Here is a 144,179-nt window from a genome sequence, read left to right on the forward strand (position 1 = left end):
TCTTTCGAGTCCTGTAGTTCAATGAAGTCCTTATTTACAATGGTAATAGCTATTTCCCCCAGTGCTTTCCAAACTGAGTTCTCTCTGGTTGCAAGAGAATGAAGCACTGTTTTCCATTTTCAAGGTAAAATGGTCCTGTTTTATTTTTCAGTTTGGGGAAATCGCAGCAGAACCTTGTTTAGAAGGTTTTCTAGGAAAAGCAGCAGCTGTTACTTTCCGCGTTTTGCTATCTTTTAATGTTTTTTTTTTTTATGCCAGGGACTGAGGGAGGAGGGCAGGCAGTCATATACAACTTGACGAGTGTAAAACTGTTATTCTGAGGCTTGGATTTTTCCACTTCTTTCCAGTCCTAATCAGTGCTCATGTGCTAGTGTGTATCGTCAAGGAATTTCAATTCTGTCCCTTGATTAAAGTGTGCGTTTTGTTGGATTTTTCTCTTTGGATTCAAAATTATGTGCAAGATAATAATATTGCATGATGATGTGGATAAAACCACTTCTCAAGAATTGTCATTTCAGATGTATACAGTGCCCCTGATGGAGGCTGGTTTTACTCATTTAGGTATGCCGAAAGCTGTACAGATACGAATGATGATTTCCTTGCATAAACACAAAAAGTGGAGTGGTGGCAGTATGGAAGATTTAAGTAAAACATTCAGAAAACTGTACAGCACTGAGTAGCTGTCTTTCTTCCCTTAGGACACATCAAACAGCAGCTGGGAGGAGGTAAGAAACTCCGGATTTGAAAAGAAATGTGATCTGGGGAAGACCTGTAACTTGGCATCGTCCTTGACTATTTCAAGTCAATTGTGTTCGGTTTCACTTGACTATACCAGCAATGTAACTACATCTTACCTATCCACCCCCTCCCTCTCATATAAAAAGAAAAACTCAAAGATGAAAGGTAGTTTTTCCTTCCTGCAGTGGTTGTGGTGTTTTTTGAAGCACTGTGAACAGATTTTGAAGTGGCCGTATTAAATTATTCCAGGTATGGTTTAAGAGAAGTAGGAAAATGGTTATTTGGAGAGTTTGGTTAGAATCTGTAATACTCCAAAATCTCCATGCCAGGCTTATTTGCAAGTTAGATAACTGATCACCAAACAGACTATAGCTCACACCAAATCAATGCAAAAGGCACAGAAAAGTCAACTTCAGTCTATCCCAGGACAGGTACTTTGTTTGTCATGTGCTAGCTCTGGAGTTAGTCTTACGGTCCACGTTTTTAAATCTTCAAGGAGTTAGAGGACTGATCTCTGGATACTTAGGTAACTTGTTCATTTTCCATATGTTTTGGTCTGCTGGTAGTGATTGGCTTGATCCTATTCAAGGTGAACAAATATAATGAAAATTACATATTTCAGTCTATTAGCTAAGAGGCTTTGGGCTTTTCAAAACTGAGTCAAGAGTGAGATTATACGTGAAAGATTTGCGGGATATTAAAAGGTGACGTGCTAGAGAAGATTTTTGCCAATTAGGTGCAAAGCAGAGAGAAACGAGGGCGTACTGGGAATTTCAAGCACGGCAGACAAGAACGCTCTGCAGACAGTTTATCTGGAAGTACTCTGTTTGAAAAAGGAATTAACAGAAGACTATATCAGAGAAATCACTAATGGGATGTAGCCTTTATAGCTAACTAGTTCAAACGTGTAGCTGGTCTGCCATGACCAGCGTGCTTGTCAATGTAAATGAAGTAGATGGCCCCGTAGGTTAGAGAGGTTGGATTCCCCCCGCACCTGATTAAATGCTCTCGGTAGCAGTGGGAAGGGGGCTGTGCAACACCCTGCTGCCATGACCTTCGCTGTTTGCACCCACCTTGCAGGTTGTAAAGCTCCTCTAACAATCACAGCACTCTGCTTGGCAAAAATGTCTGAAAAGGCAGCAAAATCAGGAAGGAGCTGTAAGCTTCATCATAGCGTTTTTGTGCTAGCTGTTGAACTATGGGCCCATCTAGTTCAAGTGTACTAAACCTTGAATCGAAAAGTGAAATGTGTAGTTAAGTTCACCCCCAGCATAAGTGTTTTGATGTGAAACTACCTCTAAAAATGTCATTTACAGGGATATTTCCTTCTGCTGGAGAGTTCTGCTTCTTGGACAGCAGCAGCCAACTCTAATTGCATTAGTAAAGACAAAGGAAATTAGGAATTTCCTGGCGAAGGACTTTAGGAAGAAGTAGGAGACAAGATTAACTTCATAGATGAAGGTGGCTGAGTTATTTAAAGGATCCAAGTAACATTGAGATGTTGTAGTCAGAGAAGACGCACAGATACTAAAAAGCCAGTGCCTGTGAAAGCTGACAAAATCTAATCTCTCTAGAAAGAGAACATGGGACTGCTGTGTACGGCCGTCTTCTCTGTGGGCACAGATAGCGAAGGTGGATGCATGAAGTGGCGGATAAAACCTAAGAAGCTTTTGAGGACAATGAAGTTTTACAGGCAAGAATGAAAGGAAGACACGTCTAATAATAGTGTGTGTTTAACCGTTTATCTCTCATTAAGGAAATAAGCAGCTCAGAAAATGGTCATAGTTAACTTACAGCAATTAGCAGTGGTGCAGTACCTTCCAAGACACTGTGCAGTCAGCGTTTCCAGCACACATTTAGGTAAAGGCTTTGAATGGATGTCTGACGTGGGCCTAAATCTACGGCAGAAATTTCCAAATAACCTTTTTTCCTAGTAGGCTGCTTATTTGGGAGTGTTTTAAAAGGACAGTAATTCAATGCTTTGTGCATTTCTGTCCTGAAACAGCTTGGTGATTTTGTTTCCAACTGCTTGGCCAAAAGATCCCAAAAATCCTTTTACTGGTTTAGTGTGGTCTACAAGTGCCGATCACAGATCAGGGCCACGTTTGGCAGGGAACTGAGTTCATGTTAAGACTTGAGCACATTGGTCTGGACTCCCAGACACCTGAAAGCTTGACACTGTGATTGTCACTGCTTTTAAGTTCCCTTTCCTGCCCACTGTTGCACTTCAGATGTGTTAGAGCAAAGTAATAACTCCACCTGCCTTCCTCCTGTGCTTCAAGGCACGGGTGAAGTTGGCCTGAACTTCACCCTGGCTTAGAGCTGCAAGTGCTGGCAGCAGCCGACTGCCTTTTGGTCTCTTCATTTCTGGCAGCAGCGTGCTGCTGGTTTGTGGCCACGTGTAGCACGTGCCACCTCCACAGCCTGTGCATCCACTGCCTGGAAAGGGAAGGATAATGGGGGTTTGGGTGGCAAAGACAGGAAAAAATGAATCCAGAGCTTCATCTGTACTGATGAAGTCGAGGGAGTGTGGACCTCTCTGCCACGGCAGTGCAGGGGAGGCTCCACCAGCACAGCTCAGAGTTTCCTAGAGATCCCAGGAGACTATTTGATCATTTGTTCTGACTCTCCCATATAAAACAGTTTATAATATTTCTCATGGTACTCTGTGGGGGGAGGGTTAGGTCACAGCTTGGGTTAGATTTTATGATGTGCCTGTTCTTTGTCTTGGAGGTTAAGATTTTGTGCTCTATCAGCAGAAAGTAGAGTGTACTGAGGGACTGCTGATATCTGGTAAGGGCCACCTGGTCAGTCTCTGGGTAGCCTGAAGCCTGTGCTCCATTGGGGCCGTATTCCAGAGGAGGCAACAAAAGAAAGATCCCCCACTGCACAGCCATCCTGCATCTGGAAATCTGGAAAGCACTGCCGTTGCTAACTCTCCCTCAGGGCAATGAAGAACAGATTTAGATATGGTGGTTGTTTTTTGTTGTTTTGTTGGGTTTTTTTTATATCTGTTGCTACAGTCTTTTCTCTAGGTGATCTTTTTTATCTGTATGATCTGGATCTCTCTGTTTTTCTGCAACAGGGACTTGTGCCAAGAGAAGCTCCTCTGTGCCTGAGTCACGAAGAACTGTGTCCCTTGGTGCTGCCTTAAAAGACCCCTGCAAGTGACTCAACTCCCACAAAAAAAGGCAGCCCTTCCTTGGAACTTCTGCCTGCCCAAGTGCACGCCGTTAAGTCGCCCTGCAGCATGTCCAGATCATGCTCCACAGCTAAGAGGTAAGTAACTAAAGCTTCAAGTGTCCTGCTAACAGAGTGTCACCCAAGCGTAATCTGGGTCCTGACTCAAATTGACAAGGACAGGTTGGCCTCTGAAATAATCTCTTTAAATAGCAGCAGCCGTCTCTTTCAGAGGCACTTCCCTCCCCCAGCCAGCGCTGGAGAGCTGCTTACAGCACGTCGCCCACTGTTTCCCACCCAGGCATTGCAGGGCTGGCACTTCTCACAGGCAAGTGTGTCCCCTGCTCGCCATCTCCCAGCTTTGCTTTGCACCAGGAGTTACAATGAATTTTGCGGCGCAGTTTCTCTACTCCAGGGTGTTAAAAAACAGAAGTCCCAGGGACCGCTCCAGGGAAGATGAAGACTACGATCCTTTCTGGCAAAGGTTGGAGAATGTTGCTGTCTGACTTAGAGCTAGAGTGCTCCTTTCTCCCCCTCAGGGGTCATGGTCAGCCCTCGGGTTCCACCCGGGGCCAGGCCAACGGACATGACAACCCCTGGACCCCTCCTGCCTCCTTATGGTGTCATAGTTGGAGTTTTGCTTCACCTCGTTGTTTATCTAGTCACTGTGCTGTATAGGTAATGCTTTCTTTTTCCTTTCTTTACTTTCTCAAAAAAAAAAAAAAAATTGTTTATGATTTTCCAGTATCTCCCCGAGTTCTGTGGTTCAATTGCTCTTGGAGTCATCCACTGGGAGCAGTGGAGCTGTGCATACTTTAAGCCTGTAGGGTCTGACTTTTTCACTTCTTCATGAGTACAGTATTAGAAATAACCCTAGACAGATGGACTGCTCATAACTTATCTTAGGATAGCCCGTATCAGATCCTGTTATTACAGATGTTCTGTGATTGTCTTTGTTCTGGTGCTTATGGTCTTCTTGAATTCCTGTTTTCAGGCTTGGATGGTGCAGAGGGAATTTAGGAGATATCTAGTGCCCTGCACAGCACCGACTGGGGGATGTGCACCTATGTGGCATGGTGGTGTTTGCACAGCCTCACTTAGCCTTTTCCATAGTTGTTTGCTCCCCCAATTTTATGATCTGGACACCACTAGCAAGACCGCACCCTGGTGTTGCCAGATGTAGTATAAACAAGGGACAATTCTCATTTCCTGCATCCTGCAAATTGTTGCAGGTGTTGGCAATATTTAAAACATAAATCATTTCAGTGGGCTCAATGCTGTTAATAAACCACCCTGGAACACCAAAGGGGAAGACAAGATCTCAGTTCTGTGTTGGAAAAAATGGCTTGCCCAAAGTCACACGTGATGTGATGTGTTCTGCAGTGAGTCGAGACTCTTAAACCATTCCTTTCATCGCAAGACTGCCCTTTCCTCTAGCTTGGGTTATGTTATTCGTTCTTTATCGCAGGTGTATTACAGAGATGTGTTAATCACCAGAGAACCTCCTTAACTTAAAAAGGAAAAAAGTTTAATTACTTGAAGAGTTTAAACTGCCAAACTGTGTGCAGTGTTTTATAGTGAACATTTGACATTCACAGCTGTGAATGTCCTGTAAGAAGCACTTAGAGGGATGAGTCTGTTCGAGGACACTTGGAAGGTGTTGAAGCAGAGGTAACCAAGACGGGTGACCTTCTGAGTTGTTCTTGCTTTCAGATTACATTTTCTCATGTTATCTATTTAGCAGCTGACATCTAGTCGCTATTGCTAGCGGTAAGCAATGACATTTCGGTAGTGTGTCTAGAAGACTGGCAACGGATTATGATCACAGATGAAGGCAGATAGAGTACTAGGCTCAGGCTCTGGTAAATCTGAATTACTGAAAGTAAGGAGATATTTTATCAGCAGTGATAATGCAGCTTGAGTGTTCCCTGCATGAGCCTGGGCTTTCTTTGCCCTTGTTGCTGGTGTAAGATCACACGGTTTTGTCCGACCTGTATAGAGCGAGTAGAGTTATAAATGCCTGCTCAATCTCAAGGCTCAGTTATTATGTACCTGTTTATGCTGGATGGTCACAGTGCATACATCCGCTAACATTTGTGTCATACAGGCTAGTAACTAAGCCTTGATCTCTTCATCTTTAAGACACTCTGATAAGTAGCCCTGCTATGAACTTCCTGCGGGAGTCTTAGGCAAGTCACTCGATCTGTCTGTGCCCCAGTTTCTATCAATAAAGCTGAGCTAATATTTACTGAATTTGTCTTTCTGTTTAGGGGAAGATATTTGTGATTCCTACATGATTTAGGAACAATCATTTTGCATAGATTTGGCTATCTAAATGTGATAGATGCATTTTAAATTCCAGTACCCTAATTGCCACTAGTTGGGGTGATACAGTCTCAGATGGGTGTTTCGAAGTACTAGTGTTACACAAAATAATGATAATTTAAGAAAGGAATGTTTGAATGCAGTATTGTCTTTGGTCTGTTTTAACTGTATTGTCAAGGAGAGATCTTGTGTATTCCTTCCCCATGCCTGGGGAGTTTACGTGTCACCCTGTAGTCCTGTGGAGGACACTCCGACACTGTACAGTGCAGTAACCTAGAATTACTAGCAGAGATGATGACATCTGTTACAGTGCTTTCTGCCATTTATATCTCAGCAAGCCTCAATTCTTCTACCATTTCTCTTTAATAAAGACCCATTTGCACAAGCTGCTGAGATGCTTTTAAGAATTGCTGTTATTGCACCATTTAGATGTGTTTGGGAAGGAAGGAAAAAAAGAGAAGAGAGTTGGGTGGGGTCAGCAGGGATTTTGCAAATATAGGGGAGCTCACAGAGATTTACGCTGCCAAAAGGAGCTGGGATGGAGCAGGAGTTTTTAGGAGCTATTGGGAAAGGAGACTGCAACAAATGAGGAAGTTATCAGAGGGGTGTGGAAGGCGTAGGCACTCAGAATTGTCAGAGGAGATGGGCATGGGGACACGGAATAAGAAGGATTATTGGAGCTGGGTAGGTTCTGGGTAAAAGAGGGATTTGGATGAGGGAAAGGGCCCTCTCTATCATATCCTGGGATTACCTCTTTCTCACTTTGAGAGGAGATCCCAGCCCTCGTCACATCTCAATCATAGGCCAAGCAGACTGCTACCTGCAGCAGGCTGCTCCCTGCCTCACCCTCCCCAGGACATGACCCGTCTCGGCTCAACGCTTTGAGGAATGAGGTAGAAGAGACTTTAAAGGGATCACTTTAAGTTATAAGTATTCCCAACTTGCAGGCATAAGATCTGAGCCCATTTATCCATAAAGCAGATGACAAGTACGTCTAAAACTGTGTCTTGCCAAAGCCTGTTGCTCAGTGTGCTCCAGGAAGGTGTTCAGGGAGTCTGAAGATGATGGCAGCATATAGATATGAGCTTAAGAAACCCCTACTCCCAAAACATTAAAAAAGAATGAAATAAAAATTCCACATACTGAGAGCATGTTCATATGTGTGTATATGTGCTGATGAGTTAATTACAGGCTAGCCCAAATTTATTGGAATGACTTGAAGCAGTACTCAATCTTAACGCTTTGCCAGTTCACACTATGCCACTGATTGGTCCAAGTTAGGCATTGGACTATGTCATGGTGTAGACCTATAAGAATGCTAAAATGCTCACCAGAACTTGCACCATAGTGCTGGTCCCTCTTCATGGTGAGTGTGTATCATTGTGAATACAGATGATAAAAACTGCTGTAGAAATGACAAAGAAATGCTGAGTTTTCAGTCTTACACTAAAATTGCTTTGTTCCCTTTTGTGGCTTTTGAATTTCAATCTGTGAAGCAACGCAGTAACATGGGCATGTGTGTCCATAATTCCAACTTCATTTCTGCCTCAAAACACATTGTTGTGACTCATTTGGCAAGAGGCTGCCAGGTGGCCCAAATGCTGACATGGGATATGTCTGCAACTCAAAATGCCAGCATTGGGTCAGACTAAAGGGCAGTCTTTGGTATACAGTCTTTTGGATACCTCTGTATCTTCTCTGTAGTGGTGGCCAGTAACAGGAGCTTGGAGAAAAATAAAGGCCGCCTAAGATGCATCCTCTCATAAGCTTTCATGGAGTCTGCCAAATAAGTGCTTAGGGGCTTCCTGATTCACAAGTTGTTTCTTGATTGATGTGTGTGTTGGTCATTATTAGACCTACTTCCATATAGTTGCACAGTTTTCTTAGGAACTAATTTATACCATTGTCCTTCATAGCATCCTGTGGCGACAAGTTCTATCGGTTAATTATTTTCTGTAAGAAGGCAACTTTTAAATTTTCTGTCTGATACTTCCATATGATCCCCCCCTAACATTTATACTGGGAGAGAAAGTGATTACTCCTTCCCAATTTGCTATTTCCTGGACACCCGTGACTTTGTAGATTTTTTGCTCCTTCAGTTTTAGAAGCTGAAGAGATCCAGTATATCATTTTAATCTGTATAGCCCATTTCATGGATCCTGAGGAAGACAATCCACATATGCTTCGTCTGACGGGGCATGTGATTGTCCCATCATTGCAGGATAACTCTGTGGGCATTTCTTTCCCCTTGTAACAAAGGCAACAGTTGTGGTCTCTAGGTATGGTATGGGCTGCTACCGTAGTTTGTCTTCCCGTAATTATTTTTGTTGGTTTTATTATTTTCTTGATCTATTACTGTTTTGCCAAACTAATTTTCCCTGGTGCTATTTAACATGATGAAAATTATCAGTATATTTTTTTAAAAAAAAATTTTCATTCCAAGTTGTTGCTTTTTATCATTCTAAGAGTACATTTCAGCACACACTGTCTATGCATTGGCTTTGAGACTTTAAACTATGTCAAGCTATCTGCTTAAACAAATGATTTTCTTTCCAGTTCCTTAATTATTCACGGAATGTCTGCATACGGATCTTCTCTTTTATTTTTTGCAGTTATGCTGAGCAGCTGTTCTTGAAAAAGTAGGTTTACAAACTGTATTTTCATGTTTGCTTTTACTAATCAGTCATAATTCATAACCATGTAACAAAGCTTGCCAGCTGGAGATTTGTTTTATGGCTGGAAATAAACAGACTTTTTGATGAAAACTTTTCTAGACAAACTCCAAAAAAGGAAAAGCAATCCATTTGAAAGGAGCAATGTTTTATAATGCTGGGGTTTGTATTTATATTGGCTTAGATTTTCATCTGGTGGGCATGATCGCTAGAACAGGGGCCGTACTTTATTACTTGAGCATGAGAAGTCACATGCTGTCTTTTTGTGAGCACTTGCATGCTTTGCTGCCTGCTTTGACTGCTCCTGCAAAAGGGATTCGTACGGAGGTGGTCTACGCCAAGCACACGAACTGTGTTTGGGGAGAGAAATGCATCTGTCCCAATGGGGTTAGTAGTTACCTCCCTGTGACAGATTGTCAAACCTAAAGCCACTGTTTTCCTTGGGAGTTTGAGAGCTGTCAGGGAGTCTGTGGCACATCCAGATGGGTTCAGTGGGGAAAAATGTCATTCACTACTGTAAATTAAAAATATATACATCGAAAGAGAATAAAAATTCATCTGAAATAAATACGTACAATACATACATACACAACAGCGTGATGATACTCCTTCAGTTATAAGGCTGCTGACCTTTTGGATGCAAATGGATGATAGTTATCATGTTAAATAAAAATAGTAGATAGCAGAACTGCAAAATCCTGCGCCATAGTATATTACCCCTTGTGGAATCCTGAAGAGTGTGGACCATAGAGTAATACAGCCTAAGGCAGGAATACTGGGAAATTCTTGTAGCAAAGTGTAGTCTCCCCAAAGTTCCTTGGGGAAGGAGGTTTGTGTGGCATCACGGTGTCACCTTACTTACAGGTGGTTTTATCTATGAAGTGTTAACTTGCAGATCAGGAGACCTAGTTCTTTAGCTCTGTAGTAGGTTGTAATTGTTATCCCTTCTCAAAATCATTTCCTTCCCATCATGAGGCAGTTGATGACTGTCAAGAGTATGCTCTGCAAGTGTGCAAAAGCAAACCTCTTGTGCACAACATAATGACATTTGTCACTGCTATTAATAGTATAAGGGAACGGTCTGCAGCAGCTATTTGCCTTTTTTGTAAAACATGGAGTTGCAATACAGCAAATACAATTCTAGTTATTCCAAAATTTCTGCAGCACTTAACTGCAGACATCAATGATAGAGACAGTACTTAGGAAGGTCTGGCTGCCCAGACAGCATAGATTGTCTGTCTTATTTTCTTGGATATGACAGTCTCCAGTTTGTCCGCATGTCAGGTTATCTGTGGTTTTTCTAAAAGCTGGCTGGTTGCAATAGCTTTCAATCCACCTACAAGACAGGTAATATGACAGTAATAATGCAGTCTGCTTATTTGAGGCTTGCAAAGAGCAGCTGAGGTGTGTGTCCTTCTTAAATGTGAAATATCAAGCCTTTAATCATCCAAGCTTTCCTAACATGATTCTTTTATTTGTTTTTAGGGATGAGAATAAAATAAAGAAACAAGATGCCCCAGCGCTTTGTGATCTTCACTGTTGTAAGGATGGGCCGATAAGAAATGGCCTTATTGGACAGAAGCCACCCTCCATCAACCCTGAGAGACTGAAAGATTTTGGTGAGGAGGATTACCTGAATGGGGATGTGAAGACCTGGGAAATGAAGATAGTGAGCCGTAATGAGGAGCTGCTTAGGGATGCCCTTTCCTGCATCCCTCAGTCAAGCAGTAGGACCAGCCCGTCAAGTTATAATAAGCTGATTCGATTTGAAGATATTAGTGCAGCAGCTTTCAAAATCCAGTGCGGTGTTCAGAAAACCCCCTGCATGGTAGGAAGCTTATATGGCTTTGTATTTTCTCAATATTTTTTATAAGAGTTGATCAGAAATGGACGAAGGGTATGCAGCAGATAAACCTGTGTGAGATGACTCATGGTCATAGTAGTTGTTGCTAGATGTCAACAATAATTTTCTTTTTATCTGTTTACACTAACCTAAATCCTCAAAGATTGCAATGACCTGTAAACAAAGGATAAACCACATTAGGCACAGACTTAGCGCACTGTGGTATTATGCTCCTGGTGGAGAACTCTTGCTACAGGGAGCCTGAGTTGGAGATGGTGGACTATCGGTGTTCGGGTAAACAGTCTTGTGGGAGGGTCTGGTTTGGAACCAGCACTCATATTTGGAGAGTTTGAAGGTAGAGATTTTCCTTCCTAGCCTGGCCAGCCTGGCAAGGCTGGGTATGTTCTGTAACCAGGTGGTTCTGCCACGAGCGTCTTCAACAAAAGGAGGACATTAAGATAGACACACACAAACATATGCACCTGTCAATCAGTCAAGGCATGAAAATGACTGAGACACTCCTATAAATGTACAAGCATTTGCTGAAGCATTAAGAGAAGTATAGTGCAAAGCTATTTAATTCGTATCTTATTTTTGCTGTTGGGAGCTCTTCATGAAGGCTGCTGTAGGTGGCCTGTGCTAATCTCTTTTCCCTGCAGTGGGTGAAAAAGCTGCTTTGCCAAATGGCAATTGGTAACAGCAGCCCCAAACCATGTTCTCGATGAATCCCTCCCTGTTGATGACCCGAGGCACTGCACCAGCCTCACCAGCTGTGGGTTGACTTTCTGGCCTGCACAGGGAAAGAACCATGGTGTCTGAGCCACTGCTTGGGCTTGACAATCCCTGGAGCAAAGTGGTTTGGTCTGCAAGGTGCAGCAGTTCTCCTGGTTCCTAGATGGTGCCCGCTGATTCAGAGACATCATCATTATTTTAGGCAGTTTGTTGGGGGTTTTTAGCTTAGGGTTCCCAAAATAAGAATAGCTGTGGGGGTTTTTTTTGTAGCATAGTATTGAAGAAGTGTGTCTTGTGACAAAGGGCATGATATAAGACCATTATGGGCTGTAAGGTGGCACAAAAAACTTGCAGGGTAGTGTTGGCTGGAGTGCAGGGAGTCAAACGATGTATTTTGTTTTCATGCTGCCTGTTTAGAGTTACTCGTGAGTAAACCATCCTGGCAGTTCTACTTGGGTTTCCTTTCAGAGTGGAAAAGTTGACTAGCTTGGGGAGGCAGTGGAGAAGTGAGCAAACACACATGCAGCACAGATGGTTGGGGGTCAGGACCTTGGAGGACAGAGGGAGTGTACCAAACTTTGCACATCACATCGTTTGTCACCAAAACTCTCAGACTGTTATGCCTGAGAGCACAGAGAGTGCTCTAGACAGAAGTGTTAATCTTCTGCTTCTGAGGAGAGATCATCCCAGGAAGAGAAGATACGCCTTTGTATTGCAGCTAGCAAGCACTGCACTTCTCTGTAATTGACAGCTATGGTCGTGTTTGTTAGATGGGTTTAATCTTGCTGTGCAAAGGTAGGTCTATGACAGGGAGAGTGAGAGTGCCATGGTTTAATTTAGAAGGCAGAACTAGCTAGCTCTGTACTCTTCGATAGTGTGGATCATCCCTTCTCTGCAGCTCATGGTGTCATGCGCTTCTGCCGGACAGTTATAGGATACTGCCTCTGTACATCTGCCAGTGCATGACTGCAGGAGCCTTGGCCGTGCGGGTCACTGAAGGACCTCTTTCACACCTTCAGCTCAGATAGATCAGACCAATGGCTCAAAACTAGTAAAGTCCACCTTGGCCCCATCCCCTGAGCCATCTACTTGCTGCCAGGGTATGGCTCGCACTCTGAAAATTAACCATCCAACACATCCTAACGCAGGAAAAGGCAAGACTACTCCAGCGAGTCCATCTTTTGCTCCTGCAGGCATCTGTGTAATATGAAACTTTTCATAAACTGATCGTGATCCTGCTCATGGGTAGTTAAGCTCTCTGTGGCAAATCCACAACATTTGTTCTCAGGCAGCTTTGCCCCTCAACTTAAATAGTTCCTTTCTCTTGGACATCCCTGGCAGATTTATGCAACATAGTTGTATCCCCTTTCTGCATTTACCGTGCCAAGCTAAACAGGCTAACTTTCTTTAGTCTCTTTTTATGAGCTATGCTTTTGGGATGATCAGAATAGTGGAAAACCTACATCCCCACTTGTTCTGTGTGAAAATAGCCCATGACTCTCACTATTCAGAGTAATGTTCCCACAGAAGTCATTAGTATGTGTTTCATGCACTGATTTAGAAGGAAAGTATTGAAAGCACAGAGTGGTGTCAAGAAAAACACAACCTTTATTTTAACATGTCGCTGAGAGGTAAGGGCCCCTTTCAGGGGCATTTATTAGTATTAAAAAAGCGAACATGACTATAACTCATTCAGTCAATTGAATGGAGAAACACTTTTCAGAGTGATTCCTAATATACGAGTAAAACCATGGAATGGATTGTCCTGGATCCTTATGCAGGAGCTTGCCTGGAGCTGAGCTTATGGCATCATGAATGATTGTAACAGATGTTATAGAGGTAGCGGGTGTAGGAAAATGAGGATTAGCATTAAATTGGGCACTTTGGTTACTGATGTAGAAATTTTAAGGGTTACTTTGTGTTGGCTTTATGGGTGCCAAATGGAGGCTGTGCTGTGTTGTACTTTAGACGCAGTATCTGTAGTCCTTGGATAAGATCACAGTGACAAAAGGGAAAACTTACAGTCTGGTTCAATGAGTCTTACAAGGTCATGGATCAGGTCACTACAGCTGAAAATAGCTCTGACACCTCCTTTGTTAGAAGTAATTGCTATGTTTAGGCTACATGAAAAAAAGCCTCAGTTAAAGGAAGCCAGAATAGATAACCTAAAGAGTTAAAATATTAGATATCAAAATTAAAGGAAAATAATACTCATCTGAAATACACCACCTCTGTGGTAAAAAGTGACTTAATGACACATATTTTTAAATGTAGGAGACTTAGCAACTTTATAAAGTCACAGATTCATCTCCTTAAATCCTTTTTCTCATTGTTCACTCTAGAATCCAAGATTTTCTGCAAAACCAAAAATGATAAAACTAGCACAGTATGTGAAGAACCGGTAAAGTAGTATGTCCTGACCAGTGTTCTTGTTCTGTTTTGCATAAGCATTCCCCATGGATTAGGCTGTTTAGGATAGAAACTGTTATCCTATTAGTGTACTAAGCACTTTCCATTGTTTCAATTCTGTAGCCCTATTTGCAAAGGAGCAGTAAGTGGTAGCTCCTATTGCAGGATTTTCAGAAGCAAAATAGAGAATCTGGCCCCACCTATGGGTGAGGAACCTAACATATGCTTGTAAAGCCACTAAAAAGCCTTGAAACTTTCATCTGAAATATTTAGATACTTGCTTTAAGGTATAGAATTAAACTATTTCAGATGTATTTTGTTTCTATAAATTCATTTTGAAAATCCCACAGTCTGAAAAGTATGTCAGTACATATTGCTGTGCATAATATATATCCTATGCACGATGCTGCCAGATACTTTCTGAGATAAATATTTAAAATATATCATCATGCTGCCTTTTAATCTATCTCTCATTGTGACTTATCATAAATAAGGACTTGATCCACTAAATCCCCAGGTCTTCATTTGCTTTGGCAGCCAATGGAAGAAATAGAGCCAATTATGAAGTAGAGATGCAGTAAGCCTAGGGAACTGGAACCCACCAGCTTACTGCAGCTCTATTTCATAAGTTATCTTGTTTAAAAGTCATAGTTTAGATAATATAGTAATTGGAAATTAATATGGCAATGCATGCTGTGTCTTAGTATAAAAAATGATAAAGGTTTGCTAGTAAAAAACATAATTAAAAAATCATGCACTTGGACACTGCATTGTGTATTATACTTGTTAATTCCTCTCACCTCAAAGATCCTTTCTGTTCCAAACACTACACATTTTCAAACAGCTGCTGCTTACACTTGCAATCCTAGGAAATATTTTTTTTATTATTTCCATCATTCTTAAAAAAAAAAAAAATCTCTTTACTAATGTCATACTGGCCTTAGGATGCAGAATGGACAATACTCAGCAGTAAATCAGTGGCAGAAACCATAGCAGAGTCATAATGGGACTCAAGGAGGAATTTTCTAACTATTAGGAGATGACCTTATTTTTTTGGTATTCAATATCCAGTTTTGGCAAGTCCTAAAATACCAGACCATAGGCTGATTTTTTTAAATAATTGAAATACTTATTTTAATATCTGCATTTGAACAGTAAGACTAAAACAAGTGCTATTTTCAGAATTCTTAATGGCTTGGTGGGGTACATATTTCACTGCTGCGAGTTTGAAAATTACTTCCATAAACCAGAAGAATCTGGTAGATAACAACACATTGTCATGTATTTCTAAAGAAAGAGATCATGAAATGTACTTTTTGAAGCTCATGCATAGGAGTTGAATGCATGCCTCACCAGGGAGCTGACGGGGTGTGGAAGACATTTCTTGATTTTAGATACAGCCCCAGAATAATATTTCTCTACTCCAGTATTCTAGGCTATCCAAGCAGTATGGAATGGACATCTACCTAAAGAAAGAGTTCCTCCAGTACACGGGATCCGTGAAGGAACGAGGTGTACTTTACCTTCTGACATCATTGCCTCAGGTATAACAAAATGTCAATGTTAAAAAAGAAATAGATTAGTTCTGCTTCTCAAAATGGAGCAGAATTAAAGATAATTTTACGCATAATGTCCATAGAATCACAGAATTTCCTGCCTTTGGAACTATCACACTGAAAAACATAGACAGGTCTGCAAATATGTTAATGTTAAATACTTTACTTCTTTACTTACACCTGGCCAATCTGCTGTTGAAATGCTTAAAAATGTTTGAAAGAAAAGCTTGCGGAGTGTGAACATCAGCATTTTTCTGTGGCATTGAGATGAAAGTGTTTGTATGCGTGTTATGGTTCTGACATGTTGAAACCGCCAAACTTGAAATGATGATGAAATTGAGTTACAATGGGTGATGAGAAGGATCTAGATCACCAGTTGATTTTGTAATGGATTTCAGTATCATTACATGAATAGCTTGTTTATCATTTGTCGTAGGAGGTTATTGAGTCTCTGCCACAATAATAATTATAGTTGGCCTGATACAGCAGCCCAGAAACAGTGGTTATTCCTGCACTTCTGTAATAATATGAACAAACCTTTCTGTTAAAGGGAAACCTGAAACAAGATAATTTCATACAGGCAAGGAAGAGGGACCAGATATTGGCTCTGAGGGGCTGGATAGTGACTCTTCTGGGATCAGATGGAGTTTTGCAGCTAGTTCCAATGGAACAAGAATGGAACCCAGAGGAGTGCAGGAACAGGGATTGATCTTGTGCTGTCTTAGCTCTGTGTGTAAGTCCTAAGATCACACTAGACATACATATACTGTATGATAATATCATAATATGATCAGCTAGTAAATAAAAAGAAGGAAGTCAGACCATCAGATCCAGGATCATATGGGACAACTTTACGACACTATATAACGTGCAATAAGCAATCTTGTTTTTTAGGATCAGCAAAGAAAGGGGGTGATCGTGGCTTCAGACAGTAACTTTTCCATGGCTGTTGCTTACCACGCCTCAGAGCTCCGTATTCCAGTGTTTGTCATCATGTCAACCAGCACGTCCCCAGCCAGAGTGAAAATGTGCCGTGAGTACGGTGCCATGGTTATATCCTATGGCACTACCACTAAGGATTCCCAGACACACGCAAGAAGGTTGGCGCAGGAGAACGGTTACCTCTACCTCGAAGAGTAAGTGTAACATCAGGCTGATTAGAAAGATTAGATTAGATACTTGCGCAGGTCTGTGAAAACAATTAGATTCATTAAAATTTGATCACAGGTCATCAAAATGTTCTCGTTACCTGGGGTATGGACAGTTACGTACTCCCAAGCACAAATCATGTATCTTTCTGTAACAGTTGGGGACGGAAAACAAAATTAAACACTCTTCCCTGAAATTAGGCAAACTTCCTCATTACGAATTATATGGGCTAGTATGATGAAGTATATACGTTAATTCTTTATGAACCCTGTCAGAAAGCATCAAGGCTAGCATTTGGTTTTGGTGTCTCTGTTTGGAGTAAGGTAGGTAAAAGCGAATCTTTAATGCGAAGACTTCAGTGGTGTAGTGTAGAGCAAGAGAAGGTTAATGCTGTAAAATTTTTGCATATCTGGTGTGACTGACAAAACTGTGATTCTGCCTTGAAAAAAGATAATTAAGAGGCTACCTCACACATATGTTTAAAGTAGCAAAGGATGAGTATAAATTTAAAGTCGGAACTGTTTGAGATCTTTGAACAAGGTCTATCTAATAAAAACATGATTAGAATCAGATAAGACAGACCAAAATATTTAGAACTGAACCATTTTCCTTCTTTTCCTTTTCTCTCTGCAGTCTCTTCTGCCTTTCCCTTCTCTTTTCTTACCTTTTTTCAAGTAAGATTGCCAAGAGCGTGGAGGGGTGAATCATTAGCATGAGGTAGCTGGCAGTCCCTCTGATGCACTGAGCTGGAATGTTATTCTCCCTCCCCGTTGCCACCTCTGTACTGCCTTTATCGACCACTTCGTGTTTCTATGGCACCCAGTGCAATGAGTGCCCGTTCCTCTTCGGCTCCTGGGCTCTACTGCATTAAACATAGTAATAATGAGTAATGTTTCTTGGAAAGAGGATCCCAGAATGAGCAGAATGGAGGAAGTCCTCACTTTTTTCCCAGTTGGTTTATTGGGAAGGCAATATTAAAAACTGTACTCTTTCACTGCAGGGGTAGCTTTGCTGACAGCAAGTGACCCACAAGGCTGGTTGGTGTGCCTTGTCTGTCACCGTGGGCACAACCTTGTCCCAGACTGAGACTTTCAAAAAAACACAAGGGAATGAGGTGGCCCAGGTCCCATTGAATTTTAAACCCATTTAGGCTCTCTTTGAAAACCACAGCTTTCCATAACCTTATAATTTCCAAATTTCTGTCAGCTATTTTTCAATTGATATGTTAACTCCCAGCTGGCTTGCATCAGCTATCACATTTGCATGTAAGAACTAGATTATCTTATTGTAATTTCATGTTTAATCTACCCTCCTTCCCAAATAATTTTTTATGTTATAAAAGGTAAATATTCTCCAGGTTCATGAAGCTCCAGGGACAATACACATGAAGCATCAGCATCTAACATTGAGGAACTCTAAATGTACGTGTTACCATTAATAATATCAAAGCAGTCTGATTTGTTATATTTCAGGTTACAAGAAACAGAGTTATTCGATCTGTTACTATGTTTAATTAAAACCTCACGGATGCAGTTCTTCACACTCCGGAGAGAAAAAAAATAAAACACCAAGAAAAAAAAACCACACTATAATTGTGAGCCTTTCATAATGAGATGCCTGAAACTTACTTTGTTAGATGTAGACTGGGAGAGCTTTCCCAGAGAGTTGTGTGAAAATATGGATAGCCAGTCGTCTTCAATGTGTCTGACACACGTTCATCGTCACTTGCCAAAGACTCCTGTAAAACATCAGCTGATCTCCTGTGCTTTAGAATGGAATTTCTGAAATGTCGTTTTATTTCAGTTTAATTCTAGCTTGCCTAAAATCCCTAGAAAAATTTGGTCTCTGGATTGCCTGAACCAACAATTAATCCTTTCCTTCCTGAAGCAGACATTACGTGACTGTCTTTGGTTTTACCTGCATGGGTAATGTCTTGGCGTTGGGTGTGTCAATGTCAGTTCTTCCCATTTCTTGAGTGCAATTAAAATACTCTTATGAAAATGATCATGCACGAGTTCAACTACAGGAAGAAAACTTTTAATCTAACTGCAACTTCCTGTGAAATTTAGGAAGGAAATATGATTTTTCAAGTTTGAATTCAGTCATGAAGTCTATGTAATTGCTGCTTAGGTAACATGGGATTTTTAATAACTATAGATGTTCAGGACCTCATTATAAATGCAATGTGTGAAGATTGATAATAAGTAATGCAGTACCTCTGGGATGATGTGAGAAAGACTGATTTGTGAATCAGAGAGGCAAGAGTGCTAATGATTGAATCACACACTTTCTTCCTTGAGAGTCTCGTTTTTTCTTGTGTAACTCCATATCCAAATACTGATCAGACCTGATCCTCATTCATTTGTGATGTGGTTAGTCTGTTACTCTAGTAAGGATGGCTGATAACTTTCGAGCCCTTTATTTGGAGGACAGGGGAACAGAGGTCACTTTAAAATTTCCTTGGGATACTGAAGCCTGACAGCCCATCTTTTATTGCTGATATACCACATGTTTCAGAAGGCAAATGGCCAAATTTCTAGCTCTGACTCAAAAATGCTTATTTAAATCTACGATCTTTAGATTTATCTGCTCTTTTCCTTGGTTTTCCTTCAATTGCATATGATACTGAAAGCAAAAGTAATCAGTCAGTGCAAATACAACCCCCTGTTTTATTACAAAAAGCTGAAGGCTGATCAGTGAACTGGTGTTCTAACTAGACATTAGCAAGGAAAACATTACTATCTGAAACATTTGTTCAAACTGGTAATAAATCTCCATGCCTAGAGCAGTCTCCTTTTGGACAGAATTTTCTGTTGTTAAAGAAGTTTCACTCGTAAATTGAATATCCCTGGTCCTCATTCATTTTTTCAGGTCCCCATGGTTCTCCATGTAACCGTGGCAGGGAGTAACTCTACAAACTCAGTTTTGAATCTTATTTGCGAATAAGGCTTCAGAAGAATTTTTCAGGAGACCGGTGATATATTTTGTCATGTGTAAGGAGGAGGAGAGAACTCCTTCAGTATCTTGATAAAGACAATAATGTCAAGTGTTCAGTTACCCATCCCACTATGATTTCTTGCCTTCATCTTTAGCTATGCTACAGGAGTGCAAGTTTGTTCCTCCCAGCCTTTCTTGTGTAGTTATAGAGACTCTCATCCTGAGGAATATGCTGTGTTTTGCTGTATATGTGAGGTAATTTCTCAAGGGAACCTTGGTCTCCACCTTGCAGGCATTCTGTGCTCCTGTGCTGAGCCTCTCTGTGCATGTCTAACATTAATAACAGCATAGCTTCCTAGTACCCAAACATCCTGGATTAAGTAAATCAAGTGAAGTCATTTGATCTGTAATTCTTTTGCTTATCTGTTTGCCAGAAAAAGCAGAACATACAGGCATACAGAGATCTCATATTTTTTGTTCATGTATTATTATACATTTACATCATTGCTAACTTTTAAATAAAATGCAAAACAGCTTTTAGAACTACATCCAAGCCAATCATGTGTCTATACAGCGGACTTTTCTTCAATCTGCTGACTGTTTGTCACTAATCTCCTTGTTATATTACCTTTGCCTGAAAGTGTTTTAACAGTGAGTATTTTGGCACAACTAAAAGCTTCTCTTACCCTTCCAGAGTCTTCCAGAGTAATGCGAAGGTATCAGATATTGGCCCTGGATTGTGGAAAGACTTAACTCTGTAGCGATCTGTTTGGTATTTGTGAGGTTGAATGCAACGCTTAAATTTTGTGAAAATTCCCATTTATCGCAAACACTAAATTCCGCTTAAAAAGAAGATTTCCTTTTGAGACTTTGCTTCTAATTTGGGCTGCAACATTTAAAATTTATGAAGCTGATGGCAATGGAAACATGACTTCTGTCTTACCAGCTCTGTAAACACCTGACACTGGTAACGACAGAGATATGTGCTCTCCAGCCTGAAGGCTGTTCGAGGGGTTTGTCAACAGCACAAGTTTTCTCCCAGTAGGGAAGAGCACGTGATGCTTTGTCTGATGGCAGTGTCCTGCTGTATCACCACCTCCTCTCGTTGTGCTTGTGATTTACTCTCACATGTATCTTTTCTTTGGAGTAGTAGATTGAACTATGGCTGCGTTGAGAGCTGTGAACCCTGCTGAGCTGTGCCCTTCCTTCCCGCAGGGAGGATAGTGCTGTCTACCTGTCAGGCCTGGGAACCGTGGGGCTGGAAGTGTACGAACAGGTGCCAAAGCTGGACGCGGTGATTTTCCCTGCAGGAGGCCACTGCGGCTTGCTGGCGGGCTCGGCTGCTGCGCTCAAACACCTCAACCCACATATTTCTGTAATTGTAAGTTTCCTTTCACCTGTAAAGCGTTGCATTTCAATGGTTTGCACCACAGCTGTTTTCAAAGGGCACTGGTATCTAGTGATACCCTGGCAGAAACTGCATATGTTGGGGACAGGGACTGTCTGAGCCCATGGACTTCACCTCGGAGAAGAGGTCTGAGAGCCTGGGGAGCCTCCTGCCCCTTGGCTGCTTGACTAGATTAAGAAAAAAAGTGGAAAGACTCTTCCAAAGCAAATAAAATCCAGTTCTGTGATTTGAAGTAATTTCTTACAGGAAGTTTGGCCCTAAATAAGTCATAGGATAAGTTCAGTGATAGCACAATTATGCAATTCAAAATCAATCATTAATTTAAAGAGGAAACTGTGCAGCTTTTTTTGGTGTCAACTTCGGTGTTGACTTCGGTTATAACTGGATCAATTAAAAAGTGACAACACTTGTCTTCCACAGGGGGTTGAATCTGAAAGTTTCCCTGTATTGCAACAGTCCTTAAAGGCTGGCCACCCAACTGAAGACCAAGCTTGCAGCAATCATCACTTCTATGGAGGTAAGAAAATACATTATTCTTTCGGAGGTAAAATAAAGACTGTAATTGATTTTTTCCAACCATATTATTTTCTCGCTAATTCAGTTCAAACATATTTTAAAGGAAACCTCTGCAGAGTCAGAATTTAATTCGAGCTGTAGGAGCAACTTCTGCCACTTTTCTCCCACAACCACCCTGGGGTACAATACATTATTACATGCGATACATTTCCAGTGCACCTGAAATGTTCAGGTGAATACTTAGAAATATTAGAGTATTTATCTGACCATTGTGCTCACAAGCAGCATCTTAACCAGTAAAGTCAAAGGGAAAGCTCTCGTGTAAAAGACTAATTTGTGAAAAAGCAGGAAAATACAGTGCTTTAATATTTAGACTCACTGAACTGTTCTCAGAACAACACTGTTTATAAACAGTACAGTTGTTTCCACATCATTTTGCTGAAAAAACCTCAGCTGTTAAGCAATTTAAGAATATCCTGTTTACCTGTTGTTCAAATCTCTGGAAGCTTTGGGTTAAATGAGAGTTTTATAAACCAGCAACTTCTTAACTCTGTTGGTAAACACTGCCTGTCCATGCATTCCTTTGCTAACTGTCCCGCTGCAGCTAACAAACCCAGTGCTATGCTTGATTCTTCTCTCCTTCAAGCTTTGTTGAATAGTGAAAAGCACTGGGCTGCAGGGTCACTCTCACAGTGCAACTGTGCCACTGAAGAATCATAATTTTCTTAAAGGGGCCCAAAATGGCAAAATCTTCCTGAGACATTTGGTCTTTCATTATCAAATGTATTTTTTTCATATAAAAAAATCAAGCAACTTAGGATCATAACAGCAGCATGCTGCACTCATTAAGGTCACAAAACAGTCAGGACTCTAAAAAATATTGAACTCATCGCAGGCAGCCAGCTTCATATTTTTGTCTTTTGAAATCTGCAGATGTGAGCGGACTTTGCTTTGGCAGCAATTCTGTGCAGCTGACTGGGAAACTTGTGGATAAAGTCGTTGCTGTGAGGTAGGTGAAGAAAAACAGTGAAGTGAATAATACTGGGTGGACAGTGTTGCATATAAAAAACACACTGTACCACCAGGGCACGGTTGTTCTTCATGTATGGTGGAGAACAGATAGACAAGAGTTGCCATCACGCACACGCTGTGAAAGCGTGTTGGTGGTGAGGTGCCTTCCCTTCCACCATGGAAGGGGGATGCTGAAGATGTTGAGCCCAATCCCACATGTCATCGAATATCTCAACTTGGAAGAGACTCATAAAGCATCGAGTCCAACTCCCCGCTCCTCACAAGGCTACTTACAACTAAATCATATGACTAAAAGTGTTGTCCAGGCTGACCCCTTTGGCCAAAACTTCACCTGCTGCTAGTACCTGGTCATGCTCTGGGCGTAAAACTTGTCCATATTGCATTTTACAACACTTGAAGGCAGCCTTGGCAAAACTCGGCCTTTCAGTAAAGATTTGGAGAAGTTAGAAGAATATAGCCACCGTCAGGATTTAGCTAGCACAATGGTTCTAGTGCAAAATGCCATCCTGTCTTTCAGTTAATAAGACTGAGATGGATGTTCACCCCTAGCGGCACAGCCTTCTGTAACACCACCATGGGGTCATACGTACCTGGGAGGATGGAAGGAATCCAGTTATACCTAAATGTATTATCTTCTGCTTTTGGTAGCTCTTTTGTTTTGACACAACTGTTTTGCCTTAAGGGAGGAGGACGTCCTCATTTCGATGCTGAGACTGCTGGAGTACGAGCGAGCCACGGTTGATGCAGAAGGGGCCATTGGACTTGCAGCGTTGGTTGCAGGGAAGCTGCCTGAGTTGAAGGGTAAAAGGTAGGGCAGCTATCACAAATAGGGCTCAGCAGGGGACTGTGGCAAAAGCATGGAGTTGAGTGCTTCAGTCCCAGGAAACGGAGAAAAGAGAAGCTACTTGTTTTATGAGTGATGAGGCAGTTCCTGTCCCTGAACTGGCAACTGTGGCATCTACTTCAGGCTGGAGAGACCACTCACAGGTCAGAAGACCACGTTGAACACCACAAATGTCAACCTGGAGATCAGACAAATCTTGTCATTTCCTGTATTCTCAAACAGCTGGGGAAAAGGCAGCTACACACAGCTCCGTGAGGCATGATCACATCTGCCAGGAGAGCATCCTGCTCTTGTCAGCCTGTTACCCTCTCTCATTTCAGCTGTGGGAATCAGCCCTGTCTGTGGTGGGACAGGAGCTAGGCTGTCTTCTGCAGTCGCTCAGTGACACCTGCCTCCTGGCCTAGAGAACTCCTGCCCAGACACTCAATGGGATTACCCTTGTGCTTAGTGTTAAATGTGTGGGTAAGTGCCTTCTTGCATCTGGGCTTGAGCACTCAGGACTTAAGCGGATTGAGCCTCGGCTCAGGACATAGTCCAAAATGTATTTAAACATACACAGCATTGTACCCTAAAATACCACTGACTCAATTCTTCAGAACAGGCTGACAGATCATAGGACAAATTTAAATTCAATACAGCTAAAATAAAATGGAAAATGCAAAGGTTTGGGTTTAAAGAGGTCACTCTGTAGAGAGAGATTATCAGAAGCTAACCATGTGGCACTTCACTTCAAACGTTTCTGCACTCATTTTGCAGGGTTGAGAAGAATTTAATTAATGGTTACAGAAAGCCTGGAACAAACGTGCTATCTAACCATTAATAGGCTAAGACTCAGAACTTCTGAACATTTGAAACAGACCTAGAATTCTCCAGCTAATTGTCTCTAACAAAACTAAAATCTTCAGGAAATGCGAAATGAAAACGAAGTTTCAGACCAACTAACGCAGCCAGCTTCTAGGTTCCCACTGCCTGCCCACAATTGATACTGGGAGCCAGGAGCCCCTCTGACACGTAACACGTTTATCGAAGGATGGTCCTAGCAGATCTTGAACACAGTGTCTGTGATTTACAGTTCCATTGCACAGACAAGCGCTAATCAAAAATCCTATTTTTCTCTCTGTTTTCAGAGTGGCAATTGTTATATGCAGTGGAAACTTGGAGTTACATTTGCTGCAACAGTGCGTAGCTCGTGCCCTGGTCCTTGATAACAGAGTGTGCAGGTTTTCCCTTGTGCTTTCTGACTGCCCAGGAGACATTTCAAAGCTACTGGAGATTTTGGCTCGGGAAGAAGTAAGGTAAATCAGACTAATAGTAGTAGGGAAATATAATCACAGAATAGCACAAAGATTATTAAAGATTTGGACATGTTTCTAAATGTTCTCTGAAGGCAAGTCTGTAAGTAACTAATTCATAAAAAGTTTTTTCTTGTTACATTTCAGAAAAGCTTCATTTCCTTCATTTTTGCTCCAAAGTGAAAACAATTTTATAGCATAGAATAAGTGTCTAATACAAAAGCAGCAAAGATAGCTACTGTCTAAACACTTACAGAAACTATTTTACAATGACAAAGGATTGTTGCGCTCTCTATCCCTTATTTGTTCTAGAGTTTTGGATATCAAACAAGAACGCACGTTTGTGACATCTGAGCTCTTCACTGTTAAGGTAAGATGAGATGCAATTTCAGTTTCTCTAGCAATACTGGCCTCCCCTGGTTTATTCTGTTTTCCTGTATCTCTATATGACTATGTTGAAGAAGTCCAATAGAATCTGCACAGTGATTTGGGGACAGTGTGGTAGATGATTTCTTCTGTGCTGTGCAGCATCTTGCCTCACCGAACACTTGGCAGGCGCGTAAATAATACAGGACTTGTTTTACCTGCTATTGTGACACCGTGGGTGAAATACTATTGCAAACCTTCCTTACGTGCGTGGTGGTGTGCCAGGGCTGGTGAGCAAGCTGCAGCATCCGTCCAAAACTTGAAGAGCCAGCTGTGTAGGCTGGCTGTAATTATCTGAGATCAATTTGCCTTAAAGCAATGTGGAGAACACCCTTACTCTTAAGGAACCCTCGTTTTTAACTAGGGACTCAGTTTTGTAACTTATCCACAAAAAGCACAGAGAAAAATTATGATTCCTTTGTTGAGTATTTGATACAGTAACAGTAAGGAGGTGTTATCACTTAATGGCATCTCTTAAAAGGATCTTTTGTGTCATGGCATATCTCTTATTTCAACTGGTTCGGCAAAGGTGTGGTTCCACTGATTTCACACGACTGCTGTCCAAGTCCAACCTGACTTAGTTTATGAAATCACAGGTGGAAGTCAAGTCAGGGATCTTTACTAAACAGGCTCGTAACTGGAATTCAGCGATGCTATTGAGTAAGCAAGTTCTTCTGTTTTGGCATTTAAATCTAATTTTCCACCCAGATGCAAAAACCTGCTCAGTATTTTCTCTCGCACATATAAAGGATAGATTAGATTAAAGGTAACTATAGCAAAGGACTACAATGGAGTTCACGAACGTCTCTCAGAACGTGATGTTATCAGTTTTCTCAAGTGTCTAGGACTAAAACTACATTGCTCCGCAGTGTGGGTAACGATAGATCAGCTTACTGCTGTGGGTAACATGACACTGCACAGGGTAGTCAAATCCCTCTGATCCAGCGAATAACTTAGGTCTGAAAAACCTTTTTACTGAAGGCTAGATTTGATAAACCCTGTAACTCTTCTAAAGTTTTCAGTGTGATTTTTATGAAGTAAGGCTTTTAATTTTTACTAATGCTACTAAGTAAATTAAACAAAACCTACTCTCTTAATTTCTGATTGAGAATGTTAGAACCATTTTCTATCACTCTCGCAACCTCTCCCAATGAGGCAATTTTATCAGAATCTGTAGTAAATACAGGCCCTGAAGGAAAAAGTGCCATGTGCTGTTGTCTGCGCTTTAAACACAATGTAGTTTCACTGGCTGTCCACTTCAAGAATCTGACAGTGTTGTACTACAAGAAGGTTGAAGGGAGGAATTTGCATCCCTGAATAATTAACTGAATGTTGGATTTGCGTGATGGCTTTTAATCAGTCTGGGAGAGGCTATTGGATAATTAGACCTGAAGTACAAAGCAGTGATCCAGATTTATAGACTTCAGTGACTTTGGAGGCAGCTCTATCTGACACCTAGTGAATCATGAAGATTTTCTTTGAAAACTAAAACAAGGGTAATCAAAAAGGGTAGGCTATTTAATTTATCCTTAAGCATCAAAATGAGTTTGCTCTAACCAGATAGAGAAAAATGTACATGTTTTCATAGTAAAGCTAACACACGAGGGGGAGGTTTTGTTTTTTTCTTTGTTGCTTGTAAGAGCCAAAGCCTTGTGTCACCAGAACATTTTAAGAATTTGCTACTAAAACAGACCTACGAAGAACTGTATCATTTTCATCAGTGTAAATCACAGCACATTAAATTAAGCGTGCATTTAAATCTGGATCAAGAACCAAAATTATCGTGTGTCGAACCGAGTGGTACTGATAAGAAAGGCAGTACAGCTATACTAAGTCCACTCTAATACTTACTTTTGACTGTGGATATAGATTAAGTGTTGGACTGAACAGAGCAGTAAGTGTGGTGGCTTATTTAAAACACTAAATCAGTCCTGTCGAGGTTGTCATCTCAGTATTTAATCACCCTTTCAGATTTACACCTTCATTTCCAAAGGAGAGAAACTTGGCTTCTAGTCCCTGCATATCAAGAAGATAGAGCTTTTTTTTTTCTCCCTCTGGTGAAATGCCTTGCTGGGCTAGGGCTTATTCATCTGGTGCATGCTTGGAACACTCCATGGGAAGATCCTTGGTGATTGATTGTGTGGAGTAGTAAGAACTTTCAAAAAGGAAGCTTTATTTTCAAACTACACTTTGGAAAAATATCTTTTGGAACATTTTACTGGAAAAAATAAGAGATACTTTTAATTTAAAAAAAAAGAGTTATGGCTACATTAGATTCAGCTGATTCTTGATGAAGTGCCTTGTGCAGTGGGATCAGCTGATCACATTCTTTGGAACAATATGGGAGTTTCTTTTGGATACTGCCTTGCTCATACCTCCAGTTTAGATTCTCTTTCCTTGTGGCTCATAGTGGATTTTTATATTGCAGAGGAGTGTACTCTAATTCACTCTTACCAAAGCAGTTAGGAAGTGGCTTCCAAAGTTCCAATATTGAAATAGATAACTCCTAGCAAATCATAGAAATAACAAGTCTAGTAGGCTTCACGTTTTGCAGCTACTGAAGCAGGTTAGATGACCAGGAATATCTAGACAGAAATAAAGATCAGAGCTAAGGAAAAAATCATCTAGTATCACCAGTTAACTGGGTATGGAGACCTAAAGGATTACCCAGTTCATGGGAGGAAGCTACAACTTGCTTCTGTGAACTTTCCGTATTCTGTATCAGTAATATTCCTCAGATTCAATGTGGGACAATTTATCACATAAATTGTTTCAATCTGTAAACCTCTTTATAACCATTTAAATCCCTTTAATGTCATATGATTATTGACTCAGAGAGAAGACAATGAGCAAAATCAATAAATGACTTAATAACGTAAGAGCTATGTTTGCCATGAAGCCGTGCAAGGCTCTGCTATAGAATAGCAGCTTGCCTGCTAAATGGATGTCGCAGGGACTCGGGCAACTCAATTGGAAAAAAAAAAAAATCTTTGAGCTCATCAAATTTCTAGAAAAGTCTTCTCACCACTGAAACTGCAGCATAAGCAGACTGGCAAGTACAGGAGGGTCCTGGCACAGAGCAGCAAGGGCCTGCGAGGTCTTGAGGTGCTCCAGCAGCTTTGCAGAGAAGCAGCTGTGATGGCGACTTTCCCTCTGACTTCAGTCCTGTTTGAAGTTACGGGGTTATCTGGCCTGTTCCCTTCAAACCTCTCGGGAGCTTAACTCTGCTGTGGTTTTAAATAACTCAGAAGAGACCAGTTGTAAAAGAGCATCCATCACATTACTTCTTCCTCTGACTGCGCAACACAATACTAATTCATAAATCAAATGTTGGGTTTTTTTCTTTATAATAACATTACACATTGTCCCACCAGTGCTGGGTTTCCTGACTCACTTTGTGTAGTGTAATACCTGCTTTTTCCATACAGTTTATTCACCTCAGGCCAGAATTCCTTAAATTATTTTAGTCTGCTCTGGTCAATTTGAGTAAATTCCTTTGGGCCAACTTCCGTTTTGTAAAAAGGCCAGAGGAGAACGCTTCGGATTAAAGTCCCCAGTTGCCGATGTATTCCATATTTTCATCCTGTGAAGAGAATACAGAGGAGCATGCAGAGTGTGCAATTGGGGACTAATGAGAAGAAGGATGTTATTGTTCCTAAAGCATTTCCTGCATGACCTGGTCAAGGCACTGTCTCCATGCTTCAGTTCCCCATCTGCCTAATGAAGATGTTTGGCGTGGGAAGTTTGACAACACATTTCTTCTGAGGTTCTGCGAAAGAATTTGGTCATTTTCTTTAACGCAGCAGACTAACGCGATACGGAATAACCTGTCCTGGTTGTAGAAATAAGAACCTGAGTCTGGGGAGGCTAAAAGTAGACCTCTTGGATTATTGTCTGACTTAGGTAATGCAACAGTAACTTGTTTGTGCAGGCGCTCACTGACCTGAATGCAAGAGTACGCCAAAAGATAAAGGCTTAGGTTTCACAAACAAGTGACAGCTGTGGCAGCTCTTGCTCTCTTTTTCAAGCATTTCATTGCACTGACCTTGGGGACCATCTGGCAAGTGATCCCCAAACCATAAACTGAAGTGCTGTTGCCAAATAATCTGTGATGTGCAGCAACTGGTGCTGGGCATTTACTGAATAATTCAGATAATTACCCAGTTGTTGATTTATTTTTTTTTTTAAAGAAATAAAAAGCCTTGCTTTCTTTACAGAACTGAAACCAGTGTATGTGAATAAAGCTTTCACTTCTAACTCCAGTGTTTTTCGTGCAAACAAACCTATACTGTTCCTGAGCATGGTGTATCATGAATATTCAGTTATGTGAATCTGCCAAGACCAAGAGTTTAGAAGACAAAGGTGAATATGGTTTCTAGGATTAAAGAAATGGGATACAAAGATTCAGTGGATGAGTCAAGGACATAAGGAATTGCTCCAGCTGGTTATGATCTATTTTTACATGGAGCACGAAAAAAAATCTTTTGCTTGAGCAATGCTACTCACGTTTCCTCCACTCTCTGGCATTGTTTGGGCATGTCTGCCCAATATCTTTATTTGCACACTCAACCTACAGGTATCAGGCATCAGGGGGTTCAGAGGCATGCCAAATTAATTTTAGTATCTAGGAAAATATGATCTAAAAGGCAAAGTACCCACGTGTGACACTCGCAGTTAAAGGAGAGCAGAGGTGCCTGTTCTGTTGCACAAATTATTCAGCACAGAACTTTGCAAATGTTCTCCTTTTGTGATGTTATGAACTCTCCTCTCTTTGAAATTGAATTAATTCTGATGAATATTTTAATTTATGCACCTGGAGTGCATACCAGAGTAATAACTTGTGATCAATTTTTTCCTTTATCTTTTATCCTTCCCCCTGAATTATTTCTAGTTATTAAATAAAACCCACACAACATCAATATTCAGTGAAGACTGTTCTGTCTTCCATTACTTGTAGGTCTGCTGTAAAAAAAACTCAACAAGCTAACTAAAGCCTTAGGCTGGAATCAATCTTTAGATGACCTGCTGCAGAGAGTGAAACTCTAAATGCAGTAAAAGATCCAACTGGCTGGTTATTTTAACAGTCTTACAGGAACAGATAATTTTTTTTACTATTATTATTTTTAAATCCAGCAAGGATATAATATGCAAGAGAAAAATGCATAAAATGTACTCTTTTTTGTCGGTGGTGTTTTTTGTAGGGTTTTTTGATACACAGAAAAGAAAGGTCTGCTGTGCAAAGATGGTTGTGCAGTCAGGGAGAGCTCTGCTGGATCAAAAAGCCTGTGTCTAGTACTGAGGGCTTATGGGTTTGAAACAAATCTAAAGTAAAATTTTCTCTAGTTGTTGTGCGTTTTCTTATCTGGAGCATAAGGAACATCAGGCAATAGGTTTTGTCATTTGTTCCTAAATAAGACCAATTTGGAGCACTTACTCTTAGTTCGTCAGTAGGTATGCAGCCTCCTTAGCTAGTCGTACCTAGGTGACTATTCATCCTCAATAAATACAATCCTAATATACCTCCCCATGAATATGAAGATTGCCCTGTTGGACACTCATGTAAATCACGCTTCCCAGGTGAAGAGAATAAGAGAGGAGTTCTGTGAAGGTAAAACTGCAGTGTAAATTGGCTTAATCTGAGTAAGCAAGCAAATTCTTGCCTGCTTTGCTGTTTTGACCTGTATCTGCTCTGAAGTGTGGTGTCATTCTCTGTTCACTCCTACTGTGAGCAAATGTTCTCTCGTCCTCTATTTGACAAGCGTAAAAAATCAGGTAAACTTCTGGAGTTGTTTGTTGCTGCTGCTGCTGCTATTACTTTTGTAACACACTCCAGCGTATTAATGGCCTTATCACATGTTGGATGCTGTGCACGCACAGAACAAAAAGACAATATTTATCCAAACTATTTACAGGCCCTCTGGCTCCAATCTATCTGAGTCTGTCTGGCTTCAATCATGAGCAGAAAGAAAAGGCCAGAGAGGAGGATAGTTGGCTCTGCAAATCAAAATGCTTTCCCATGTTTGCTCCCAGGGCAGAGCAACTGCTTGCTGCCAAAAACTCAAAGCTGAACCTGGCAAGTCCAGACTGGTTCCAAGTGCAGCAATTGATTTGCTCAGAATGAAACAGGCAGGATTGCTGCAGAAGGGGAAAAAGTTTGCTTTTTTTAATTACAGACTCAGTGAGAGATGAGTATGTGCTCTTGAAGATATGACTGCAAAGCTTTAGGGATTTTATATGAGCCATGGAATGGATAATGGGTGTTTGGTACTTTGCTGCCTAGATATTCTTTAGATACTTTTCCCAATCTTTGTGTTCTCTCCCCTTCCCTCATTATTGTCTTCTGTGACTGTCCTTCTTGAGACTAAACTCCACTTTTTCAGAGGAGGAAGAAATCAGCATCTAATTTGTGTTCCAAAGAAACAGATAAGAATAGAACTATGTTCAGGATAAGAGGCAAAAAATTATGGAAACAGATCAGAAATGTTGCTTATTTCATGATGGACATTTAAGAAGTTATAGCCAGTTTTCTAATTAAGTGAGCTCATGGCTGTTTAAGATAACCTGGAGTTAGTGGTTTATCTTCTCATTCAACAGTTTTGCTAAAGGTTTATTATTATTTCAAGCTCATTCCCAGAAACACTAATTCACAAAATTCTTATTTAGAAACGTCTTCGTAAACATGTCTGAGTAGAGACAATTTTTATTTTTTGCCTAGCTACGTTCTGTAAAGGATGCAGCTCTGATAGGAACATTACACAGGGCAGCTGTCTCTGCTAATCCACCTTAAGGTTACCATGACCAGTTTTTCCTCTATTCTCTGTAGATTTGCCTGTTACAATAGACTCTCTGTTGTTACACTGTGACTCATCTTGGATCCTTTCTTCAGCAGATTTCCATGTTTCTGTGAGGTTTTTTTTCCACGTGGCACTTTCAACATCAGTGATAATTCCAGAAGGATCAGCAGTGACAGAAGTTAGTAGTCTAAAACTGTGAAGTATATTTTTCCTTCTGCACCTTCGCACTGGTGCCTCACCTTTGGTAGTGCTCAGAGTTTCAAAGGATGCAGTAGAGATGTGAGTATGTAGGAAAGAGGGATTAAAGGAGACTTGAAAAAATGACTTTGAAGTTATTGTCTTCAGTGGCTGCGTGACAGGATGGTCAGTAATATTTGTGGAGGCAAGTGAAGAATAAAAAGAAAACAATCAAGACTAGGTTTGCCTGGTTTTTATTTGATTTAGCAACAGAACAAACCACAACAGAAAAATAGAAGTGAATCAATGAGCAAAAAAGAAATGAGAGTAAATCACAAAGGTGTGTGAGTAGATGAAATAAGCCCCAATACTGCGGAGACGATAAAGGACTGGGGGACAACTCCATGAGTGAGAAGAGGAGGAGAAAATAAAAAGCTTAGAGGATGGAACAAATACTGCCCAGAAACACGGGAAACGGGTTGAGGTAAGAGTCAGAGATGGGTGAGGTGGCAGCAGCACCACGTACATACCCCAGGGAATGGAAAAGAGAAGCTGCTAATGGATGACTTCAGGGAGGCCAACAGTAGACAAGTACTTGCCCAGGAGCCAGCAGAGGATCAGTCTATCTTCAAACTTTGAAGGCAATAAAAAGTAGGTCTGTTGGAAGGTTTTAAGATGGTGCAGAAGGCCTGGAAGAGCCCCAGAGTCTGCAATGTCAGTTTTCTTACCTGCATAGACAGGGGATGTGAGGTCCAGGGTTTTTTTGTCAAACCGATCATTTTGCTTTTACGAGTGTATTTTAGGATTTCATTGGAAATGCCTTTGTCTGAGATTGCTGCCATGACGTTAGGAATGTTCCTAATTCTTTTCCCAGGTCACCTGCACCATGGAGACCAGAGACAAGATCCATGCAGCCCAGTTGAGGAATGCAATCCTGGAACGCTACCCCACAGCCGCCTGGACAGAGCGGTGATGGGCACAGCACAAGGGAAGGGGCCGAGCTCCTCCGACAAGTATTTTACAGAGCCCTAATCTTGAGGCATTCGGAACAAATATTATCTTTCAAAGCTGCACTGTTAGCGAATAGTTTCAGGGTATTTATTTCCTGCTCGAAATGTAGTGAGTGTCCTCAGGAATAAAGTTAAACTCAAAACTTTAGCTTAGCTCAGGGAAACTGCTAGTCTCCGCTGGCGTTGGAATTCAATGATTCACTATCAGCTGGCTGTCTGGATTTTGACTAGTATGTAAGATTCAATGGCATTCAATAAAAAAACAGAGAGAAGGCATTTTTCTTTACATCTCAATATAGACCTCTCAAAGGTCTTTTGATTTTGACACCCTTAGTCAAAGTAATGCAGCTCTTTCTACTGGACTTTGCCATACTACTAGTATAGTGATTTTCCATTTCAAAGCCTGAAGCAGTTCTCCATTTGCTGATTCTGCTACAGGAGATATATACATGTGTGGAGGTTTAAACATACTTCTGTTCTGATCTTTGCTATCATGTGTTGAAAAATTATACTAATAAAATGCAATTTAAACAAAACAAAACAAAAAACCCTTGGAAGATAAAAGCCAATATTATATTTATTTTTTTCCCCAAGGGAAAATCATCCTATTTTAAAACAAAGTTCCAAAAGATGTAGCAATTAAAAAAAAAATTAAAAAAAGGTATTCTGAGTATAATTAGACTTCATCTGCAGAGGACAAATGTAATTCTTCCCTCTGCTTTTGGGCACTCAGTATAAAAAAATAGCGTATAAAATGGCTTATGTTTCTTTATAAAAAGGGGTCTCTCCACCCATAAGAATTTTGTAATTAGCGTTCCACTGATCATCTTAGTCTGCCTAAAACAGACTCTATCCATCTCACCTGACAGATTAAGTACACTGTTAAGAGTGAAATATATTTAAAGACCACATGTTAATAGCCAGAGGCAGTGCTGGGAGAAGAGGAAGCCTGAGTCTTAGGCACATGGCTAATGCAATTAACAAAGAACACATTGACCTAAATACCATTTTCATCACTACAGGCAGAGACCAACTAATGAGGTAACAGAGTGGGATGGCAAGAAATGTAAGAGAAATTCAGGCCAACTTCTGAGAGTGCGTACAACAGTCGCCTTTCCACTTGGGCAAAATTCAATTTCAGGCCAGCTGCAACAGAGCCAATATATACCATTCCACTTGGTTAAATTAGGATTGACCCCAAATTTTGGGTGTAGGTATTTTAATGAGAGGTCTTAATCCTGCCTCTAGCATATCAAGTTGATAATCAAGTATATAAAATAAATGTGATGTATTTAGCAGTGCCCTAGCAGAGCCCAGCTGAAAATCCAGCACGGTCAGAGCGAGCGTCTCTACGGGCTGCATGGGATCAAATCATTCCAGCTCCCATGTGCAGAGCTGGGTGAGCTGTTGCTAGGTGTCCATGAAAACCAACTTTTACTATAGCTTTTTGGGCAGAAAACAAGCCCATAGTGAGGCTCCTTTGTTGCCATATTACGATTTATAATTTGAGCTCCTGTCTTTAGTCGTTCTCGGCAGTTAGGAATGGGCTTACGAGTAGGTTTCCTTTCCTGGTTCTGCAGTGGGAAACTTTTGTCTCTAAAGCACAATCAGTAAGTCACACGTGAAAAAGGAGAAGCCTTGGGGTAGGTGAAAGTTTTCTCTGCCCTCTCTCTAGTCTGTCTGTAGGCTAGGAAGGGCATCATCCAGAGAGTTAGAGCAACCTAAACAGAGAGTCCCTATGGACTAAAAAGAATGACCTGCATATCCAATCTTACGGGGATCTCATCTTATTGTATCTACTCCTTATGGATATCCAGATATATCTCTAACTTAACTGTGCCTGCAAGGTGGGACAAAGAGGGCAGCATTCTGATTGTCTCTGTGGTGTTTTTTTCTGGGAAATAGTCTGTTTGTTCCTTCTTATTGTGGCTCATGATGGACCAGGAGTAGGGACTCTCGCAAATGGTGGACAAGTAATAGAAGTGCACTGATTTGGTCTATTTTTTGGAAGGACCATGTTGGTTTACACATGGAACTAAAAATTACTGATAGCCCAATGGTTAGTTTCTTTCCCTTCTTGCCATCCAAAACGATGAGTATCGGGCTTGGTCTCCCAAACATCTCCTGTAAATCACAGCCTGTCAGACATAACTCCTCTCTTCATGGTCAAAAGAGCTTAAGAAATCTGTGTAGAAATATGTGATGACAGACTGTATTGTGTGTGCGCTACTTCCATTGAAACAAGCAATGAACCACATCATCGAAGAGCACGTTTGGGGATGTAAAACCACTATAAATAACGGTCTAATTATCCTCTGATCTCTTTTGGCAAAACTCTTAGGAAATATTGAGATATATTACATATTTCTTCTCAGGTATCTACATGAGAAGAAAATAGGACTTTATAACCAATGTTCTCAGTAGTGGCCAACAGCTTCTGCTGTCTGAGTCCTTGGTTTATTGTCCTGCATTAGCCCAGACTATATTTTTTTAGAAGCTCAAAGCATTAACAACTGCTTTTCTAATCAGTGGGAACTGCATTTAGCAAGTCTTCACAAAACTGGGGCAAAAGAGGTAGCAGACAAAGCAACCAAAAATCAATGCACTCTATGATCACTGTATGATTTTGAAAAGGTGTTTTGGGAAGAAAAAAGGAAAGTGACATCTGGAAGTTAATTAAAATATCAAATGTTATATATGCAGTTTGGTTTTATTTTTATTGTGTTAAATAAAACACAAATTGTAAATCACTCCTCAGTGGTAAACACTTTATATGTGGCTATAATGATACCAGAGTTGATTTCCATTCTATATTGCTTTTATGTGAGTCCATTGACTTTAAAGGTAAGATGAAATACTTCCAAGGGAAAAAAAAAAACTAAACATTTAAATGAATGTATGCAATTGGAAAGAATACTTGAAATATCTGTGCTGTTAACATTTTAGCATTATGAAATATAATAGGACTATGGTATTTCAAATATCTAATAATATGTTCTTAAACATTTCATTTGAAGAAGCATTTTTATGTAGGGTGTTCTTATGTATCTTGAAAAAAAAATGTAAAAATTGCACCAATTGTTAAATCAACGAAGTGTAAATCTAAGCATTACATTTATTTGAAAAATAATTAAAATTGCGCTATGCCACTTCAACAGTAAAAGCTTTGTCATTCTCTCATATGGCACTGAGAGCAGCCTCGCATTAAAAATTCAGAGTTCATTTTTTTTCCTTTCTCTGTCCTTGACATTGACACAAAATCCACATCGTGCACGCCGAGCTCTGGGCTGCCAAGGAGGTGAGTGCAGCTGGGCAGGACGTTTGCTCTTACCCTGTGGAGTAGGATGGGAGACTGCCAGAGTGCTCAGCAGTGTGGCTGGGTAAGCACCTCTCCTTACTGGCTTGGAAAAAGACTGTTTCACGTACTGGGACAAGAGCAAATGCCACCTTGCTTGTACCTGGCTATGTCCCTGAGCAATGTGTAGAGTCTGGGTGCAGAGGTATCCTGAGCTGGGCTTGTGTGGGTCAATTATATCCATGATACCTGGTGAATTGGGTCTCAGAGATACTCATCACAAATGTTTTGAACTTTGGTAAACCAGTCCTTCAGTTTCAGGGTGCAGCAGACTCCATCACTGAAAACGCATGTTTGTGTCTCTAGTGGAAGCGGATGCTTTGACTCAAGTAATTCCACTAGAGCTAAGCTACTTAGCTCTGGGAGCAGTCCTATGAATACAAGGTTTGTCAGGGACACAGCACAACTTCTTCCAAGGACTGATGCAGACAAGGCATATCTTCAGCTGAAACAAAGTCTATTCCCACATTGATTCCTTAATTTCTTCAGCCGGGTCCTGCTAGCTCTGGACTAACAGCTAAAGGTCTTGCCAGCACACGTTTACATAGCATCAGGGAAAGTTCATCTCCCCATGCAGGTGCTGTGTCCTCGCAAGTAGCAAGAACCTTGCCATCTAGCCTACTGCTTTTGGAAGGTTTAGAAACATATGTTCCTCCTTCCCATACCAAAACACAGTTAACTGTGTTTGACATGCTGTATCGAACTTTTGCTAGATCCAGACCTAGCCATGTGGTTTAGTGATCAGAAAAGGAAACTGCAAGACTCCAGGACTGGGCTCTAATTCCTGCCAGTCATTTATGTGATGGCCTTGATTCTCCTGTCACCTCCTTTGCTGTTTAACTGTAAGCAGTCTGCCAAGTACAGGATATTGAAGTTTGCAGAGGTTTTTTTCTATTACAAGACTTTGCTTTCATATTCTCCCAACTTTTTGCAACATCCCAACAGAGGGGGAATTCTCCTGAATGTTGTGCCCTTCTCAGCTGATGAATTTCCTATGGTTCAAAAGCACTTTATTTATTTAAAATAAAGCTGCAGCAAAAATGGTGGCTGTGGTTGGAAAACTGAATGTTTTGAAGCACTTCAATAACAGTCATACATAACAACAGGGTCTCTAAAGCCATACAGCCTGTTTCCCTGGAGAAAGGAAGAGCTGGGAAAGTCCTTAAGGGGCAGAGTCATGTCAGCCCCACCTGACTGCATCCACAGAAAGGCGGTGAGGGGCTCACCCTGCCCCTAAAGGAAGGGTATGTTGGTGAGTGGCTTCAGCTGTGCCGTGGGTGTCGTCCCAGAGCTCTTCTAGATGCAGGTACTCTTTCTTGCTTGTTCTTTTTTTTTGTAACTGTGAAATTTTTAATCTTTCAGGCTTCTGAAATTTGTGGAAAAGGTTGTTGTTTCCATGTGTTTTTTCTTTTCAGAAGTCTAGAGTGTCTTTAGGAGGAGATTGAATTTGTGTGGTTTCTAAACTTGGTGAATGGCTCTCCTTGTCTGTTTCCACAAGGGGCACTTAAGAGGTTTTGCTTTGAGAGAACGGTCTCAAAGAATGCTGATAAATGATACAATGATTGTCCTTGTACCTCTTTTTCCTCCTCTCCCCTTCTCCTTCCCAGTCATGCACATTCTGTAGTTATGTGCGGAGTTGCAGGGGCCTTGTAGGGTGTAGTGTGTCATGCGGACTGTGCCATATTACTGCTACTCCTCTGAAGAGCAATAGTAAAGGAAATGCTGAGGTGTTTTTTTTTCCTTTTGCTTTCAACAAGCAATCACAATTTCTTGAGCTGTTCATGCAGGCCTTTCATACAGGCACTGGTCTGAATAAGTGTGTTCCTGACAAGATAAACTGAATGTACAGGCTGTTGGCCATATGCCAAAGGCTTTTGTTCAGTCCTCAAATGAGTGGAGTCATTAAAACAACCTCTAGAATGATTTCTTTATTTCATATGTGGAAATCACCTGCTGGGAGGCAGGGGAATAAAAATGTACAAGCTTGTAATTAACAAGCAAAAAAGCAAAGGATTTTTTAAACTGCGTAGCCTTGTAAATAGCAAAGTGAGACTGATGGCCTCATTAACGAGGGCTCATATACAACAGTACTGTAATTAAAAAACGTGAGTCGATGTTCCCCTCTCTTTATACAAACATGAGGTATAAATATCAGGAAGGAACATATAATTCAGATCCTCTCATTCATGGAAACCTTACTGCGTTAGTTACTTTTTCTCTTTGTAAAGGTCATTTACCTGGAAGCCTTAAAATCGGTAAGCTAAAAGTTGCTTTCCATAACATATTCCTCTAAAAACTACTGTATTTCTGTGGAAGGTCTGCAATATCTGCCCCCCTAGAATGCCCACAAGAAGCAGATTGTAGGACTTCAAAGACTTTGCCCATAGCTGTCAAACTTACTGCACACTCTATGGCCATGGTGAATGAGGCCGTTCCCCAGCTTTAGCTGGGCTCTGTTGCCATCCAGGAGACCAGCTGCCCAGCCCCAGGGCAAACTATATGTCCTTAATGAACCAACACTTGGCTATTTCCAAAGGCTGGCCGACTTGACTCCTGTTGTGTTTAGAAAAATCTGGGTTGGCATGAAAGAGAGGCAAAGCAGGACAACATACTGTGATTCTGAGAGAGGTTTTTCATCACTCCTTTGTAAAACTGAGCTACAGCCCTTCAGGCTTTAGAAACAGTTATTGGAAAACAAATGGCAGACATCTCATTGCCTCTGTTCAGGCTCAACAAAGCTTCTGAGCTGATGCTGTCTTTCCAGACCTACCTTCTCATCAACAGAGCTTGAGTGGAGCAGTGATTTGCCAAACATACTGATCTGGAATACTCACCTTACTTTAGAAAGTATGTTACACTCGTTTCCATATATACCATATGTTACGATCTAAAGGTGAAAATGGATCTGGGTAGTTTCTTTGTGTTTTCTTTTGCAAGAAGTTTCCAAGCAATCACACCATAAAGGTGCTGTTGTAAGCGATGTGGTTATTTGTGACTTGCATGAAATTATTTCTTTTGATCACCAATGCAGGTCAAATAAATAATGCCTTATTTTTGTATATGCCTAGAAAAAATGGGTTCTGTTGTTTCAAATTTTCTTGGCATCTGCTTTACACTATTAGCATAAAGCATACCTGTATAGGCTTTCATAGCAAGGTTTTTTTTCCTTATGTTTTCAATTTGAAATGGGTGGCTAAACAGTATTTCTTTTTCTTCAGTACTGTCAACAGCCTAGTTGGCAGAAATATCCATCCTGAAAAACCTTTCTTAATGTCAACTTAGCTTTCTTGGTGATTTACGTTCTTTAATAGTAAAAGCCCTTCTGTAAGTTTCATTTGGTTTTCCTTTTGGTGGGAAGTAATATTCTGAAACTTTTTTTGCAGTAAAGTATTGACATTGGCAAGTGTTTTCTTTCGGCGGGTTGGGTGTTGATGCGGGAGATGGTTTGACACTCAGCCTGGCCTCTGAGCTGCTGTAAGAAGGTAAGGGTACTCTGCTGTTGCTTTCCCCTTTTGTTGTGGAAAGGGTATTTTGATGGCAGTGGAAAGAATTGTTCTAGGTGATTAAGAGTAATCCTTTATTGTCACTATTAGGATAGCCTGGAGAAATGCTTACACCTGGTGTAACCAGCGCTGTTTCCAAAGAGCCTGTTACTAGCCATGAATGTATGTCTGTCTCTTTACGGGCTTAGTGAGTTGCTGACCTGGGTTCATGCTTCTGCGGGCTTTTTTTAACTAAAAAATTTTGTGAAGTATTATGGTATGTTTATCTTGCTGCGATGTTAGGGACACTACAAACAAATATTGAGAAATGGTATCTCAACATTATTTCAAATTTGTCATTCTGTGAGTTTCTTTCTTTTCCTCAAGGCTATTTTACATTATAAGCTAGTCAGCATTGCTATCTCATGCTTCTCACATTTTGAGTTGGGGATTTCATGGGCTTCAAAAACATGAGAAAACAGGCATCCGTGCTGCTTACAGCTCTGGGATAGAGGCTGAGAGTAAATACTTTTTTTTTTTTTTTTAAACAAGTAGGAAAAGTGAACTGCTGCCAAGCAAGTGTAGGGAAGAGAAAATGTTTGAAGGTAGATGAATTACTACACAGTTGCATTTCTAAAAAGTCTGATAAGCAATACCCCACAACCTCCAAACAGAGAGCTGCTAAATCTGTCAAGTCAAAAAAAACCCCAAGAACAAAAGAAGAAAAAACCCAGAGGCTTCAAAACAATCTGCTGATGCCAGTGTCTGTCTAAAACTTGTTCTAACTTGGAAATGTTTTTTAACAAAGGCAGTTATAAATTGACTACGTTTTTTTTCTTCTATACCTTCTTTGGGCTGCAGTGAGGAAACTTGTACCACTGCTTCTCTGAAAGGAAGCCCTTCTAATTAAGTCGAGTCTAACAGTAAGCAGTTAACTTCTCAGAGCTGTGATTTATCTATAGCCATTCTAGAGCCCTCATGGAAGGGCTGTGAAAGCCGTGATGATGGTGAGCACAAGTGCTTGGTGTGCAGACTGGCGGTGGGCGGGGAAGCCAGCGTAGTAGTTCTGACCTCATTTACAGCTTCACTGTTGGAAAGTGAACAGCGGGAAACAAGAACAGGCAAAAAAGCCTATTAAGAAGACAGAAGTCTTTTACCACCTTTCCTAAGTCTTTAACTAGCCTTGGTGTTACTGCTACACCTTTTATTCTGCACAGGAAACACTATCATGAAAATATTGAACCAAAGTTATTCCTTTTATCCCTTCACATTCTTAAGTTAATGCTCATGAAGCATTCAATGCGAATTAATCTTGAAACACTAAGTATTATACCTATATATGTTTTAGTGCCATGGAGAATTTTTTTTTTTTGGTAGAGGCAAGTCACATCAATACCTTGCCGTGGCAGAAATACTAGACTTCTGTGGGACTTACTCTGGAAAGCACACAGCCAGAGCTGATCCCATATGTTCCAAGTGTGAATACTGATACTGGTGTAAAGCTGATGACTATATATTTCGTATAGACATTTATTTCCAGGATAAATTAAAAAGAAAAAAAATTTCTTCACTTCTTTAAAATCTTTATTCGAGGGTCACAGACTAAGATAAAAGGTTACACAGTAAAACATAGCTCCGGCTCTTGACGTTCCTGTTGGATTTGCAGCCACTAAACATGAGTTTCTACTTCTCTACAAAACGTTAATCAGTTTGCCATTTAAAACAAACCAAACCAAATCACCATTTCAACCCTTCAGTCCTCCATGCTTTTAGTACTGGCTGAAAAGCAAAAACCTTATGTACTTGTGCTTGTATAACACTTCTCCATCAGAAGTGTTACAGTCTGTAGGTACTGCACAAGGCATAAGTTTATTCGTTACTGCCTCATGGAGCTCTTCGTTTTCTTGTTCTTTCTTCCAAAACAGTAGCACCACAGGTGGTGTAGTAAAACTTGTCCCCATACCATAGTTAATATTTTAAATAGTTAGTACTTTTAAAAGGGCTAAAACAAGACAGGCTAAATTATTGTTCAAATATTCAAAAGTACAATAAAAGTCTCACTACGCATACAGGAAGTACGCTGAGGGGTGCTTACGATGGTCTCTCAACCATAGATTTCAGGACATCAAAATGTGGGAAACAGTGGTGTACATTTACTCACTACATCTAATTTCATTCACAAATACAAGATTTTCAGCTAGGTTTTGGAATGCTCATTGATTTTTTTCTTTTTTTTCTTGGATAATAAATGACTTTTCGAAAAAGCTACCCTCAAAGCTACAGGATTACTACTTTATGCTATACTAACTCAAAGATTAAAATCTTCATTCAAAAGATGAGGTCATGCTGCATGAAATTAAAGGCACATGTATTAAACCAAGTTAAAGTGCTTTATGTATCCACGCTCATCACCGTACCTCAACCTGAACTGAGACTTGGTCTTTTTAATGTGCCTGCAGCAATAAAGTGGTCCGTCCTTTGTGGAAGAGAATAAGTTGATAAAACAAAGTACAAAGACCAGGCTCTAATAACAATAACAACAAAAAAAAGCCAGTAAAATGTCCTGTAGAGAAAATATAGGTAAATTTAAATCCTATCACAAAACAGGTGCAAGTTGCCTTGTGGCTGTAAATAACTCTCTCTGTTGTAGAAGAAAATTCCTCCACACAAAGAGGTAATTTAGCCACCATTACTAGCAGCTGTCAGGGATCTTTCAGTGACAATCAGAGTATACAGTCTATGTCAAAAACTGCAGAGGAGCAACTTTGGACTTCTTGTATAATAAATGGGATTAAACTTTGGCAGCGCCAAGACTGAAGGGCTGAATTTCTACTGAACTATACACAGGGCCCTGTGCAATGTAACTGTCTTGTTTAGGAAGAGGAGAGGTACTTGGGTAGAAGGGCACTGCATCATGTTGCAGGAATGTAATTTAGCTAATTATAGCACCTAGACATGTAAGTGAGGATCTTTTCTGAAAAATGAGGATGAAGAATGTCAGAAGTAACTTCATTCACTGTCTTCTAGTAGTGCTTCTTGGCTGAAGGTTTGTAAGACACCAGAAGACCAAAGGAAGCATACCCAAATAAAAGTGTCTGAATGAACCATTGAAACTGAACTGACGGGTCAGTGATTCCTTTCGATCTGTAACATTAACAAAAGCATAAAATGTGTCAAAAAACTTTTGGTCTTGCAGACTATTCTGTGATACTTACAAAGTAAGGTTAGATATTTCTACCTATCTTTGATACATCAGACTGGATTAGAACATGTGATCTTAGCATCATTAATTTCAATCTACTGAGACTTATTTCCTGTACTAACTAAACATACCAGTTCCTGTGATTTTACTGGATTTTAAGCTATCTACAGAACAAAGGTTCTTTCAAAGATGTCATGCATACAATTTCCTCAAGAATACATAATTTGCAATATCAGTCTGTGCCATTTGAAATTACTTATTCTAGAAGTTTATGTACAAAGAAGCAAGAAATTAGAGTAATACTGATCTTAATACACAAGTCTGTCTGTAACTTCTTGTTGACTACAGTCACCAAATGTAGACTTGTATGCTAGCAGGGCAAAGAGGCCTGACAACTACTGTGCAATGCAGGATGGAGGAGCTCTGTTATCTGAACTCGTGGCTAGAAAACTACAGGTACAAGGGGCTGAAGACATCTGACTTGATTTAGAAAGCAGAGACCTTCCTATGTCAGTTAGTTTTAACTTGGCATATGTGACTTTTTCTGTATATTACAGTAAATGTCACTTTTTCCTCCACTTGGTTGTTGGGAAGTACTACTGAATTTTCAGAGAAAAGAATGAGTATAAACATGAAAGTAAAATCAACTGATTTCACATTTCTAGTACACAATTAAATTACGTCAAGCATAACTATGCTCCAACTCATTTACAAGGGAGCTCCCTCTACTGACCTTTGCTAGAAGAGTTCAGCTGTTAATTTTTCCATATCCTCTACACGTACAAAATGATTGTGTAGCAAGTGTTGATTAACACAACACTTCTTAATGTTCATTCTTAAATTGTCTTACCAGCTGTGAAAAACTTTTTTTATAATCCCAGCTGCAGTGTTTCCAAATAAGTGCAGAAGCTGGAAAACTAGGGCTTAAGGAATTGGCTTGTTTTATATAAAGAGACCATATTGGAAGAGATCATATGCAGAAATATAGGCCAACAGCCAGTGACAGTACTACTATCGATTCGCAGATTTGCATCTGCTTCCTCGCTAGTTCTTCCTCATGCCTCTTTTGTGATATTCATAAGCAGACATCACATTTACATCAGGAAAAACTATACGGTGTTTGGTGCTCATAGTGAAGTACAACTGTTCAGTAATCTACAGAAATATGCCTGAAGAGATTATGATGGGCAGGCAATCTATGCTTTCTCTTTCTCATGGGCTTTAACACCACTCTGTAAAACTTCATTACTTGATTACAATACACTCATTTGGTACATGCTGGTAATCAAGCTCTCTCATACTTAAAAATCACCTTAAGCCTATATTCCTATCTATCTGCATAACCAGGGTTAAAATTTTAACTGTAAAGCCACATAATTTAAAACTGGAGCCTGGTAAAAACTTTATTACTAACTCCCATGCTGAAGGCAGAAAACGTTAATCCATGTTCTATTATCTCAAGAACCACCTTAAAAATAGCTTTCCATGGAACAAAATCCCTTTGCCTCCAAGAGATGTTACCTGAGAAGCTGTGTGTGACAGCCATGAACTGAACTAAATGAAGTGGAAAACCACCACTTTTACAATGGCAAACAGACTGGCCATCTACTCTATAAAGCATGAAAACCAGTATCTACATTCTTCTGAATTATTACAAACTATATTCAACCAAACGGAAGGATGATGTGTTTGGACAGCATACCTTTTCAAATAATTTGTTATCCTAACATAAGATGGAGTTGGCCTTACTTTTATAGTCTGATTAGTCAAAGTGTTTTATCCCACAAACCTGCAGATATAAGGAGATCTTAAACAGTCCCAAATGGAAGTGTCCAATTGTATTCTCACAATATGGATGCAACCATTTACATAGGCAATTAGCAGCCTCAAAATTCTGATGAGGTAAGATCTGATGAAGTTTAAGCACCTGAAGTTATCAGACTATTTCTACACTATCTATTGTTCCCTCTGCTTCCTAAAGTGCAATGTTGCCTGGTGAACAGTTTGTTCAGAGGCAGACTGACAAGCTCTGGCAAACCTTGCTGCTGCTGCTGCTGCCAGTTCTGCAAGTTCCCGTCCTTTGCTTTTGCCACCCTGTACAAAACTAACCACTAGCAGAATTTGCAGTAACCTCTCATGGAGGAAAGTAAACTATCACTGCAACAAGAATTTTATCAGTATTCTCTGAACTAATACTGCTGCTGAGAACCACCAAAATCAGTCTGTAGCTTACGTTACTTGGATCAGAAAATCTTTTCAGAGAACCTGTGTAGGGATGGGGAGAGGGAACAACTTACTGGCATAACTTAACACCGTAGAAGGCTTCTACTACGTGAATCAACCAGGATACCCAGAACCTAACAAAAAGAAAACATTCATTTTGTTGAAAATTAGGGAGAATACTGTTGTACCCAAGATGCATTATGCAGAAAATGTAAAACTGGAATTGACATCCCACTTTAACCTAGAAAGTGAGGTGTGTTTCTTATTTTAGAAAAAAACCCTCATAGTCTCAAAAGAAACTGAGTCCATAGAGGAACTGTAACTCATGCAATATGCCTGGGCCTGCCATTTCAAGTATCCACTGCATGTTTCCAAAACTTTTGGCACTTACATTAAGCCAAAAAGCTGAATGCTTAGTGAAAGCAGTATGAGTTAATCTTAGTTAAGCATGCAAAATCTATCCTTTTACTTACACAAGTATTTTTAGTGGTCCTAATGAATTATGAAGTTTTTATAGGTTTAGTTCTGTAAAAAAAACTGCGTGTATAGATTCAGAATATATAATATAACTTGATTAGTTAGTCAAACTTGGTCTACAAATTTTCACGTAGATTTTTTTTTAAAAAAAGCTACACAAGATACTCAGTTAGGATCAATTCAATACTTTGCTAAAGCAAAAGATGCTCTGAGCAAAGATGAAGGCTTATCATGATAAAACAAACAAGAAAGTCTTGCTGTCTTCCTGTCTCTACAGGAAGTCTTTATAGGAAGTCAGCAAGTGAGACACCTGGTTACCGGGAAGTGTTTTCCAGTTCTTTTGTTAATTAAAATAACAAAAACTAAGTTTCGCAACCAGCAAAACTTGGAACTATGCAGTTTCTTCATCAAGTTATTTCTCACATGGACAGGATCAGGACAAGTTAGTAGCAAGGTAGAAAACGTTCTTTAATTGAAGCAGGAAAAAGAAAACTCATAAAGAACGAACTAGACTACTCAAGTAACAATTTGACAAAAGAACCACTTTTAGGAGGTGTTTGTTACAAATAGGAGTTTAGCTATGGACTAATAGCTGCCTCCAAAAGTAGTATCTTAATATTTTTTCCTTTCTCAGTACAACGCAGATGTCAAATTCGAAGTTGAATTTTTAAACTTTCATACTGGTCATAGCCTGTCTAGTCTTCTACATACTTATTACCCCACACCCTTAGTTGTAATGAGCTTGAAAGGAGAGCTCTTTAAATGTAATTAACAACTGGGTTACAGGAAAGCTTGTTAACATAGACTAAGCAGAAGAGTCAGAGAGAGGCAACAGGAGAGATGCAAAATAATTATACAGTCAAATATGACTTACCCATAGCATACCCATTTGTGGTGGTTTTCCACTAAATAATTAAGGAAGCTACCAAATATTCCCAAATAGCTATAAGGTATAGTTGAAGGCCAAAGCGTCACCCACTTAAAAATAAATAAAACAAAAAAAATAGTTAGTTAGCTTACTTCAAGGCAGAATTACTAACAATGTAACTTTCAAATTAGCTTTCTTTTTGCTCCCCCTCCACTCTCCGTGTCTGTTGAACATGGTTTAGGGCTCATCTATTCATAGCATTCAATCTCTTTCATTCCATTAACCTTGTCCAAGACCCATATTCTTTAACAAGACCACTAGCCTTGTAAAGCACATTTACCTAAGAAGATTCAAACCTATGAATTTCTTTTCCTTGACATACAAGATGCCAAGGTGATAAGTTTGAAGTTGCTATCTGTGTACCAAGAGTGCATCTGCACATTAAGTGGCATTTAAGCTGTAAGCTCATTACCTATTACACACGGCAGCAAAAAATACATTGTCTCTGTCCTGAAGAAGTTAATCTTATGCATCTGACCTGAAGAATTCAAACAATGACTAGACTGAGAAGGAGGAGTAACTATTTGTCTATAACTAGGGGATCAGTCTGTCTTCTTTCGTCTCTTAAAAAAGAAAAAGTCAGATTTTCTTCTACTTCGAGCAGAGCACAGAAGATACTTGAGCAGGAAACCCAAGACCAAATATGCACGCAGTGCCCAGGCATCTTTCCTGTCGCTGAGCTGTCCGCAGTGCTTATGACTGTGAACCTTCAACAAGCTGGGGAGGAGAAGCAGAGAGTCAGTGAGCTGTGCACTTTAGAGTCCATCGGGCACATAAGGTAAACACTAAGCTGGGCCGAAGTTCACACGGGCTTATCCTTCTTCTGGTATCAATGCTGCAGTTTCTAACTGTGCGTAAATTTGGCCATGCCAAGGATGTGGCAGGATGATGAATTTAAACAGGGAATCTGCTTAAAGCTCATTGTGTTTCTTGAAACGGTCCAAAAGCTGTTCTATGAGCTGCTTGGCCTGCTTTGACTCTCATTTTCTCAGTGGTGGTTCTCATGTGTAGAAAATCCATGCAAACAGAAGAAAAACTACAACGCGTACAAATCCATGGATGACCTTCATGAACTTGTCAGATACATGAAAACTGTCACTAATGTACCCACTCCAGTAATGTGACCTATTTCAGCTGAAGCCCGTTTTTAGAAATTAAGGCAACACGGTGACTGAACTAGTCTGGTTTTGAGCAACGCTACCAGTTAATACAGGCTGTAAGTAAAGCCACCACTTGTAAACGCACCTTATTTATGGATATAACCAACAGCTGTCCTGAGTTTTCCTGACACGCAAGGCGGTTTCAATTTTGCAAATCATAGAATGGTTAGGGTTGGAAGAGACCTCAAAGAACATCTAGTTCCAACGCCCCTGCCATGGGCAGGGAAACCCTCCACTACACCAGGTTGCCCAAAGCCTCATCCAACCTGACCTTGAAACACTGCCAGGGATGGGGCATCCACAACTTCTCTGGGCAACCTGTTCCACTGCCTCACCACTCTCAGAGTGAAAAATTTCTTTCTTGTATCTAACCTAAATCTGCCCTCTTTCAGTTTAAATCTGAATGCTGAAGATGTTTTCACAGACTACCTGACACGCAGACTGCAGATGCCACGGCACTTGCGTGGCTGCAGTCCTTCCCAGAGACGCTGTAAGCCTCCGGTGCCACAGCCTGGCTGCGCTTTGGAATCCAGTTCAAGCACTCATTTTTTTATTTTCGTTCTGAACTTCCCTGATGGATGCGCTCAGCTCCCTCAAAAGCTGACCCGGCCAAAGCAGCATTTGCAGTGCCCTTTTTCGCCCGGTTTATTTCAGAAAGCAGCTTTTCTATGACACCGGGCCCATTCAGGAAGCCTGTTCCACAAAGCCTGCAGCTTCCGAGCCACCTGCGAGCCCCGCCGAGGACCGCCGCGGCTGTGGCAGCAACAAACCCACGGAGGTCCCGATCCGGTCCGTGAGTGACGGGGAGCTGCTGAAGGCCCGCACGCCTCGCCCGGCGCCCGCGGGGTCCCCCCGCCCCACCCGCCGCTCCTTACGCCGAGGAGGATCATGCCGAAGGTGATGGCGATCATCCAGATGAGCCGGGAGCGCTGGAAGTGGCAGCTGCCATCGCGAGCCCGCTCCGCGCCCGTCCCCGCCGCCATCCTGCCCGAGCCGCCGCCAGCCGCCGCTCTGCGCCTGGCGCCGCGCCGCCGCCGCTAAGGCCACCACGCGCGGGGGGCGGGGCCGCGGGGCCGGTGACCGGCCGGCGGGGCCGCTGCGCGCGGGGCGGGGCGGGGCGGGGCGGGGGTGGCGGCCCCGGGCGCACCGGGGCGAGGGGGCGGTGCCGCCGAGCTGCGCCCCGCGAGGGGCCGGGGAGAGCCGCGCCGCTGACGCACGCCGGGCTGCGGCCGAGGAATGCGGCGGGGCCTTCCGGGGCCGCGGGAGCGAGCGAGCTGTGCGCGGCCGCGGGCTGGGATGGCGGCGTGCCCCCGGGCACGGCGGCCATTAGCAGCGCCCCGTCACTTCCTTGGGTGAGCCCGCCCGCGGCCGCCTCTGCCCGCCGCGGTATGCGGCCGGTGCCGGTGGCGGCTGCCGGCTCGCCGAAGGTAGTGTCGTGCCGGTCTGTTCCCGGTGAGGAAGCCGGCCGTCCCCCGGGGGCGGCGCTGCCCCCGGAGCAGGAGTGGGAGAACTGCCCCTTACGAAACGCCGTTGTGAAACTCGACACAAAACTTGGAGCTTTTGGCTCAACTCGTTACAAATTAACTACAGCAGTCTGTTCTGGGGATGGAGCAAAAGCAGAAAACGTAGGAAATGAGACGATTACAGCGAATGTAGTTCGACGTGCACCGTGTGCTCCAGGGCACCGGCCCCGTCCCGGCCCTCCTTCGCCCCGTCCTCAGCCGGTCCAGCAGAGGCGCTCCCCCGGGGGCACCGCGCCCTCCTCACACCGGCGGCGGGCGGTGCCATGGGTGAACCAAGAGTGCTCTCTTGTGGCACCAACGGCAAACGGCCACAGAGGGCGGGGAAAATGAGTTTCCAAGGGATGCCACCGTGCTCTGGGAGGGCGCGGAGCACTGTCGCTGGGAGAAATGTGCCGAGTGTCGCTGGCACAGCCCACCTGTAGGTTACATATTAGCAGTAGATCTTGCTACTGGGACAAAATAATCAGGTCGTGACATTTCTGTCACTGAGCAGTTCAGTCTTTGGGAGGACAGGGAATCTAAAGGGCTGAGGAGCCCTTGGAAGGTTTTCCCAGAGGTCCACGAGGTCTCAGCTGAGCTGGGCAAGCCCAAGCCTGCACACATCATGCCCTTAGATCACCCTCAACTTAAGGCAAAACTAAAAGAAGAGCTAGAAAGGTCTCAGTTAATTTCTCATGTGTTTGAGATTTAAGTTGTTATAAAGCACGTTGGGATCCATGTTTTATATTAAATAAATTATTTGAACAACTCCTGGTAAAAAAAATGCCTATAAATATGTGTACATAAAATGCTATATTATATATGTGTGTATGAGACACTCCTAGTTTTATTATTTATAATACTATGTAATACCTTCCCTTTTGAAAACTAGCGGTTTAAAGTGTATTAAATCCAACGTTTTCTACTTTATGCCTTTTTGGGACTTTGGATTCAGTGATGAGCTTGTCCAAAGAAGTCACAAGGGCCTTGGGAAAAGTGCTCACCGATAGACATGTTGAGGAGGTCCTCATGCTTTCCTTAGAGCTTTGCTACTTATTTGCTTGACAGTGACTCTGACAGTGTAGAGGATAAGTAGAGTGAGAAATGTTGACGGTGCTGTTCTCTCTCCTGGCCTGAAAGCTAAATGCAGCTGCTCTTTTAACTATGTGTTAATGATGTGCCTGTAAAGCTGTTTTCTAAAGCAGCAACTAATGCAGCAAGTCCTGACATTTTCCCAGCATAGGTACTATGTTGCAGAAAAGGGTCCCTGTAGAGAGGACTGACTTTGTATGGGTTTGGGTTAGTTTTGTTCTGTCCTGAGACTGTTCTGTTTCCCTGTCTCTGTATTTCATTTCCATCTATTTCTGCCCAAAGCACTGTGCTTTTTCCTGGGGTGTTCTGTGGAGATTACAGGAGAGTTTGGGAAGAAATTCCTGCAGTGGTAAAACTGTTGCTGGGATGCCATCTATAAAAACTATCGAGGTTGGCTACATGGAATACCATCTGCATGATACAGTCACCTGGGTTGCTTTGCTGATGCAGGAGAAAAAAATGTGTGTGCCTCCACCTACAACGTCTTGGTATCTGGCAGAAATTTCTAAAATTCAACCTATTCTTTTGTAGCCCGTTACCTAATTTCTTGCTCTTTAGAACATTCTACGCAAATTGTTTCGGCCTGCCTGTAAATCCATGTCCAAAGGTTGTGCTGAGATCTTGAGACGGCCCGCGCTTTGCAGTAGAAGTGCCCAGGACTGCCCCGCACAAGGAGCTCTGCCCACACACCGAGAACTTCTAAGGGCACAATTAAAGCAGTTTTGTTAGAACGTAATCAAAAAGCAACTGACGTTTTAAAACGATGGATGTGCCGTTGCGTGGAGTTGACTGGAGAGGGCAGTCAGGTACACAGGAAAGAAACGGGCTGTCGGCAACCGGGTGCTGCTGTAGCAGAAAGGTGTTGAGAGGAGAAAGTTATTGCTATCTCAGCCATGGGGTGTGTGACCCGCAGCTGGGGACGGGGAGTCAAACCCTTCCCCTTCCTTCTGCTCCTTGGAGGAGGACACACACCTCTGCTGCTCATGCATCTTTGTGGACGTTTGCTTTGTTAGGTTGGCTTTGGTGGCCAAAAGCAGACGGGTGAGGTCAGAGACAAAGTCATGTTATCCTTTCTGCCACACTGCCATGAAGACTGCCCACAGTGTGTCACCTTGGGCAGAGGAGCCGTAGCTGGCTCACTCTTCTTTCTCTTTCACCAACAATAATTGATTTACTAATGTTAAGTGATATTCTTCCTGGCTCAAATAGACCATGGTCACAAACCAGCTATCCCAGCATGTGGCTCACCAGTCTTCATGTGTAACAGCAGTCGCCACTCTTATTGACTCAGGTAGCTTTACCAGCCCTGGGCATCTCCACAGCCTCGGACTTGGCAGTGAAATAGTTGATGAGGATAACGCCCTGCTCAGACCTTCTGTGGGGGTGAACTTTCAGTAGTTCCATTTCTAATCCAGGGCAGTGCCTTTGACCTGACGTTTTAAAAAACGCTGTTTGTCTTGATAGAGAGGGGAGTCTTTGGAGCATTTAGGAAGCTGAATATAGTTCTAGTTTTCATAATTTAAAACCAGAAGTCCTGTAGCATTATCTAGTCTAGCCAGCACAGGCTGTTAAATATTGCTTTGTTTCTCTGACTTGAGCTCAGTAGCTTACGCTTACATAAAGCATACTTTTCAAGGGACGTTTTATCTCTGAAGACACCAAAAGACAGAGAATCCACTACTTTCAATGATTAGTCTTTCTTGTGTTACTTAGGCAATGTTCGTATGTACCTAACAACTAATTTTGAGGTAGTCATTTTCCAGAGTCTAGCTGAAAAGCTTGCTTCGTCATATTTTGCAAAATGTTTGCATTTATGCCTTCATATTTTGGACCAACAGATTAGATACCTTTGTGGCTTCAACACTGGGAATGTTATTTGTCAGTGAATTGCATTTATTGCCAAGTATAATCTAAATGAGAAACTGCAAATCCCAAACAGTATTATGTGAATTATTGAAAAAATGCAGAACCCGTTTGCTTTGCCAAGTTTACAGAAAATAAAATTGTTTGTGCATGCTTTACTTCACCATAACTTCTCAGATTTCTACTTTTTTCCTTTCCTTTTCTCTTAATCAGTGCTACAAAGTGTCTGAATGAAAACTTGGCAGCTCTCAATAGCATATTATACACCTATCTATCACTATCATACTATGCACATACTATCACTAAGGCTGAATGCAGACAGCTCGCTCAGGCGGCTCTGGCCATGGTTACTGGAAGCCAGATTTAGATTTACAGTTTGGAACACGTATCTCTGTTGTGACAGGATTAACACAGCTCCATGTTCTTTCTCAGGCCTTTCCTATGCTAGAGAACATGCAGGCATTGGTAGCTAGCAATCGGCACAGCTGCCATCACAATGACAGGGCTCTGTAAGCATCTGAAGATCAGCTAATCTAGCTTTACTCTGCTTCAGGCTGCACAGATTGCTAAACTGAGTCTATTTTTATAATAGTCAAGGCCATAGAAAAGAGAGGGAAAGAATAATCTTTTTTAAAAAATGGAAAGAAAAATAAGTGTTCCCTCATAATTGTGTACAAACGTTTTTTTCCTTCCAATTGCATCACTTTGTTTAGATTTCAAATTAGATTGGTAATTAAAGCCACAAGTACTTTTTAAGAATTCGAGACTGAAAAAAGATGTTCATTATGAGATCAGCAGGTAAGGTTAGTAACCATACAGTAACATGAAAATGGGGTGTATGATCCTCTTTGAGATCTCAAAGACAACTACGTTAGTTTTAAAAAATTTTTTTCACTGAAGTTGTGTCCGTGGGGTCCTGAGGTCTTCATAGTTACTGGATGTGTAAACTGAGATGGGTTAGTTCTGCTGAAAACAATAAAATGGACCTGTGCATTGTTCCTGCCTAATCTCTGGGACATAGATGGCTCATTTCACACACTGTTTATGTCAGTATATCACTCTCTTAGGTCTTCAAATACCAAAGTTCCTGTTGTACCTAGTGGTGGAGAAAACTTGTTCCCCCTTCAGTTTAGAAACATTTGCTATCTCTAACTTAGAGATATTGACTATCTCACTTTCATCGGGAAGTACAAAGGGTATTTGCCAGCTAGTCTGCCTCTTTTGTTTGGTGTTCCTGGTAGATGGCAGAGACCAGATAGAGACATGTTAGCTCTTCTGTGTCTTTTAAAATTCTTTAAAAAAAAAAAGAGGGGGAGGTGGAATTAGTCTAATTCAGACAAACGTTTATGGCATGAGTCATCCTACTGGAGTCACTGATGTGACTTCTGTAAACAGCTACTTTCTGTATAAATAAGGATTAAGGGATTGGTCTTCTTTTAGGAAGTTACTTGGAAATAAACTGCAGACAACGTTAAACTAGATTTGAAGCTAGTATAAAAGAGCTGAGAGGCATTCAGTGAAAGTTACCAAAGGAGATGGAATTATCAATAAAACATTTTTTAATCAGGGTTAAATGACACAATGCTGTAATGAGACTACTGCAAGCAATGTCTGATTCCTAATGTAACTAGTTAACATGTGACTGTTCCTCTGTAATTTTTCATTTTTAATGGGGAGTTAAAAATTATTTCACTTTAATCTTTTAGTTCTAAGACTAGAGAAGCTAAGGAAAAGTACAGTCTTTAAAAATATTTAATTTTGCAGTTTGACAAGCGTTACACTTTTGAGGTTAATCGTCAAGATTTTCAGCAGATTCCCATACTTACAAGAAAATTTAGAGATGCACATAAGAAGAAACAATGGGGTATAGTAATTCTGCTTGTTGTTCTAATGAATATCCTTTATGACTTGGAAGAAAATAAACCTTTGCACATATCTCTGCTGTATCCTTCTCATAGGTAAATGGGTTCCTTGGATGTTTGATAAGACTACATCTCTTCTATCACATTTTTAACACAATTGGGAGCATAATTCAAGTCTTGGAAATTGACAGCTATAAAGGTCCCAGTCAAATACTTTATTCTTTGCAAAGTTTAAAAAACAAGTAATATGTATAAGCTATAAAGATATGAATTTCTTGTTGATTTTACTACAAATTCAGTTTGTGCAATTTAGAGATTAATTTATGTCAGAGTTCCAGATGCTCATCTTAACACTATCACTGTGGGGTTTTTTCTGTTATTAAAAAGGAACAGACAGGTGAAACAGACTTTTTTATCATGATGCGCTTCAGCCAACATTGCATTAATAAGCCCTTCTAAACAGACAGCCAAAGCTCACTTTGGAGCTTGGAGTTTGGAGTCCAGGTTGCCCAGAGAGCTTCAGTTTTGATCACAGTTGTGCATTTTACAGTTCTGTATTTGTTTTTACTGATACCTGTTGGAAGTCAATAGCTTTAGTCCTACTAAAAATATTTTGTGAACGTCTCTGATGGCCTTCTTTTATTGTGTGAGGTAGCTTTAAAAAATGAAAGAGTAGCAAGTAACATCCGTTTGAAATCTCAGTTTATATAGGTTGGATTTGTGCTACAAGTACTTGGTGGAATTTTTTAATTGGATATATGCTACAGATATTTGACAGGATTTTTTTTATAAGTATGTGGGGGGAAAAAAATGTTATGTCATTTGGGGAGGCTATTTAATAGTACTGAGTGTACCTTGCAAGGATAAATTACATGTGACCAGACAGCCTTGTTCATATTGGTCATGTTGGAAAAACCTGTGTAGTTTAGACTACTCAAAACTGTATTACATACAGATAAGGAGCCATGACTCTGCATACCAGCATCCTACAGCATTATGGACTGAATGGTTAAAACAGGCCAAAGGAGTAAATCTCCAGCAAACCATCAGCATTTTGATGCCTTGTTCTGTCCCTTAACCACCTGATGTATATTTTAATACATAGTATTTGCTAGCTGGTATCGCTTCTTGTTTCTCTCTGAAGGAATTCCTCACTCCTTATTTCTGCTTCCTGTTTTGAAAGAAACTGCCTTAAGTTGCCAAGTTCTTCACATGCATGGCAGTAAATACAGGAGTGTAGTGTTGGGAAAAAGGAAAGGTTTCTAATTAGTTCACTGCTCTTGAGAGTCTGTTGGGACCAGCTAATGCATCTTTATTGTGTTTCTCAGTTAATGAACAAGTCATGTCAATTGACACAGTTTTCTAGTTCTGAGTATTTTTCCCTACGTGTCTGGAATAGGAATATTGTGATGGAAAAGCTAACTTCAGTACAAAAAAGCACAGCTCTAGCAAAGAAATGGGGTCACTAGCAGATGGGTGAGATGGGTGGGGAGCACATTTCATTACAGCCATATGGGTGGGGATGTTATTTGGGAGATGAGAAGGAATAGAACTGACAAGGGAGGTTAGAGCCGATAGTTCTTTGAACAGGGAGGAGAAGACTCCAGACAACTTGTCTCCAGTCCCAGCAGACTAGCCTTAAGGCCAAATTCACCCATCTTTAGGCAACTAGTTATCGTAATCAAGTTCGGCAGACTATGATGTTGCGATTTGTTGTATTTCTATAGTATCACGTGGGTGTGTTTGCATTCTGCCAGCACAAGAAAAAGATGTAGTCCTTGTCCTAAAACATCTGCAGTTCAGAGGTCTGATCCTCTCAGGTGCTAAGAGTCCACAAGTGTTTCTGAAGCTGATCAGTCATAGGGCATCTGCCAGTTACACAAGCATCACGGGCGGGGATGATGACAGAGGCTTTCTTACAAAGGAAAGGAGACAGGTAAGGAGACGGCAGGGAGTACAAGGGAAAGGACTACCATAAAGTAATGCAGACTGTGAACCTTACTGTACTAGGCATAAAATATGGCTACATTTAAATGAAATTGTATTTATCTCAGTGGTGCTGGAGCAAGCGCAGGCTTGCCAGACTGAACTGCACTCAGTAATCCTCTGGAGGCCCAGGCTGGATTTCAGGAGTATGTTTTATACACGATCTTTTGATATTTCTCGAGGCAGGATTTTAGTGATCACAGGTTTGCTACTGCATGGCTTCCTGTGCATCTTTACTACTCAGCATTCAAAGGAGTCAAGAGTACTGATAATCTATGCGTTAGGCTTATTAGAAATAAGTGGATTTCCTTAGTGGAAATCCTACTCCAGCCCATTCCTGCTTTGGTGCAGACTCTGCTCTGCTGATTTGCTCTTCCCTGTCGTCAACCTAACTTTTTACAGGGCTCAGGCTCAGCCTGTCCAAACTCTAGATCAGTGTTCTGTACAGCTGTGTGAGGCAAACATGTCCCACAGAAGAGAGATTTCCCTCCACCAGAGCAGGAGACATTGTATTGCGTGACAGTCTGTCTTCCCAGCAAGTCTCTGCTATCCTACATCAACCTCACAAGATTTTTTTCCCACTGCTCAGAAGAAAAATGAATGGTGTTGGGCACCACCAGGCTACCATTTAATACAAGTCACAATGTTTGCAAATACTTTGTCTTCACTTCTACCTAAGGTCTTATTTCCTTTAAAAATTAAGGCAGTCTTCTCTTTAAAAGAGATGACAATTTCTTTCAAGATTGTCACCAGACTCAAAAACTCACCAGTAGGCAGCATAACAACAGTACAAGTAAAGAACCATTATTGGGTTCGGACAATAGATTACCATTACAACTCAGAAATGAGATCTTGGAGTCTGATAGATTGTTCTATGAGAATGCAAGCTCAGTGATGGTCAAAAAGCAGAGCAAATGTTAGGAGCTATTAGGAAAGCAATGGAGAAAAAAAAAAATTATCATCATAATACCACCATGATTCCTCTATATCTTAAATTCTGAGTCATTCTAGTCTTCTTATCTCAGGAAGGGTACAATAGAACGAGAAAAAGCTCTGAAAAGGCAACGTGAATGATCAAAGGCATGGAGCATTTACCATAAGGCGAGTAATCATGGACCAGCTACGATGAGTAAGATGGGATTCCTGAGTCTGAAAAAGAAGTGGCTGAAGGGGAAAAGTGATATGGTTTGACAAAAAAAAATGAGCAGCGTGAACTGCTGGAACCAGTAAAGGTCATTCGACATTCTTGTGTGAGAGGCAGTGTGCACCAAATGATTCTAGCAGGCAATGTGTTAAGAACACATAAAGTAAAAGTTATTTCATATAACACATGGTTAAGTCCTAGTCAGAGGATTCTTTGGAAGCTAAAATTTTACATAGGTTCAGAAAAAGACCGATTAAGTTCACAAAATAGAAGCCTAGTGTGTTTTCTGTATACTTAGAAACTCCCATCCATATCAGGAAGTCTCTGGGCTGAAAATGGCTGAGGTCAACATCATCATTACTAGGTAAAAGTACCAGTATGTCACTGACTGAGCTGGTCAGCTGGTCTGCCTTCTCTAGACAGGTATCCATTTTTGGCTGTTGCTGAAGAGTTAATTGTCAGGCTAGACAGACCTTTGGCCTTATTGAGTATAACTTTACAGTTACCTTAGATTTCAGATAATTACAGTTAGTGCTATTCATTAATTTAAAGGTTAAATATAAGAAAAACTTATAAGTGTATTAAGTGTAAGAGTATTCAAAGTTATGTGAACCTAATCCCTTTTTCACCTTGAAATCTATAGGTTTTAATGGGAAGTGAATCAAAGCAAGAGTAGTATGTGTCAAAAGTGCATGGTGGTTTCAGCAATATTGTTTTTCTCCACTGTCAAGTGTTACAAAAACATTCATCTCAGGTAGGAAAAAGGCTAGAGCAATGCTTTGGCATAATAAAGGTGTTTACTGTAAAAGAAAGCTCAGTGGTGCAGGTGACAGCTGTCTCAAGAGCCAGTTCTGGACTGGGGAATGAATGCGCTTAGAAAGTAAGGATTATCACAAGTTTTGCCCTCTTTTTGCCCAAGGTGCAATACGTGCCTCCATCCTGCTTGCCCTGACGCACAATGGAAGCCTGCGTGTCTGGGCACTGAATTATTCTCAAAATAAGACAGGCTGCTGTAAATGCTCCTTTCCCTGAAGAGCAGGTAAGAGCACAGCCATCACTTGGCTGCTCCTCTTCTTTGGAGAGTTCTTGGGTGCAACTGCCTATAACAGTACTGTGCAAAGGGAGGAATCTTTGTGGAAGAGAATCCACGTTGTTTTGCTGAATTCCACAGTTTTCCATTTGAACATGAAATCTATTTGCAATTCTCCAGGGTTGCTTTGTAGCATTTTTATTTCAGTGATGTAAGAGCTGCCTTTTGCTGCCAAGCCCATAATTAAAGCAGTGTTGACTGGTAAGTAATGGGCTGCAAAAGGTGTACCAAAAGATAATTAAAGATGCACTCCAGATAAGCAGGGCACGAGCATCCTTTTTATGAGGTGTTAACGTCTGAAGGCCAGCTAGTGAAATTGATCTTGCCTCCTTCAGGATGAAAGTTCTGCTTAAACATCAATAGCATCGTGCTGCCCTAGAAAATGTTTGATGTAGGGGTTTCTAAAGGGCTGTGCTTGTCCTAAGACTCCCCAGGCAGGTGCTTGGTGATGGAAGTCCATGCTGCACTGGGTAATCCAGCATCCCATCCATGCTAGCATGATTTTGGGGTTGCCTTTGGAACTCCTAACACTCTGGCTCCTCAGGAGGGAGAGAGGAGAGGAGCTCCCGATGCCCTGATCCGGACTAGGACAGATGCAAACCTTTTTTGAGCATTTTAAAGTGCACTGTGGCTAGTCCTTGTTTAACGACTGTATTGCCTCTCCTAAATGTCTTTTACATACGTATCTTTCAGTTTTGTTATATTTTCAGCATATTCCACATGTGATTTGGATTCCTCTGTAGATGCACTTGTACCATGACTCTGGCATAAAGGAACATTGGCAGAGGACACAGTGAATTTCCACTTTTAGACCCTACTGAAATCTGTAGCAAAATTCCACGGATTTTGATGGGAGCCTGAAGACAATCTATGAACCAAAGAGATGCTGGTTTTGTTAAGCATGCTGCTTTAGGTGGTCCTGCTTCTTTCCCACACTCTTCCCATTCCTGATTTATGAAATGAATCAAAAAAAAAAAGAGGGGGGAGGTGAGCAGAAATACTATTTTCCCAGCACAGTTTAAAGAGGAGATGAGGGAGCTCACAAACAGTTGTTTTGATTATGACTGACAGGCAACAGCAGGATGATGCCAAGGGAACATGGGCAGCAAAGGCTGGTCAGTGTTGTTGCCTGGATTAGTGTAGGGTCAAACTGTAGCTGTAGCATAAACTAGCTCTTACATTAGGCTAAGTCCATATGTCTTAGCAGAAAAGAGGGAAGAGGAGGGGGAGGCAAAGATTGCCATCTTCTTTCCTGGAATCTCACTTAAAAACAAAACTTGCAATCTAAGTCTCTATCAATTAGCATTGCAAAGAAAATCTCTGAAAATGAAGGGTGTAAAGAGGCTGCTTGGCAGAGTGCCTGAAACAATAACTCCGGGAAGTGTGAACGGCTCTCTCCATAGCCAGAGGATGTTAACAAAAGCCTGATCTATTTGACCTAGCTAGTAGTGATGGACACTAAGTATTAGCAAGTAGCACGAGTCGGTGCAAGCCGCTGCTGACTCCTCCTTATCTCTTCTGCACTGGCTGTGGCTATAAGGTGCATATGTGTTCTGGGAGGGGGTGGCTCCCCTGTCCTTTTGAGATCAATATTGCAGGCTGCCTGCAGGCTCAGCTTTGTGTTGTAGTTACTCCTATGAGATAATGTTTTTTGCCATGAAATCTGGAAATCCAGAAAGAACAATGACAGCATTTATTCTAGCCTTCCCTGTGGCCAGACTGAATGAGTAAGCTCTCTTTGTACCCTACAGACATTGTTGGTATCCTTGATCCAGTTTATTATGCACCTCATAGACAGTTGTATTGGAATTGCGGAGAGATGGAAAGGTCATATGCAATTCCATACTTTCTTCTGCCAGTTTAAATCAGGGCTCCCCAACTCTTTTACCTTCTGCTCTTGTGCATCTCCATCCCATGATGGTACTTAAACTAAGCTCGCCAAAAACTAACCTGTCAAAAAAAAAAAAAAAAGATAATTATTTTGGAAGGAGTAGCTCTGTGATTTGGCTCATTTTCTAGTCATCGTGCACTGGAGGTGGTATGCGCAGGACTGCATGCGAAGCCATATGGAGGCTTAAAGGCAAGTAGAATGGCACCCTGCACGCTTAGAACAAGAAGGAATAGCTGAAGCTGCATTTGCTTTAGAGAAGACTGTCAATAAAACTATACCACCAAGCTTTATATCTCTGCTTATTGTGTCTGAGCCTTCATCCACCTCTCCCTACACATGTATCCGAGTATTACAAGTGAACTAGAACCGAAGGACTAGCAGCACACCCTGACTGTACCTAGAACTGCTGTACCACTTGCCACCTGGCTGCTTTTTTTCCTTCTCCAACAGGAAAATTCTTGCTTAAATACAAATTTTATTTTTTACATGGACAGGAAAAACTCCGAAATATCCTGGAGCTCTGGGGGAGAACAGAAATAGTGTGGGATGTATCTGCGCTATGACAGTCCAGGCTTATGGGAAGTAGAAGAAAAGGGAGAAGTACTGAGAAATTGCTTCAAGCTGTTGTTTTCAGATATTTTGGACTACATGACACTCTGAAATCCTCAGTGCCTTCACAGGCACTTCTGCTTGAAAACATTGTTTAAGTAAAGTGGTTTCTGAAGGCATTTATCTTGTCTTATGGTCAGCACTGCTAAAGGAATCTGGTCTCTGGAGTACCAGACTCACAGGGGCTGACTGTCGCCCCTGTCTGGAAGGACATTAATTTTTGTTGTGAACCACTGTGGTGGTGTGTGTAATGTTAAAAACCTCGCCCAACTCAACTGAAAAGTGTCTGGGTGGATGGTGGACACATTAGTCCCTGCAGAATGCAAACAGTATGTCTATGTCCCTGTACCCTTTAGCTTCAGAGCAAGCTGGAGCGGGTCCCAAATCTGAAAAATGAATGGGGACATGTTGAGGTGAAAAACACATGAAGTAATGATGCCGTTGTTCTTGGAACACCTTCAGGGATAGCCATTAATGGCCTCATTTGACAAATTATTACATTGACTAATTGATTTGCTGCTGTTCTAAACCTGTTCTAACATCTAATCCTTTTCAGTGTAGCAACTGTTGCGCCCTGTAAGTCCTTATGTCACCCTTGGCTCTCTTAAATAATATTTCTAGCCTCTCTTGTGGATTAATATGTTGGTCATGATTTCCCCTTGGGCTGAAAGCACAGACCTTGCTTGTTCTGTACATGACTTGGATGAGTAGAGCTGGCTGGAGGGGAAAAAAAAAGTAGCCTTAGGAAGGGAAAAGCTTGTGCTGAGCTCTTCAGCACCGGCTCCGGAGGCAGAGTGCTCCTTCTCTCCCAGGTGACCGCAGAGTGTGCTGGGATAGGCTGTGTCCTTTACAGTGTATGGTGGGTTTTGATGCAATGTCTAGCAAAGCCACCAGCGTTTTATTTACTGCAGTTAAGTTGATGAGAAGTGTCTTGATGGATGGGAACAGGAGCAGCGTAACTAAACGGGGAAGACAAGGACTTGTCACCCAGGTGCAGTAAGAGCTGGGATGGTTTCCCTTGGGGAGAAGGGCAGTGTGGAGGCCTCCTCGCATCCAGGGGAGCCCCAGGCCGGCAGTGGGGAGAGGAGTCTTCTCAGAGGGCCGAACCGAAGGTGAAAGATAGCTTCATCAAATTATCCACTGTCCATTTGAATTAAAGAAAGGTGGATGGGTTTGTGGCGGCGGTGGGGGCCTCGCTGGGAGACGCTTTGGCTCCTTCGATGGGGCGAGACCTCATTCTGTGTATTTTGGTGATGGGATGACAATGGAGGTGTGGGAGACAGCTCTGAGTCACCCTCGGAGGCCCGGCGGCCCCGGCCCCATTGGCGGGGCCGGGCCGGGCGGGTGGGGGCAGCTAACGGCCGGGGCGGAGGGCTCATAAGGCGAGGAGCGGGCTGTGCCGCCCCACCACCCGCACATCACCACCCGCACATCACCACCCGCACATCACCACCCGCGCATCTCCGCCCGCATGGAGCTCGCCAGCCTCCCGCCAAGCCCCGGCCCCACCGGTAAGCGTCCCCGGGGTGCGGCGGGGGCCGGGGAGGGTAGGGCAGGGTGGTGGTGGTGATGGTGGTGGTGGTGGTGTCGCTGTCGGGGCAGGGGGAGCGCGGCTCGGCGCGGCACCCGCTGACCGTCGCTCGTCGCTCCCCGCAGGCGAGGCCCGGGCGCGTCCCGCTGCCCCCGGCGCGGGCCGGGAGGGCGGCCGGCGGAAGCGGACCACCTTCAGCAAGGCCCAGCTGGAGCTGCTGGTCCGCGCCTTCGAGAAGGAGCCGTACCCTGGCATCGCCCTGCGAGAGCAGCTCTCCAGCCTCACCGACATCCCCGAGTCCAGGATCCAGGTGAGAGGGGCGGGAGCGGCGGGCGGGCGGCGGAGCGGCTTCCCCCGGCCGGGCCGCGGCCGGGCCGAGGCGAGGGCGGGCGCTCAGTGTCTGCTGGCCTCGCAGGTGTGGTTTCAGAACAGGAGAGCCCGGCAGCTGAACCACAAGAAGAGCGAAGCCGCCGCCTACCCCAAGCCGGCCTGTGGCAAGCAAAAGCCGACCCGCTGCGGCGGCGGCTGCCAGGAGAGGTCCCGGACGACGGAGGGTCTTGTGCCAGACCGGAGCCTCTTCTGCCCGCAGCCCGGCCTACCGGGAGGGAACCAGAGTTTCTCTGGTCAGCCGTCGCCCTACTCGGGGCCGCCGTACTCGAGGCTCGATACTCATTTCAGGAGCTTGGATAACACTTTTGGAGCCCCAGGTCAGAACCCAGCTCACTGCGGTTTGGACTGTGTGGGAAAAGGGGTCCCGCTTGGTGCGGGAAGCGTGGGGAGTCCCCCCCAGCTCTCGCTCTCTGTGCAGCAGGCGCAGGAATATCCATACCTGAAGAAATCTTTCCCTGAAAGCTACTACTCAGATGCAGATGTTTTCCAGTCTTGTATAGAAGATCACCAGTACCTGGCAGCTAAAGAGAACGTGTATAGGGGGCCTGTCTTAAACTACTTAAATGCTTACCAGGGTGTGGGCGATGAGAACTGTTTGTATTTCAAGTCAAACACTTCTTCTTTTGGGAAGGGCTCCACTTTCAATTATGGTGAAGGGGAATCTAAGCCTGAGCTCGAGCAGATGAGGCACAGTCCACCTCTGGTTGCGGCTAGTCACGCTAGTCCTTTGGTACTTCCAAAACATGAAGGAGGCTATCAAGGGACGCTTGCCGCTCCAGCCCTGCCATATGGGCAGCAGCTGCTGGAGACAGTAAATGACTATGACCCTCACTGGCTGGGTGTGAGAAACGAAATTTTGGGGACTGGGTTAGATGCGCTGTTTGCGCAAAATGGGGAGCAAAGTGAGGCAAAAAGTTACCTTTATGCTTTTGGTGGCCAGAGTTCAACCTGTCAGTTGGGTCACACATGAAACTGACAGTGGGTCTGCTTGCCCAATGAAAAATTAACGTGTTTTTTTTTGTCCAATTGGCAGCGTTGTCCAAAGCGGCTAGAGGTTTTGCAGGTCTAAGTGTGGAGTGCCTGCTCTGAGTTTCATGCACTGTCTGGAAGGGGAAGGCAGATAAGCAAAGTTAGCAAGGGCTACAGGAGAATAACCTGCTGAATGCGTGCTGCCTCCCTGCCCCATCCCACGGGAACTGTCACCAAGCTGCTTGCAGTATTCCTGCATGCGTTTGGCCATTGGCAGCCTTGCATTAACTTGCACATACAGACTGATCTACTTCACTAATACCTCAGTACTGAAGATTTTTTTCTTTCTGTGCTCAAACTGTGCTGGATTTATTCTGCCAGGAGGCTTTGGGACTACGGCATTGGTCTTGTAGCTTTACTGCACTAAGTTTTGTTTCTGTTCTGGTCAGAATTCACTTACTTTAACTTAAGAAATCTATAGAAAACAGACTTATTTATAACTTTTAGTGAAGAAGGTGTTAACATGAGAGGGGTACAAGCATGGGAAAAGCACCCTTGGTGGTGGCAGGGGACAGCTCACTGGGTGTGTTTGTGTTTTGGGTGTGTTTTTGTTTTAGGTGTGCTTCTGATAAAGAATACTGCTTGTCTTTTCCTGGGTGCTTAATGTATAGTGTTTTCATTTAAAAATGACCACATGTGTAGCCTTTTAAAAGGCAATATTTTTGTTATTTCCTTTTCTATAATTTTTTTCAATTTTTTTTTTTTTTTTAAATTGCAGTTTTCTATTTGCCAAATGAACGTTTTCTATCTGGGTGATAATGAACTTGTAGAACTGCACTCACAGAAAATAAATAGTGTTCCATCCTTGCATTCGTACATTGAGCCTGTTTTTAGACTTCTGAAAATCCATGGCTGTCTGGAAAACCACTGTAATCATGGAAGTGTTCTTCATGCGTATCTCTGGGGAGCTGCCATGGTTGTGTATTAAAACAATATTTGGCCTAGGATGCTGAAAACTACACATGCGTGGGACTCTGGAATACAGTATGCTGGATTTTAATACATATGTTATTAACTTAATTAGTTTGTTTATAGAACAAAAGAAACAAAAAATAAAACTTAAACATAGACCATTATTTATTAATAGAGTTGATGTCTCTGTGAAGAAGCTATCTATTGAGACGTATACACGAGAAGTCCAGAAAATTAGTCCTGACTTTTGTCAGTAGTTTTTAGCTGTGGCCATGAAGAAGTTGTTTAACTTTTCTGCCTAGACCTGAAGAATTGGAACACACTCTTGTATTATGGAAGAATCATAACTTCAGGCAATAGCTGCAAGGCATTTTGAACACAAAAAGTTGTATCTGAGAGCTAAGTACAAGGTGATGATTTTATTTATGATTGTATATATGACTTCTTTAGCAGACTTTTTAAAATCTGTACGTGAAGACTTACTTCTTTATTTACATACACCCTCTCCCTCACAAGACCTACTTAATGAGAAGTAAGACTTGTTCCTAGGCACAGGCAGAACAAGAATAATAGTTTTACCCACAATAAAAGACAAGAAACTGGTGTGCGTAGCACTACAAGTGTGTAGCAAAATGGCCTTGCTTCATAGAGTGAGTTAAAGAGGAAAAGGAAAAAGGACATCTGAACTAATAGCCTGCCCCACTAAACCAAGAAGGATGTGGGCTTTTGGTTCCTCCTTGGAGTTGGTGGCCACCTGGCAGGTAGCACTGGGTCTTCCCATGGTATCCTCCCTGCTGAGCTCAATGCATGGTTACAGCACCCTCTAATAGGGGTCTGAGGTAACTAATTGGAGGGTCAATGTTACAGATGCTCTTCAGTGAGCCTGGTCTCTGCAATGCATCCAGCTGTTTCCCTCTCACTCTGTAGACATCCTGTTCTGTTAAAGCTGCACCAAGGCAGCTGTGTTAGGCCTTTGGTGTTGAGCTGTCATTCCTGGCTGCTCTAATAATACTGGGCATTACAACTTACAACTCCTTCATCTGGTCTAGGGAACATGCCTCCCTGGATTAGCAAACCCATGTTTCCAACACTGAAGTGGAATACACTCTGAATACTTCTTATGAGTGAGTCCAAGAAAAAATAAATTGATCTCCTATCACAGAGCTACCTACTGCTCAGGGTAGAGCTTTTCTGTAAGTTACCGGTTTTCTTTATTTTGTTACCACTTGCTTTTAACAGACCTCCCTAGCATATATTTCGCAAATAAGAAAAATCTGTGCAGAGCAGTCACATGCAATGCTCTCTTGTGACATTTCTGTAAACTTTCACTCCTTGCTACCAGGTGGAGAATGCCAGAACACAAATTACATGCTTATTCAATGGGGGAGGTACTTTCACAGCAGTGGTATTAGTAGCTTCCCCTGGACTTGCATGCCAAAAGCATCTCTGCTGTGATATGAGTTAGGTGATGCTGAGGAAGAGGTGAGGCAGGAACCAAGTGTGTTCAGTATTGGACTACTCTTCTACTGCCTGTAGAACACTCTTATTTATAGAAGCAAGGATTTTGCATGCTGAATATTGAAAACTATTTTCTTCCACGTAACTTGTCAAAGAGAGATAGCGAAGACCCCAATTTACCAATATGGTTTATAGTCAGCCTGGGCTTAATCCACTGCTAGGTGTCTTGAGTTCTTCATTTTGTGAGAGCCTGCAAAGCTCATTCCTTTCTTCTCAGCCTCCTCCTCCAGCAGCAGGACCAGAGTGACAGCCATGGCCCCTACAGCCGAGTCCTTGCTGGAAGCTGCCTGCCTGGCAGGAAAGATCTGGCGAGCATCACAGAGAGAGAGTTCATGACCTGGACACCTCTTTAGCACTCCTGCTCCTTGCCGTTTCTCGGCATAAGGCAAATTACCCCGGAGAAGAGGGCTTTTCACTTAATTAAGGAGGGCCTGTACCTGTAACAAACTTCAGCAGGACTTGCCTGAAGGCGTACACGCAGGCCTGAGATAAACAGCTCTCACCCAAAGTACCTTGACTCCTGCGTGCCTGGTCATGTCCTTGTGGGGTGGTGCACTTGGTATCTGAGACAAGCCCCCATCTAAGTACGTTTCGTCCCAGTTCCTAGCACTGGAGAGCCCTTCATAGGTTTTTACCCTCTGGCTTGTTCGCCCTCCCATAGTCCTCGGTTAAGTACTTTTTAAAAAAAGATCTTTTCCACACTGATTTCTGGGGACACAGCACCCAGTTCGGACGGCGACGGCCCCGAATATCGCGCGGCAGCTGGCGGGAACCCCCGAGCCACCAGCGGGGCGCGGGCTCCTCAGCCCCGGTGCCGTGGGGAAGCAGCACCGGGCAGCTACCGCCAGCCTCCGCACCACTCGCGGGAACGTTATGTATTCACAAGTCGGGCACAGCCGCTGGCCGGTTCCCGGGGTCCCGTCCCGGCGGTGCGGCGGCGCCTGACCCCGCTGCGCGACCGGACAGGCCCGGGCCACGCCGGGCCGCCGCCGTGTGCGCCGGCAATAGGGCTCCGCCGCAGCGGCTCCTCCCGGAACTCCGGGCGCAGCCGCTGTTTCCGGGAGGGCACCATTGCGGGGCGGCCGGTGCGGGCCCACGCGGACCCGTGCGGCGCGGCGGGACAGGACAGGTGGGTGGCGCGGCGGCGGCCCGTGGGGAGCAGCCCCGCGGGAGGACCTTCTCCCCGTCTTCAGCGGGCGTGGGGCCGGCTGGCGGCGTGCCCGGCAGCTCGCTGCCGCGGCGGCGTTGGAAGTCGGAGGACAGTAGCGGCCTTGCGCCGGCCTGCCCGGAGACCCGCGTCCTGCCGGCACGGAGCCCGGCCTGCGCCGAGCCCTGCGGCCGTGGTGGCGGGAGCGCGGTTCCCGCGGGGGTGCCAGGAGCGCTGCTTTGCGCTGGGCGGGCTTCGGTGCTTGTGCTGTGCGCCTAGGCAGGACGTAAGTTAGCTGTTTATTTGGGAGAGGGTTGAGTAGCGTGTGCGGGGGGCTGCTGTTCTCTCACAGGTGTGCTGCGTGCGGGTGCTGTGCGTGCCAACTGCCCTCTCTTCCTCTGTCAGCTGTGCCCAGTGCCACACAGAGGCCGTCTGTGTCATACTGGTTGTAAACGGTTGTTGAAAGAGTAAGATGGAGGAAAAAGAGAAGAAGAAGCATCGCGCAAAGCATAGCGGGCCAAAGGCAGAGAAGAAAAGGAAACGTTATCTCAATGACCTGGGAATAGGAGACGAGGAGAATGCGCGGAAGAGAAACCCCAAAGCCTTTACGGTCCAATCTGCTGTGCGGATGGCCAGAACCTTCCATAGGTAAGAAATGGAAATTGGTTATGGAGCATGCAAGGTTGGCTGGATGGATAGATGTTGGCTGGGGTTTCTTTGTTACTTTCTATAGAAATGTACATATAGTGTAATTTTCACTGATGTGCTTGTATAGCTCTCATCATTCAGCAGGTCCTATTGTAGTTTATGCATGTGTCGGAAGTGTGATGGTTTCTAGAAGCATGATCCTTTCTGCATCCGTGTTATGTGGTACAGCTGTGTTAATCTTAATGGAAAAAAATGGGTGTAGCTCCTTAGACTTGGTGGGAGTCCCACATACGTATTACTGTCTGAACTCGTGGTGAACCTTTGTGTCCAGGCTTTTGCAAATACTGAAGGCTTTCAAAGAATAAGTGTTACTGGTTTTTAAGTTCTCGCATTTCTTTATTACAAATTTCTGCTCAGAACTCAGGATTTGAAGACAAAAAAACATCACATTCCTGTGGTTGACCGTACTCCTCTGGAGCCACCTCCTGTGGTGGTGGTTGTAGTCGGCCCTCCCAAGGTTGGGAAGAGCACTTTAATAAAATGTCTCATCAAGAACTTCACAAGGCAAAAACTGGTTGAAATCCGGGGTCCTGTTACAATTGTTTCAGGTGAGAACAAAGATGAGAGAAATGGAAATACTTATTTGACACTCTTTATTTGTCTTGCTTTTAGAGCTAGGATGTGTTCATGTTCTCATAATTTTTTTGTCATTTTGAAGAAATCATTTGGATGTGCTATCAGACATACTTAGTAAAAGAACAGTGAGATTTAGGCTTTTGGGGGGGATTTGTCCCTCTAAACTTGTTTTCCACCCTGCTGAGATCCCAATTCTGTTTGTGTGGGGTTTTTTTTTTTTCCTTTTGACTTTTTTTCCCCGTTTTCTTCCATTCCTCAAACTTTTTACAAGTTTTCATTTTCCACTGGGTTCTGTTTTCCCTTTTGAACTGTTTTTCTCTGGCTCATCTTAACCTCTACATGCATTTGCCATTCTTTCAGGTTCCCTGTCCTGTAATCCTGTCTGTAATCCCTTTCTTTCTTAAGCCAAGAATTAATTTACCTAGCTTTTCATTTCTCCTCCCCTCACCCTGGTCAGTTTCTTTTTCTTTTTGTTAAATTTTCAGTCCTAGTTCCACTTGTCTTAGTCTATTCCTTCGTACTTTTCCCTGAATATTACTGGGGAGATCATGTAAGTTCTAGGGGGTGCACAGCCCACAGCAGCTCAAGAAACCAGTTTGTAAGGGAGATCTTGCTTGGATGCAGACAACTGTATGTTTGGTGCAGGTAGACGCTTCACAGACTTTAAATAATAAATCTCCTTTTTGCAAGGAATAGTTGACAAATATGAGAAGCAAAAATGGAAAGAAAAACTCATGTATTAAATTGGATTTCCTAATTGATCTACTGAGACTCAAGGGCTGAATTTTTCGGTTGATAATGTGAAGAAAAAAAATGTGATACATGTTTTCTATAGTTGTTTAAAGTTGTTATTCCTGTTGTCTAAAGTTCAGTTAGCTAACTCAAGTTAGTCAGGTTACATTAACAGTGGATTGCGTTTGGATGCAAGAGATTTTTTAATATGTAAATCTGCCATTTTTTTTAAAGGCTAGAACAGTGTGTATTTTTCCTAATAATATCAAAAGAACAAAAACGTGATAAATAAAAATCCACAGTATTAACTCTGGAGCCTAAAGGTAAAAGAAACAGAGATTTTTTTTTTTTTCCCCTAAAGTAACATAAACTATTTTTTTACTGTTTAACGTTGTTTTTGAAAAAGACCAAATAAATCCTTTGAAAACGTGTACTCAACCTGACAAGTTTAAACCAAAAAGTTAAAATTTAGCAGAATTATAAACATTTGAAAACAAGCACTTCTACAGTGGTGCATGTTGGGTGATCTATATGCTAGACAAGAATTTGGGTCCCAGATACTCTTTAGGAACTTCAGGAATGTGACATGAAAATAAAACAATTAGTTTACTCCTTGTGTTAAAGTTTTTGATTCTTAATTCTGTTTTCAGGTAAAAAACGCAGGCTAACTATTATTGAATGTGGATGTGACATTAACACAATGATTGACCTGGCTAAAGTGGCTGATTTGGTAAGTTAACAATGGCACGTGATTTCTACTATAATTTATATTGAAAATACTATTTGACTGGACTTCACCAATGTCTGATTTCTCTACTTACTGTTATCGAAGGCAAAACTGTCTTTGGTTTTAGAGAGAACAGGACTAAGCTTGACAATAAACCTAATATTCTGGAACAACCCCTAGGACTTTTCTTATCCTAGGGGTGGGAGGAATTGAAGTGTGTGTGTGGTGGTGGGAAGGATGTGGAAGAAGGGAAATGAGCTTCATTGTTACTGCAACTGATAAACTTTTAACAAGATCTTATAACAAGCCAAGGTGATAAAGTGACTTTTCATTAAGGGATTTGGTCAAACCATGTAAAATCTGAAAATGGTTTTTAGTTGAAGTTTTCAACTAGTGTGTAAAGTAGAAATATATATTAGTTGACTGCTAGATTTAGTTTGACGCACTCTACTGTCTCCATCTTTGAAGACTGCTATGTAGTAATACGATTGATTTAAGTGGAGTGTGGTCACGCTGCAATTTACTTGTAACTTTTGATTCAGTGAATTACGTCAACTGATCTTGGAGACCCAATGCACAATCCATTTGTCTGTTTAGAATTTTACTTTACATGTGGATTTGGAGTGTATTTTTCATAGCTGGCTAGGGTTTGGGATCCTTATCTAAATGTTAGTCATCTAAATATCTAAATACATGCGTGCGTTAATCCAGATATTGTTCTACTTGTATGTTTTCTCCTTGAGGAAAGAAGATGTATTAAAAAATACAAAAATTTTCTGTTAGTAGATGTGACGGATGTTGGGATTCTACATGCCCATGGTGATGCTGAGAATCTGTTTGGTTTTATTGTTCAGATGCTGAGTTTACATAATAGCATGCAGATCTCTGTCATCAGTTCCCATGTGTTTTAGGTTCTTAATTTCTGAGGTTCTAATATGACTTTACTTCCATTTTCATATGACTGTTCAATGTTGTTTACCTGTGTCAGTGTGTTTTAGTGATGCATAACAATAACTGCAATGTGTGAAGTGAGTTTGTCTCAGTTTATCAAAAGTCTTGGCCTTAGAGGCATGAGTGCATCCAAGACACAGATACAAAAATTTTATTAATTTTCTCAGACATTGTTGCAAATATTGGAAGATACTCAATTTTGCATATTTTAAATTCACCAAGTAAACACCTGTTCAGAACTTATTAAGATACTGTATGTTACTGCATTCATAGAGCAGCCTTATTCTTCTATAGTTTTCTATATAAAGGAGATTTGATTGACTGGAAGAAGAGATTTGATTTCCTAAGTCCCACTAACTTCTAAAGCAGCTAAGATCCATACTTTGATTAAAAAGCCAAAGTTGATTTTCAGGTTATATGAAAATAGAGACCAACACTTTTTGCAAGATTTTGATTCCCAAGAAGCTTATGACTTGAAAGTTGTGGTCATTGAAATTAGCTCATGTGGGCACTGTGGTATTGTTACAGTGAAATGCTGATGTCTGTTTTCAGGTTCTAATGCTTATTGATGCCAGCTTTGGATTTGAGATGGAAACATTTGAATTCCTGAACGTTTGTCAGGTACACGGATTTCCCAAAATTATGGGAGTTCTTACCCACCTGGATACATTCAAGAACAACAAACAATTAAAGAAGACTAAAAAGAAGTTAAAGCACAGATTCTGGACTGAAGTGTATCCGGTATGACATTCAACATTCATTTTTCCATATATTTTGCATTATGGAAGCTAAATTAAAAGTGCAGCAATACTTAAGTTTTTATTATGTTCTTAAATCTTTTAAATAATACTGTAAATGGACAATGCTGATGTTGCATCAGCATATGTAATCTTTCTTCTATTTGCTGAAATTCTTGTGTAATTATTTTCTATCCCAGTGTGACTATCTACTAAACATGCCAAAGTAATACTGGCAATGACAGTAAAAAGGTCTGTTGTGGAGGTGCTGTGCAAGGAGGATCTGCTAGTAGGTCTGAGAGACAAATTAACCTTTGTATGAGGTTTTCTGGATGTGAATTGTTTTCTTCTCAGATTTAGGGGATTCATGCTGAGGTAAACTAGTTAGTTTGATCTTCTGGAACCAACTGTAACCTGCAATTTCCGATGATGATTTACAAATTAGAATTGCATTACCTTTTTTTAGGTAATTTTTGTAGATTTAAAATCTACCTTTTGTAGATACTAAATTGATGTTTAATGTTTTCATGTCTTTTTAATGTGTTTAGGGTGCTAAGCTGTTTTATCTGTCTGGGATGGTTCATGGAGAATATCAAAAGCAGGAAGTTCACAATTTGGGGCGTTTTATCTCTGTTATGAAATTCCGACCTCTTACTTGGCAGACATCTCACCCGTATGTGCTTGCAGACAGGTGTGTGCTTTTCTCTCTGTTCTTCAATCTTGGCATAGATAACACCTTGCTGTTTAAAAAACCTGTAATATTAGAGGCAGTCAGCTCTATGAGTGTAGGGATATTTAGTGTTGTCTAGATGGCTTTGGGGAAATGATAGAATACTCTTCAGGTTTGTGCCAATAACTTTAGCCATTTGGTTTCCACTTGTATCCGATCGTATAGATAGGCCTTTGGTATATTGTAAATACTTTTGAAATATAGGAAAAAAATGGCTAAAATAATCCTGCTTGTTGATGTTGATATTGAGTTTCTGTCAAAAAACAAACAGCATTTCTTTCAAAAAAGAAACAGCATTTCAGCAATTTAAGAACAGCTAGTGAATTAGTCCTCTGAGTTTCCAGGAACATCCCTTTTGCTGCATCTGCACGTATAGCATTTGATTCACAGTCTCTTTGGAACATGAATGTCATCTTGATCGTGGCTGTGCCTACCTGAGACATTACCTCACCTTTCATATTTTATTGCTAGAATGCTTACAGTTATGACTAAATTCCCTCAAGAATCCAAGGTGCCTAGAACAAGTCTCTTTAAAAGCTCTAATTCTTTAGAAAAAATTGTCAGAGAAGCAGATAAGTATCATGCAAAGTCTTGCAAAATACACAAAGAAAGGGAAAATGAGAAAAAGATATTCTGTAGTCTTTTATTATAATGGTTTTAGATTGCTGTAACTGTAACAATTATTTTGGTTGTTGGGTCAGTTTTAAGCTGATCCGCAGCCAGAACATGTGTCTCGTCCTCCTCCTTGGCCGTCTATGTTGCCTCCCTTGTGCAGTGTAGAAAGGTGCTCTGGAAGGAGTTTCCCTCTCATTTGCCTGAAAACGGCCAGACTTTCCCTCTCCCCTTAACTATGGTAGTTTTGGTGTTGCTCGCTACAATTTTTAGGGAAAATAAGGTATTGTGTGGCTGCAGGGAATGTGTCTTTCAGCTGTCTTAGGGTGGTTACTCTGTTTTCCCCCGATGGCAAAATTGATTTCAGGAGGGTTGTGTGTAGAAAGTATATAAACAGTAATTATGCTAAGAAAGCAGTACTTGTGTAGTGAAATGTCAGTAAGTCTTCCGGAAATAGATTGTTGAACAAGATTTTACAAGTTATAAAATATTTTTGAAAGATCTTTTTTCCATGGATTTTTTTTTTCTTATGATCATTCTATTTTGATTACGAGAGTCTGCAGAGCATGCAGTGGCAGTGGTGATGCCGCGATTCTATTTCTTAGTTACTTTGAAAAATGTCATTTATGGGGCGACTGGATATTCTAACTCTTTTTTTGAATATTGAGTAGAATGGAAGAGTTGACAAACCAGAAGATGTTTAGAATCAATCCCAAGTGTGACAGGAAGATATCTCTTTATGGATATGTGAGAGGAGCACACCTGAAAACAAAAGTCAAATTCATATGCCAGGTAACTTATCAGATTCTTAAAAATGTTTTTTGTTTTGTACTGATTCCTGAATAACAACATAGCTGTTGCTGTTTTTATTGTGTAATAATTTGTGTCTTTAAACTGTACCTTGTAAAATAGTTTTGGTGGTTTTTTTTCACCTTTTTAAATATGTCTTATACTTTCAGAAGTTATTTTTCGTAATATACGTTTTAGTAAAAATCCTTGTAAATAGTTTTGCTTTCAATTGTGCAGTTTTGTTGCAGTGTTAAACACAATATTGGCAATGTCTGAATTTTTTCAGAGGTGTTTCGCTTTAAAAGGTGCTTGAAGTACAGAACGTACCAGCCATAATAGTGAGAATAGCCCTAATAGTCTTATGTAACATTTCTCATATTCATTGAATAAATTTAATATTTAAAATGAATGATTTCAAAGCTTAAATGCAGAAATATTTTAATAATAAATTTAACAGACCTGCTTGGAAAAGTGAGTTGCTAGTTTTCCTATTTAAAAGAAACTAAAGAAATCCAAAGCTTTGTAGTACTCTGATGAACTTACATATGCTACTCTAAGTTCAGTATCAAGGCAGAAAAATTGGATGTTCAATTCAGAGCTCGCTGTTGATGAATCACTGAATGCTGCAGTGTTTTTGTTTCTTTTTTTTTTTAAATCTCTTTATGCTGGATTGTACAAATTTCAGAATCAGAACTTTTTGAAAACCTTATTGCTTCCTTTGTCTGTCACCTCAGGTGTAGGAGACTTTACTGTGAGTGATGTGAGTTTCCTACCAGACCCCTGTGCTCTACCTGAACAGCAGAAGAAGCGTTCTTTAAATGAGAAAGAGAAACTAGTCTATGCCCCTCTTTCAGGAGTTGGGGGCATTGTATATGATAAAGATGCTGTTTATATTGACCTTGGTGGAAGCCATGCTCATGAAAAAGAAGAGGTAAGGGAATGCTGTTGGTGATATAAATTCTCCTGCAAAATGTAGTTTTTATCCTTAGAGTAAAAATAAGTGTTTAAAAATGAGCTGCTTTAAAATAATCCATCCTTATATAACCGTAGTGGGTATTTCTTTTTCTCCTCTAGTGATTTCATAGGAGGGATATTTTTATTAGCTCTGTGTAAAATATTGTGCAAAACATTTGAAGGTTCACTTAATAATAAGTACCTAAAGTTAGTTTCATAGTTTGCAAACATTGACTTAAGATTTATAAAAATTCCTGGTACTGGGATGTTGTCACTCATATTTTGCAGGGCAGGGTGATTGGGAGAACACTTAACAGGATTTGACTGGTGAAAGGGAGAGGTGGAAAACATTTGCATACAAACAGATTGAATTCAGCTGTTTTTCCCTGTATTGTGCTAAATGTTAAATGTGTTTGGGTCTATGATAATGTGTGTGCTTGCTGATATTTACTGTAGTGGTTGCATACTGTGAAGGAGACCCTCTTTAATTTTTCTTGGGTTAATATTGCATGTATTCTTGAAATGTGAAGAGTAGAAGGAAAAGCTTGCTGTTCTGAGAAAATGTTTATTTAAAATGCTTTGGAATTTTTTTCTTGCATATGCATATTTCTACTATTTTAGGCAGATTAATGACTCTGTTAGCTGTTCATTAGACATTTGTTTATTCATTGTTATTGAAAAGTAAAAAATTTTGGCTTTCCAGGAGGAAGTGAGACCAAATCATGAACTAGTTCAGAGCCTCATCTCCACACATTCAGCCATTGATGTTAAGATGGCATCAAGCAAGGTCTCTCTCTTCATGGACTCTAGACCCTTAAGTTCAGAAGATGTAGGACAAGAGTAAGTTTTGAATGCTGAGCAGTGTTTGAGCATAAATGAATCTCTAATTTCAGGCTCTAATTTAGAAAAAATTCTCAATAGAGCAGTTGGCAGAATGGCTTATTGCCTAATTCTTCCTTTTCTGAGACTATTCATATGCCACATTTATTTTCAGATAGGAATAATTGATATTAGAAAAGTTCTACAAGTAGTTTTGCAAGCCCTGCCTTCCAGGAATTCCTTGCTGATATAGCCCGAAGTAATACATTTCTGTTTTTCTTCAGAGTTTTGGAGAGTGGCTGTTATAATCTTCAGTAAAATTCATTGTATAACCTATTTTCGTTTCATGGAAAATGAAGAAGTTTCTTGGAATTATTTATGGCTATGACATAGGGTGTATTCTTGAATTAAGAGGCGTTCTGTACTTAAAGAACTCAATTGCTTTTTTTAATGTTTTCCATAACCTCACTCTGTTTTTCAAAAAACAATCTAAAAATATTTTTAAGTATTAACATGAAGCTTCACTGTTTCATTAAAATTCCCTTGTGCTTTACCATCTTACCCCAAATGCCACCTTTGGGAAAACAGGTTAGTGATGCCAAAAGAAGAGAGAGAGATTGATTTGAAGACTGGACGAGTACGTCGGAAGGCATTATTTGAAGAAGAGGAGAAAGAAAATGATGATGCAGTGAGTGATGAGGAAGATGACCAAGAAGAAGAAGGAGAAGAAGAAGTAGTGTCTGAGGATGGAAGTGATGGTGATGACGAAGATGATGCTGAGGAAGAAAGTGATGGAGAGCTATTAGGGGAAGAGGTGGCTACTGGGAGAGCCAAACATCTGAAAACAAAGGTGGCTAAAGAAGAAACTGTGAATGAACTGCCAGCATTTGCAGACAGTGATGACGATCTTGAGATGAGTTCTGAAGGAGAAGAAGGAAAAACTGCCCATAAAGAGAATGAGATAGAGGAAGATGATGAGGATGAGCAAAGGACTTACGAAAATGAAAGCTCAGGTAGTGAATTTGAGGCTGCAAGCAAAAAAGTAGCTGAGTCTAAGCAGTCTGAAATAAATAGTGAAGATACAGAAATGAGATCACAAATCTCAGATCACAGTCTGAAAAGAAAAGCAGTGCTTACTACAGATTCGGGAAACTGCACAGCAGAAGAGGCATCAGAATCTGAGGTTGAAAACTCTTCCCTTGATGAGGGTGATGATGAAGAAGGACCCGCATGATGAATTAGAAGTTGAAGAGTCAAATCAGAAGGGATTTTGGTACACTGAAGCAAAGCAAGCTGGTAGTAATAGACAGACTAAAGTTAAAAACTGTAGAAGCTGAGGAGGAGGATGATGATGTGGAGAATCTACTGAAAGAGGAAGAGGAGTATGAAGAAAAAAATAGATTTTCTGCTGACACGACAGGTAGACTATAAATGTCACAAATTTTTACTCTCCATTTTAATTGGGTTCATTGTTAAGGGATATTAAAATTAGTAAATATAATGTTTGCCCTCCTGTATATATATATTTTTTTTTAAGTGGCAAACTTCAAGTTAGGAAATTTGGGATTATCTGTTCTTAAACCGTTGATTTGCATTGTAGTATGGAGGTCTTGGGTTTCCTTCCTCTAAAATGGAGGCGACTCATTTGATAAACTTCATTAATTCTGCATACATTTCTCTTTAATGTTTATGGCTATGTGTGTAAAACAAATTATGATGCTCTATTACATTTAGAAAGAATAAAATATTCTTGGGGAATGTTACTAAAATGCATTAACTACTCACTGAGCATTGGAACAGGTTGCCCAGAGAAGTTGTAGAATCTCCATCCTTGGAGATATTCAAAAGCCACCTGGACGTGGTACTGGGCAACCTCCTCTGGGTGATGTAGGCTTGAGCAGTGAGGCTGGACAAGACAACCTGCAGAAGTCTCTTCCAACCTCAACCATTATGCGAGTCCGTGAAGAAGACATGTATGATTATGAAAATAATCAATTCTGTTACTATTGCTAATAATCTCTAAAAGTTTTGTTCGAAAAATAGGACTCGTCAGAAAAAAAGTCAATGATACAAGTTGATAGCCACAATTTATGTTTCTGTGTACATCTGGAGCATGAAAAAAAGAAACTGTGGGTTGTGTCTACACTTCTTAAGCCTGTTGTTGTCATGTCCTTATTTAAATTGTTTGTGTAGCTCCTAATTCTTGTTCTTTTTTGGAGGTAGAATGCAAATTTTTTCCCTTTTCAGGTGCACTTAAGTGGAAAGAGGACCTTACAGAGAAGGCAGCTCAGGCCTTTCTAAGACAGCAACGTTCAACCCCCAATCTTCGTAAACTCATATATGGAACAGGTACAAATATGTTTGGAAATTTGTACTGTCTTAATATATGGTAGCTTTTTAGCTGTTTCCAAGTTTGCAAGTCTGAATCTTTGAGCACTGTCTTTTGGCGAGCAGCTTGAGGAGAGTTAATTGACTTTTAAAATTGCTGATACTGATTTTCACTAGTAATTGTAATAAAGACAGTTTTTACTCCTCCAATAAAAAGCATTTTGAGCTCATTTTCTAGACTTCTCAATTGTTATTCATGTTTTCTGGTCCTACTCTTTCCCCTCAGACATTTAAAGTTCAGTCACTTATATGATTATCTGGTAGATACTTTACAAATCCATTATGGTAATTGGTGTGATTCATAAAGGAATGTTTGGTTATTGGCTGTTTTCAGGAATTTCTGTCTCTCAGTGAGACTGAGATGGAATATTCTCTTAGACGTGACCTAGTATTATCATGTCTGTCATAAGGGTGTCTGTCAAGGGAAAAAAAAAAAAGCTAGTTGGCTTAAAAGGAAGAGAAAATTGCTATTTATGTAATTTGTCTTGTTTAATTCATATCTTTTCCAGTAGTTGTCTGAGTGTACAACCTTATCATGCAGAACCTCGTAGAACACAATGAGGAATTGGCTTCTGTAAGCTTTCCACAGTGCAGGAGCAGGAAGATTTTGCTGACAGATGCTCAAGTCTGGTGTTCTTGATTTACAGGACTCGCTTAATGTCGTTTCTGTTCACACGTTGTTTTGGTATTGTTTCTTCTATGATATTGAAAGAACATCCTGTGTTTACTATTGACTAGTACTTTTTCAGATGATTCAGATTATCCAATAGCACAGATTTCTAGTTGGTCAGAGAAGTTTTGTATGTGCGAACTTGTGAACTGAGTTTAATGTGTCATATTGGAAAAAACGTACAACTGATGTTCACTAGTGTCTCCCTGGTGGGCTGCTTATCTTTATTTTGTCCTTGTGAAGGTGTTAATTTACCCTTACACTGGATCAGTGTACCTTTTTCTTCAGTCTTATATATTTAAAACTATTTTAGTGCTGCATCTTTTTTCCTCAAGCTACTGCAGGTATTGTGAACATCAGGCAGAAGAGAGGTTGTTAATGAACGTAATCCGTGTACTGGAGGGGAATAATAAAGCTTATTGCGTTTCATTTAGCTGTCGAGGATGAGGACCATGAGGAGGTGAGGATGCAGGTGATGAACTTGGAGGTTTGTTTCATGTCAGCCGTCCAGACAAAGCATCCAAACAGAAGGCTAATGCTCTGGACTGCTCCAAATTTCTGATAGAAAAGCTGCAAGATTGGGATTTAGAAGAGGTAATACTATTGGATAATTGCTTCTGCATATCCTATACTGTCTATTTTCTGGCTGTGTCTCAAAGTATTACTGAGTTGTCATTGAAACAGACCTATGAGAGTTATGGCCAGGGTTGTGTCTTCTGCTTCATGCTATCGTTAGAAGTATTTACTAGCTAACAGATTCCAAGGTTTGTTCTTACAGGAATGGAAAGTCGGAATAAGTCAATGTAATGCTTGGCTCTCTTGACTATTTGGTGGATCATAGTTTGCTGTTTATTTACTGAAAAATAAAAAGCAGGGGAATCATGAGTGAAAATATGATGTAGGGTAGAGACCTTGTTAGTGTCAAGACCTTTGCGCAAGAGTTAAGTTGGTTTCACGTTCCTGCTTTTGTTGAGGCATTGCATAGTTTTGATAACGATGTCTTGATGTGGAGCTGTGTGTGAGAATATCAGATTATCCTCTGATGGAGGAGTGGGGCACATACTGGAGAATGTTTCTGTTAATGACAAGCTGTAACTGTACAAGGCAATGAGACTGTTATTTTGCAGGTTATGAGCAGTATTCGAGACTGCTTTGTTACTGGAAAGTGGGAAGATGATAAAGATGCAGCAAAGTTATTGGAGGAAGATGGTATGTGTAAGATTTCTAAAAATGGTTAATGTATACAGGATTTTTAAGAAAAGTATGATGTCATAGTTACATATCTAGAATGTTTTGCATTAGCGATATGCTTGCAAATATTTTCAAACTATTGCATCAAGTATTACACAGATACTAATATAAATAAACATTGCTATAAATCTATACAAACAGTAGGCAAGTAGCACATGCTGAAATTTTACTCTCTGAAAAATAGGGTATATAATTTAAATTAGGAAATTGAGGCCTTAGTCAACACTTGTCCATGCCAGCTTTGAGTTATATATATGTACGGTTTATTCTTTTGGATAGTCTTGGTAGAAATGAGAAGAAATTCTTTTTTTAATGGGAAGACAAACTGGTTATACACATTTAGCTGAAGAAGTGAGATCTACCTTCAGATGTTTTGGAGATGATGTTTTTGTTTGTTTTTTTTTTAATTAGGAAATATTTAGAACATTTTAATAATACGTCTGTATCTTATAGCAAAACGATTGTGGTTTGACAGGTTTCTATAAGCATTTGTTTTTAACTTAAAAATTGCTATTTTAAATTTTTTTATTAATTTTATTTTTAAAAATCAAAGATAGGAGCTCTGTTGATGATCTGGTGTTTTGTGTCATTAGAGTGCTAACTAATGTGCTGTGTGGTCCTTTGGAATGGTCTAAACTTTATATTTTTGAATCATAAAGGTATTGAAAGAAAAAAGGAGGAAGCACTGCCATTCAGGCTGAGATGGATAGGGCAAAGCAGACTTAGAAAACTGTTGATGGGAAGAAAAAACTTTGGGCTGAAACTAATCTACAGGCAGCACTGACAAATACACTATAGTGAAAATATGAGAATTGTATGGAACAATACAACCAGAATGGTTAATTGCAATGTAACAGAATTGTTAACTGTCAGATATCTTGGGTGCTTATTGTTGCAGAAGAACTGTATGGCGATTTTGAAGATCTTGAAACTGGTGTTGTGCACAAAGGAAAGCATGCTGCTGAAGGAGATGAGGTCTGACCTGCATTTTATGTTCTTTAGTGACTTATATGTGCATGAGCTTCTGATGAAGCCGTAGGCATCCTAAGTAATATATTTAGTTTTCATGAATCAATAAGAAGTAAATTAATGGGAACAAGGAGGAAAGGTATATGTTACATGGACTTTGGAACCCATAAGTATCTAGAATGGCATGTTTTTATTCTCAAACTGAATTGTTGTTTGAAGTTAATTATGTAGGAGAAGTCACCTCACTTATTTAACAGTAGGTGTCAGACTGAATCAAGAGCTGGAGGATCTGGAGGTACGAGAGAAGTTATTTTAAAACCAAATGTGATCATAACTGTTTGTACTATGTCATTTCATCTGATGCAGAAGATTATAGAGCTCTGTTTAAAACATAACAAATTGTGGGAAGCTGACACAGTTTCCTAGTCATTCCTCATATCTGCATAAGAGGCGGTGGAAGCAATTTTATCTTATGGCTTGGATATCTTCCAAGAATAGAGCAGTAGTTGTCTGACAATAGATTGAAAAAACAATTTTTTTTTCGGACTGAGCAACTTGATGGCTTAAAATTCATTGTAAAATTGAGAGTAACAGCATCATTTTGGCAGTTTTCAAATGGTCTGTGAACAAACTCTTCCTCCTCTCTGCCCTCTAGAGCACTGCTTTCCAGCACAGTATTACTCAATGCTATCAACAACTACTTTTTTTTTTCCTCTTTTAGTATGTTGCTTATTTTAGCTGTAGAGTAAAAGATAGGTCAGTTTTAGGTGTCTGTTCTCTGACATTAAAATAAATATTAAGTCAAGAAGTTTTCTCAGTGAAAAGGGATATGAGTAGATCATGAAATGTTTTGATCATTGCTAAAGTTACATCTTGTATGAATAACTTATTAATTTCTGTCTAAAATGGAAATATTTTTAAAGTGTCTGATAATTGCATTATGACAATGTATTACTTAAAAATACATATTAAACTGTTAATTCAGAATGGGTTGGTTTTCCATGGAACTGTTTTACACATTTCATAACTTGTTATTAGTCTGGAAGTGAAGAAGAGGATGAAAAAATTCCAAACCAGATCCCGAGGAGGAAGAAAAGAAAAAGGAGCGCATGGACAAGAAACGGAAACTGAAAGAAATGTTTGATGCAGAGTATGATGAAGGGGATGCCACGTACTTTGATGTCTTAAAGAAGAAATGCATAAACAAGCACAGGTACAAGCTGTTAAGTTGGCAATTTACCTGCTCTATGTCTTCAACAATACTCTACATTTGCCCAAAGGTTTTGTCCTGGAGATGCATGATACTGAAGTGCTACTTCAGAAAGTACACACAGAGAAATACATGCTTGCGATTTTTTTTTTTTTATGGTTGAACTTTTGTGTTCCATTAGCAGGAAAGAAAAACAAGCAAACAAGCCCAGCAACTGAAAGCTTAATGTAAATTGACTTAAGTAGTTGACCATCTCTGAATAAGTCAGGCTGTGTCATCTAAACTTCATCTACCTGAAAGTTTTTAACAGTTATCGATTTGTCCCTTAGTGGTGGAACTAGCATGACAGGTCTCAAAAAACCCCAAAACGTAAGACAGAAGATTCCCCTCCAGGAGAAGGAAGAGGGAGGAGTAGAAAAAAGGCATCCTTTTACGTGTAGGAAGGTGAAAATCTTTCTCGTACTAATTTGTGTCAAATATTTTCCAGGTATTAATTTTAGTGTGATTTTTGCAATTTTATTAATGTATAGGTAAGTTCTGTGTGGAAGTCTTTTTCATCAAACTGTCAAGTTATTTTGAGGAAAAAAAATGATTGATGACCGTTGCTCTGTATGTGTGGTAGGAGTCTTCAAAGTATCTGTATCCAGAATTGGAGGTGTTGATTTTTTTCCAGGCCTTGTTTTTTTAGGTGAAAACTTGTAAGCTTAAAAGTAGCTTCTTTCTTTGGCTGACTTGGAAGAACATTGCCTTGTATTGCTAATAACTTCACTGTCTTCTCATCTGACAAAATCTTGCCCTAAATAGTCATTAAATGAATCATTACGTTCTTGCATTAGCATCTGTCCTGAGTGATCGTATGAGCTCTGGTGTGCTGATGTACTTACTAAGAGCACTTAAAGTGCAAAGAAGGACATTCCAGTAAAAGAATACAAGATAATTTACTACCGTTTCACTTGAGGTCTGTTACAGAAATACATATCAACAGTACTTCTGCTGCAGGAGGAAAGGGCAAGGATCTCAAATTGGAGATGTGTAAAGGCTTCTGGAAAAATAAACTTGGACCAGAAGATTTGTGCCAGATCTCATTACCTTGAGAAATGAAATTAATAATTAGCTTGCTTAAAAATGTTGTCTTACAGATAGCTGAACATCAGGAGCTAGAACAGGAGGCTGAGACTTCTGTTATTCTCAAAGATATCTTGTTAAATATTTACACAATATCTACATCCATATGGTACAGAAGAGCTTTAAAAGACCTTTATGACGATCTACAGTGTCAGGATGCACAGAAATATTTTTAAGCTGCTGCATAAGATAGGAGCCTAGCCTCCTCATAAAGTGACACCTTAAAGATTAGGACATTAACTTTAAAAGGTACTTGGGATCCTAAATCTAAAATGTACTTTTGACAGTTATATCTTTAAAATCCAAAGTCACCATTATGAAAGATATATTAGAAGCCATTCAGTCATTTGCTTCTCTTGGGTACTGTCTTTCAAGTAGACTAACAGGCCCACTTGGGATTTCAAATTGGAAGGAATTCATGGTGGCGGAGATCTTGCTCTGAATAAAAAGTCACAAAACCTATCAGATCTTTCCCAAAAGATTTATATAAATGTTAGCATGTTTTAAATAGAACTGGCACCTCATGAACAAGTTGTTAATACTTGAATTTTGTAAAACACATGGTGACTTTCTTTTTGTCACATAGCTTAATCGAGCGGAATTTGAAGATCAAGATGATGAGACCAGAGTGCAGTATGAGGGCTTTCGGCCTGGGATGTATGTTCGAATAGAGATTGAGAATGTCCCATGTGAATTTGTCCTGAATTTTGACCCTCATTATCCTATTATACTGGGTGGTTTAGGCAACAGCGAAGGAAATGTCGGATATGTACAGGTATGTAGTAAAAAAGCTGTGAGTGCCCTTTGTGTCGGTACAGGTGTGCTTCAGAATGTCTGGAGTGATTATTTATATTCTGTTTATTAAAGGTTCAGTAAACACAGAGAAATGTTCATCTTTGTCTCCTGAATAGGGGATTTGCTTTTGACACAATTAACTCTACAGTAGCAGACACTCAATTTTTACAGGCTTAATTGGATAACTGGAAGAAGTTGTTACTGGTTTTTAATGCTCATCTGCAGAGATGTCTCATGACTAAGGTCTGATACTGTTATTGCTAAATTGCCAACGTGTATTGTACTCTGAAGTTCATGATCTATGCACAGGTGGCTATAGAAAAGTTGCTAGCACATATACATATGTATTTTAATATAATACATGATCATATGCATACAAACATGACTTGAAAGTGAGTGAAGTATTTAGCTTTATCTTTCCAGTAAACCTAGTGTTAATGACAATGTTCAAAGATAGAAAGCTTACTGAATAAAAAATTCTAGTCTAGATGGAAGTTGCTTTCAATCATTCCTGAAAATTAAGGCTTGAATTTCAGAACTAATGTTACCAACCTGTAATAGCACTGTTCTTCTTTTCTTCTAATTAGTTGCGCCTGAAGAAGCACCGATGGTATAAGAAGATACTTAAGACACGTGATCCTTTAATCCTCTCATTAGGGTGGAGGCGTTTTCAGACCATCCCCATGTTCTACATTGAAGATCACAACGGGCGTCATAGGCTTCTGAAGTACACACCACAACATATGCACTGTGGAGCGACCTTCTGGGGTGAGGGCATTCTGGAGTTACTATCCTGTGTGACTTAATCATTATAAAATTCTCAGGCTTTACAGGATGCATCAGGAAATACAGCCAGTAGCTTTTGGAATGAGAAGCCTTAAAAAAGTTAACGTTTCCCATGGAGTATAAAATAACATGGAATGGTATGAGAAAATAGGTAATTGTCCTATTATTTGTGAATTATTTGAATGATTTGTCAATTATTTGGCTTTTAATCAAATTCTGAGCATTCTGCTAGGTTGTATCGTATCAAAGAGGAGCCTGATTTGTTGGCTGTATGCAGAGGGATGCTTGCACACATTGTGGCCCAGCCCTGCAGATGCTTCCGTACATAAGTAACTTCTTGTTAAACCATTCCTTTAGCTTTTGTGAGGACTCACTTTATGTGAGTAATGGGTTGAATGCTTTAAAGTTTTCTTTGTGTTTATTCATTGAGGGTATTTGGCATGTATTTCTAGGCTTTCTGACTTTAAATAGAGGCTAGATGTTGTGTAGTAAAGATTTTTCATAAATTTTTCAATTTCATTTTCTTGTAGGGCCCATCACGCCTCAGGGGACAGGATTTTTGGCAGTTCAGTCTGTCAGCGGCACAACGGTAGGTTTGTTAGCACAAAATGTTGATTACTGCTTTCCATGAGTCTTTGGATAAAATGTATAGATTTGAGGAAGAAGGCTTTACGGTAAAGCAGTGATGTTGTAGGAACTGAGGAAATAGGTGGATTCAAGCTTTTGAAAGGTGTATTGTGATGAGATAGGAAACTGCATGGAGGCTTTTTTTTTTTAAAAACAATATTAAACTGCTACACTGAAAATGACAAATACTGCTTTATTACTTTCTGTGGAAGGATTTATACTTACTTGGCTTTCAGATACTAAGTATTTAGATAACTTTTAAAACCTTTTTACAGGATCAGATACTGATGTTCCTGTTGAAAAAGTTTCCCTCTGTGTGATTTCTCTGCATCTTTTTAGAATGTTTATGGGTATCTGAATTAATTTATATAGTGTTAAAGCAGCATTTATCAAATATGATCTTTGTTGCATATATATTACCCAAAGGTAGATTTGTATTTATGTACAACATTAACAAAAGCTTTGCATGGCATTGTAATGAGCACGACAGGAATCAGTGGTGACTGTTATCTCCTTCCTAAAATATGTCTTGTGTAAGTCCTATTGCACAGTCATCTTGTTACATGTATTAAAATGCTATTTTCATCATGTGTCCCTAGCATAATACAGTGACTTCAGCAGTGCACAAAGCACTTCTCCTTTGAGTCTTTCTGTCTGATTCTGTTTCATAAAGAGAACACAGTGAAGTAGATAACAAGGACTCTTAGATTGCTTCCAAGGTGATTAGAATGGCAGTTCTGAAAATCTCATTAGTGAATGGAAGGAATGTTATGTCAGCAGCACCTCAACTAGTCTGTACAAAGTCAGTTTGCATTTGTCGTGCTGCTCTACTCCTGTAAAGGTTACAAATTCTGAACTCAAAGTCTAAAAAGCAGTGAAATTATATCAGTGAAATGTTTTTTTCACTGTTTGGTAAATATACATTCAGCAGTGTCTTTCCTCTCTGTATGTTTCAGCCTGATTTCCGGATTGCTGCGACAGGAGTTGTGCTTGATTTAGATAAATCCATAACTATTGTGAAGAAATTAAAGCTAACTGGTTTTCCATTCAAGATTTTTAAGAACACTTCTTTTATTAAGGTAGGTATGTAGGTATGTATACTGTAAAATCATATGTACTGATGTTAGGATGGAGTGCAACCTGGGACTCCATCTGCCTTTCCCAAGGCAGAAGTTCTCCATAATTCTTGCATAGTGTTCTGGATATCAGTAGCTGCTTGTTTGTTTGGGGTTTTTTTTGTTTTTTTTATCTCTCTTCAGTGTGGTCTCTAAAGGTATTGATCAGTAGCCAATGAATATGTATTATTATTAATCAGATAAAAATTCTGGAACAGTCTCCTGGCTCACATTCAATGTGTGTTTTGTGGTGGTTTTTTTCCACACCCCGCCCCTCCCAGCCCACTATTTAGCCTCCCACAGTGGCAGACACCTCTGGAGAACGTGAACCTGTCCCTCGTGTCATTCAGGTGGTTTGATCCCACTGAATTTCAGCTCTGGAATCAAAGATGACTTCTAGCAGTGCTTAGGACTTCACAATTACAGTTACCAAAGTGTTTGGGGCGTGAGGTGTTGCAGAAGTGAATTTTCATTGACCTTCCAGCTGTGTACTTAGTTGGGCTTTCAGGCTCAGGAAGAGGTTAGGTTATTCTGCGTTTTGGGCAGTAAGCGACTAAGCACTGATCCCAACAGTGAAGCACTCAAGTATTCGCACTAAGCATTCACAGAATTTTTCCTGACTTCCTTGTGATTTATGAAAGAAGCACAAACCTTGGAGAGCTGTATTGTATGAGAGTCTCACAGATAGCAACTTAGGGCAGCTTGCTTGCTTTTTAAGATATGCTGTGTTCCAGCAAATGATTTTAAAAGAGAACTGGACAGATTGTCTTAAATATGTTCTGGTTTAGAATTTTAGATGTATACATTTAATGCTAAGAAGCCTTGCCTGTGGCATATGACTAAGTAGATTACTTTTAGTAGCTTACCTTAAAGTCAGCTCAGTAGGGTTTTTGGTATGATCAGCACTCTTAGTATAAGGACAATGTTAATGTTCTTCCTATTTCTTTGTAAGATATGCTTGTGGAAATTACTCTTTATGTTTTTGTGGCCTACACAGGTCACAGAGGGAGACTTAGCAACTGAATGATGGTGGGTAATTCACACTTTCAGGGAATGTTCAACTCTCAGTTGGAAGTGGCTAAATTTGAAGGTGCAGCGATTCGTACTGTGAGTGGTATCCGAGGACAGATCAAAAAGGCCCTCCGAACTCCAGTAGGTGCTTTCAGAGCAACATTTGAAGACAAGTTGCTGATGAGTGGTAAGTTGCACTTTCCATGTAAGTTATCACACAACTTTCATCCTGCTTCACAGATTGAAAAGCCGTGTCTCAGAATCTCTGGAATCTGATAATTGAGATGTGAATTCAAAGAGCATGAAATATCTGGTGAGATGCAGAATGAAATTTAAAAATGTACATTTTTATGTTGGATTTCTTTCAGTTATACTCAGAAGTCATATAGTATGCAGATGGAAAGGTTTGTCTTGGAGACCTATTTTGTTGAATGTTTTAAAGTGTTTTACACAGCATGATATGCTTTTATCCTTAGCATTGAAGATGAATGGTATTTAGTGGTTCAAGTGCTAGAAGGACAATTTTCTAAGAAATCCAAAAAGCGGCATTGTAACTCTAGTTAACATTTTTCCCTAACCTTTTGGGGAAATTATGCAGGAGATAGGGGTAAGTCATCTCCTATGTTTGCTGAGCGTCACTGTGATGTTGGGAACATGAGATTATGTTTATTTGGGTTTATATGACCTCTGTTTTCCTAACCCATTGAACTTACGGATAGTGCAAAATAAAAGCAAGTTAGTTCTTTTATAAAAATAGGCAGAGGAAAAGCAAATTGTTTTTGTCAGTAATAGTAGAAGCATGGATACATACGCGAACTCTGTTGCTAGTTATTTGATTGTATATGAATAATGAATAGGGTGGTGTTCAGCTGGCTGCTCTTCAGGAATATGTACTGTTCATGATTTTATGGGGTTTTGCAGAAGCCAAGTGTAAAATAGTTACATTGCTTTTGCCTAACATTGAAGAGATTTGGTGTATATACCAAACACAATACTAGCATGTGATCTAGATATTATCTAGTCTTTTCAGACAACCTTTGCTTAGAGTGTGTATGTGATGAACTGTGTTGTTAGAGAGCCAAATAACATTTCCTTTTCTTTCAGATATTGTCTTTGTGAGGACTTGGTATCCTGTTTCTATCCCAACGTTTTATAACCCCGTAACATCCTTGCTGAAGCCAGCAGGTGAGAAAGATAGTTGGAGTGGAATGAAGACAACAGGCCAGCTGAGGCATGAGCGAGGCATCAAACTGAAGCAAAACAAAGATTCTCTCTATCAGGTATATTTGATATGTGTATGTTTGTTTTTTTTTAAAACTAGTGATCACAGTCAAATTTGCATTTTGCCTCAGACCTGTGCGAACTGAGAGCAGTGTAAATACATGTTCATACGTTTGCGTGTGTGGCTTCATATTTTTATCCACAAGGTACAGTCTTTCCTGGCATGAGATGGGAAGAGAGCAGTGGAAGGCAGATTGTTGTGGGTCAATGAAAGTTTATAAAGTAACGTGCAGGGTAGAAGTCTTCTTCAAAAGCTTACTGAGACTTCTGTCATAGTAAAATTGGGGTGAACATACCATTCACAGTTTGATGCAAGGATGACAGAGAATGTTTTTTGGATTTTGTGTTTAGGGGGAAGGGGTTTGGTTTGTGGTGTTTTGGGTTTTTTTCCCCTGAAAGATGGAAAAGAAAATAAAAGCTTTTTAAGATCATGAATCTTATATATGTTCTATATCCATTCTTTTAGCCTATTGTGAGAGAGAAAAGGCATTTCAATAAGCTCCACATTCCTAAAGCACTGCAGAAAGCACTGCCTTTTAAGAACAAGCCTAAGAATCTTGAGAAGAAAGGCAAGACTCCAAAAGACCAGTGGAGACCAGCTGTTATCAGGGAGCCTCATGAAAAAAAGGTAATTATCACTTACTCTGAAACAAGGACTCCCGAGGGGTAAATGTGTTGCTTAGACCATTTCTGACTATTATTTTAGCACTTGAATCTACTGCTGGTACTAAAGACATAGATGCTCCTAGTGAGCAATGATCACCTGCAATTTGTTTTGTTCTTGTTTGGCACGCAGTATGTATATGGAACTGTCACTGAATGTATGGCGTCTATTTTTGAAACTAGTAGGACACCTGAAGCCTAAATATGACTTTTGTCCTTGTCACAGCACTTGCAAGGTATTTCAGTAGGTTGTAGTGCTTTCACATTATGGGTGACTTAAATTGGCAGCTGTGGTCTTTGACTTGTCATTGCTGTGCATTATTAACACAGACAGGACTTGAAGCAAATACTCTGCTTCAAAAATCGAGGATTATGGAGTGCTTGCAAAGGCAAGAAGATCCAAACTGCAGCTCAGGTGTTCTATAGTAGCAATTAGGCATAGCCTTTTAAATAGTATCTAACCAAAATCACAGTTCACAAAAATTAAGCCTTTGATGAACTTCCTAACATGATAAATAATTAAACCATTTTAGAATTTGAGTAGCAGATGCAGAAATAATTAGGAACTTGCCTTGAATCTCTGATTCAGTATATGGCTTTCTGCTGAGGTTAAACTGTTTCTTGTTCAGGAAAACTGAACTGTTTGTATATTGATTCTCTGTTTTCTGTTTTAGATATCAGCCCTACTCAGTGCCTTGAGTACAGTGAATAATTACAAGATAAGGAAAGCCAAAGTAAAACATCGGGAACAGCTTAAAGAATATCTCAAAGTTAAACAGAAGGAGGATGAACAGAAATTCAAGAGGCAAAAGGAGGCTAAGAAAAAAATCTATCGCATACTGGGACAAAGAGAGAAAAAGAGGCAGAAGTCAAGCTTGAAAGGATCTAGCAAGGGAGAGAAGAGTGTGTAAAATTTCATCAGATTTCAGGCCAAATGAGGAAATAGGGTAGCTGTGCAATTTTCTCCTGAAGAAACAAAAAGGCCTTGGACTACACTAGATGTGCTTTCGAGAGAGGAAAAAAATGCTAATATGACCTATTCGCACTCTTGAATACGTTTGGCAATGTGTATAAATAAGATGTAGAAGTATGGATTGTGGTTTTTCTACATGATATACTGGAGGACTTTATATTTCAGTATATTTCTATCTACACTGCACATCCTATCTAGCCAATAAAGTATTTTAATGTCAATTACAGAATATTGTTTGTTTGTAAGTTCTTTGTCTTGGTATTAGTGGACTTCTGTGGGAGAAGGAACTCCTCTGGATGTCTCCAAATGTGTTCCTGTGTTGGCAGTACTTTGAGCCATTGCCTAAATTTTGCCCTTGGTAAATCTTACATTAAAAGGTGTGAAGATCAGCCATTACTGGGCAGGAGTTTCAGATTCTCTAGCTTTGTTGTGATAGCAGATGCCACTAGAGTTGCTCGCTCCTGTGCTTAGGTCATCTGGTCCTGCATGAAAGCATCTCATTTTTTTCCACTTAGATCTTCAAAATTAGTATTCCATCCAGATCTTCTGTTACTTGACCAGTTTTGGCACACTAAGACTGTCAGTACACCTTCAATGACTGCAGCTTTCTGGGCAGGGAGTGTCAAGACCCTTCCCAAACGTATATAGCTACTTGGTGATTTTCTGAGGTAAGCACAGACAAGGTAAATTGGTTCCTTTGGTTTGATGATATGGTGTTAAACTTAAGATGAATGTAGAGGAAGTAGATGGTTTCAATCCTCTAAATTAACTGAGTTGAAATCTTCCTCTGCATATTAAGAGGCTTAGAACAATCATTCTGTTGGAAGAGCAGAGGATTTTTTTTTTTGCCATATATGGCATCAAATAGTTACTGTGATATATGTATTTTTAATACTGCATCCTCAAACAGGCAGTGGGTGAGATAACATCAGTAATTTCTTGGTCTCTTTCCTGAACGAGTTCACTTTTCCTTTATCATCAAGCCAAAATTCATTATTATTATTACACTGTAGTAATATTTGCTATCTCAGATGGGAGATCCTGTGTCGCATCAGGCTCCCTCACACAAAAGCTTTCTGCTGAATGGGTTTGTAGACTTTTTCGTGAACGTTTAGCATTTCAGGATTTTCTTAATTAATGTTCTGTGTACCGATATTGAAATTCTAATGCATCCATCTTTGCCTATATGATACTAGGCTGAAGCCTGACTGTAATTAATTTGTCAGTAAATTTTTTTTTTCCCCTGTGAGATTCAGCTGAAGTCACTTGAATATGAAAACATGATTTATGCTTAAATAACTGAAGATTCTCTGCTGACTAGACAACTGCTGCCTTCAGATATTTACAACAAAGCTGTTGGCTTTTTTTGCCCCTAAGTGGTGCGGGGTGGCCCATCATGACTTTGTTCTGCAAGGTTGTTTCTTCTGTCATGCTGCACTAGGCTAGGTCTAATCTAAATCATCAAGGAAGTGTTTCCTATTAATCCCATTCTTACGCTGTTGTAAGCAAACTTCCATCTTACGTGCTGCTGTTTGCATCTTCCACGTATTCACCTGTGACAAGTAATTGTAGTTTTTTTGAGTGCCTGAGAAGTTACCACTGCAACACTTGATTTAAGGTTTCACATCTGCTATTTAGATGTAACGAAAAATAATTTTGATCTAGTTTGTTCATAATAGCTCTGCCCAAGGCAAAAACAGGGAAACGATGGACTTCAGTTTTGTTTTCATTGTGGAGAGAACCACTCAGAAAGACAACCGAGTGTCAAAATGTTTCACCTGCAAAGACTATACATTATACTTTTTTTTTTAACTCTTTAGGTAGCCCTTTTCAAAGGGAGAGTAAATTTTGTAAGTTTATCTCTTTTTTTTTTTTTTTTTTAATTTAAACAAGTTTAATACTCAGTGGGTTGTAGATGGGAGCTGGTGTGTGTTGTGAGCCCTGCGAAAAGAAAGGCAGAGGTTTTGCAATCTCTTCCAGTGCTGATTTTTATCCTGGAGACTGATGAGAGAGAAGCAGTTCAGCGACCGTCCCAGCAGGCCGTGAGGAGAGCTACCACAGACCAGGTGACAAAGTTAATTGTTTTTTGTCCGGAAAGATGAAATAAAACCTTGAGTTTAGTGGTCTTATGATGGCTAATAGTGCTTTTGGCCTGTTTTTACCATTAAATGCTTCAGTTTTGCCCTCTCTTCCCCAGGCTGAGGGTGGGCAGCGGTTAGTGCTGAGGCGGGTGGTGCTCCATGCCTCCCTGGTGCTGCACCGGCACCCCTCGGAGGGAGGTGTCCTCTGGAGAGCTGCTGCACACCAGCCTGGTGCCCCTGAGAGCTGATGGCCTTGGAGAAAGCAACCCCCAAAGCTACTTAAACCCCCGACTGGCTGTTCCCCATCCTCAGAAACCCGTTTCCTGCCACTGGCCCCAGCCCGCAGCTTGTGCTCCCCTCTTGCCCTGGGTCTTGGGTAAAGAGGCCAAAACCTGCCCTGCCGGCTGTGTCCCTTGCTACAGCCGCCAGGCAGAACTGCCTGCTAGGAAAACAAAACCAATATTTACTCCTCCTAGTCAGCTGCAAAAAAAGCCTGAGTTATCGGAGGGAATCGCTGGCAACAGTCTTGCGCTGGCAGGTGGCGGAACAAGGGGCTGAACTGTTCTTATCTTGGATAAACCTCGTCAGCGCTGCAGGAGGTACAAATAATTAGTAGTCTTGTTCGCGATTAAGCCTTAGGCAAACACGAAAACCTGTAATAAAAGCAAAGTCTTTTGTACGATGATTTTCCCGTAAAAGGGGAAAAAAAAAGTAATCTGCTGGTAGGATACACCATATGGGTCTTTCAGGCGGGGTAATGCAAAACAAAGTGTGTCCCAAAATATTGCACCTAGGAGAGGATGCTAATTGCCCAGGAGCAAGGGGATTTCACCAGTGACTGTTCAACCTCTGAGACTGCAGAAACGTGTAACTTGGGAGAGAAACTGAAATGGCAAAGAAACAGGCCATATGCGGTTTTGAATTAAAAACAGATGAGATGCGAGGATGTGATGGGGGTACAGGCAAGAGGTCAGTCATGTTGCTGACGGGTCTGTTGCCCACAGCACTAGCTGTGCAAATGGTTAGTAAAGGCTAATGCTAGGTGAAGAGTAGCTCGGAGCTGGCTGTTTAAATAAAACCTTTGCTAGGAAGCATAAAGCTAGATGAAGAATATTCTCCGTTTTGGATTAACTACCTGGATTAATTTCACAAGGATTAGACCTCATTCCTCCTAACTCTTAGTGCTGCTTCACTGTGATTTCAATCTGGAATTGGTGATATGTACACTAGAGCAGATGTGGTCTCATGCCCTGTCCTAGAGGCTGAGTCATGGCATGGGCATCTGGCAAAAAACCTGCTCTGGCAGTTTGCAAAGTGTCTGTCTGGGCGTCCTCATCCCCTGGCTCCAGTTGCTCATTGTGTGTTCAAGACTTTGCCTCACACGTTGTCAGGTCACCTTGTTCTTTACTTGTGGTGGAAAGCTCCTCTCTGACTCACTTCAGAGGTTGTATAAAATACATGTGAAGATAGCTGGCTGTACAGCCATGGAAGGAGGGAGGAATCCTACCAGGGCTAACTAGGTTCCAGAGAATTATTTTGTATCATTTGCTATTTTAAAATGGAATTACATCTTTGTAATGGTTTGCAAATAAAACCTCTATTCACATTGTATTTCAAACTAAGCTAACGTGATATTGCAGCACGGTTATTGGATTCAATTGATATAATTAAAATAACTATGTTAGACTGTCAAAATACTTTTGTGCTGTGTCTAATGCTCAATGTTGCTTGCACATACAAAGCTAAGGCCAGTCTTGAGTTCGTCGTTCAAACTAGGCTGTGTCTGTGCTAGGTGATGCAGCTAAATACAGAGGTGCTGTTTTTTTTTCCACAACCGCTGTGGACCCACAGCTCTAAGCGAATTCCTTGACATCTGCTTATGTCCATTGCTGCTTCACATCAGGACTGTAATTTGTTCCTGACCACTAACAAGCTGCAAAGAATCTCAGGGTGTTGTAGCACTGACACAAACTAATGCAATTAGACGTATCAGACACTGGTTTCTTTGCAAACCAATTTAAACAGCGTCCTTGCTGTAGCTTTAAAGGTCACTGTTGATGGAGCCTCACCTTTGCAAACACCAAGCTTAGTTTGTTGTCTATTTTAATGTATTGTCCTTAAGTTATTGGGTTTTGAGAACGTAGAATCTATTAAGAAGCTTAATAGAGCAGCTCATTCCCATTATAAGAAACGTATTGGTGGAGAAATAAAAATGCATGGAAGATCAACATATTAAGCAGTTGCCTGAATGGAGGAAACAGAGGAAATAGATTAAAATTAGTTCTCTTCAGTACAAAAAAGATACTTGCTTCTATACAGTACTAAAAATGTTGGGTTGCTTATATTGTTAAGGATGATAAAGCATTTCTATGCTGAACGTTATGAAGTAAGATAAAGAGCTGTCCACAACTTTTTCTTTAATCTGTTTCTTTTTCCCCAAGATATTGCTGGGTATAGTTGTATTTGTTGTCTTTACCTTTTTTTTTTTTTTTTTTCCTCTGGGTTTTGTTTTCCTATTTTGGAGGTTCTTAAATTCCTACACTAGAAGACTGCTGTACTGAGAACTTACTTGGCAGCAAGATAACTTAGCAGTGAACCCAAAACGGGTCATCTGTGAAGATGCAGTCTGGAGTGACTGGCTCTTCGGCTTTGAATTTCTGTTGTTAAATGCCAGGTTTTCTGGGTGCAAAATCAGGGTTTCAGACTATAGCCTAAGGACATGGGTATTTGGATAGTTATCCCAAGTGAATGCTGCTGATTTCCTTCATCAGTGGCGTCTAAAGGAGAAAAAAAAAAAAGAGAGGTACTTTTAACTCAGATCAATTCTGTGCTCCAGTTTGCCGTGTGGCACAACTCAGTAGTCATCTGCTTTGGCAAAAACTCATGGAGAGGCAGAGGAGGCAGCAGCAAATTCATTGAGCTAGTTCTCACTTTTACCGCCTCATGAAACTGTGGCCGCAGCCTCTCACATTCAGCGCAATCACCATTCAAACAGATGTTTAAAGAATGCTATTGTAATCATTTTTACTTGCTATTAAGGGTAAGTTTCATAGGAATTATGAAACAAACTTATGATCCATGGAAATTAAAAGCTAGTTCAAATATTTACAGTATTATTCATTTACTAATTTCACCTTTTGTGGTATAAACAGGTTGCCATTTAAGCCTCATTTTAAATTATCCGTGGATAATATCTGTGAAGGAGTTCCCAAGATTTTTTCATGTAAAAGAAGATTACAGTCTGAATGTAAGCAAAACAAGGTAAAGACTGGCTAACTCAAAAGTTAGCTCAAACACAAATTGTATATATGCAGTTGGTTTTTACTTCGAATTGTATGAACATATACTTTTCTTGTTTCTCCATGAGAATAGCAGTCAGAAGGACCTCAAGATAGAAGTCCCGCCACCATGTTGGAGGAAAGAGCTAAAAGAGTGATCATGAATCCATTACTCTGCCTTGCTGGAGCTCCTTCCATGTGGATGGCGCAAGGGTAAATCCACTGTGCCATAGATGAAGCAGGCTAGTAAGTGAATATATTATAGTTGGGACTCAACTGAAATGTGCTCATATTTTCCTTCTTTCCTTTCCTGATTTGCACCAAACCTGGTATTTCAGTGCACAAAGAAGAACATGGCTTTTGTGCCACAACAGGGTTTAGTGATACAAAGATAGGTTAAAATAACATCATCTGTAGCTGAAAATCACTTCAGTCTCATCAGGCCTGCTAAGATTGTCTCAGGTGTTCTTTCTCTGGTTTGCCTGTAAGATCATATGTTCTTTGCTTTGTTTTTGGTTGGTTTTCTTTTTTTTTTAAAAAAAATAATATATATCTGATGTCAGAAAAAACATAACCGTGTTATAGGGATTCTTCTTTATGCACAAGTTTTCAGCATGTATTCATAGCGTTGAATGTTCTTTTAAAAATTAGCAAATGGGGCTGCAAATCTTACAAGGCTTCAGACTGCTAAAGATTCAGAGGTCTTCGGATCATGCAAGAGTTTCTAGGGCACATTATTCATTACGGACAGTAATCAACACAGGGAAAGAGATGGATTATTGAGAATTTTGATAAATGATTCTGCAATCTGACACTGGTCATAGCTTGAAAAGTAAGATTGAGATCTTTATTCCTGAAAATATTAAACCCCTGACTTTGATGGGATTGCTTGTATGATTTAAATTAAAAATACTTTTTTTGAAGAGAATTAATTTCCAGCGTACTGGAAAGTGTGTATTTCAAAATTATTTTATCCAAATTTTTCTGCTTGTTCATCTGTTTCCAACATTCATCATTTAAGTAATTAAAAAAAAAAATAATTGTCAATAAGTTGTTTATCCCAGTGATACATAAAGCAATTTAATTCACTTGGATTTACAAAAAGGCTTTTTACAAAGTTCATTACAAAAGGCTCTTCAGGAAACAAACAGATCGTGAGTTCAGCCCTCCTCCCCCCATGATGCTCCATCTGTCTAGACTATATCTATTCTAGACACATAATAACCTTTGCTCGCATCCAGGAAGGAACAGACTTTCAAAAATTACTCCCAGAGTAGAGCTGCGTATGTTTTGGGGTGGTTTTATATTCTATAAGGTGTCCTTTCTGGCAATAACGCAGTGAAAACATATGTAGATGTGTCAGGAAGATTCCCATAACAATTTTGGTTTGCAGAATCCATTTACAAATGTTGGATGTTGTGCTACTATTGACCTTAATTGTATTGTAGCTTTTGGTTAGTGGGGGCAGTCCCTGAGGACAGGATACCCCATGTGTTTTGAGAGCAGTAGTGTCTGCTAGGTCTCTTATGTCTCTTGAGAGGTGCTCTCTGCAAACTCCACAAAATTAGAGCTTGGCTTAAAAAGCATCTTTCCAGAATGCAAAACTGATTTTCACAGCTTTAGCATTAGTGCTTTAGGGAGGAACAACAAACTACTGAGACTTCCAGCACTGAGTTTTATCTTGCCCGGACTGGGAGAACGTAAAAGTGTTTCCACCTGTTGCCTGTTTGGCTGCCCAGTAGATAAGAGCCCTCCTGCCACCTGCTCTGCAGAGGTGGTGGCTGGCACCTGGTGTCCTTGCAGACTGGTGGGAGCAGGGTCTGGTGAGGCTGGAACCGATGTGACATGTCCCAAAGCCTCAGCCCTGCTCTGGCTTCTCCACCTTGTCTTGTACTTGGGCAGTTATGAACCAGCATAAGCCTGAGGGCTGTAAAGCAGATGCTGCAATAGCCCCGAGCATGCCAGAGGCTTCACTGTGTGCAACCAGCGTTCAGACTGCTAGTCTCACAGGGCTGGGCCTCAGAGAGATGAAAAAATATGGGATGTGCTCATTGTGCTGTATGCAAAGCTGAGATGGTTTATTTTTTTAATCCTTCTGTCAGAGAACTGATGTTTTGCTCTTGCTGTTTATACTAGCAGCATGATTTCTTGTCAGTTCTAGCTGTTCCCAAAATGTGGGAAGTAACTCTGTGAAAGTAGGTATAAAATCTGTATTTAACAGGAACTGATCACTCTTTGCACAGCAATGCTGTATTTATAAGTTTGCTGTACAATACGATGAAAAAAATGTATGTACCGGTGTAAATTTGCCTGAATGTTAGCAGCTGGAATGAAAAGCAGAGGAGTAAAACCAGATACATGTCTTAACAATCACAGATTTCAGAGAGAGTTGCTGTAAAACAGTGTTTCTGAGTAAACATATTTTTGAAACTTTCTTGTGACATTGATTAAGACAACTCCTGTTTTTCAAGAACCACTTGGGTCTGGGTGCTGTTGTGTCCCTTGCAGTGAACGGATATCAGATTCCTCAGCTCTCCTTCCTGTTGGAAATCACCTGATGGCAGGTGCCTATCCTATACAAAGGACCTGCCTTCTGCTCTGTTTTGGCTGTATTTTAACAAAATGATTCCAGGATGTGTTTTGTATAAGTCAAGAAAAACAAGGACACACAGCAGATTTAAGTCATTAATATATGAAAATACTTAGGACTGCATGATTTAATTCACAGTGCGCTTAGTTATGCTGATTCTTTTCAAAGAAGGAAAAAAAAGAAGTAACAGAATGAAACCCTTTGTTTTTAGAGATGACTAGGAGGTACGGTGTCTCTTAACAGGCCTCTCCAGTATTAAAAAACCCAAACAGACACACATAAAAACCCTACAGGACTCACTAGTGTCTCAGCAAAAATAGTATTTTATAGCATAGTTATCACAGGCAGAACTATTAACAAGGATCAGGAATGATGGCCTGAGACAGGCACCTGCAGACTTCTGCTTGTACGGGTGGGGAAGCAATTAATTTGATGCTGAACTCTTTACTCAAAGCCCACAGGGGAAAGCCTTGATTTAGGACATGTGCCCATGCATGAGGGGGAAAAAAGTGAGAAGGGCTAAAGGCCAGACCTCAGAGAATCTTTGCTGCTTGGGGAAAGAAAGTCAAAGGACCCACTTTCTCTTGGGAGACTGTTTTTAATTGCCATTTGCATTTTTGATGATGGTTCAGTTTTGTTTCCGGTGGACCCAGTGTTGGTGTATGTCCACGTGCACAAATGTGCATTGTTACAACTCCGCCGTGCCGCACTCGCACCACGGGGGGCTGCAGGGCAGGAGGGGCCGCTCAGCTCCGTCACTGCAGGCAGGCGGTAACGAGGCTGAGGCCCCGATACGCACTGTGGTACTTCCCTGCCTCCGCATCTGTCGTGAAGCTTCATGCATTTTTGCAAAGCGCTTTAGGAGCTGTGGATGAGAGCCGGTCGCTGTTGGAGGGACAGCATGGGTTACGGCCATCAGTGACCCACAAGTGGCATTGCCAAACTGAAGTGGCAGTGCAGGCAAGCCTTATCCTAAACTGAAGCAATTCTCAGTTCAGATATTTGGAAGGTCCCATGGTGCTTTATAAACCCTGTACAGCACTCTCCAAAATCTGGAAGCTCTGTCTCCTCTTGCTTTGAAGCCAAGAACACTTAGAGCTAATTCTCTCTTCTTTGCCCTTGCCATTGACCTCATTATGGAGATGAAAGAAGTAAAAACAATTAGCTCACTGGGAAATTCTATTATGTGGAAGGGAGGTGGACGTTTGATCATACTCGGGGGTTACGGTCTCAGCTGGAAGGGCAGATTTTTGTCTCCCAGATGGAGTGATGCCTGTTAGTCCCAGGGGCTTTGCACGTGGGAAAGATAGTGATCCAGCCTTTCACTTCTAGAAAACTAAAATATGCCATTTTAATCTTCTCAAGTGGTGAACTGGAACATATATTGGACATAATTCATCCTCTTGTTATAGGGGTAAAAGGGCTTGTTAGGGAAATGTGCCCTTCATTTAACTATGCCTAATTGTGTAAAGCAGGACCCACGCCAGCCTCTTGCTCGCCCAGCCCAGAAGTGATTTCATAGATTCATAGATTTCTAGGTTGGAAAAGACCTTAGAGATCATCGAGTCCAACCATCCCTAATCCCAATTAAACCATATTCTCATATTTCTCTGTGACCGCTTCACAGTATCAGGTAACTTACTCCATTCAAACCCGTAACACGTCCTCTGAGAGCCTTCCGTGCTCCTTCACCTCGCTGCCACAAACCGGGCCCCTGAGCACACGTGGGCTGGAGTGTCCCCTGGCCACGCGTGCGCAGCGTTGTCCCGCTGAGGGCAGCCTGTGCAGCTGGGGATTCAGCTGTGACTCCAGCACAGCCTCTGGTAAACGGGAGCAGGTGAAGCAGATCTGGCTGATATTGAAGGTTAATACTCTTGTTGAAGCCAATAAGAGTATATTAGGAGAGGCAAGGATAAGGGGATTTTTGCCTTTGAAGCCACTGTTGCATGATTTGAATCAGTGTTTTTTCTTAACCACTACAAAAAGTATTAGTTTAAGGTTTGTTACTAAGAAATGGCAGAGATGCCAATGTTTTAGGGTTCAAGGTTTACTTTCTAGTGAGAGAAGTGTTGATGAGCTTTAGAAAGGTATGGCTAATTTGCTGTAAACTTAAAAGCATAAACTAGCATTGTTAATGGTAGGGAATTCTGCACCTCTGCTAATGCCCTTTAACTTACACTTACTGTTTTCATGCCACTAGTTGCTTTTTGGAATGGATAATTTGCCATACTGAGTAAAGCAATTAGTCTGCCGAGCCTCCTATTTTCCTTCCAGCCATAGCTAATGTGGAGAGTTAATATATTTTGCATTTTTATTCTACCTTCACTCTGAGTCTCAACATTTTTTACTCATGTTAGTGTAAGACGACTCTAAGCTACTCTGATAGTGGAGAGATCATAAATTATCTCCTTTTGCCAAGGTGGGAAACAGAGCAATGGTATGACAATGTGCTTTAGTGTTCCTGGTACTGGATTTAGAAAATCGTAGCTGTGAGACATAAAGCAGTAATTCCATATATTTTTATCCTATCAGTTAAAATCTGTGGTGTTTTTTTGTTTGTTTGTTAAAAAATCATAATGATTTAACTTAATTTTGGCAGGGTTTATTCCAGTTCATGTTTTCCAGTATACAGCCAGCCCTTCCACCAAACTTTTTACAAGTCACTTCTTCCTCTCTTGTGCTTGTTTTGCCTGAGGAGCTCAGCTGGTGCCCCAGCACTGCACCTCATGCAGGCAGGCTCTGTGTGTCCCTGACAGTCCCTTGCCTCCCTTCCCCGCTGTTATGCTAGCTAGACCCAGAAAATTTGCTAGGGCTCTGTGGTCTAACAGATAAGACACAGGCTTTTTGGATTAGGGTGATAACTGATCTGCTACATCTCTTTTGCAGGTGTTTCAGCATCAAAGCTGTTAAGTGTCGGGGGTGGCTGAAACCAGTCTATATAAAGGTTGAGCACAGTCATGAAAGCTGCTGTAGTTGGAGGATGGTGATGAAACCAGGTAAGTGAGAAGGCTCCTTTGCATTACTGATTCCTTAGTGTTGCTGGAAGCCTCCTTGGAAGCCACTGGCTAATGTAAGAAAAAGGCTTTCTAAGCTGAGTGTGTTGCTGTTGTTATGAATTTTACATCAGTCCTGGTACTTGTTACGTGCAGTGCCAGGGGAGAGGTGGCTAGGACGATTTTGTATGTGGTGCTGCTTGCTGAGCCTGGTGTTGTAGCATGGGGTTTAGCTTGCTGTGTGTCCTGGGGGAGTGGCAAAGGCTGGAGCACCAGGTACTGTAGGCTGTGTCCCTGTGAGGGCTCCTGGAGGGACTCTGGCCAAGGCTTGCAGCTTCTGCCTGTTTTTCTTCAGCCCTCACCCCTGGAGCTTTGTGCTGTCAGTTTTGAAAAGGCAAATAGCAACGCAGAGCTGCCTTTGTGCAACAACAGTGGTAACCTGTTCCTGCTGAAAGTGAGGCTTCTTTGGGGAAGCTGGGCTAGACCCCCTGCGTGATTCCCCCCAGCTCATCAGCATAGATCAGGCATCTGACCTTTTCTGCTAGACAGTTGATCATTTCATTATTGTTTGGACTTACAAAGTTATTTGTAGCTAAATACAGCAACAGACAGTCCCCTGGGTAATTTCTAGAGTAGCAAATTTGTCTGCTTGCATTTGAGAAGTTCTGTTTCTCAGTCAGATGATACAGCACAAAGCACCCTCAACTTGGCAAACAGCAGGGCTTGCTGAGCTGAGCATGATCTGGTTATGCCTTAGTTCATGGCCTGGCCCCAGCTGTGAGCAGGGAACAGGGATGAGCTGTTGCACAGACTGGCTCTACAAGGGAAAAAAAGCAGATGCTCCAGGAGAGTTATTTATCTGTTGAACTGTGAGGGCACAACAACCACCTTTGCTTCTCTTGTGGAGAACTCATGCTCAATGCTGTAGGCAGTGAAGTTGTGGTGGCACCAAGGAGAAGCTATTCTGGACAGAAGTGTGCATGCTGTTTTGGAGTGAGGGTGCTCACTGTGGATTGTGTGCATTATAACTGTTCTCAACAAGCATGAGAGAGTAGTCCTGGTCACAAGAATGAGTGCAGCGTGGGGGCACTGGTCAGTCAGCAGGCTAAAATGGTGTACAGTTCCTGCAGTGCTGAGATGCAAATAAAGGTCTGATCTAGCCAAGCAGCCTTTCTGCAAGGCTGTTTCTTGGAAATGGGGGTGACCTTGGAAACAGAAGGGCTCTCCCTCCAAGAGGGCTGCTCACAAAGCCTTGCAGTATTGCAGAAGAGGCATTTTGCAATGCACCAGGTGGTGGGGATCAGTGCAGGCTGGGATCAGTGCAATCTGGAATACCAGGTGGCATGCTGAGGCCTGGTGCCAGCACAGACTTGCTATCATTCTCATCATATAATTCATTGGTGATCTTGCTAATTTGAAATCCAATCTGTGTTTTGTATTGGCTTAAATACGTTCTGCCAAATGAGTGTAGTGTGAAAATCTAGCATTAATTGTTTGTCAAGACACAGTTGAAGCCACAAAGTGAGTATGACTCACTTTAGAGAAGTGTTTTTCACCTTTATTTCTCCTTCTCCTCCCTCTCTGCTCACCCCATTGCCCTTATCTTCGTAGAGTGACACTTTAAGTCAGCATTAGGACTTTGGCATTGAGAACTGTGCAAAGGTACTGCTCAGGCTGCTGGAGCTGCTGAATTACTCTGCGTAGCTGATGAACACATTTTCCATCACTGCTGGATTTCTAGTGCTCTGGATCTTTTCCTGGATGTATATAGTGGCGTTTGACAGCGGCGCCAGGTCCAGTGACCTTTTGATGGGTCATCAGCACGTGGTTTATTCTCACTTTTTCACACAGTTGTGAAGCAAATGCTGCTGGCACAGTTTGTAGGTAAGACTGCACTGCAGATGAATCTGATGTGATGGGACTGCTGCAGTCTGAAAGGGATGAGTGTATGGCAGTCTCTAAAGCCAGGTAAGTTCTTGAATCTGGTTTGTGATATGGCAAAACAAGGTGAAATACTTTGGGTGCTTAGTTTAAATAGGTGGAGCATTGTGCCTCTCCGTGCTACTTTCTTTGTGTCTATTTTGGGGGAAAATAAATAACTTTAAAAATGTGGGTGTAGCTATGGCAGAAATAGCGCTGAATAGAAACAGTGTGAAGAAAACAGTAGTGTTTGCAAGCTGTCGGAGAAGCTTGCCTCCTTATTGATCCTCCGGGTTAACACAAAGCGACAACCTATAGCAACAAAAGTGAACAAGCATGAAAGAATATACAAGGTCTGATGAAAAATTTATTCAGTTAAACTCTAAAACTTCAGAAGGATATTTGGGAAAGATTTTTTTTTTCTTTAGCAGTCTTTCGAAACAATATGGAGTGAATTAGGCCTCTACAATTGGAAATTTAATTTGGGATCATCTTTGAATGAACTCTAAAAGCATTAGATTCTGTTTGGCCAGGATCTCTGCTTTGGGCCTAAGCCCAACATGTCATCTCCAAATCAATTCCAAGGTCCCTTCCAGCCCAAGCTACAATTGATTTTTTTTTTTTTTTTTCCTTTTAACAAAAAGTCATCTCTATGGTGATCACATTATTTGCTAGTGAAGATATATCAGTAAAGTGGATTTCAGACCGAAGGAAGCTGCTGCATGAGGAAGTGATGTGGCTTGTTGCTTGGCAGCAGTGCAGCAGCTGGCGTGCGTGCCCAGGTTGATCGGTGTCCTCCCAGCAAGGCCATGTTTTGGCCTCACAAGGCTGCAGCTGCTCCGAAGTCATGCAAAAAGGAGGCATGTTGATAAATCTTAGGCACCTGCCCCTCTCAATCTTGAGTCTTGGAGATGGGTTTTACCTTTTAGTTCATTTTATAAGGGAGTAAGATCCTGGAGAAAGGGCGCTGCAATTCAGTGGGTTTTTGCTTCTGATGAGCTGTGCAGAGCAGAGGCGCTGGGGTGCGTGTTGTGTCACCTCTGCAGTGACAGGCTGTGGCATGCACACGGCAGGAGGTCTCATTCTTGAGCCAGCTGTGGTTGTTCCTGTGTTGTATTTTGACAGAAGTTCTTTGATAATTTGCAAGTGTTTTTGTCAGGAGGAGTAAATGGGAGATGACAGAGTATTTTAGTATCATGCCGAAGGTAGTAGTGCACACAAAGGATTCCCTTTTGAGAATTGCTGCTCATAGTCGAGTTCATACAGAGTGACACACGGTCACAGTGAGGTTTTGTTTTCTTGGGGTTTTTGGTTTTTTTTTGGTGGTGGTGTTTGTTTTTTTGTGTGTGGTGTTTTTTTTTTTTTAAATCACATTTTAAGCCCCTCTTACTAAAGTTATAGTTTTATGCATGGATATATCTTAAATTGTTATTGAATAGATTTAATTTCTTTCCATACTTTAAGTAGGTCCTAAACAACATTGTTTTAACTGAATTAAAGTCATTAAACTGGTGCTACCTTGCATCCAGGTGATTTCAGTGCTTCTGTTAAAAAGCTGAAGCTTAGCAAGCACTTTGTATCATGGCATAGTGTCATGTATATTATACTCTCAATAACACTTCATAGATGTGCCTTCTCTCCAGTAAATTCTTCTCTTACAAATGGCAAGATAGTACTTGTGCAGCATTTTTTTCCATCAGTGTCTTGACATAATGTTTAAAGATAGAGAATGCAGAATGGTGCTATGATAAGGTTGGAAGACTAAATGTATTTGTTTGTGTAGTATGAGCTTTTATAGGCTTAATTACAATTTGTAAAGCAACAGATGTGTTTCAGGTGAAAAATATTCCTGTTTAGTGTAAGTTGTCATGGGAGTCCAATGGAAAATAATTAAATAAGGGACTGATGTGAATATAGTTTGAGTCAAGGCACATGAAATTAGAATAAATATCTTAAAATAAAGGCCAGGTTGGCAATACAAGCCAGAGCAATGATGTTCTGTGTACTACTAACTTAGTTAGTAGTGCGGTTACCAATAATTACCACGTCCTTAAATGACCATATTGTGTTCAGTAGAGCCAGCAAGGTCAATTCACAGTCATAGGATAAAAAGGGACACTCCAATAACTCCTAATGTGCATCAAAATGAGAAGATTGATATTGACAAGGTGACCTCAGCTCCAAAGGGGCAGTTTATTTGAATGCCTGTGGTTTTTTTTGCTTATGATTGACAACCTCAATGATAGGACTATTTTCTTCCTTTTGTGTGTGTGGTTTTTTTTCTCCCTAGAGGAGCATTACAGTTCATGCTAGCTATTTCAGATAACACAGCAGTAATACAAGTAAGTAAAGACTAGTAAGATTTTCTGTAAGAAAGTTGCAGCACCCCAGTGCCCAATGTCCCCCAAGTGCCCTTTGATCGTTCTCTGAATGACCCCGGCTCTGTGTTAATGTCTGGCATGCAGTTCCGCAATTAAAATGTGTGGCCTGACATCAGTTCCGAATTTGTCTTTCCTTCAATTTTTCATGTCCACCCAATTCATTTGTTTGTCCTCTTAACCTTCTCTGTGTCCGATAACTGTGTTTTATTCTTCAGTTGCCATCAGTGGAAAGCTTGCATGCAATTTACTTTTTCAATTCTGATATTTCTTTTTTTACATCAAGTTTTTGATCCTCAAATCCTGAATCCCGAAAAGGATTTTAATTGATGTTCTTTAGAATTTCGAATCATCCACACTCTTCTACTCCATAAATTTTTTCTTTTTTTTTTCTCCCCAAATTAAGTGATTGGAATGATACGTGCTGTAAAATTTTCAGAGGACAAACTGCATATTTGTGTTCTTCACCTGAAGAACACCTAAGTGCATGCAAATTTGTAAGCTTAGTTAATTAATGTAGGCCTTGAACACTGTCCTCTGATTATATTGGGTGATTAAGAGTTCAGGCTTAGTTAGCACTGTTACTGTCAGCAGAAAAAAAAAATAATTTTAAATAAAACTGAATATCTTCAGGATTTGACTGTTTGACAGTATTAGCTATGGAGGGAGGTTGTGATATTATGGCTTGAATAATCAATGCAACTGTTCTGAGACATATGGAGGAGAGAGGAAAGTTATGAAGTGTAGAAAACTTGTGAGAAAACACAGGTTTCAGTAGAGGGCTCTTTAACCTTAAGCTTCCTTGGAGTTTAAGAATACTTATACTGTGTTTCTTCCTGCAGAATATGATGCTGCAACTGTAGAAAATGCTATGCACTGGATAAAATAAGTTGTCCAAACAGAATGACACCCCCCTTCTTTTTCTCTCTAAGCCTGTTGGTTTGGTATAATACAGTGTGAAAAATACATTGTAGGAGTTTGAGGAGGAGGCCAAGTTGTTTGTGGTCAGAGGCTTCTTTCTCCCACTAGCTCCCTCCCTTCTGAAGGTTTGTTTTACAAATATGATGCAGCTCTGAAGCGATTTCTGGTGCAGAAGTCACTGCACTTGCCTTAAGTGAACGGAAGTCACTGCGTTCAGATGGCAAAGGGATCATAGAATCATAGAATCGTTAGGGCTGGAAGGGACCTTCAAAGGTCATCTAGTCCAACCCCCCTGCAAGGAACAGGGATATCTCCAACTAGATCAGGTTGCTCAGGGCCTCATCCAACCGGGCCTTGAACGTCTCCAGGGATGGAGCATCCACCACCTCTCTGGGCAACCTGTTCCAGTGTAATACAACTCTCATGGTAAAAATTTTTCCTAATATCCAACCTGAATCTACCTCCCTCTATTTTAAAACCATTACCCCTTGTCCTATCACAACTGGCCCTCCTGAACAGCCTCTCCCCATCTTTCTTGTAGGCCCCCTTGAGGTACTGGAAGACTGCTATAAGGTCACCCCGGAGCCTCCTCTTCTCCAGGCTGAACAGCCCCAACTCTTTCAGCCTGTCCTCATAGGAAAGGTGCTCCAGCCCTCTTATCATCTTCGTGGCCCTCCTCTGGACCCTCTCCAACTGGTCCATGTCCTTCTTATGTTGGGGACTCCAGAACTGGACGCAATACTCCAAGTGAGGTCTCACGAGGGCAGAGTAGAGGGGGAGAATCACCTCCCTTGACCTGCTGGCCACGCTCCTCTTGATGCAGCCCAGGACGCGGTTGGCCTTCTGGGCCGCAAGAGCACATTGCCGGCTCATATTGAGCTTCTCGTCCACCAGTACTCCCAAGTCCTTCTCCTCAGGGCTGCTCACGATCCATTCTCCGCCCAGTCTGTATTTGTGCCTGGGATTGCCATGACCCAGATGTAGGACCTTGCACTTGGCCTGGTTAACTTCATGAGGTTGGTATGGGCCCACCTCTCCAGCCTGTCGAGGTCCCTCTGTTAGGATGTCTGTTAGGAGTAAAATCTAGAAGTGTGGTTGCAGGAGCAGTAACTATACTCAGAGATGGGAAATGTGAGGATGTGTCTTGACAGACCTGGGGCTAGGAGAGCAGACTGACCAACCTCAGTCTGCAGGTCCTTCTCCTCTTTCTCTGGCTGAAGTCCCCCTTCCCCACACCAAACCTTTGGTGATACTGGAGTAGGAGCACAGGGTGGCTGGTGCCTCTTGCCTGAGCGTTGTGTGATGTGACATGTAAGGTAGTGAGGAAAAGCTGTGCCTTATGTTTATTTCTCCATCAGTAGCCGTGTTGCACCTTCACTGTGTGTCCAAGTCTGTGAAAATTTGAAATAATTATTGTAACTAGTAAATAGCAGGCAAATGTCACTCTTCTGCCTTGGTATATAATACTACTGTTAAGTTTTTTAGAATATTCAGGAAATACTTTGCCTTACTGAAGCTTTTATGTCAAGAAGAAGAAGGTACTTTTTCAACTACTTTTAATGTCTTCTGTGATTTCCTATAAGTTAAATCACTGGTATATGTGGGGTGAAAAAGAAACAAAACTTAACAAAGAGGAAACTCCTGATACTTTGGCCAACATCTAAAAATAGGTTCATAAACCATGCATTTGTAATAAGTTTGCATTGATTTTTTTGTTAGATATTAAGATTTATTCTCCCTGGATGTAATAATCTGAGGTGGAAACAGGCCAGTGTACGCTCATCTGTTTGCCTCTTGGGAAACAGCATTTGCAGAGGGATGGCTGGCCTGGAGACTTGCACCATTTGCCTGAACCTCTCCTTCAGAAAAGTTTAAGGTTTAATTGTAACGGCTGCATTTTTGATCTTTAGACCAGTAAACCCATCTGGCATTTTGTTGAGGTCCCGACCTATTCAGCGAGAGATGGTGTAGTCCTTATGAAGCTGCATATCCTGACTGGCAAAAAGCTTGTGTATGTATGTACATATACACGTCTCATGGTGACCAAGGTGTATAGCAAACAGCTTCAGAGAGGGTTAAGAAGCGTGAGAGCAGACTCATGGACAAATCAGGTCAGGGACTCCACAGTGAGCCACCTGCTCAGCAGAGTGAAAGAGAAGTGTTTTTGTCAAATAGTTTGAGAAACGCCTCTGACTTCAGGGATGGGTTTTGAGTGAGTCGACATTGCTGAGCGCAGTCATGCTATGGGGCTATCCCTCTTTGAAGGAACATCTTTTTGTATCCACCTAGGCAATACAGGTTTGCTAAAATATTTATTTTACCTGATCTCTGTAAAAAAACAAAACAAAAAAACAACAACAAACAAACCAACAACCAAAAAAAACCCACACACCAACACATTGTTTTAACCTCAACACCCTTCATTGTCTCTGCAGCTTTTTAATTTGGGAATTGAAGCAGTTCGCTTCTGTATGACCCAAGCTTCAGGTAACTCCCATTCTGCTCTCTGGCCTTTAAGCAAAATTCTGGGTGAGCGCCTGCTGGGCTGGCCTGAGAAGAGTGTTCTGTGCAAAAAGGCAGAAAGCTTCGACCAGTTTACATGTTTCCTAAAAAGAGCTTGAGAGCTGGATTGCAGCTGGGTTTATTACTGATTGTTATTTTTCTAGATTTTTTTGTGAAACCCCTTTTTAAATCCTCTACATCTTCCTGAATTATCTCCATTACAAATGTTAGCACGAATAGCTGTGATACCACTAAAATTCTTGGCTTTGTTACAGGACACAGTATTGGGCATTGTCTGTGATACTCAGTCATGCCAGTGATAACATATAATTTCTGTTAAAGGTGTTTACTCTCAGCAGTATTTCATCAATGAAAAGAAACGAAGACACCAGGTTTCCTCTCCTGTTAGAGGAGAGGAAACCTCTCCTGCTAGATGTCAGATACAACAGGAAATGCTGGCATCACGTAATTCTTCTTCGGATGAAGAATTTATGCTGTAACAAACTTTCTGATTATTGAGTTCTTTAGCCCCATAAATATATGTGGAAGGGGAAAGAGAAAGCAAACATTATGCCATACATCTGGCCTGCCAATGTGTAGATTGAGAGGAAAGAGAAACTTCTATTCAATTGAATTCTCCATGACAGAGGTTATTGCAAACATCCTACATTTCTTACTCTGTACAGCCTAGTTTCATGATGCAGCACAGTAAGAACCTGGTCGTTGGTTTCTCCTGCCTTTTATTTGCAGCATATGAGAATATATCCTAATACTTGGAGGCAGCTCTCTGAAAAATATTAGATACAATAATTTTTGAATTGTAATTATAGATACTAAAAATGATAGTCATTGTCTAAAGTTCATAGCTGGATATTTTCCTTCCGTTTTCAAAAGGCACCTGAGATTTCCTTTTGAGCTTATGTTTTAAAACTGATAAAACTCAGAGGGTTTTTTCTTGCTGCAGTATTAATTTCATTTATGAAGAAAGCCAAGATATCAAATATTGACCTGACCTAGAGAAAATATTGACATTAGAACTAGAAAGTTTACTGGTAAGGTGTGGATGAGAACAGAAATCTCTTACCAGGGTGCACTGAGAGCTTAGAGGCAGCTTGAGGCTAATGTGAAGAGACGGGTTGTCTGGGTTAATACCAGCTGGGGAAAGACTGCAAAACCAGAAGAGAAGAGGATGCAGAATGTCTTTCTAAATTTTATTAGGCTTTGGGGATCTAGTCTCTGTTTTATAATGTATAGCAAAGTGATTGATAGTCTTATATTAAGAGAGTATAAGAGAGGATTAATAATACTCTCTCCCTTCCAAACTGTAAGCCATCAATGCTGCTTTCAGAAGGCAAGACACAACCCGTTGCATGTACAATTTGTTATACTTCACTAACTTCCTTAAATATGCTTGACACTGTGACCAGCAAAGTCCCGGACAATCCTGTGACTGTATTGTTGGTCTTATGGTGTTAAAATGCTTGATGATTTCTAGGTCATTTTAAATTTTTATTTATTTTAAATGTCACTTTTTCAGGTTCTTCTGCAGTACTGACCATTTGATGTTTTGTGTTGCTTTGAATTGATCTTAAAAAGGATGTGTGAGGCACATAAGATCTTTTGAAAAGACTGAGTAGAAAGAGGTGGTAGTTGCTGCTTGTCGTTATTCTTTGTAAAGGATTAAAGAGAAAGCAAACAACCTCAGGCATTAGCCATGAGGCCCACTGAACAGCACCAGGTGAAGAAGGCTTCATAGCCCAGTGAAAGTGGAAATACCTGGAAACAGGATGATCTGGATGCTACTCCTTGCTTGGTCAGTGTGGCTAGGACCATCCTGCTTCTCGGATTTCTTTCTCACTTGCCGTCTGCCTGTACACTTTTTGTTCCTCACTGTGCACGTGTCACCCAGCAAAGCAGCTCCTGGGTATTGTCTTCTCTTTCCACTTTTTCTTTTCAGAAGGGCTGAGACATCTTCTGTCTCGTTTGCTACTAAACTGAAAGCAACATAAAATGGCTAACAGTAGTACCGTGTGAGGATTGCATTACAAGATCTTTCGGTTATCAATTACTTGTAGAGCAGTAATTATTAAGTAAAACCAATCTGCCTGAGGTCACAAAGGCAGGAATAGAGCACATCTCTCTTGACTCCTGGTCCAGTGATGCAGCTGTTAATTCACGCAGTTGCTACTTGAGTTCGTTAAAAGTCTTCTCCCACAGCTCTGCCTCCCTCAGCAGCCAAACTTCTCGTTTTAATAGAAGAAAGGAGCTTCCTTTGGGACTGTAATTCCCCCACAGTGAAAGAACGTACCCAGCTGAGAATATGTGCTACCTTTTGAAGTACTGTTAGCCCTTTCTGACCCGAGAAATGAGGGGAACTGAACTCTTGCATCTGAGCTTGGAAAGCATGTCTAATACAGTCAAGGCCTGTGTGCTAGACACTTTTCTTTTCATGTCTGAATGCTGCAGATAATGTGTTTTAAAAGGTCTCTGAGATGAAAACTTGATTTGTCATAACAAGGAAGATGCCCACTCCCCCTCCTCAGCCAACTAAACTCTTAAATAGAACTACAGAATGAGAAAGTGAGTCTGGTGTGGTGTGTCTGGTTTGGGTGGTATTTTTGTTTTGTTTGTTTGTATCTTGGTTTTGTAGTTGTTTTTTAATTTATTTTTTTTAGAGGAATAGATTTTGAAGACAGCAGGAACATGATCTAATCTGCTGTCAAAGTCAGTGATACAGAACTTCATCCTGCGATTTCTTCATTGAGCTTATAATGTGTGGTTGAGCATATTTTTTTATGGTATGTTTTAGGTAGGTATCCAGTCTTGATCTATTTAAAATAGTCCCATACGAGGACTAACTCACCTTTTCACATGCCAAGTTGTTCTAACTCTTAAATACTAGTTTTAATATTAATGACTAAGAAATGGGGATGTCTGCACCTTCAGAAGAGAGCAAACATACTTCACCACACCAGGATGCTTAGAACATGAGCTAGCATGCCATTTGGGAACAAACGGGATGCTACTTATGTGTCACTTCAGATAATGCGCCAGTTCAGAACTATTTAAATTAGAGTTCCACAATATTAATTTACTTCCATGCTTGCAATGCTTCAAAAAATCATTTTGGGGAGAGTTGGGGCTATTGAGAAGTTGTTTCAGCATACATTGTTATTCACAAAAGATGAATCCTGTATGTTTCTGGATGAAGCCCTATGTATGTTTTTAAAATAGTGGTTTAAGACCTGTGTAACACATTAGCTATTCAGCTTTAGAAAAGACTGCGTTAGTGTTTTCAATTACGTATGACAAAACTTACAACGGAAATCGGTGTTAGATATATTCATATATTCAGCTTGACTCTGGAGCACCTTAAACCACTTTGGAAACATGACTTAGGTTTTTTATTCTGTAGCCTTCTCCAAAGCTTTAATTTCAACAATGAAAAGTGGCCAGTTGCATACAACGAAATTTATGTGGATGCTTTTTTAACTCCTTGAGATCAAATGGGTTGTGTTGTGTGGTTTTTTTTTTAAAAGGTTTTAAGTGCTCTATTTTCTGTGAGTTCTCAGTATAATGTTTTGAAAAGCTGCTACAGAAACTTACTGTTACAAGCTAAAACTAAACAAATAACAGGGGATTTCTGCTGTCAGTTTTAAGTCAATATTGCAGTATGGCATATACACAAACATCACAAGTGCTTGTAGTTGAAAGCAGCCAAGAAGTGGGACAAAGGAAAGGAGAAAGAAGAGTAAATCCCCTCATTATTCCTGCAGATGTTTGGGCTATTGGAGACAATAGCACTTTTAACAGACTGTTCTTCCCTCTGTTCCAGGAGCAATGCCAGCACTTGCAGGAACAGGAAACTTGGCAGTCGCAGATGTCTCTTTATTAGCTCCCTGTGTCTCTTAAACTTTGTCTCACCTACCTCAGAGAGCAGCAGAATGGGGGAGTTGCTCAGAACCGAGGGACTCTGGGTGCCCTGGAAATTGGATTGAGGTAGTGATGTGTATTTATGTGTTTGCTGCAACTCCTCCTTAAGGCACTCCCCGTTATATGATGTAAAATGTCGATGGTTAGTGATGTAAAAGGCTAACTAAAGGTAACTATCAAAAGCTTAAAGCCTGTCTTTTCCAGGTGCTTTTAACTCGGAGATTGTGAAACGCATAGAAAAAGGCATACGCTTGCAAGTGATGCTTTTTCACTTTTTTTTCTTCTAGTATGCACTTACTAGTGACAAGTGTGGGGTTTTTTGATTTTTTTTTTTTTAAATTATGACTTCAGATTTCATACCTAATTTTAAGGGGGCAATGCAGTTCACAGTATGTGATGGGCTCTGTACAGAACCTGTAGAAATCCAGCCCAAATCGAGATCAAGCAGAATTCATATTTCCTTCTGATAGTTATTTAAACCGCCTAGATGATGGACACAAACCCATGTTTAACTTCAAGCATAGGATTTAAATTAAGCATATGCAGCATATGCTCAACTGGAATCATAAAAGAATGATGCCAGAGTAATTTCTGTGGAGCACGTCTATGTATAAATGCTTATACACTACAAAACTGTTTGATGATTGCAATATAACATGAAGATCATATGCCACCTTCCTGGAACAATGTTAGTCAAAGGAATGGATAAGGGAAAGGATATGCATGCAGGACATTGATAATATTGTTGTGATGATTATAACTTCTGATGATGGACAGGTCATTTCCTTTTCTTGTGCATCTTATCTGTGCTTTTACCAACTTAAAAATTTTAAGACAGCAGTGATCAAATTTAACAATGATATTAGCTAGTGAATGGCAAGTCCTGCTCTGGACTTGAAACACACTTTTTCTCTATATATGTATGTATCTGGTGTGTGTGAGTATATACATATATGTGCGTATTTATATCAGAACATTTTATATATTTTTTATTATTTCTATATTAACTCAATACTGCTTCACTGTTTTCCTTTGAGCTTTTTCGTATGAAGCAGATTTTAGATTCTACAAAAGGATGTTCCATTAAAAGGTCATCTTCATGTAGGCTGCCAAGATATATATTGCTGCCACATTTTGCTTCTGTGTGATTTTTATACACCAATATAGATATCTATTGATATATAATATAGATAGATAAAAATTAAACAATATCTATGTAATTACTCACAGAGAGTGAGATTTATATAGCAATGTATCACAGATCTTGTCAGTGAAAAGAAGCAAGTGAGATGATCTTGCCTCCAACTGTGGCTCTAATCTTTTCATGAAGAGAACTGTCAGCCACTTAATCTTTGATTCATTTTGTCTAATTGTGCCAAAGAGTTTGTATCCCATTTAATTTCTGGCAATGAAAGAATGAAAATTGTTAGTTTTCCTATAAATACATATGAATTAAAAAAGAAATGGGCTGACTTATGAGGATTCTTTTCTGCTTTTCTTGTTATTTTTCTTTGAAGTGTTTAGTGACCCCTATCAAACTCTATTCTGAGATGTTAATATTGGACATCAGAAAATACAGAATTCTCTAAGCCTCAAAATTGCTCAAAAATAAGATAAACATATGGATAATATAATTATTCTAATTGTATAGATAAGAAAGCTGTAGCTGAAGGACTATGGATTTACCTAAGGTTGTAAGAGAATCCTGGCTGAGTCTGCAACTAAGTGCAGGTCTTGTGTCCTGTTCTAATGTCTTAACTGTGAAACCATGCTTACTTTAACTTGTTGTTCACCTACAGGTACAGTATATTGTTGTTCAAGATTTTCTTTTTATGTATCATTTTTAACACTGTATGGTAATACGTTGGGAAAGGTGCATCAGAAATGTGCTGGGGGTTGGGGAAGAAGAGACGAGAAGCACCTCCGTCTGTTGCAATGATATGGCACCCAGGATGATGTGCATTACTTGGAAAAAGAATCCATTAAGAGCAGCAAGCTTGAAAGACAAAACAAATGACAGGATATGTGAAGGATTAGTTGGATGGAGCATCTGTTATTAATACTGAACAGTGCTTTTTGAAAATGAATGTGAAGCATTAGCACGGTGATGAGAATTAATTTTAATGCTTTTCCATGAAAGAGTATGAATGAGATGCATGCTTTTCTTTATTTAGAAGTAATGTTTTCATTTCTTGCTTTATCTGAAGTCTGAATGCAAATTAAATTGTAAGTGGAGGTGATGCCTGGAACGCTGGCTCTTTCTGATCCCCTGGAGGGGAGCGCGCCTGGTGCGGCATAGCAGATTACTTCTTTTAGGGGGAGTTAAGGACGTGCTTGATCAAGGAATGGCAGGCTGGCTAATGCTCGTTTATTGAGTGGTAAGCAATGGAAAATTAGCAAGGAACTGTGGCACGTTTTGAGAACTTTATTGATCTGATTTCCCTGCAGAACTGATTTCTCTATGAAAGCCATCTACCTGCTCTCAGGACCAGGGCATATTCACTGAAGTTTAATTGACTCTGGCAATCGTGACAAATACAGGTTGTTTTCAGAAGTCTTTCTCAGGTGGCACCGAAGAACAAATGCACCCTACTCTCCTGCTTGTTCTTTTTTCTCTCTCTTTAAAATTTCTTTTTATTTATTTTTTTGCCTATTACTGCTTTTCTGTAGCAGACTGGGATCTGAAGGATTTATAGAGTACTTTTCTTCAAAATCTGCAATAACAATCCATTTCTTTTTGTTAGGACTTACTTGACAGTGACAGTTGTGAATGTCACTGTTTATAACTGTAGTGAACATTAAAGGTTGAGTACATTTTATATTGAGATCTGTGCAGTTTTCCCTTGACTATAAACACAAGTTCACCAACATAGACCATGCAGTCATGCACAGAAAGGTTCAAGTGCAGCTGTGGAGCTTGAAGCTCATGCTGCAGAGCTGTTAGTTGCTACAGCCTGTACTCAGATGATGCTTTATGCAACTTTATAGCAGCAGCTTTCATGGAAGGATCGTAGACCTCAGTGATTAAGCACATTTTATAAGTATACTTGAGTATATGTATTATTTATAATACAAACTGTACTATATATTGAATACACTGCAATACCTCTTGCATTTATATCTGTTTTGGACACGCAGTGAGGGTGAAAGGATACTTCTTGTCAAGAAGCTTATATGCCTGCCTTCCTCAGCTCTGTTTAGACGGTAAACTGGCACTAAGGAGGAAAGTTACCTTTCCGTGTGCTAACAGAGAGGAAGGAGCAACAGGGATTTACCTGGCTTACAACGTAAGACTTCTCTGCTAAAGGGATAACTAATAAAAAAGCATCTTCCTGCTTGACTTTGTGCCTTGAATTATTGAAATGCATTTGTAGATTATGTATTTTGCCCAAGTCTCTGGCTGTCCTGTGAAGTCAGCAGCAACCCTAACTTGTTAACTTGTAAGTGGAAAGGTCGCTTTTCTGTTTCTGGTTAGATGGCAGGTAAACCGGAAAGATGGATTGTTGACGTGCGACAGGAAAGACCAAGTAGCACGTCTTAGCTGCTCATAGGCAGGCAGTTTTCCATGCAGAGCTTCTTACTAGATTGCCTGGGTTTAGGCATATTGCTTCTGATTCTAGTAACATGGTCAATTCTTAGTTGCATTGAAGTTCCTGCCTATATGAACCTAACTGAATTTGAGATTTTAATTAAGAAAATTAATTCAAATAATTTTAAGTCATATTAGTATGAATAACTACATGGGAAATGTTATTTTCTTCATGATCTAAAAATTCTTATCTGAATACAGAAAATGCTAGCCTGAAGGACTAAATTTAAAGGATTGGAAACAAATTCTGAGGTTCTGTCTTTCCAATACTTCATTCCAACTAGTATCTAGCAATTGCTCTGCTAATTGATACTCCAGTGGAGAAATTATTTTGCAAAAATCTATCATCATTCATACTGATATTTTCATTTCCAGAAAGAGCAAAGATGGAAGAAGCATGGGCTTCGTACCTTTGAATTGGTTAGTTAATATGGCTAGATGCTGTATGGAAACTTGCTTACTTGTGCTGTCAAATTTTCTGTTGATACCTAACCAACTTCAGGCTATGTAACGTAGCACTAGTCGGCCAGACTACAGGAACAAGCGACGTTTTCAAATAAACTAAATCTGAAACGGGATGAGCTGCAGATTCTTTTCCTCCATTAATTATTGGGCTTTAATATCAGCCATTTTATAAAGTAGTTCCTCCTTCCCCTACTCAAAGTATCTTAGCTTCAATTATAAAATAATAGTAGAATATCTGCAATGATTCTTTTGATCTTAAAGCTACAGAATCCTCATCCATGAGACAATCTATAGCAATTTCCAACAAAAAATGGAATAGCTTTGGGGTAATCTCAGCATCTGCCTAGCTGCTGCTGCTGGGCTTTCTGGTGTGGTGTGTGCCACAGGGGTCACTGTCCTCCTCTGCAGACAGAACTGAGCAAGGATTAACTCAGTGGTGGGGAAAGCACTTTCCTCTTTGGGTTTCCTGAGCGTGCTTTGGAGGAGGATGGTCCCTGGGAGCCTGGGCTTTCCTCTCCAGGGTATGGAGGGTGAAGGAATGCGTTTCTGAGTTTTCCATAGTCACTGACTGTCCTGTGACAAGGTGCAGTGCTTGGGTTACCCTGGTGCCTGAGGTCCTGAGTTAAGCTTTTGACAAACCTTGCCCAGAAGTTCAAGAATGGGTTTTTAAGAATTGGTTCTAAGAAAACAAACCCGTTTTTTTCTCATTTGGTATACATGTGTGCTAAACCTCCCCCCCAAACACTGTGGGTGATTTCTTGGAATCATCTTTGTGGTTTTGATTAGGAATAGAGTTTTATCTGCGTATGAAGCCATCCATGCCCAGAGACACCATTTGCTCATCTGTAGCAGCACTATTGACTCTGCCTGGGGATGCTCTCCTTTCCAGCAGCTCTGCGTTTGCAAGGTCAGGGTCGCCCCACTTGATCCTGCGTCAGTCTCTCTGGTCTACCCTGCCACAAATTCAGCATCAAGTGGCCATGCAGCCAGGCATCCAGTGCGTTCACACGTCTTGTTTCATGTGGCCTTGTAGTCTCTGCAAGTCCTAATGCAGCTAGATTAATGGGATGGTGAGCAAAGTTTGTGTTAGTTGTCCAGGTTGCTTCTTACGTGAGTAATTTGGGGATATTACTTGATAGACTTTGTATGTATGGTATGTATGAGTGCTCTATTAGTTAAGACCTATTGATTCAAGTCTAGATATGTGTATTGCATCTATAAATGTATTTTCTTAAGCAAAATTACTAATATTTCTCGGTGTTCTCTAGAGCATAGGAACGTGTGATAAAATTAGAGACTGGTTTCTAGCATGATTGTGTTACACTTGGACCTTTTTGAAGAGGAGTTGTATTGGTTGTATAACTAATCCTTTAAAATGAAAGGCATTGCTGATGTTTACCTAATGTCCCATTCCCCCACCCCCGGGTTGTTTGGGTTGGGATTTTTTTTGACCCTATTTACAGGGCCTGTTCCTGTAAATTCTCGTGTTTCCACTGACTTCACTAGGGTACTCTGTGTGGGAACTTTGCAGAATTGCACCCTTTGTATCTGTTGAATTATAAATGAAGCAAATTGAAAATAGCATTCTTGCTTTTAAGCATTTCTCACACATGAGTTTTTCCCTTTGGCTACTTCTTGTGGTTAATTCCACCACCAATTAAGAAATAAATGCAGGCAGCTATTATCAGATTGCTTATACGAAGAGGGATGTAAAAGCCGATTATTTCAGGAATGTATAACAATTCAGCTAGTATACTTTTGTTGTCTTACATTGCAATGACTAGAACAAAGTTGTTATAAAGATACATAAAGAAAGCACTCATCTCCTGTCACAAGGAACTCTCTATGTAAGAGTGTGTGTTACTTTCCTAACTTCTCTGTGTTGTTCTGTTGTCCAGTGTTTATAATCTTGAAATCCTTAGAAGTGTTTCTCTGAATTCAAGTCTTCCTCTTTCTGAATATGTTTGAATAAACTGGGTTTATCTGCACCTCAGCTTTTGATACGTGGGCTTTACAGCCCACATAGATCAGGCCAAATATTTTTAGCACTGTGTCAATTGTGATTGAATGTTGAAGGAGTAAGGATTTGTTACTTGTTAGATGAATAGATATTTTGAATCAGCAGGACAATGTACACTTTGATTTAATCTAAGCCAATTTACTATTCCCGAACTTATCATTTTCAAGCAAAAACCTGAAAGCTTCTTTTTAAGTAACACATGGAGAAAGCAGTTCAGTGTGCTTATGCAAGATTTCTGTGAGGCAAAACCACTACTTTCCCAGCTGGGATCTGCTTTCAAAATATAAATTTATCAGAGAGACACAAAAAAAGCATTTCTTGTTTGACAGCAGTAGCAAGCAGGGGGTCTCAGACCATTTGCTGGTGAACAAGATTACATATCATAAAGCTGTCATGAGTTGGCACTAATTTGACAGTTTGTTGGCTCAAGAGACTCCAGCACTGTGAATGCAGGGGATAGAAATGTCTCTGTGATGCCATGAGGTTCATGTGGAGGGCATTGATGAATGGCAGACAAATTGGATTCTTAAGTAAGGTTTTCTCATGCTGGGGGTGGGGGGAGCATGTTAAACCTGACAAATTTTGATTGTAAAATGTGTAATGGAAGACAATGGGAGGCTGAAGATTCCTTAAAAGTTGAAATATTTGGATTTTTGTTATTCTGTATCTCTTTGGTGGGCCAATTTTAAATATTTTAACCTTGAATGAGTCTGCATGCTCTCTCCCACTTTACAGAACTGTTTCCCTTGGAGTACTTTATACCAGTCAGAACTTATCAGCTGTAAGCTAACAATCTTTGGGCAATATGCAGGCTACTTTTTGTGTCTCAGAATGAGTGGAGAGAGAAGAGAGAGCGTGTCTGGGAAAGAAAGTACGTGAACAGGGATTAAGAAGACTATTCTGAGGAAAAAGCGAATGGGTGGACAGCAAGGGGGGCAAGGGGGGGGTGGGGAGGAGGAGAAGAAAAATAAATATTCATGATATTCATGGAGAAACCTCTAAATACCAAAAGAGTTTTGGTTAGAACCTTGTTTTCAAGGCATATCAATAGACTATTTCAAAAGCCATTTTACCCTGTTTTCCTGCCCATTAGTGAAATTATCGCTCTAATATTGATTAATGTATTTGTTGCGCTTTACCTCAAAGTGCCTCGTTCGTATTACTCTTGAGCTTATTCTCAGCCTTGCTTACTAATATGTTTGGAATACCAGGAACATTCAATTTGAATTTCTGAATTTTCTTCAGGTGCATACACAACTGGAGCTTATTTTTGAAAACAAAAATACCCAAACTAGCTCAAAATTATTCTATAGCTTCTGTGTAACTTAACTGAAGTTATTCAGATGAAAATATTCTCTGTGAAAATATCTTTGAGTTCCACGCACTTGAAATTGGATGTAATATAAGCTTAGCATGGCTGGAGACACATTTATCAAGCAATGGGGATATGTCAGAGTTTGGTAATTTGTTTTTGCATGTATTGATTTTTTTTTTTTTTTTTTTTGGTTAGTTGTTCAGCCAGACAAGCAAGAAACAAAACTATTTATTTTTAAAGAGCTGATACTTGGTTTGGTGTGGTGGGTGTTTGGTTTTTTTTTTTTCTTCGCTGCACTCATGCTGTGTTCTTTTGTACACAGTTTGCCTACAACCATTGGGCAAATAATTGGTCTGCTCTGCATTGTCGTCTGATCTAAATTAAATATTGACCAGATGTACTAGTTTAATAGCATAAATTTGCTCTAAGAACAAGATAAATTCATTTGTACACTAAAACTCATTCTTGTATAGATTAAGGCACATGTAAAAAGTATAACAACATATATGGACTTATTTTATGCACAAGCCTTCCACGTACACCCTAAGCAAAATCTGGCATGCAATGTAATTTTTAGGAAAGGCATATGCTTAGGTATCTGAGTTGTTCTAGTGACCATATATTGATAGAAAATTTATTTTTTCATCTCTTAGAGAATTAAATAGAATTATATTGCTGAGATACTTCAAGGTCAATGGTTGTGCTCACTCTGAAATAGACAGTCAGTTTGCGCAACTGAATTTCTATAGTAAATCCATATATTATTCCAAGAGTGGTTATATAACTGAAGCAAATGGAAAAATTGCTGAGTGACTGGAGAGGTCTAATGCAGATTCAGGGCAAGTTCACCTCTGCTGAAGCTTCTGAATATTCTCTCCTAGCAGCCTAAAACTGCATATGAAATCCAGGCTGTGAGACTTGTAATCCAGAAAAGATGAAGGAGCCTTAATAAAATGCATTTAATCAGGTTTAGCAGCAAAGTACATTGGCCAGTTTTTTCTGTCCATGTCTATACATAATAAAACGGAGGCTACCTCAGCTAGCCTAAGGAAACCAAGCCTTGGGCATAGTTATTGGAACTGCTCTATCATTAAGACTCCAGCAAGAAGATTGCTTTTTGAAGTGTTAAGGAGTTACATATTTCTACGTAGGTGAAGGTCTCAGCCTGACACTTGACTCAGAAGGAAACCTTCAGCCCAGGTACACGCGCGGGGGTTGCCTACGTTCAGCAGGAAAGTTATATGCAGTTGTAATTGATTTCTCTATTGCTTTCAGTGTCTGATGTGCTGCGGTGAGGGCAAATCAAAAGGGCAATTGTCTGGGTCTGTTCAGTGCCTAAGAAAATTGGCATCCAAGATGTATCAAGGTGCTACTAAGATTAAGAAAAAATGGAAGCTAAAAATCAATATTTTGCTGAATTTAAATTCCCCCAACTTGCTCTGAATCACTAAAGTGAATGAAGGGACTGCTTTTTCACCAGGAGTTGTTGCCCAGTCTGTACTGAGACAAGACCCAGGGGATGCAGTTTGTACTGGGAGAGGGCTAGGAAATACAGTTTTTACTGGGAGGGAGTCAGGGGATCCAGTTCGTATTGAGAGGGGGCCCAGTGGGTACTGGCACATGCCAAGAGGATGCAGTTTGTACTGGGAAGCGGCCAGGGAGTCCAAGAAGTACTGGGACAGGGCCCAGTCTTACTGGGTGCTTAGTTTGGATAACCATGAGGTGAAGTTAGCAGTTATAATGCACCTATTGAGTAATGCTGTAGGCATTAATTTATGATTTGGCGTGTCATCAATTATTAGGAAAATGCTAAAATGTAACTTGTATTTTGAGGCATTTACACTCCTTTTGGAGTAAAGAAACAACACAAAATGAGAACCGACTCTGTTTGCAGTCTCACTAGAAGCAGATGTATCTCATCTTAAAAACAGCCTTGGTACAAGTGTTTCTAGGTTTAACTGTGAACAACAAAACCTCAAGCCTATAATAATAATAAAAACCAGTTAACGAGTATAAGTTCCAAGAGAAAGGACAAAAGAAGTTATATATAAGCTTTCCAGGAGTCCTGAAAAAAAAAAGATTGATTTTTAGTCATGCTATAGGATATCTTGGGCCAGAATTTTTTTCAATAACAAAAATCATTGGTTATGGGCAGTGAAACAATAGGTGTAAAATACTAAAGTCAGGCTGCTGCTTATTTGCTGACATGCTGATATCTCATTGTTTGTCTATGTTGCAATATAGTTGAGCTCCAAATGGAAAAACACCAGTAGTTTCTAGGTGACAGCTTAAGTAAACGTAGCCACATGCTGACAACTGGTCACTTGGTAGTAATAGAATATGAATGACACCCTGTGGAAAAGCTGTATTTAGTTAGTTAAATGTCATGAGCTGTAAAAAATAAAAGGCAGAACAACCTATTGCAGACACTGCATGGGAAGTGACCTTCCTTTGGAAACAATTCGAGAATATGAATCCTCTTTAGTCCTGAGAGGTGTAGAGCTGGGATCAGGGGCATTCGCCACCTTCACAAGCCTGGCTTTGGGCTCTAACTTCTGCAGATCTGCAACCAGACACTGAAAGTGCTTCCAGGTGGAGGCAGTTGTTTTAACACCACCTGTTTGGACAAGTATCTGGATCAGGAGCTGAAGTAGCACTGTCACAGCTGGTTCCCAGGCTTGTAAGAGACTCTTGCCTGGACACACTTAACTGGGACAAAATGTACAAGAACCTACCAAAGAAAAATAGTAGTACTCTGGGAAATGCCTCAAAGTTGGTGTACAACTTGAATATCCAGTTTTGAAAGCTGTCCCTGTCTTGGGTGTGGGTGTACAGATCGCAGCCTCAATGCCTTTGTGAGGGGAGATACACGAGTTACCAAGACTAATTAAGAGATGGGGATTCAATAGCACGTTGCTTTGACCCTTCTTTTCCTAGTGGGAAAATTTATAGTCCTGTCCTTTCCATGCAACTTAGAGAAGAGACCTTGGTTTCTCAGCAAGACACACAAAATTCAACAGACGGAGATTGGTGCCGGCTGAGCTACTATGTGAAGGGAGTTAGTCAGCCAGATAAGCTGCACAAGCGTACACTAAAACTGATTTCCATCCCAGAAGCTGCCCAACTCATTTGGGTTTTGTAACTGGGAAGCCTTTTGCCAGTGCTGCAGTGATTGTTGTGGTGTGGTGTGTTTTGTTTTGTGTTTGTTTTTTTTTTGTGTGTTGTTTTCTTTTTAACAAAGCATTAAGTTATTTAACAGTTTTGTTTGATGGAACAGGAGTGACTAGAGACATCACTCCTGTTATGTGGGTTACTAGTTATCCTGGTATGCGGGTTACTAGTGTTGTGTTCCTCCCCTCTGTCTGGCAAGGGCTCGGTCCCTGTCCTCACTGGAGCTATGCCTTGTCGGACTGGAGGCTGTTCTGTGTGAAGGTATTATCCACCTCCCCTGTTGAAGTTGGTCTGTTCCTAGGGATGCAAAAGAGACTCTCAGGATTCAAACAGAGGAATGGGAAAAGGAATGGGAAAGGTCATGTGCTGCAGGAGGAAATCTGTCCTTGTGATGATGGCTTTTATAAAATCACTTCTAAATAGAAAGTATTCAGAAGAAGAGCTTTTTCTCTTTCCTGAGTGAGTGCTTTCATCACTAAGATATACTATAAAAGAATGGATGAGACATGTCACTATGGTTGAAGTTGATATATAAACCTCACTTTTATTATGGAGTTCAATGTATTATGGGAGTGCCTGCTAGACCACTCCCTCAGCAAAAATATGTGGAAGTACTTTGCTTTATGTGTGTTAACAAGACACACAAGGGAAGTTTTGAATTGTTCGTTCTTCACCTGCCTGACACGGATGTGCAGAATCCAAGCTCTAGGCAAATGGGGAATTTGAAATGTTGTAAACTAACATATCGGAGGAATTTAGGCAGTAAGTGAACATGAGTTTTGAAGATTATAATTTTGGCTTAGGTTCCTACATTCCAGTAGCTCCAACTTTCAATACAAAAACCTCTTTTGGATCTTGCATTTGGCTTGTTTTGTACCTCATTTTTCTGTATGCGAAAAGGATGTGAATGATTAAGTAGTATGCAGATTTCCTGGTGGTCACAGCCATGCATGAAGGAAGCTGTGATAATATTCTTCAGCCAAAATATTAAAATCCATTCCCTTTCATCGCTTAAACATGAAAATGTTATCTATAAGGGTGAATCTTTGCAAGGCCTTTAATACATTAGGGAAACGTTGTCTTTCTGTTATGTCCATCTACCCCAAACCAAAAATTAAGTCATATAACAACAGTTTTATGTTAATCAAACAAAACATTGTTAAAATAGACTTTGGGCCATCTGGTAAGTTGCACCACAAATTTAAATTATATTTGTAGCCTAGTTCTTTTGAATAAGTTCTTAAGTGAAATACTCACTGGCTCTGAGATGCAGTCAGTGTTCAGGAGGAGCAGGGAATTGCACTGTTATTACAAAAAAATACATGGATGGGGCATCGGGAGGAAGCAGTTTTGCTTAATCTACTGATTATATTCTCATCCTCTTCTCAGTGAGTAAACATGCAGCTCACTCACCTCTCACTTTTCCTAGTCAGTGAGCTCTGCTTACATCCGTGCTTGGTGTTATTAAGAGTCTGTTATGGATGTTATCTCTTTTTAGGCTGCACAGGATCAAACTTTGAAAGTTCAAGGCATTCCATCTGCCTTCTATTCATTACCACTTTTATTCCTTATGATTCTGCTTCCTTCTTAAGAGAGTTTTTTTTTTTTAATATTGCTTCTAAAGGACGATTTTCAATAGTAAGATATGTAAGCATAAGGCATGTATTGATCTTTTCATGACCTTTTCTAGTAATAACATGTAAGATGTACTGCTACTTTCAAAGAACAGTGCATCTTCTCGGTATCGGGAAAGATTAAATATTGCAGTGTGAAATGTGTAGTTCATTTAAAGGCACGTAAATACTCTTTATAGCATTTAAGAATTTTAGACGAAGATCTGGGGGACAGGAAATAAAGGAAACACAACAAATTTGAAAAACAAAACCAAACCCCCACCAAAAACCAACACCTCAAAAGCCCCAAACTCTCAAAAAACTCCCCTAGCCTCAACCAAGTGCCCCTCCCTCCCCCTGAAGATATGAGTATTTCTAGACTGCTTGGAAGACTTGCGTAAAATGAAAAGCCCCAGGAAATAAACTTGTGCATCTGTTCTATGAGCCATTGTGCTACATCCTGTCATTTATAACACAATTTTAAGTAAATGCGTGTGCCAAGAAAATCCAAGAGTAATGATATTAGTAATTAAAAATGTTAATAAGTTTAGTAGGGTTACAAATACTATACTTCTATACAGTATTCTGCCAAAAAATGCATGCACATTTTTGCTTATTATCCACATCTCTCTCATAAGAAAACCAAGCGCAGGCAAGGGAAATGTTTTGCTTGGCAGGTTAATGTCACTCAAAGTCTGCTGGGTTGCAGTTTGGGGTGCTCTGTAAAGGCAGCGCTAGCCTCTCTCTTGCCGCTGTCCACGCGGAATGGTTTCATTTCTGTTACTGATGACCGCCTTGTGCTGATGTTAAGCAGTGTATGGTATGTGGTGAGGGAACTTACTACAGAATTGGAAGCCCCCTATGGAAAGCCGAGGGGCATGTCTGTGGCTTTGCTGGTGTGCTCTGTTGTGTATTGGTGATGCTCCAGAACTAGGTTAAAACTACTGGGTTGTTGCAGGAGCACTGCATTCCTCCTAGAAAATGTAGTATGAATAGCTGAGCACATTCCCCAACAATTGTCATCCAAATTTCCTTGCTTCAGCAGCTACACAGCTACTCTTTCTGCTGGGATTTGATAACTCCAGTCGCACTAGTGTTATAGACACAGCTAGGCAGAAGTGAAGAGTGGACTTAAGTGTTGTAATTCTCTAGCCTGTCTGTTCTTCCTTGCTCTTACTCTTTGCACCTGATTTTCATCTCTTACCAGCCACCAGCCTAATGGATGAATTCAAAACACGAGAGCAACGAGCCAGTGGGAAACAGTATGCTTCCTTAGAGACAGGGTCTGGACTTTATTTTAGAGATTTCTGTGAAAACTCAAATCTTCACATGCACAGGAAAGGAGGATAGCGCCTTCAGAAGAGCAAATCTCTAGGCACAAATTATATTCTGCTGCACTACTTCTAATCACACCCTGCAATGTGTTAAGCCCTCAGAAAGCCAAGTATCATCTTGCCCTGATTTGTGTCTGGTTTCTCTTCAGTTTATTGAACAGAAAAATGTCAAAAATCTTCAGATGATGGAATTGCGTATCTCTCAGCCTCAGCGCTTTGAGTTTCCTCTGGAAATAAACTAGGGAGAGCTGCCTTGGTGGAACAGATCCACTGCACAATAGTCACTGCTAAAGATATAGATCTAATTAGGATGTAGTCTTAATTAGAATGCATTGGAAATGTTGACCATATGGTGATAAAGATGGATAAATTGTGAAACCTTCTTGCCTGGTGTAGAAAAGTACACTTTTTTTTTTTTTTAATCTTTAGGGATTCCTGGCTGCCAAAGACCTTTTTTGATTAGTAACCTAAGAAAGTACCACATTTTAAAGCTGAGGACACACAGTACTTGGGAACAGAGTGGCCTATGCCTGACCTGGAATAGATGTGCTCTGTAACAAAGCAAAGCTGAGGAAATTGTAGAAGCCTTTGTTTTTGTTTTGTTTCTAAGAGATGCTGTAACTGGCTGCACTTAACATAGGACCTGGAACTGGTCCAGGGAGAATCATGATAAAACTGCCCCCACCCTCCCCATGCACATGTAAGTATTTAAAACAAAATGTTATAAAGGGACCACCATTTTGGAATACTTACTTTCAGTTCTTTTGCACCTGCCGCTCCCCTTCATCTGGGGAAAGTCACAACTTGTGTGTGAATATATTCATGTTCACAAATATTGTGTTGCTTTGCTTTTCTTAAAGGAGAAATACCAGTGCAGTATGAAACATTGATTAATGTCAAGATTAATGCCCAAGGGTACCTAGAAATGGTTATTTCTTTTACTAGGTTTAGGATGAGCCCTCTTTTTCTTGGGACACAGCTATAACTAGTCCAACAAAAAATAATAACCAGAAATAACCAGAATTACAGCGTTTCACATCTACCACTAGAGAGCTAGAAGCAGCTTCAGACAGATCTACTTTGTCACAGCAGCTGCCTGCTGGCTGTTAGCTTTGAAAATACCCTTGTTACAGAAAAATGTGAGTAACTGTCCTGAGACTCTGTTCATTCAGTGCATTCATTAAACTGCTGTAGAAAATGCACTGTGAAGGCTATCAGAGGGGAAACCCCCACCCAGAGGGTTATGTCAGATCTTCTGCTTGGTCTACTTGACCTCAAAGTACAGAAAAGAGCAATGCAAGTGATACCCAGTATTTAATTTTTGTATTGTTCTCGATATCTTTGAGTTATAGACATAATTTTTCTGGTTCTAAACATGATGCTGCATCAGAGCAAGCTTTAGATTATTGCTTAAGTTAGACTCGTAGTCTGTGTGTGAAATAATGGTGTTTGAATCAGAATAATTTACAGACAAGTAAAACAAAGGGCTGAAGGTCAGGTGGCATGCCCCCATCAGCATGCCCAGGATCCCTGCAAAATGCCTGTGATATAACCAGAATTGTTTGCTGAAGAGTTGCAAGCAAGTACCAGGCACTTGTAGGTGTCTAGTATGATTTGCTTGCCTTCCCTCTGCCCTTCCCACCTTCTTTCAGCGTGTTAACTTTTACTAGGTATTTGATGCAACTACCAAAAGCAATCCTTTCCAATGATTCATGATAGGCTTTGGGATATTTTATACAGACATCCAATATTTGTACATAGTGAAGATAAATAAAGCAGAAAACTTTATAAAATAGTCTTTAGCTGTCCTTCTGCATTGCTAATAACACTTTATAAAAAAAAATAATGTTAATTAACTTATTTTCTCTACTTTTAGACTTACTGAACTAGTGATTAGAATAGTTGTTTTCCTTCACTTTGATAGTCTATTTCACTTTGTTTCTTCTGGACTAGCACAAGGTTTATCTGTCTTGCTTTTCATTCCCCTAATGACACATTTAATGGAAAAGACAATGTAGTCTAAACATTTATATTTTGAAAAATCATTCTCCCTGTTTTTCATGTAAACCAATCATAAGTATGACTGAACTATTGGAGTTTCCTTCAGGGATGATGATGTCCCTAGAAACCAACATGCAATTTAGGTTACAGAATTTTAGCTAATATTTTATCTATAAATCTGTATTAGTTTTATTTAAAATATTTGTATTAATAAAATTATAAATATAGACTAGCATTTAGTATGTGTCTATCTAACCATGCTTATTCATCTTAATGCCAGACATGTTTCTAAAAATCCTTTCTCATGTCATTGCTTAAACTCTAGCCAAGAACAGACAGTATCAGCCTTTTGACTAAAGTCACCGAGAGTCCTTCAAAGGCTTCTTTTCTCTTGCCAAAAAATGTGGAAAATATATGATGACAATAATTCAAAAACTTCTGTGGTCTAGATAGCTTAGACAAACATTTAATTTGAAATGCAGACAGGCTAGCTGATGCACAGTTAATCTTGTTTGGGGACACGAGCTGTTGCTTGTGTTCTGGCGTTCTGTAAGTGCTCATATACTTCCTTCCTCTTCTCTGCTCTGGATTACGTTCTCACTTTCCTGCAGTGTTCACTTGCTTTATACTCACTGATCCTTTAAATAATAAATGGAGAATGTGAGTACAAAAATGTGCTTCTGGAGAAGAGATCTGTACTGAGAATGTGTACATACATACCATGGGGGTAGATTATCCGTAGCATGTGGGCATGGATAACTTGCAGATACGGCCAGTTGAGTGTGGAATAGCACAGACTCATGACCTGAAGTTAACAGTCTGCTTTGAATGCTGAAGTTAGTTGATACTTGATATTTCCAGACTGTGCTGTACGTTAGATTGCTTTGAAGGCTTCCTGTTTTCCAGCACATTCTCAACTGAGTTAAAAGGGCTTCTACTAAGGGGTAAAATCAGTTGTATGATTCACTTTATTTTTCATTTGCAAAATTAAGGTACTCCTAGCTCAGAAAACAAGCAGGTATTGTAACGATAAGGAGTGCTGTTATTACTCCTTTTGCCAGGCACACAATCCAGAGCTAAATTCTTCTGCCAAGCAAATGTTTTTTACAGGAATATAGGTCTTATGTTCAGTGGTTTTACTTAGATTAATTTAAAATGTATTGTTAATCACAGCTGGCTTGACTGAGTCAAGTGTTTTATCCCATCCTTTTCCTTGCACTTCTCTCAGTTCTTTTCCAGGGCTCCCCTGTTAAAACAAAAAACTAAACCATTTATTACAAATTCACTTCTTGTACCTTAGTGAAGATGCAAGAAAGTGTTGTTTTTCTGTGTCTGTCATGTGCTGCAGAAGCTGTTTTTTCTAGGACAAAACGGAGCTTTAAAAGAACGGGAGACTGCTGCTTCTGGTAATGGAGTTGTAGTTTGTGGAAAGGAGTTGGTTAATGGAAATCTTCCATCAACCTTTCCATTATGAAAACTTTTATTAAATGCTTGTAATGTTGATTGATAGTAAATATTGGGTCTCTGTTCACTGGTCGATGTGAGGCTGCAGCATGGGATTTGTCCTGCAGCATGCAATTAACAAGAAAACTCGAGCTCCTTTTCAATTATTTTAACCTGTCAGTCTCAGATTCACCACACAGAACTTCGAATTACCTTGCCTCTCTGAAATTTTAGTGAAGATAAATAAACTCCTGTCTGAAAAATTTTAATAGATCTCCCTTTTTGTACCACTGATTTTCCTTTTACCTCTGAGACAAAGGAAAGTGATGGTGCAATGGTTTCAACAAGAGAGGTTCCTGGTCCCACTTGAAACTCACAGCTACTATAAATGCCCTCTAGAAGATGACACAGCTGATATCAGATGCCAAACAGCCCCATAGTTTAAGAAAAAGAGAGGGTGCTAAGGAAGACAAGGTGGAGAACGCTGTCCTTTAAAAGGGCCCTCGGAACATGTTAGCCTTTTCCTTATGAAGTTGAGAAACCAGAGAAAGGTCTGTTCTTTTGAATCACGAGTGATGCACTGACTGTGCAGAGCATGCTGTGGGGTGAGATGTGAGGGTTTTTTTGTGAGTTTTGGAGATGACAGCATGCTGATCAACAAATTCTGTAGTTTTCCTATGTGCATTTGAAACAGAATTGGGTGTATTTGTATTGAAATTTTAGTTATTCTATTTACTACTTAACTGCATGGAGGGGAATAATGACTATCAAGTCTGGTGTGGCTGCAGATTTGCCAGATGATTGTTAGAGACCCATTTGCTCACTGAAAATAAAAGAATAAAGCTTTTTTTGGGGGGGAAAGGGAATAGTGAGACCTGGAAATTCTCAAAAGAAAAAGATTGTATTGAACTTCAAATTTTTCAAAACATTTCAATATTCAATTACTTTTAAATGTGTCTGGTTTTGTATTCATAAAATATATTCATATAGTCAGTGGTTCATATTGAATTATTTCAAAACATAAGTTACTTCTAGATATGTTTAAATAGATTGAATCTAAATTATCCAGAACAATTTTAATTTTTCTTATATTTTTGTTTTGAATTTATCAAATTTAACTCTTCTAATTTGATAATAGGCATATTTTCCACCCCTCTCTGTGTTCAGTTTTCATGAGATAGGAATAGTAATTTTCAGCTAGCCCAATTTACTAGTTTTTTGATAATGTCAGTGTCTGAAGCCATCTCGGATAGCTGATCCACAAAAAAAATCCTAAGTATGCATATACTATAAATATGTTTGTAAGTATGTATATGTGTGCAGTAAGTTACTAGTAGAGCTCATCATGGAATGAAAGAGATGAATTCCAATAACTAAATTTATGAAGGCTCTTCACAAATAGCGATTTTGGAGTATTATTCAATAACCCACAGGGTTGGTTGAAAAATAAAAGCTCCTCTCAGGAAAAACTTATTTGATAACAACACAGGCATATAGATAACTCTGTTATTGGCAAATATTAAGAATTAGAGCTGAATTAATATGTTAAAGAGTTTGAGGCAACCACTTGTTTTCTAAAGGTACTCTGTATTGACTATTGCCCTACTGACCTGTTCCATGGCAGGAAAAATGATTGATCATTTGCAGTAAAATATGGTGAAAATACCTGCAATCCTCCTGTTCAATTTCACTTGGCCTTCTCAGTAAGACTGTGCTTTCATGCTACATTAATTCTGAACTTAATTGAATGCTGTCATCTGTGTGCCATTTCACTGCACGGATTGAGCCTGAAAAAAAAAGCTTTAGTTGATGGAATAAGGGAATGTAGAGGCAATTTCTTTTTAAAATGAAGAAGTATGCTTCTTTAACAAGTATGCCCGTATGCTACTTGATCAGACTAATTGTGAAAGTTGAAGTAAAAGCAAGTAAAATTATCTTTTATTGTTAATTTAGCTATGCCATTAAATTCTGAGTATTAACATGTTATATGCAAAAGGTGTGTTTCTCTGAATTTCCAGCTACTGTTGTATCTCTCTTCATACCCTGATTGCAGGAATGAAGTTGTCAGTAACAGAGAAACATATATATATAAAACATGAGCATTTCATAGAATCACAGAATGGTTTGATTTGGAAGGGACCTTAAAGATCATCTAGTTTCAGGCCCCCTGCCATGGGCAGGGACACCTTCCCCTAGATCAGGTTGCTCAAAGCCCCATCCAACCTGGCCTTGAACACCTTCAGGGATGGGGCAGTGACATCTTCTCTGGGCAACCTGTTCCAGTGCCTCACCGCCTTCAGAGTAAAGAATTTCTTCCTTATCTCTAATCTAAATCCACCGTATTTCAGTTTAAATCTATTGCCCCTTGTCCTATCACTACACGCCCTTGTAAAAAGTCCCTCTTCAGCTTTCTTGTAGGTACTGGAAGGCTGCTAGAAGGTCTCCTCAGAGCCTTCTCTTCTGCAGACTGAACAACCCCAACTCTCTCAGCCTGTCTTCGTAGGAGAGCTTTTGGGGCCCGAGTTGCTGATTTTGTTTTGGTTTTATTTCCTGTGGTTTGCCATTTTCTTTCTTGATTATGAGAACATTTAACCTGAACGTGTGTGCATGTGTGTGTGTTTGTGTATATTCTTTGAGTGTTGAGATGGCTTCAGGGTAACTTTAGACAATGGTTCCCAACAATTTTTGTTTGAGAGCTGCTGTGGAGCTTTGTTGCAGAAATGGTTCCTCTCGTACCTGGTATGCTCAGTTGCCTAGGGGAGCTCTCTGTGGGACATAAGAAGCGTTCTATTAGCTTAGCTTAGCAGGTGCAAACATATGTGAGCCTGCGAAGTGTGGCAGACTGCTGCTTCTGTGCTACTGCAAACTTTAAAGGAGTTATTTAAATCACATTGAAATCATGGTGAAACTCTCCTTGCATAATGCAGGAGCAGCAGCTATCACCTTGCCTTGCCCTTCTGGAAGAAGTGTTTGTATGTACAGCGTGTTACAGGGATCAACATATCATAGAATCATAGAATGGTTAGGGCTGGAAGGGACCTTCAAAGGTCATCTAGTCCAACCCCCCTGCAAGGAACAGGGATATCTCCAACTAGATCAGGTTGCTCAGGGCCTCGTCCAACCTGGCCTTGAACGTCTCCAGGGATGGAGCATCCACCACCTCTCTGGGCAACCTGTTCCAGTGTTCTACCACTCTCATAGTAAAAATTTTTTCCTAATTTCCAACCTGAACCTACCTCCTCTATTTTAAAACCATTACCCCTTGTCCTATCATAACTGGCCCTCCTGAACAGCCTCTCCCCATCTTTCCTGTAGGCCCCCTTGAGGTACTGGAAGACCGCTATAAGGTCACCCCGGAGCCTCCTCTTCTCCAGGCTGAACAGCCCCAACTCTTTCAGCCTGTCCTCATAGGAAAGGTGCTCCAGCCCTCTTATCATCTTCGTGGCCCTCCTCTGGACCCTCTCCAACTGGTCCATGTCCTTCTTATGTTGGGGGCTCCAGAACTGGACGCAGTACTCCAAGTGAGGTCTCACAAGGGCAGAGTAGAGGGGAGAATCACCTCCCTCGACCTGCTGGCCACACTCCTCTTGATGCAGCCCAGGACGCGGTTGGCCTTCTGGGCCGCAAGAGCACATTGCCGGCTCATATTGAGCTTCTCGTCCACCAGTACTCCCAAGTCCTTCTCCTCAGGGCTGCTCTCGATCCAATCACCACCCAGTCTGTATTTATGCCTGGGATTGCCACGACCCAGATGTAGGACCTTGCATTTGGCCTGGTTAAACTTCATGAGGTTGGTACGGGCCCACCTCTCCAGCCTGTCAAGGTCCCTCTGGATGGCATCCCTCCCTTCCAGCGTGTCAACGGCACCACACAGCTTGGTGTCATCGGCGAACTTGCTGAGGGTGCACTCCATGCCACTGTCCACGTCACCGACAAAGATGTTGAAGAGGGTCGGGCCCAACACGGACCCCTGAGGGACGCCACTCGTGACCGGTCTCCACTTGGACATTGAGCCGTTGACCACTACTCTCTGAGTGCGGCCATTGAGCCAATTCCTTATCCACCGAGTGGTCCATCCATCAAACCCATGACTCTCTAATTTAGAGAGAAGAATGTCGTGCGGGACAGTGTCAAAAGCTTTGCACAAGTCCAGGTAGATGACATCCATTGGTCGACCCTTGTCCACTGATGCTGTCACCCCATCGTAAAAGGCCACCAAGTTGGTCAGGCACGATCTGCCTTTGGTGAAGCCATGTTGGCTGTCACCCACCACCTCCTTGCTCTCCAGGTGCCTTAGCATGGTTCCCAGGAGAATCTGCTCCATGACCTTGCCAGGCACAGAGGTGAGGCTGACCGGTCTGTAGTTGCCCGGGTCCTCCTTGTTCCCCTTTTTAAAAATGGGGGTTATGTTCCCTCTCTTCCAGTCATCGGGGACCTCGCCAGACCGCCACGACTTCTCGAATACAATAGCCAGTGGCTTGGCAACTTCATCCGCCAGTTCCTTCAGGACCCGCGGATGGATCTCATCAGGTCCCATGGACTTGTGCACCTTCAAGTTCCTCAGATGTTCTCGAACCTGGTCTTCAAGTACAGTGGGCGGTGGTTCATCCTCACAGTCCCTGCTAGTTCTTTCCACAGCTTGGGTGGTAAGACAAGAGGCTTTACCATTGAAGACTGAGGCAAAAAATTCATTGAGTACCTCAGCCTTCTCTATGTCCCGGGTAACATATATCTATAAATAAGGCTTTTTTTGCTGTTGTCTTATTAAAAAACAAAAAGGAACTTTTGGAAATGATCTCACACTCGCTAGGATATACAGATCATTGTCTATGTTAAAAGGGCATAGTAATTTCCTTTTGATTATGAAATTCATTAAATTAATTGTTAGACACATTAATAAAGTGACAAATTATACTCAATACAAATAAGCACATTAATGTCATTATTTTGTTTTGCTAGAATAGACTGAAATTTAACATTTCATTGTTGTTTGTAACTATTTAAAAAGCTGTGCGTTTTAACAAACCACTAATGTGCCTTTTAAAAGAATGCTTATATACCATTAAATACATTATTTTCCACAGGTGCTATAGTTACAGTAATAGAGAACAAGCTTGGCAATACAAACATTCTTTACATATTTTTTATTTTTGCATAGACTTTAGTACAGTATCAATGAAATTTTTATATACACTTGTAAATGGAATTTACTGCTAGTATCATTTTTTCCAGATTCTGTTTAGATTCATGCCATCAGTATGCAGTATTTGATATATTCTGTTCTATCTGCTTCTCTCCTGTTCTGCAGTTGTCCCGGATACTAGCTGCTATGTATTTTTTCACTTAGAGTTTGCAGCCCAGACTTCTGGCTGATGGGTAATATTTGTGGTCTTCCTTATGCTAAAAAGGAAAGACTTAGTGATCAACCAAGTACAGTGTTTGAGGTTAGAAATCCTTAGTTTTGTTCTTCTCTGTATTCAGCTATTTCCAAGCTCTTTCTCTTTGCTTGAAATAGAACTGCCACTGACATTTATTTCTCAGTGCCTTCTGTGGAAACAGACCCTAACTCCAAAGACTTGGAATGTGTCACCTTTGCTAAGTGGAGTCCAGCCTGAAATCAACTTCAGTGACGAAAGTAGAGTTTCTGTCTGCAAGTTTCATTTTCCAGTGAGCAAAATTTACAAAGAGAGTGGCTGAAAATTCATCATTGTAAAACAGAGTTTTGTTCCAGAAAGAACAGAATTGTTCCTCAGTTTCAATTCCAGCTGGAATTTTCAACAGAAAAGTAACTGTCCCTCTTACTTGCCCGAACAATATCTCCCAGAATAGATTCTGCCAGCCCTTTTTAGGGATTGCAAGTTTTATAGGCTTGGAATAGGTATTTTTTTCTTTCATTTGTACCTAGCAGAGCAGAAAATGCTGTAAAGCTATTGAATTAATAGGTTATATAATAGCCTTTGTATGCTTCTTGCACTCTATTCTCATTCATGGTCATTGAGCATTGCCCACTTTCTGATTTCTATACACCCATGGGACATACACTTTTATCCAAGAGCTTGTAACAGAGAATCCTTCACTGGTAAGATTCATGATACTCTTAAAGAAACAAAAGAAAACAAAACACCACCACTCCTTTTTTATTTGGGGGGGGGGGGGGGGGGGGGGGAGGAGAGGGCAGGTCAGACATGGAGGGCACTGAGGATAATTCTAGTTTTGAGGGCATTCTTTCTGAGTCCTAGACTACGAACACCTGAACTGTAATAAAGAGTTTAGTGAGTTGAGAAAAAGCACAAATTGGGTTTTACATAGTAGAAGTGCCCAGGGAGGCAATTTTGGGTTTTATTATAAGAGAAAAATAAAATCCTTTTTGATGCAGAAATGCAACAGGAAACTGAGGTTAGTAAAAATGTTGTAATATGCTTTTGTTAAGTTTGGATTTTTTTTTTTTTTCTTCTGTTGAGGGAGATAGACAGGAGGCTTTGGTACCTGGGGTATTAGATCTAAAAGCTCTGTGCTCATTCCCCTTGCTATGAAAAACGTGAACCAGGTATTTCTTGGTTTTCTTGACTTCTCTTCAGTTACCAGGTTCTCATCTTCTCTGATTTTGGCTGGTAATGCTGTTGTGTTAGATGTGTGATATTTACTTATATGTTGAAAGAAGAATATACTATTTATTCTAATATTACAATTGTCTTTCAATTACATACATCATCAAAAAAAATCCTAGTTTCTGGCCAAAGTTCTATTGCGTTAGAAAAGGTAAGAGCGACCAGTGTTGTCCTGAAGAGCAGGTTATGTAAGCAGGAGGATACAAGTAGTGAGATGAGGACAGAGGAATGAATACAAGTGTGCGATAAAACGTTACTGGTTAACAGCACAGGCTGTGGTCTCATTTATGCTGCCTTAAGGCAAGACTGGCTGCTCAGTTAACAAGCCAAAGAATATCCACCAGAGCCTGGGGCAAACTGACGAGTTGGAGAGACTGTCTAAAGGACAAATGGGTGGATGGGTGACAGAGCGCATTCAGAGAAATGTGCCACATAAGATTGTTCTCAGAGCAGTATCAGTCTAAACAACACCTTTTCAATAGGAGAATGGACTTCTGTAATTCACTCATATTGGATGAAAGAATTTTGGAATAAATGTATGTAGATAGCTGAAACTCTCTTCAGATCCCTGTGCTTAAATCAGCTTTAGGGTTAAATGTCTTACTCATACACAGCATGTGCACTTGTAACACTCGTATGGATATGGTGCCTTGATATCTCTCAAATAGGTTGTCCATAGGCCAGCATCTCCTTTTCAAAGTTTAGGGAATTAAATACTGATAGTATATCCTTTGTTTTAGATATTAGATAGGTTCTTGCTCAACTGCTGGTACAATACAGAAATGGACAATGTTCTCAGTTAAGACCTGATTATTTTATAAGTCCTCTGTGATGTGAATTGCAGTTATGATCCACAATTTTATTTTTTACATGGCATTACACACATGCTGGACTGGCTATATCACTGCAAACCATTGCCACATGCTGATGCCTTCTTCCCCTTCCCCCTTCTGAGAGATACAAATATTGGTTCATTTGTTTAGGTATTTGTTTCTAGAAAACTTATTTTCTGATAGCTCAACTTGCCATAGGCCTTCAGGCCTTCACAGTGCAGAAAAGAGCTATCATATAAACCTGTACTTGATCTCTTTACTTCCTTAAACAGAAGGATTAATCACAGCAAAGAAATACAAATGCTAGAAATAAATGTTTAGAGTCTGAATAATATCTATTCCATTTCCATGTGTATTTCCTACAGAAACATACAGAGATTGTATAAGGACATCTGTAATGCTGCCTTTATAACACAATCTAATGACTAATTCTATGGCTGGGATTGTTCTGGGTTATTTGTTTCTGCACAAATGTCATTTTAAGGCATGAAGAGCTTCTTTACAAAGGTATTGGGTCTGTTGCTTTCTGTGTAAAAATTTCTCTTATCAGTTCTCCCCACACAGGTTGTTAAACAATTCTAGAAAAGGATTGTTTAGAGACAATCCTGAGGGGAAAAAAGAGACAATAAAATGTTAAAACAAGTAAACTCCAAACCCTGCCTCTTGTAGAGTCTTTAGTGAGTGGAATTGATAGTAACTGTTGCAATCTACTAGAAGATTAATCATTTCTACTTTCTGTAGCAAAGGGGATCAGATACTATGGGATGAACAGCGTTGCCAGATTCCACGTAGGTGTTTGTAGATAACACAAAAGAGGGATAATCTAAAGATGTAGAGGTTACTGGCTTTGAAGTATTTGTATTATAGATCTTTTATTCGGTTTTTCTAGGACTTTGTACAAGGACCGTGAAATAAGAAGCATTCAACTACCTTGTTGCTTATAAATGCATCTGATTGAGTCTTCCCATAGCAAAATGAGATAAAAGCAGATGAAACTTATTTGAGAGGAGAGGAAGGCTGCAGAATCATGGTTGACTAGGCATTGCTGATAAATTGGCTTTTAGGAACTGAGGGAAGAGGAGGACTCGGACACTATGTGGATAATTTTATCCTAATGGCCTGAAGGTCAGATGCTGTATATGGCAGTAATTAAAATATTGTGTTACAATTCTGAGAATGGCAATCTGTTTTTCTAATCAATAACCAGTGTCAAACAGCTGAAGAGCTGCAAGTTACAATTCCCCAATCACATGTATGGGGCTATTACATTGCAACTGCTTAGTTAATCAATTGACTAACATCTGTGAAATGTTTCTTGTTAGATACTGGGAGATTTTCTCTGTTGGATAAGTTCCTGAGTAAGACTGAATGCTGGTAAGCTTCAGCAAGGCTTTGAAAAGTGCTAATAAGCATTTCTGGTTTTATTGTCTGGAAATTAGAGTTGAACAAGTGGCTGAATTTGTGCTGTTTTCTCGAGGGCAGTGTTGCACGGGAGGGGATCTGGATTTTTTCCAGGAGAGGTGTGCACTATCCTAGGGAAAGAGGAGAGGATAATAAAGTTATTCAAATGACTTTGTGGCTTTTTTTTCATAAAGGGTATGGCCAAGCAAAATCAGTTGCATCACTGGATATTACCTGGGAATAAAGCATTGTGGCTCAGCAATCGGTGCTTTTAAAATACATTGCTGAAGAAATTCGCCTTCCAACATGCTCCCTTAAACAAACTGAATGAAAAATCCTCCGTAGATTCACTTATTAAGATATTTACATTGTAGTTGCTGAATTGTTCGAAGAGGCATTTATATTCTCAGTTTGAATTATGTGAAGTAAATCAAGATATTTCATGGTAAAAAGTCAGTTCTTGTGGTATGGCTGCTGGCTGGCAGAAAGCCAATTAGAGTCGAAGTGTGAAAATTGGATAGAGAGATCTTTTAAGGATGTTGGTAGCTCTGCTTCCCACAAAAGCAGATTACACAATGGATCTAAAATAGATGCCGGAAAAGATCATGGACAAAGTATGTGAGAAATCAGCAAGAAATTGCGTTAGGAAGGAAAAAAAACTAACACAGAAACAAAAAACCAAACCCCAAAATTGGCCTTTACAGAAAAATAAGTTATATCTTTCTGCCTATGAGTAGTATAAGGGCAGATGAACTAAGATGCCTTAAAAGGGATGGGTACTGCCTTGATAAAGCAGGCATTTTAGGAGCACAAGGAATGCTAGAAAACCACCAGCATCCTGTGACAGCTGGATCACAAACTGCCTTTTGTGAAAGGTGCTTTCTACAAGGCCATTAGGATGCTTTTCAGAAATGGAAAACACTGTTCAGATGACTGTAGGAGCTAAGATGTAGGCTGTAAGAAAGTTTATTTGCAAAGTAGTAGTGCCGATCTTCAGATCAAGAGAAAGTGGTGTTGGAGATTGCGTGGACAGAAAACAGTGGATATCAGACAGGAAAATCTAACTAACTCCTTACACCTTGTGTATGCTCATCCTATAAACCAGCCAAAGGAAGCAATCAAGAAAGGTGGAAGTGCCAAGAAACTTTATGACCCTAAGCTGCGATCGCTTCCTGTGGAGCTAGGACTGCTGGGGGGTTACTGGCCTGTCCCCAGGGAGATGCTTCAGCTGGGGGCTGCCTGTGCCTCACTGGAGTGGTGGGACTGGCCCTGGCTGCGGGTCCTGCCCTGCCCGCTGGCCAGCCCTCGGCCCTGGGGAGCTGTGGTCCCCGCGGCGCACCAGGGCATTGCGAGGGAGAGCAACCAAGGAGGCTGGGATGTGTCAGCACCGTTGTGCACGAAGGGGCCTTGGAGGAAAGGTGAAGTCGGTGTGGGAGCTCTCTGAGAAGCAACACAGCTGCTGGAGCTGTAGAAACTACCATGGGGCTATGCAGGACCCGTGCTGCCAACTCCAGTGTTTTATGGAGGAGTGTATTCCATCTGCTGGCTAAATGTGATGTGTAGGTATTTGGATTAGCAAGTTTCTTTAATGTTCTTGGTGGACAGCTGTTCTTTGCTGCTGGAGACAAAATGTGCACTGGGTCCCAGCTCATTTGCGGCAGTGGGACTTAACACCACCGCCCCCCCCGAGCGAACACCCGGTCTGAGGTCAGAGGGAAAGCCCGAACCACAGCAGGCTCTTCCACTGCTTCTCAATACCTCTTCTGGCAATGCTGGTAATTGCCTAAGTGACTATTGGCTCTACACAGAGGAAATAACGCAACAGAAAATATCTCCTGACTCAAATTTAGAGGCTTAGGAAATAGATTTTGTAGGTAAATTAGAACACAGAGCTTTTTAGATCTATTTTGCAATTAGCTCAGCAGCATATTTTCCTTGTACTCCAGTGTTTTTGATTTCATATAGACTCACAAGAACATCTTATATTGGCTAGTTTAAGTAAAAATTGAATACATTATATTTATTTTGAAACTAGCTCAACAAGTGCAAGGTATCTGGAAATGTTTTGGGCAGAAAGTGAGCATGATACCGTACCACTACTATGACTCCAGAGGGTATTGTCTCACAGATGGCATTAAAAGCACTTTCTTATAATCTGGTTGTGCTAGATGGGACTTACAGTACATAACCCAGTCCAGATAACTAACTGTGATGTGAATAAACTCGGAAAGTCAAACCATGAAGGCAGTGTGGTATCTGAAATCATGTTTGTTTTTAAGAAGTGGATGCCTCTTCAAAGTTGGTGGCCTTTTTTGAACTGCCTTTTACAAATCATGTGAACAGTATTCTGCCCTATATACTAGGACAGAGTAGAGTGAATTTTCAAGTTGGCAGTCCTGCCAAAACCACCCCCGTGATTTTCGGTTTGGAAGAGGTGTGCTTAGCTTCATCATCTTCTGGCAGCTGTGTCACTTCAAAGATGAAGACAAATGAAAGAAGAAACTAAAGGGTGATTGTTCAGGCTGGCACAGTGGGTAGAGGTGGGAGTTTGTTCCTTCAAACTTTGATGCTTTGGAGAATTATTTAGGTCTGATTCTCAAAAGAACGAGAAGCTTGAGCCCCTGTGACCTTAGCAATGATCCTTATGCTGCTAGATACTTTCAGACTTGGACTGTAGTCTTTTCTTGTGTTTGTTCCTCACCTTATCTTACTGGGTTGTTATTAAATGCTCAAAGGACCCTGAGGCAGAGGCACTGTGGCAATCAGGGAAAAGATGCTAATAGTAAAGGAAAAATAACCTAACTTACTCACCATCTGCTGTCCCATCATTAATTGAGTGTGGAAGGACAACTTGTTCATTTTGTGGGAATCTTCTGTCCGTATGGCGCTTGTTGCATGCGTATTGTGCGCTTTTTAGAGTTCTTTTATGTTTCAGGGAGCGGCGTACTGTGTACCTTTAAACCAGGTCTTAGAATTAAGTTAACTTCCATCAAGCTGTGTTTATATCAGGATTTAAATAACTTACAAATGCTTGAAATCTGATTTGACGCATTTCTGCAGGCATTCACAAAGGAAAAAGCCTGATACCGGTCTTTTAAGATTCAATAAGATGCACCTCAAATGAATGAAATCTTGTCTTTTAGTCCATCTTCAGTACTCCTTAGGTGATTACACAAAGGATACCAAGGAGATGGTGTGATTGCTGGCAATTGCCTTAATATAGTGAAATCTTGTTTTGAATTTTTTAATGTGAAAAAAATTGCATGTTTTTCTCTTTTTCCCCTGAAAGACTGTGTATTGAGTTGAAGCAATGTTGTAAAGTCTTGATACTTTTTTCTTTGGAATATAGTGTGCCTACCGGTTAATCAAGGTTGGCTTCAAGAAGCAAAATGAAGCCTGTCAGAGGCAATATTTATGAATGGACTTTCACTCTGCTGTAATTGAAATTAATATTGAGTCATCCTTTCCAGTAACTTCACAAGCAGACAAATTTGAGTTGACAGAGGGATAAAAGGTCTGAATGTAGGCTCTCTAAGAGATAGCTCAAAATGCGGCCATGGTTATATATTGCTTCCTGAAATGATAATGCAGATGCTAATTGATCTAGAGACACTCCTGGAAGTCAAATAGCAAAAGCACATCTGCATTTTTATCAGGAACTGCTATTTGCAGAGTGTGAGACAAAGAGAGCAGGTGAACAAGTTAAGGATGCTTGTTTTGAGGTTAAAGTATACTTCCCATTAAAGCATACAGTAGCTGTATTCACATAAAAGATTAAAGCTATAGTTGAATACTATCTGCAATAGGTTTTATAATGTGTTATCTATATTTTCCTGTTATTTTGAATTACTAATTCACAGTATTTAGTCATATTTTGTGAAATCTATTTGCAGTAGGTCTCAGAAAAAACAGCTATTCTCCACTGGGACAAAATAGATCATAAAGGATTATGAAATACATAGGAGTGAAACACTATTTTTGCTATAGAAATAATTCAAAGGAGAAGAATGATTAGTTTGGATGCATTTTCATCTGTTTAAAGTTTCCATATTCTGTGAATGTGTATTCAGAACTTAATTTTGGGCATATTAGTCTAAATTAATAATTTGAAGACCCCTGTGACAGCTTTCTGCTCTAGATGGTACAGAACCAAGCATTATAAATAAAAATACAGCCTGCTTTTAACACAAGTAAAGAAGAAAATGAGATAACTGCTGGAATGTAGCTATAAAGATCCTTGTTTGTTGGGGTTTTTTTTTGAGCCAGTAGAAATTATAGACAGCTAGGTTTGTTTGAACTTAGTAAGCTTATATTGTTAACTGGAGCTAACTTTAAGTAGTTGAAAAACTGATTTCCATTAAGAAATAACAATAATGCTCTAGAACTGCCTTTTCTTAATCTCTGAGGCATGAAGTAAACTGAAAATTTGTTAAGGCATTGTTATGAAGCATACTGGTAAATACATGGTAGTATGTCTTCAGTTCCTTTTTTTTTTTTTTTTTTTGTCAGCTGGTGTCTTTCTTCAGTGAGGTCTCTGGATTTTTTTTGAGTTTTCAGAGAAACATTTTTTGTTATATTTACGTTTTTATTGAATGTCCTTTTGTTCCTGAACAAGTGCTATGAAATGCACAAACTAATATTTGCAGTTACTTTGACTAAGGCATGCCAGAAATCTGTTCAAGCAGCATGAGGACTTAACATTAGAAAACCATAATAATAATTTTCCATTCTCCGAAACTTGATATTCCAATCTTATTTCTTGTTTATAATATTGCTTTGCTCTTGATTATCTCTGGAAACAGAAGAAGGGTTTTCACTTTTATGTCTCTCTCCTGGGTGTTAAATTAATGTAGAAACCAGTAAGGTACCTGGAACTGCAGAAGAGCTGGTGTCCTCCTCTCAGTTCTGGCACCCAGGCATGCATCAATGGTATGTTTTGTCTGCCATTTTCTTAGGAGCCTCTTGTTAGTCCTTCTGAGCATCATGAGGCTTTTCTGATACAAACTTTGTGTCCTCTGCTTACTTCTGTGGTTCACAGTCAAATATCACCACTGTTGCTTGGCTGTGATTTAACCATTTATTTCCTCCTTGATTTCCTACCACTGTTAACTGTACACTACCAGTTATCCTGTAACTACCTAATTATCTTTAGAATGCT

At 40.6% G+C, this 144,179-nt stretch overlaps 4 protein-coding genes across 5 annotated transcripts; 3 read left to right on the forward strand and 1 right to left on the reverse strand.

Annotated features, from left to right (window-relative positions):
• Positions 1–4,301: 4,301 nt before the first annotated feature.
• Positions 4,302–33,003, forward strand: LOC104379439 (uncharacterized). Of its 2 annotated transcripts, none has more exons than XM_086616881.1 (12): positions 4,302–4,402; positions 8,856–8,882; positions 10,401–10,743; positions 15,327–15,443; positions 16,350–16,591; positions 20,757–20,922; positions 21,370–21,466; positions 22,399–22,474; positions 23,180–23,305; positions 24,469–24,636; positions 24,946–25,003; positions 32,905–33,003. In XM_086616881.1, exons 1-12 carry the CDS (start codon positions 4,302–4,304, stop codon positions 33,001–33,003), a joined length of 1,620 nt encoding a protein of 539 aa, XP_086473007.1. The 2 variants fall into 2 exon arrangements, with proteins under 2 accessions (XP_086473007.1, XP_086473006.1); XM_086616880.1 differs by lacking the exon at positions 4,302–4,402 and adding an exon at positions 4,463–4,596.
• Positions 33,004–42,841: 9,838 nt separating this feature from the next.
• Positions 42,842–48,850, reverse strand: TMEM254 (transmembrane protein 254). The gene is made up of 4 exons (XM_086616855.1): positions 48,743–48,850; positions 46,654–46,757; positions 45,377–45,436; positions 42,842–43,021 (listed from the first exon to the last, which is right to left on the reverse strand). Exons 1-4 carry the CDS (start codon positions 48,848–48,850, stop codon positions 42,901–42,903), a joined length of 393 nt encoding a protein of 130 aa, XP_086472981.1. The 3' UTR covers positions 42,842–42,900.
• A 13,527-nt stretch (positions 48,851–62,377) lies between these two features.
• On the forward strand, positions 62,378–63,797 carry LOC147528258 (uncharacterized). Its single transcript, XM_086616848.1, has 3 exons — positions 62,378–62,417; positions 62,509–62,747; positions 62,853–63,797. Exons 1-3 carry the CDS (start codon positions 62,378–62,380, stop codon positions 63,795–63,797), a joined length of 1,224 nt encoding a protein of 407 aa, XP_086472974.1.
• Positions 63,798–67,378: 3,581 nt separating this feature from the next.
• Positions 67,379–90,829, forward strand: BMS1 (BMS1 ribosome biogenesis factor). Its single transcript, XM_086616738.1, is given in 29 exon segments — positions 67,379–67,415; positions 67,786–68,081; positions 68,499–68,689; positions 70,100–70,179; positions 71,680–71,868; positions 72,413–72,555; positions 73,878–73,969; positions 73,972–73,998; positions 74,730–74,908; positions 75,632–75,789; positions 76,357–76,990; positions 76,992–77,093; positions 77,095–77,188; positions 78,016–78,117; positions 79,261–79,283; positions 79,286–79,420; positions 79,954–80,035; positions 80,976–81,052; positions 82,085–82,106; positions 82,109–82,225; positions 82,228–82,259; positions 83,968–84,156; positions 84,764–84,944; positions 85,493–85,551; positions 86,546–86,668; positions 87,755–87,902; positions 88,820–88,995; positions 89,463–89,624; positions 90,334–90,829. Coding segments are annotated over 28 exon segments (3,930 nt in total). The 5' UTR covers positions 67,379–67,415; positions 67,786–67,905; the 3' UTR covers positions 90,571–90,829.
• The last annotated feature ends 53,350 nt before the right edge of the window (positions 90,830–144,179 follow it).

This window comes from Tauraco erythrolophus, chromosome 9 (genome assembly GCF_009769465.1).
Source record: "Tauraco erythrolophus isolate bTauEry1 chromosome 9, bTauEry1.pri, whole genome shotgun sequence".
NCBI classification, from domain to species: Eukaryota; Metazoa; Chordata; class Aves; order Musophagiformes; family Musophagidae; genus Tauraco; species Tauraco erythrolophus.

Excerpts from the sequence above, each read along its gene's own strand:
- LOC104379439 (XM_086616880.1), top strand. The coding sequence starts at position 4,463 with ATGGTCAGCCCTCGGGTTCCACCCGGGGCCAGGCCAACGGACATGACA. Across the intron at positions 4,597-8,855 it reads CTAGTCACTGTGCTGTATAG|TTATGCTGAGCAGCTGTTCT; the intron begins GTAATGCTTTCT and ends TATTTTTTGCAG. Across the intron at positions 15,444-16,349 it reads TTCTGACATCATTGCCTCAG|GATCAGCAAAGAAAGGGGGT; the intron begins GTATAACAAAAT and ends CTTGTTTTTTAG.
- TMEM254 (XM_086616855.1), bottom strand. The coding sequence starts at position 48,850 with ATGGCGGCGGGGACGGGCGCGGAGCGGGCTCGCGATGGCAGCTGCCAC. Across the intron at positions 46,758-48,742 it reads TCGGCATGATCCTCCTCGGC|TGGGTGACGCTTTGGCCTTC; the intron begins GTAAGGAGCGGC and ends TTTATTTTTAAG. Across the intron at positions 43,022-45,376 it reads TACGGTGTTAAGTTATGCCA|ATCGAAAGGAATCACTGACC; the intron begins GTAAGTTGTTCC and ends TTAATGTTACAG.
- LOC147528258 (XM_086616848.1), top strand. The coding sequence starts at position 62,378 with ATGGAGCTCGCCAGCCTCCCGCCAAGCCCCGGCCCCACCG. Across the intron at positions 62,418-62,508 it reads GCCAAGCCCCGGCCCCACCG|GGGGAGCGCGGCTCGGCGCG; the intron begins GTAAGCGTCCCC and ends CTGTCGGGGCAG. Across the intron at positions 62,748-62,852 it reads TCCCCGAGTCCAGGATCCAG|GTGTGGTTTCAGAACAGGAG; the intron begins GTGAGAGGGGCG and ends CTGGCCTCGCAG.